The sequence below is a fragment of the Bicyclus anynana genome, chromosome 14 (genome assembly GCF_947172395.1).
Source record: "Bicyclus anynana chromosome 14, ilBicAnyn1.1, whole genome shotgun sequence".
Lineage (NCBI taxonomy): Eukaryota > Metazoa > Arthropoda > Insecta > Lepidoptera > Nymphalidae > Bicyclus > Bicyclus anynana.
The window spans coordinates 11155730-11297806 of NC_069096.1; the positions used below are offsets into that span (position 1 = coordinate 11155730).

Genomic DNA, 142077 nt, shown 5'->3' on the forward strand with positions numbered 1-142077 from the left:
AAAGAATTTTCAAACCAAACCAGTAGACCCTGAGATTCAAGAAACAAACAAACAAACTCTTCAGTTTTGTACGAGTAATATTACTCGTAGTAAAATTGGCGTTACTGGAATGAAAACGTGAGTAGACGAATCGGACAACTGAAAACCTCTGAGAATTATATATTTCCTAATAATTTAAAGGAAACCAAAATAATATTCTTATTGCCATTTCTCTTTGGAACCCTAAACCGTTAGTATATCCGACACGTGCATTAATGAGTTATCTTAGTCCGGCTTAACATTTCAATTAAGATGATTATGGAATTAAACATAATGGGCGAACAGTCGCTGATTAAGGTAGATTTACGAGAAAATAAAACAAAATAACTGGCAACATACATGCATTGCATGAAACGCATGTCCAGAGTATATTATTTGTTTTCATTATAATTATTATTAAATAATACATTGTAGGAAATGGTAGTCTGAGACGAATATGATATCACTCGATCTTGTGTTGGCTCGTGCCTACGCTAGGTGGCGCGACTTGTTTCCGTGAACAGTAGGAATTATTAAGTGGGGTCTGTCGGGCGGGAGCGGCTTGTAATATAAGGCGCTCGCCGTACGGTCGTCTTCAGTGTCATTCAAATCCTTTGTTGTGTAATTCTTCATGGATTACATGGGATAGGCGGGGAGAGTAGTGCATAGTGCATGGAGGCAGTGAAGGTGAGTATTGGCTAGTCGAAAGGGTACCCTTCTAAACCTTCACTCAGAGTCACAAGCTTTTAAGACTGCTCGAAGTTATTCTCTGCCATTCTAGTCTTATTTTCGTTACAGTTTGATTTGTTACTTAAATTGTTCTGACATATATTGTAAATATACCTTTATTCAAAATTGGTTAGTTTTGTCTACTGAGTTTCCTAAATATACAATTAGAGATATGAAAACTCATTTTGACGTCGCAGATGCATGTGGCTAGGCATCTCATTACGGTGACATGAATACGAGATACTCGTACTTATACGGCAATCGGTAAAGGGGTAGCTTGTTATACATTGTCCGGTGGGTTCGTTCCACACACACTGGTCACTGGCTGTAATTGGAAGGAACAAACGTATATCTATATACGGAATTTGACCAAAAACTTACGCAAAAACTGGCGCAAAATAACTTTAATCGCCAGTGTTTCTTAAAGTACAAAAAGCCTTAACTTATCCTGTATACAGAATTTTTACAAACCCATATTCGGTTCACTGCTGAGCTCTAGTCTCCTCTCAGAATGAGAGAGAGACTTCACACACACAGAGAATTAAGAAAAATCTCTGGTATGCTGTATTTCCTTCACCGTTTGAGACACCTGATATTTTATTTCTATAAATGCACACAACTGAAATGCCCCGGACCGGATTCGAACCCACACCCTCCGGAATCGGAGGCAGAGGTCGTATCCACTGGGCTATCACGGCTCAGTAATACCATTACGGGATTGTATTCCGTGGCGCGCACAAGATATTTATCTAGGGTATGCATTATACGTAAACATTCTAGAAAATAGATTATTCCTTCTTCAATACAAGGTTGTTCTAGTAGAGGCTATTTCAATTACTTGGAATTGGAACCATAAATATGCAGTGATGGAAAAAGCATCGCAGCTAGCAATAAAAATCAGCAAATGGTTAAAAAAAGGTACAACTAATTATACTACCAACATTTTTTCTCTATTGAAACTTTAACGAAGTGAAAACCTCATACGAAACCGTTTAAGAAACTCTGGCCTATTCGCATCGCCACCGGATTTTCCATATGCGATGACATTGCGCGCCCGATGCCAACAAAGAATGATACAAGAAATAATTACGCCCATTGATCGTAGCTCATTAAAATGAACCAATGACTGTCTCGGACGTCGGAACACAAAAGGAGAATGCGAGGTAGGCGCAATTTGCTCCGGCGCCGCGGCTTGCCCTTTCTTATTGATATAATTCGAGTTAGCCACCGCTGAATTCAATTAGACGACCCGTTACTTCGGTATTTTTCAATTGAATTTAAGTCTCGATCCCATTATTGATCTTGTAATGTAATTCAACCGAATTCAACTGTCTCATTTACGGTCTGAATGGAAAAGATAATGGGACATTTGTTCGTTGTCAACGAATTGGATTATAAAACCAGATGGATTCACCATACCTATTTTATGAATGCTGGAAGTTAGTCAGTCTATCAACATGGTTTATACCTCTAGTCTAGTCTGAGCCAGTGGCGTGCACTTTGTAGATGCATAAACACACTGTCTTCTCTGGGGCACTAACTATAAGGATTTAGTTAGTACCCCAGGGTATACAGTGTGCAGTGTGCACTAATTAATAACCTGGAAAGTTTCTTCTTGAATATGAATATCCTATCAAAACAACGACCTACGAGTAAATGTGTGAATGGGAGCTAAATTCAATATTACAAATGTGTTATCGATCTTACCAACAAAAGTAGTGATATCTAAATGGGTGGCAAATTCTATAGTAGATTATACTTAGAACTTAGAATACATTAAGCTCAAGATTTTAATTGGCTATTTTTTGCTTAAAAGTGACTTTATTAATAATTAATATCGTTTTCAAATTCTTTATGTTTCAAGGATTTCATTTACTGACAACTCAAACCTGCTGACTTCTAAACTGTAAAGGGTCAAACTCCATATATGGTTACCGTAGTACTAAGTAGGTATATGTTTTCTGTGCAGTTCGCGCTTAGCTATGGTAGGTGTAGCTGTAGGCTCAAATACCTACCCGTAAATGTTGACTAGCTCTCCAGCCAAGTGGCACGTCGATTCTCTTTCTACAATCGCTAACGAATGACATTTGCTATCGACAGGTCACGTGATCAAGATCTGTCATTCCCATATTTTTTTCTAGTTTTTGAAGCGTTAGCGATCGTAGAAAGAGAATCGACATGCTACTTGGCTAGAGAGGCAGCTTTATCAGAGGAATACGGGCAGCACACTGATTGATGTAATGCCCCCAAGGAACTGAACATGCCCAGTTGGAAGTATTTCGGTTGAACGACGCCGATATCTCAAATAAGTTTCGACGTGTTGGATAAGATTGACAAATGATGAATGAAAATTCTTAATTGAGTTGATCACGCAAGACTTACGAATACCTGGGCCTGTAGACATGTGGCACGTCGATTCTCTTTCTACAAACGCTTACGCTTCGAAAACTAGAAAAATGTATGGACATGACAGATCTTGATCACGTGACCTTAATCGATAGCAAATGTCATTCCCATACATTTTTTATTTTTCGAAGCGCTTTCTATTGTAGAAAGAGAATCGACGTGCCACATGGCTACAGGCCCTGTTGTAAAAGGCATAACTAAACAATTATGATTTATTTGTTAGCAATTTAATTATCTAACTGACACATAATTATGGTAAAATCTAGGGTTGAATGGAAGGCCTATCATTAGCCTTAATAAGAATTCTACTAATTGTATCTGCTGTCGAAAACTACCAGCTGTTTAACTACTTTATTGTATTGGAGTAAATAAAACGTAACATTAAAAAAAAAACATACATACAGCCGAACGTAGAACCTCCTCCTTTTTGGAAGTCGGTTAATAAGTTATTCCACGAGTAACTTACATACAGTAGCTTTAGCTTACTCTACTGGGGTAGGCCTTTACTATACGCACAAATTCCACAAAATGGCAAATTCATTCTTTATTCAAGTTAGGCAATAAGTTTTTGCATCTGTGCAGTGCACACCATTGCTATAATTATTATATAAATATAATTATTATATTTAGGGCATAGATAAAATTATATTATCAAGACATAGAACATCTTAGGCAATAAATTATAGTTGTAAATTATTATAATGTTTCAGCAATAAATTTAATTTGTATTTAATAAACATGTTATACTGTCATCGCTTTGCTTTAATTTAGCTCGACACGCCACTGCGTGTCTCGAATCTTAAAACATAATGATATGCTTCTTGTTCATGAACGTGTATGAATAAGTGGATTTTTAATTAGCGAAAATACCACTCCTGCTTTACCATCAGTATCTTTTCCTGAATCACCCGCCAGCGCGCACCACGGTGGCACTCCTCCGCGATATTTCACCTTTTTAATGGCAACTTTATCGCTGCCATCGCTTCATGTGTCCGCTGTAATAAGCCCCTTCATGTCGTTATTAATTTTATACCTGTTTTAACCATGTTTTAGCAGCGTATGGCGCTTAAAGGGTTGATACTGTCGTTTACTCGACGTGTCCCAGGCGAACCATCTCACTTTAATGACCACATTATACGTGTGATATACTAGAGGAGAATATAAACCGTGCGGCAATTTACGACTATTTACAGAGAACAAACTTTTATACTTTATACCATAGATGTAATAATAAGTCTAGATACCGTCTCCTGAACTAAACAATGACGCACCCAATGAACTAAACGCACCCAATGATGAATGAACGCCAGTTCCCGTTACGTACACGCCGACACGCACACAGATGCATATATTATGAAGACAAACCCCAATTAATTTAATAAATCTTGTAACTATCTTATACACTTCACAGTTCACGCACACATATCTATGTGTGAGTGTGAAGTGAAGTGAAGCCTTGGCACCATGATTCTTTAATTTTTTGACAGCGAGATACCGTCTGTCTATTTTATAAGTCAATGCTTTGTACATCATAAAAATATTGAGACACGCCGTGCATAAAAAACATAATGGTAATGGCTTCTTCGTTTAGATGATATATTTTGGTGTGTAATTTGTTACCGTAGCAATCTATTTTAGTTAATGGCTTTAATTAAAGGTAACTACAACACTATTAATAAACGGGTAGGTTCTGAGTAGCTTTTGCTCGTCCATTAATAGATGCTACTTGAAACAAATAATTGCTAATCATTAGCAGCTTTGTCGGTTGTTCTGTAGTAGTCAGCCGCGTTGCGCTGTGGGTAGTGACCTTGCTTTCTGCATCCAGGGCCGTGAGTTCGATTCTCACTACTGGAAAATATTTGCATATCGAGATTAGATGTTTTACAGTGCCTGAGTATGTTTATACATTATATAAGTATGCAATGTAAATGTATTGTATAATTATCCTAGTAACCATAACATAACTTGGAGGACTGGCGACCTTGAGCGAGTCACAGGGTTTCGCTGGATGCAGGCGGCTCAGGATCGTGATGTTTGGAGGTCCCTACAAAAGGCCTATATCTTGCAGTGGACGTCCATCGCTCGTCGTCAGCTGATATGATGATGATAGTGATGACCCATAACATAGGCTATGTTTTATTTATTTATTATCTAATTGCTAAGTTACGCTTCAAGACGTTTAGTGTAATCGTCGTGCTTGCAAAAATATTATACCTACTCGTATTATTGGTTATTTATTATCGGTATCTGCCAGAAGTCAGAAAGTAACAGGATATAATTAATATGTCTTGATAACAATCGAGATTAAGTCTCATTTAACGTGCAGGACTTTAAGCAGAGGGAATTAAACTAAACATTTTTTATTCACATGCTACAAGATTTTATAAAAACTCCGAGAAATTGAATGCGGAGGTATATTGTGTGCGGAAGTTTTAGTATATCAGCACAAAGATTGAGCTCTTTGAGCTAAAATACTTACATCTGCGTCATTGTAAGCGATATTTTGAATGCTTTGTTCTCAAAATTAGTGGAAAGTTGTAGGGTTGGCCTGGAGAGTCAACCGATTTACTATTTTTTACTCGATTTATATTTATTGATTTTTTATAATATGAAATAAGCTCGCGCAATTTCACCTGATGGCTGAATGAATATTCATGTACAGGCCAAGATATAATGTTCTCTATGTGCATATTCACTCTTGTTTTAAAGATACCAAATTTGTGAGAAAAACGGAGGATCAGGAAAATATACCTCGGAAAGGCATTCCGAATCCCAGCCACGCGTATGAGAAAAGATAACGCTAAATCAACGAGTGAAAACCAACCCGATGTTTTTCAGTGTGATGGTAAACAGGCATTAGTTTTTACCAAAATCGTCGCAAGTATAATATCTCTATAAGACACGGCTATTAGCACAAATTAGCTGTGACATCGCATTAGTATTCCCGTCAGTCCACGTCCGGGCAATCGACAGTGCAATTACGAATTCTCATCACCTCGCCGAAACAGAGCCGATCACGTCCTTGCGTGGTGCAAAAAGTGGTAACGTTGGTATATAGGATGGACAAGAGGCCGGGGTACTTTTTGTCCGTCCCGTATCAATGGAGAGCTGAATGGAGGCGGCCGGGCAAAAAGCGCCGCGCCGCGTGTCCACAGTAGTATGTACGGCTCAGCGTGAGCATTAATTTATTGGCATTGCTATTGAATAATGCAAGCGACTGCCAATACGCAATTTTGGAGAGAGCACGCGCTCCCTGTCTGCGTCCGCTTCAATATTAGCTGTAACTATTTATTGACAGGCTTTAAAAGATCAATAAATGATGAAAAGAAAGGCTTTTCAATGGTACGGTTGGAGCTTTTTTTTGGTGACTAGCAGACGCTCTGCTGTTTCACCCGTGTAGTTCCCGTTCACGTGGGAATACGGAGATAAAAAGCCTAGATGTTCATCAGGAATAATATAGAATTCTGATGGTGAAAGAGTTTCCAAATCAGTCATGTAGTTGCATAGCAACTATACACAGATACTTACAAAAAGTTCGAATGATTTGATTTATTTTCATTTCATTTTACTTATCTAAAATATCAATATAAAGATGTGAATATAATAACTATGCGTACCTACGCTTAATATTCTCCTTTCCACCAATTTACTTAACACACTCTTAATATTTCCCTTACTACCTTTTTTTAAGTTTTTGAGCCATTGTAACTTCTGTCCCATTTTCGGTTTAAATATTGAAAATATCCAACATATTATTATACAACAATAGCTCCCGGTGGGTCGCACTTTGCATACGTTTCTCAACTGACAACAGATTGACAATGAACTCTCATTAAAGTCAACTGTTCGTCGATTCAATGCCGTTTTGATGCACATTTATTTCTTACTTCTTGTACACAATACAAAGTACGAGCGCTGCGCCTTCCAACTTCCTGTGCAACTACATATTAATTCGTACGTTTACATGCTTAAGAATTTCTGTTGAGTTTTCTTATTTCATCAATTCCAAGAAATACTTTCCTTTATTTTGGATTCGAACGTTTGTTCGTTATATTCTACTAGCTAACGCCGCGCGGTTTCACCCGCGTGGTTCCCGTTTCCGTAGGATTACGGGGATAAAATATAGGCTTCCTCGATAAATGGGCTATCTAACACTGAAAGAATTTTTCAAATCGGACAAGTAGTTCCTGAGATTAGCGCGTTCAATCAAACATACAAACAAAATTTGAGCTTTATAATATTAGTATAGATTTTGTTGTTGCAATACAATATTGAAAGAAAAGTACTCTCTAATGCGTTTTCATTTGAGATCCCTCTCAAGTATATTAGCAGACATTCAGTTATTACTCCCCAGTTTCACCCCGCCAAAACTTTTAAACGGCTAAACCGATTTACATCAACCATTTCTAAGAACACTCGCACATAAGTCACCTTTCATACAAAACAAACTAAATTGAAATCGCTTTATCTGTTCAGGAGCTAACTTACAAAACCCCTCTTTTTGCGTCGGGGCTTAAAAAGGAACAAGTAATTTGTTTAACAAAATAACTAGGATTCTCTTTCTTTTCTTATTTAGTATTTTAAGTTCTAATTTCAGGAGACTTAATTACTTTTGGTATCATTGACTTCATATACTTACCTGCTATGTTCCTCGATAATTTATAAATCGTTTTCAAATGAATGGAAACCGTGCAGCCTTATAGAAAATAATGTATTCTAATAAAGAGTAACACAATAGACGTCAGTTTACAAAAAGCAATAGCCAGGAGGCTTTCCTGATGTGTTTTTTAGTTAATATGTCGATCAGTCATCATTATAGTAATGGATCAGCCACAGGGGACTGACGAAATTTATGATGATTTTGTTACATGCTGTTGCCATGAAACTGACGAATGAGCACATTACGGATGAGTTTAAGTTGGCAACACTTGTAGCAATCGGGTGTTACTTATACCTAAATAATACCTTTTGCATTACTATTATATAGTAAGAAGTGATTATGATATAACATACCCTTCTTTGAAATTCGAACCCTTTCTGTAAACACAACGTCCAAAGAATTCGACTTAGTTATAGAATACTAAAAGCTGAAACTTATTATTATCTATGTACCAAGTAAATTACCTCAGACTAAGTAGGTAAATAAAATATTCAGACGCCTATACCGTACCGAATCGTATATCTATGGTAAAAATAATCATGATTTAACTATCTTACATATTATCTGATATCGCAGTATATGTTAAATACATAAGTAAGTAAGTAAGTATCTACGAGTACATATTGTTAAATTCTATCTAGAATAAAACATGCTTTTTATCTAGTGTATTAGAGGCTTCTACGTAGTTATTAGACATCATGCTGAGCTGATTATTCTATCTAGGTACCTACTTGCTTTTAAATAAAACGATTAAAATACCAATGTCAAGACAATTCGTAAAAACTCCAGCATGTTGAAGAGATAAATTAAATTTGCAACAATCGAATAGAAAAAACCGGCCAAGTGCGTATTGGGTCATGAGCAGTGTAGTGTTCCGTTGATTAAATGAGCAGCTTAATCCTTTATGTAATGCACAAAAATACCGATAACGATACCGATACCGATAAAAAATTCATCCTCACTTTGCATGTAGGGAAGGAACCCCATATTTTTCATCAAATTTTCTTTTTACTACTGTATAGACGTAATTAATAGACATACCCATACCAAATGTCAGCTTTCTAGTTTTAACAGACTCTGAGTTATCATAATTTCATTATAATCATATCCTGCTCTCGTGATTTTTTTTACGTATTCATAAACAACCGTTTAGCCGGTAGAGGGTGGGGACACTTGACTCTTACAAAAATTTGCTCGATATTGATATAAAATCCCGTATTTCCTAGAAAGACCTATTCTATGATGACACTATAAAATAAACTCGGAAAGGACAGACAGACATGGCGAAACTATATAAGTTCCTTATGGACTACGGAACCCTAAAAAGTGGCTTTGCTGCTTCACGAAATGTCTTGCAAGCATAGTTGTGCAGGGTAATTATATGAAGGTAACATACCGTCTTATGTATATTCAGTACAATGCGCCCGCATCTCAAACATTGCAATCGGAGACAGTGGTCGCGCAGCCGGTCGCACAAAAACCAGCATACTCTGACCAGTTATTTGTCAAAAATAAAAATTATACCGTGATTATTATTTCAAGACGCCCGGCATCCGCTGCAGCGATACAGGCGATAAAGCCACAATAAAATATATTAATAATTCATACCGGGGACGCGGGTATTGATTCGTAAGAACGTGTCTCAAATGTTTTACTGCCGCTGGTATTAATAAATGGGGCAGATGCGGCCCGTTGTTCTTGCGACTCGCGGTTGGCAGTTCAATTAATAAAAATCAAATAACTCTCATCTGGGATGAATACAAATTAAATCGAATGGAACCGCTTGAAGGGGGAACTTTGTAGAATGTGTAGCGGTTTTTAATCGGCGCCTTGTAAAAACATTTTTATTGTCATTTGTCCCTTGTATTTGAGGTGGTCGTATTTGAAATATCTAAGTTGTTTAAACAGGCTTACAGGTGGGTTAACTTAAGATTGCTTTAGGTTAGATAGTAGATATCCAAATTACTTAGCTAATATGATATTTGACATTTCACCCACCTGGTTCCCTTTACGTAGGAATACGGGGATAAAACATAGACATCATGCAGGGATAATGTAGCTTCCCAACAGTGAGACAATTTTTCAAATCGGTTCAGCAGTTTCAGTGCCTATTCAATGCGAACAAACCAACATCAAATCTCACTCATTACAATATTAATAAACCGGTAAAGTAAGAATTATTTTTTCCTACTATATAAACTAGTCTGTGCTTTTGTATTTCGTGGACCTAAGAAATAACAAAATTTATAGTGCAGCCGTGATGGCCGAGTGGATAACTTTTACCTTCGGTTCGGAGAGCGTAGGTTCGAAACCGGTCCGAGCAAGCACCTTTGACTTTTAAGTTACGAGGATTTTAAAATTAAATATCACGTACCTCAAACGGTGAAGTATATATATCGTTGGGAAACCTTCTTAGCTTGGAAGTTTCTTGAATCTCTACGTCGAAGTCTGAAAATCCGCATTGGGCCACAGAAAATATATGTGATTGGGCCAGCGTGTTGGACTATTAGCCTAACCCATTCTGTGAGAAGATTAGTGCTCGAGCCAAATATGTCAATAATGTGCGTGGTAAACAATATGTAGTGACAATGTAGTTAAATTATATCTGTACATAAAGACATAAAGACAACTATTGTCCCGTCCTTCCTGCCCATTTGACGACGCACTTGCATATAGAGTTTTGATCCTAATCATCATCATTATCATTAACAGCCGATGGACGTCCACTGCTGGAAATAGGCCTCTTGCATAGCCTTCTAAACACCGCGGTCTATAGACACCATACCATCCAGCAGCTTCCTACAACCCGCTTGATGTCTTCGGTCCACCTGTGAGCTTTACGGTGATAATCCTAATAGATGTTCAAAATTACACTGAAAATTTAAAAACAAACAGTATGAGGAGCCAGGGATAGTTACACACATAATATGATCAAAAGAAATAAACAGAAATAATGGCGGACGTCGAGCAAAAAGTAGTAGAACACGCATTAATTTACTTTGAATGCAATGTAAAAAGTACAAAAGTATTTTGGTATTCAGCGTTGTACAAGACTTGGTAGTTGACTTGGACAAAAACAATGATGTGAACGAATAAGTAGCGTCTACAACCAATGATATGGTAGATTTAAGGTGAACTACTTTGGGGCGGATCCGAGTTTTTTTACAGGTAGGTAGGTAGGTACTTTTACCAATAAATAACGCTTATAAAAATATTCAGTAAGTTATCGATGTGATATTGAAAATTGTACTTGCTTACCTTAACAAAGTTATGAATATATTTATGAAAATATATAGCGGCTAGCTGCCTCGATGGTGACAGAAAGGCTGGCTCTATTTTTACGCAAAGGCTCCGCCTGGTTGAACAACGCGGAAAAGCAGCCAGTATTCTTGCCACCATTCGGTATGATTTGTATAGTTATTAGGGTAAGGCGAAAACTAATTATACTTGCTATATTAAGTCTTAGCTAATGACCTTAAACATCATGGATCTATTTTTATTGACCAGAGATCAGGGTTCATGTATGCTATAACAAAGATAGATAGATACGAAACGCTGCTCTATTTGTCTATTAATTTGGCATCATCAACCTACTTCTATACCCAGACTTTGGGCTTAGTCTCTCCTACAAGAAAGGGTGGTTGACCCACTACGCTATTCCAATGCAAGTTGACGAACGTACGATGTCATTTTTCAATGGTTAGGTTGGCTTTAGACGATCACTTGGACGTTAAAGTAACTAAGTTCCATTAATTCATACGTTGTGCAAAACAGAATAATCGCAGACAAATTTATAAATAGTGCGTCAATTAAACTTATTTACCTACCAGGCTACGCAATGTATAAACGTATGAGCATCCATCAAACGAGCGATTATAAGTTGAGATGAAAGCGGCCGCGGCACGAAGATTTGCCCCACAAAATGTCAACGCGCGCTCGCGCCGACAAAGCCGGGCGGGCATGCGCGGCCCGCCACGGTTATTTCGAAATAATCGGTTAATTGCGCACCCTTAACGAGTCGGGGAAAATGATTGCCGCGTCGCTTGCGCTTTTTTCGACAATTTTTATGTTCTGGCAACATTTTTGTAAATAAAAATTCTTTCTTAATATATATAAAAGGATAATTCCAACCTCGTGCTTGTACCTATTTCTGTATGAACGGAAAAAGTTCAACATTCGCACTATTTACGCAGATACGAAATATGTCCCAATTATTGTCAGTGGTTTCTCTCGCGCGTAAAAGATTTTTTTCTTTCCCTCGGAAACAATATATTGGGTACTATTTTCTGGATAAAAGGATAACAAGAATATTATCTATAGCTATATTTTTTCTGTACTCATAAAAACGTGCGTCTAAAATTGCAGGATATCGGTCGAGAAGACAAAACCTGAAAGTTTGGCAAACAACAAAACACAATTCCGCCTTAAAATAGATATACCTACGTTAATACTAGCAAAACCTCGCAGTTTCACCCGCATTTTTATACTATTCCCGTGGGAATACGGGGATAATATAAAGCTTAGGTTACTCCCTCATATTGGTTAAAGAATTTTTCAAATCGGTTTAATAGTTTTTGAGTTTATATTTTATGTTTATTTATTAACATTAGTGTAGATGTACAAGATCGTAAATAGATCAAAAGCTTCGTCTTAACAGGATGCCAAAACTCATAGACGTGGTGTAATGACATAAATTAAAGTAGTCGGTTGCTACATAATTACATTAACTATCCATACCGATGCAGCAAAGTCGTAAAATTGTATTAATCGAACTGAATTAGTGTTTTACAGTATAATATTAATTAAACGACTGTTCTCTGCCGTAAGCACGCATAAACTGCATCGAAACTACTTTACCAAAGCGATATGAATATTCAATATTGCATATCGGCAGAAGCAATGAGCTCGTATTTGTGATAAATATTGAAATTTGCAATCGATTTCATGTCGGACCACACACAACGCGGCACTTTTGAACTGCCCACGATGTTGGGCGATGTTTTTACGGTTTGCCGCTCATCTGTGACGACACCCGACTGAATATATTGAAGACGAGTTAGGTATTTTACGCAGAAATAAAGTTACACCTGAGTTTGTATGGATAATAAGGATGTAGGTAGGTATGGTATCACGAGTTCTCATAGATCTCTCTTATATTGCTTTTTATCGAGTCGGTATTTTGTAAAAAATCCGGAAACATGCGGAGACTATACCATTGTAATTTAAAAATAAACGCATTTAATTTTCTGTCTTGAAGACGAACTTAGATTTATAATTCTAGTGCATAGGACAGTAAATTGTTAAATTAACTTTATTTTTATATAGTAGACAGCGTGATAAATCGCTAAGGTTTACTTATACCTAGTTCAGGACATAATATGGACCTTTATTTTTTATTTTTCAATTCAAAAATTCAAAATTCAAAATTTATTTATTTCAAGTAGGCTCAGTATACAAGCACTTTTGATACGTCAGTTTTGTAAAGATTCTACCACCAGTAGAAGGCAGATTCTGCTGAGAAGAAACCGGCAAGAAACTCAACAGTCATACAATAGTCAATACTCCAAGCAACTTTATCATTAAGGAACTCATCAATGGTGTTGTAACCTCGACTAAGCAAATGTTTTTAACGCATTGCTTAAAGCTATGCATTGGCAGGTCCATCACATTATTTTTCCATATACCCCAGAATTCTTTATCATCCAGATGAGGGTTGCAACTACGGCCATGGAGGTCAACGTCCTGTGAGACTCTAATCTTAGAGGGATTTAAGCCAAGCCAAGTCTAGACGTTAACCCGAAAGACGTTCCAGTCTTTACGTTCTTTTAGTCCAAACACTCCGGTACACTTTATAACTCCGGTAGAAAGAAAGAGAGAAAGAAAGAAAATAAGTTTATTAAATTTTAGTGTCACAAACAGTACATCCTATCTTAGAAATAGGTAGAGCTTTTGCGCGCGCCTACACCTCCCAATGACGTTGCTGTGGTCTGACTATATATACTATAGTAAATATATAATCAGCGAAAGCCTAATTCCTTAGTTTTTGCGGTCGCATAGATTTATCTTCTAAACTTAACACCAAACAAATACTTTGGCACATGCGTTGCTTGATTTCCGCAAATGAAGAATTCAAACGAACCCTCGAAAAACTTTAAGAATCTTATAAGGCTGAAACAGGAGGCAACAGCGCAGACAAAACTGAGGGCTATGGTTAGTTCCTCTTTATTTTTGTAGCGAAATAATAGAGCTAATGAGTTTTTTTATTAGGACATAAAACCAAAAGTTATGATACGTACATCGTAAACACTGAACTTAACAGCGTATAAAGCGATGCAAATCTATTCGGTAGCATTAGTCTATGAGTAATTGTTTAAGCTACTTTAAAGCTGAACACACATTAAAAGGTTAAAAACCTTATCCATATTTCTATAGAAGATATGCGGACTCGGTCAAACTTCGCTTTGACTCTTGTGCGGTTCTTCCCTACCCTTCCCTGCTCCCACCCTATCCCTACCCTACCTCTATCCTACCTCCAATAGGATTTTAGGATTCCCTGCTCCCACCCTATCCCTACCCTACCTCTATCCTACCTCTAATAGGCCTGATGGCGCATAATGTGCAATCAGCTTTATCTATACACTCGGTTACAATCCAAGCGGTGGACGGTGGAATCAAGATAATTAATCTGCCGTTTTAGATCCATTGATAAAGGTTAATTTGCCGCTAAAACGTGCAATGCAAGGAGAAACGCGATACGACCGTACCTACTAGATATGCAAGATCAACAAAGTTTTATATTTTAATTATGCATATCGCTGTTTTATTATCGCAACTGGCAAGATAAAAAACTACGGTGTTTCACTTCAAGCTACCTAGTCATCAAGGAAGACTGAAATTATCTCAACAGTGGCGTGTATCTAATAAAAGCAAGCATCATTGCCTATTTTTACATTATTTTAGAGGAAATCCTAATATCTTCGCACGATGAGGATGCACTGAGACTAAGTTGGACCAGTGGTGTAAGTATAGAGGCGAAAACTGGCAAAATGCCCTGGCTCGATATAGCCGTAAGCTCAAAAGTAATCTAACTTAAAAAACAATGTGACGATTTCTCTAGGACCCCTTACAATGATATCAAACAGCAAACCATGGACCTCAGATTGTACAGTTACGCCACTGCTCTGAATCAGCAGAGGCACGCAGCCGGTTGTGTACGCTTATGCACAACCGCAAACTCCGCTGAAGAAGACTTCGACCACGGCATGGGTACGGAAGATATTCAAATATTAATTTTAAAAATGTCTACTCTTATGACCTTGAATGGATAATGTCACTCTTTCTATTATAGACATGAAATTCAAGAAATACTTATTCTAATACATATAATAATAAATTTAAATATAGCGTCTTGACAGACAGACCGACAGACAGTTCAGTTTTTAATCCTTTTGAGGTACGCAATCCAAAAACAAGATTTTATAAAGCAATCATGTAGCATAGTCTTTACCAAAACAAATAAGAGACTATTTGTTGATTTAATTTAACTTCAACATCTAACCGTATTGCATCGTCAGTATCACCAAAGATACGCAACCTTTTCAATTCAAACTTGCGGCAGGAAGTTATTCTAATTTGAAACTCACGAGCAGAGCAAAGTAAATAAAATAAGAACATAAAGAAAATTTTTGAATTAACTCTTCCTTTTCACAATACACAAGACACATTGCGTGGGGCATTGAATTTGTCGTCAGCCTTCCTCCCTTTGTGTCCGTAGCGAAGGAATGGAGCGACAGAAGCTGCCCGGCTTGTTAGTGTGGGAGGTAGATATGAAAGACATTTCACCGTGGGAAGATACCGATCGCATGCATAAATAACTTACCGAAGTTACCGAAAATACATAATATTGTTGATGATATTGTAAATAAATATATATACTGTCGATTTGAGTAACCTCCTTTTTTAAAGTCGGTTAAAAATAAAATAGAGAACTTATATCCACCATCATAGAGAGTAAGCTAAGCATCTTTGGACACTTGCAGAGAGGTCAGTTTTCGTTTCGGTTAGATGACATAATTAAGAGAGTGGACCGGACTCAACTACCCACAACTAAAGTGAGTCGTGGAAGATAAAAAAGCTTTTCGCGTATTAACTGACATTTTTTAAAATAAAACCATACTGTATCTCAGAAACGGGAACGACGTAGACGAAACCGTGGGGCTTCCGCTAGTATAAAACAAAGATAAGTATATTATATGTTATAACTCCAGAACTCCTAGTAAAAAATAAGCATAGAAATAAATTAGTCTACAAAAGATATACTACTTTTCATCTTGATATTCCCACATAGTGTTATGCCGCAACTTAGCGGTATTTAAAAAATCCTATATTAAGTTCTAAATTTTTATTTTTTACAATTACATTTGTGTAAAAATTATAAAAAGGCAAGTACGAGCATTCATCATCATTCATCATTAACCCATTTTCTGCTAAATTCAAATCGAAGGCAGATGTCATATCCACTCGGCTATCACGGCTAGTCCGTGTATTAGGGACCGATAATCCAATTCAAATGCACCATGATAAAGCAATTTTGCATTACGTCCAATACATTCAATAATAATTCACCCCACTCGCCGGAACACGGCAACGTTCGATTGTGACTTCATTTATACTCCATATAATGAATGCAATCATAATTTAATGTAATGGCATGCATTTCGTAATGTTCATAAATTACACCGATGTACGTTGCCTCATTACGCTCGTATTATATCCGCACGTCTTCCTGGTATATACGACTACGTCAATAAATTATTTTTAAAAAGTTTTAATTGCCATATAAGTTAAATTTTAAAATGTTCCTCTAGAAAATAATTCATGTTCAATTAAGCCTCAATAGTTTAACGATAAAGCGGCCGGATTCATCACCGAAGGGTGGTGGTTCGATCCCCACTCCACTAGACTGTTGACGTACCCACTTCTAATATATTCTTTCCTGGCTAGTTGGAGGGGAAGAGGAATATTAGTCATATTTTACAAAAATTGTGGCAAATATTCTTTAAAATAAATGCGGTACAAGTAGCAGTACATTGTACGAAAAGTAGGTACTTTAAATGCATATTTCTGCATAAAAATAAACATAACGCCAAAAGAAATTAAATAGGTTTTATAAAATAATTATTATTAATAAATATCTCCTAAAAAGGAAACACGGATATTTTCATATAAAAGACTTCAACGCGCTTCAATGAATTTTACTTGTCGTTCCTATAACGTACTGTGCAAGACTCTTTATTGCTATCGCCAATGACCTTCAACAATATTCCCCTATATGGGGACGGGAATCTAATATTTTAATTTTTGACGTTTTTATTTAATAACTTGTAAGATTTTCAAATAAAGCTTGCAAGTTACACAAGTTAACTTTTTTGCAAAAACTGTAACCTAATTTTAAGTTTAAGTTTCACGTCATGATTAGCCGAAATATCTAAACAGTGCAAGTATTATTCTTAAAATATTTGGTTCCGAGATTTTACAAATTTATATTCGGTTAAAAAGCTTAACTTTTTTCAAGTTAAGCTTTTTAACCGAATATAATCCCCGAGCAAGTGTTCCATGCGTAGTAACGCTTTTATAGTACTTCTAGATAGCTGTTTTCCATTTATCCATGAGGTTTCATATTGTTTTCTCAAATAGAAATATGTATAAGGAAAAAATATACCTGCCTACTAAAAACGTATACCGAAAATTTTCTTAGAAGTCTTATCACCAAAACAAACCCGTCTTGTCACTAAAATCACATATTTCACTTACGTTATACGTAATTTCTAAAGAACAAAGTGTCTAAATCCTTTATTATACGCATACAGTACGAATTACACCAAAAACTACACCGAATTTACGATTTATTCACATTTATTTTCTGAAAAACAAAATCACAACGAGATTAATTTGCACAGCTTAACTACGATTACGGCAATTTGACATTTCGTAACGCTAGATTGTCTATGAAAAGCAAGGATGGGTAAATAACATCGAGCGTTAACTTATCGATAAATGATAATGAATGATTCTTTAATAATTGATATGTTGTTAGTTTAAAGATGGGAAAATGAAATATTTTATAATCATTTTATTTTAAAAAATAGTTTTTTAATAAAAATGTTATACAATACATATGCTCATGTTATTCTATAGCGTAAAAGATATCTTACGAATAGTAGCATTATTCAAACACTTGTATGGATAACATTATCTCAATACGATTTTTAATAAAAATCGTCAAATCAAGATTTTAACAAAAACTAGCAATGTAAATTTAATTTGCAAAATGCGCGCGATCAGCTGTTTTCCAAGAGGTCAAATAGGCAGGTCACGACTAATAGGTATCTATCTATACAAAGTCACAAACAAACTGCGCGACGTTGTATTGCCGACCGCCGCCGGTGCCGAGGAAAATAATTGCTATCTCTCTCTAACCTAAGCCGCGCGGCGTGGTTAATAGGTATTTTCAAAATATTGAAACTTTAGGTCCTTTCGCTAGACGCTACGAAATTTTTTCTTTAGTTCGTGTTCGGCGGTCTGTTGACAAACAAACCAAAATTCAAAAACCTTTGTGTATGTTCTATGTTATGTTAGTAGTGATTTTCTGTAACGAATACTCATACAATTGTGTCGTTTGTATTGTGTGTGTTGACTGAGAAGTCTTGAAATGTTTAGATCAAATCAATTCAGTACTCATGAATATTGTACCTACTATGACGACAGAACGTCTCGTAAACGAGAAACAACATGAAGTAAGTTAATTACCTGTACCTAGTTAAAAACTTGTAAAGTATAAAAAATAGGTATTAGATAGGTAAGTGTAGCCAGCCGATTTGCTGTCGATGCATACGTACCTACTCGTACGTACACAGTAGATTGCGGAGCGTTGTTATCGCATTGTTCGCTGTACATTGCGTGCTCAAAATTTTCAAAATCTGAATTTTCTCATTTCCCACGTAATTGTTATTTAAAATATCGTTGTGGAAACTAAATTTAACCTCTTCACGCAGTTTTCGGTATCATGTCCCTTACACCCAGTATGTACGTGGATACGTGCACACTTTTTTGAAGTATAAGCAAATCTTGGACGTTAGTACGTCCCCAAAAGATTGAAGAAAGAGACGGCCGCGTGGCGCAGTGGGTAGTGACCCTGCTTTTTGCATCCACGGCTGTGGGTTCGATTCCCACAACTGGAAAATATTTGTGTGATGAGCATGAGTGTATATAAGTATTTATATGTAGTATATAATTGTATATTAATACTATAATATCAACTATCTTAGCACCCATAACACAAGCTACTCTGTATGCTTACTTTGGGGCTAGATAGTGATGTGTATTGTTTAAGTATATTTATAATAATAATAAAAAAAGATTACCCCATTTCTTAACCACGCGTACCCATAGGCATAAACCGTGCACCGTTCACCGTTTGTGACACGTGATATTTAATTTCTTAAAATGCACACAACCGACAAACGTTACTATACGTTCCCTTTTAAGATAACGTAGTATAGTAACGGATGTTGTAGTTTAGGTATTTCAGTTATAACGATACCTACTTGATATCGTTCCGATGCCCGCCGTTAACTTCTCAACCCTACTGATTGTCTTTGATTCATAGTCGGCCATTATTGTTGTGTAAAAAAGTCATCTAATGGTAATGGCGGAACACAATAAATTATTGATTGAATGAATCGATGAAGGGGTGGACATACTATATTATAAATGATACAATAATGACAAAGTCATGAATATGCATATTTGCACCTTGCTGTTTCTCAAAAATCGCTCTACAATGTTAGGTATTGTTGTGTTATTCAATTAACCTTTCAACCCTTCTGCGATAATAGATAAAAGAATCGGTATTGAATAATGTCAATAACTTATGAATATGCAAAAATAACAATCAAGATAATCGATATTTGCTTGAGTGGTGATTTCCGTCGAGTCATGTTTTAGTAATTATTTTGCTTGGGTCGATCTTTCTTTGTCACAGAGTATTCTCATTTTAGGTTAAACACGAACGTTTTATTATTTACTAGTGGACACCCGCGACTTCGTCCGCCCTTAGACCTCTTTAATCCAGCCCTATCGCAAAATCCGTCCTTAGTGGATACCTACCAACTATAAACTACCTCCCTGCCAAATTTCAGCTTTGCATGTATGTATATATTAAGATTGTGCATAAATCATGAAAAAAGTAACGAAATATAATGTGATTTAAAGTTTTAAATGAAAACTCAAAACGGGGTTTGGGTTTTCTATTCTATTCTATTCCATTCCATTATCGCTATTAGGTACCTGCATACCAGAGAATTAAGTAAATTCTCTGGGATGCGGTTTCCTTACGATGTTTTCCTTCACCGTTTGAGACACGCGATATTTAATTTCTTAAAATGCACACAACGGAAAAGTTGGAGGTGGACTATTTGGACACATCCAACTGGTTCAAAAATATATTTTATTAGATAGAAGCAGACTCTAATAAATACTAGAAGTAACTTTAATAATAACTAGAAGAATATTTTGACGGCCTCCGTGGGGCAGTGGTATGCGCGGTGGATTTACAAAATGGAGGTCCTGGATTCGATCCCCAGATGGGCTGATTGTGATTTTCTTAATTGGTCCAGGTCTGGCTGGTGGGAGGCTTCGTGGCTAGTTACCACCCTACCGACAAAGACGTACCGCCAAGCAATTTAGCGTTCCGGTACGATGTCGTGCCACAACCATTTTCGAAACCGAAAATGGTTGTGGATTTTCATCCTCCTTCTAACAGGTTAGCCTGCTTCCTTCTTAGACTGCATCATCACTTACTATCAGGTAAGATTGTAGTCAAGGGCTAACTTGTAAAGAATTTAAATTGAAAAAAAAAGCAGGCGTTACTTTGCGGAAGTTAAAGCTATCATCCGCGAAAAGCCGACGAACCCACGCGACAACGTCACCCAGGTCCGACAAAATACTCTCTACGTATGTTTCACCCCGAAACCAGAGCATCCTCAGGAGATGTTGACTCTACAACGAGCAATCGCACGTTGTAGAGTGGAGTGAAGTGCACGTTGTTCTCCTGAGGATTAATGTTTTTTTATAATTTTTCCTCTATATCTAAAGAGTGGATGAATATTTTCTTTTACTTCTTTATCCCATACTTTAGGTGGCGTTGAATAGGTCTATTTAGGTTTGCTAACACTATTTTTCGATTCAGAGATTTGTCGGAAATATTAAGGCCTCAGAACGTGATAAAGTCATAAGAAATGAGTATACCAGAAAACACAAAATAACATTTTTAACATTTTTATTATAAAATATTCCTTATAAAAATAGGATCAAATGCATTATTATATTTAACAATAAAGTCTTAAAAATCACTCAATCGCATATTAAGTCTTCAAGCATTTATATAGAAAAATGAGAACATATGAAAGAGATTGGAATTATTCCTTCCCCTATTTTTCTTCTTCTTTTATAGTTTGGAAATCCAGTCCTGCAGCCCTTTCATTTCAGTGGGTCTATCATCATCTCCAGAGTCTATGGAACTCTCCAGAACTTCCACTTTGCAGCCAAGGTGTGAGAATTCAAAGTCTTTTCCAAGCTTCCCGAGATATGTGACTTTGTTTGACTGTGACGGATCTACAGACTCCAACTGACTTGACTTAGTAACACGAACTAGGTTTCTGAAACAATATTTATAAATATAATTCTGTTGCTTTTGTTTTCTATGACATTTCCTGAATAGAAACAAAATAGTAACCTTTTTTTTTCCAAAATATTCTTAACTAGATGACGCCGCACGGTTTCAACAGCGTGGTCCCCATCCCCGTAGGAATATGGGGATAATATTCTTAAGTAGTGGTGTGACCCCTGTGTGTTATAGTGCGTTGCAAACCACCAGTCTGACATTATAACCTTAAGCCCACCAACCTGCTTTGAAGCAGCATGATGTTTCTAAACTCCAAATTTCTCTATAAGGAGAGACTTACCCACTTGACAGACCATTATAAATAGGCTGATGGTAATGTGTTAATATATGAATTGTATGCAAAATCTTTTGATGGATGTATATTCATTGCACAATCACTATACCAACTAACCAACCAAAATGGTTGATAACATCTATATGAAACTTTGTATAAAAAATACAGACAGATATAGTCAGAAATATTTAGCTTTTATCACAATGTTTCCACTGGACATGGGATTTGCATGCTTAAACTAGTTAAAAATTTGCAAACATAACTTACATTTCCTTTTCAAGTAGGCTCTTAATGAGTTGACCACCTTTAGCCATCGGCAGGTCCTGCTTGTTGCACAGAATGAGCAGAGGGGGGCAGTTGCTCAGAATCACTGGATCCACAAGAATTGTGTACAAGTATCTAAAAAAAATATGTACCAAATTAAAAACCTCCTCTTTTTAAGAAATCAAAAATGTGTATAGAAATAATGACAGTAAATATTATATAATAATAGTATCAGCTGATGGACATTCACTGCAGAACATGGGCCTTTTGTAGGGACTTCCAACCATCACAATCCTGAGTAACCAGCATTCAGCAAATATCTGTGACTTGCTTGATGTCATCAGTCCACATGGTGGGGGCTACTTTCTCTTATTTCATTTAAATTTAAAAATATAAATACTTACTCAGCTACATCTCTAATCTCCTTTTGAATAGTAACAGAGTCCACAACATAGACCAGAGCCTTAGCACTATGTTTGTACTGATCAAAGAACTTGTTTCTTAGTCGTTCTTGACCTGGTAAATCCACAATCCTCAATGTTTTCTGAAAACAAATGCCAGATATTGAAGACATGTGTTGAACAAGAAACCTATGAGGAATTTTTCATGTGCCCAAAGACCTCAGCTATCATTTAATTCTCCTGGCCATTACATTACACACAGTGCACAAGGCTATAATCATTTAATGATGTAAATAAAGTATTTTCCAGCATTAGATGATGTATTAGAATTACTCTTAGATCCTCTCTATTTTAAAAGTACACTATTGCCTTTATATCATGTATGTATTTATGTTTTTTTGTTTGTTGCTATACTTTTATTGTGAGGATATCCATACCTAAGAATAAAACATTACTAACTACTTACTTACCACACGAAAATTAGTACAAAAGAAATAATTTACACAACTTTACTTACATTATTGGACGTAATATAATCTTCAATGTTTTCTTTCATAGATGTGAATGTTTCCCTGAATTCCGAGTAACAAAGTCTAACAAAAAGAGACGTTTTACCGGCATCTGAGAGCCCGGTAAGTAGCACAGACCGACGCAAATGCCGACGTGTCGACAACAGCCACCAAATTACTGTAAAAACGTAAAGGAATAAGAAAAAATACCTAAATTAAAAGAATTGTGGTATTTTAATTTTGTTCTAGGTAGAAAATATAAAACTCACGCAAAGTAACCAAAAGAATGACCACACTTAGTAAGGTTATGTACAGTGGATCTTGTAACATTGGTTGAGTGTTAATCGTTTCTTTAATAACCTCTGGTTCTGTTTCCATGATGTATTGATTAAATTATCTTTTATGTTAAAAATTTATATTAAAAATTTACACTCGAAGTCGAAAGTAAAAATTAACCAAAACGCTCGATTTTGCAATTTACCAATTTCAGTGACGTTTATCGTTTACAATTTACATAGTTGACATTTGACATGATCGTTCGGAATTACAATATTTTATCAAGCGACTTTATTTAACGTTTGCCGATTATTTGAATCTAATATTATTTTACGGTTATACCCCAACTCTAGCAGCAAATATTCTTTGGGTATTTTACTGGTTTATCTGTGGACTGTGGTGTAGTATCTATTAACCTGTGGTGTTTCTCTTGTCAATGTCAATTGTCAACTTGATTAATGATTCGGAATTTTGCGCCATTTTCAGAATTTCAGATTTTTAAAAAATTATCAATTTAGTTTCAAAATGTGTAGATATTTATTGCATGTAAATTGCTAGCTATATGAAAAAATTCAAATCACACATCAGATTTGAGGTAAGTGTAAGAAATGCGATATAATAGATGCGATAATGGAATACTTGTAATACATACTATTTTATTTACTTTAAAATAACATATTCCTATCATCATTATTAACATCACTCCAGTTTAAATATTACGTCACATGTTGCCATAGAATGTTAATAAAAACATACGATACGATTAGTAAGAAAATGTAAATTTCCTAGATGTTTTTGAGTTGATTTCATACATGGTAGCTGGACGCCGGCCGGCCTTTGTTTTTTATTGACTGTCATAACTACCATTTGTAGCTTGAGTAGTGGAAAATTGACAATTATAATAAGCCTTACACAAATCATATTTGTTACAGAGTACAAAACTACATTAGCAGCATTGATACACATTCTTATTCATAAAAAAAGCTTAAAATGCAGTGAGGACAGGAGTCTTAAAAGACATCTGACTTGAAATAGTTACAAAAATGTCTTTAGAACTGAGTGTTAAAGAAACATGTTCAAGTTTAACATCAGCCCGGGCCACAGAGAGGAAGAAAAGTGCAAATACACTAAAAGATTTCCTCACAAGAAATGCTGTGCCTGCACTGCTCACAAGTAACGCTAAGAAGAGATCTGGTTATAATTGGAATCATGTTTTTGGTGATATCAATGATTTTATTATGAAGGTATGAATCAATCTTAATACATATAAATTACGTGTCATGTATTTTGTTTTTCGTGGAGACAAGATAAATATCAAATATCTAAAAACTCTAAATCAAAGTATAGGATTTGTGACCTGGATGTTGGGTTAAGGAATTTGTTGACAATTGATTAACACTCCCCTCTGCTCGTATTGTTCTCCCTACCTAGCCAAATTTGGTAAAATCCTATTAGAGGACCTTTAAACACGAGGTCTAATATAGAACTTGCTGCATTTCCAGGAAGTTCAAGAATTTAATCAAATTTTCACACTGTGTGCAGTTTGTTCCAACTTGAAAGATAAGAGAGCTTAGGGGTAGGGAAGAAGTAAGTGCATACAAGTCAAAGCAAAGCTTGAGCGGGGCTGTTAGTAATAATATGTAAACCAAATTATGTTTCAGTATCAGCCTATTTAAATGACCCACTTCAAAATATTTGTATCAATATTTGTTATTCACAGGAGACTGAAAAAAGTGATGCCAAGAATTTTGATACAGTCACTGCACCTTTATGCACAAGTCTTTTGCATTTATGTGTTGCTGGTTCTAATAAAGGTAATCTTTAGCAATCATTATATTACAAAGTGATTCAAAATCATTATTAAAAACAAACTTTAAATTTTAAATTTTTGGTATTTTATTTATTTATAGGTTTATGAATGAAACAGACCATATTCTCTGTTTTTGTTTTATTATAATTATAATGATAAAATATTATCCAGTGGATGGTGTATTTAGCAACAGGCAGGTCATCTCCTCCCAGATCAAAATCCAGCTGGGGGTAACCTTGCCCGGTTAAGGCACAGGGGATCTAGTTCTCCCGATCATGGTCTTCCAGCCCCTTTCAGGGCCGAGGCCTATCAGCCTAACGGTAGCAGTGGATGTCAATCAATGTGCCCCACGCTGACTGCAATTATTCGCTATCCTTACTTAAGCAAATTACTACTTTCAACTTCTTTTTTAATTTCAGGTCATGCATATATCAAGTGCCAATCTATTATGGATGCATGTTTGCATGTACTAAATAACAGTCCTACAAGGAAAGCTGTTGGAGATGCATATTTAAGTTTACTCTACAAACATGTGTTTCCCGTTGAACACTATTTGGGGTTTATATCACCAGCTACTTGGGACAGTATGTAAAATATTCATATATTATAAACTAGTGGATGCCCACGACTTTGTCTGTGTGAAAACTTTCAACCCCTATTTCTATTTATATATATCTTAAAACCTGAAAGACTAATATTAAAAAAAACTTCAACCCCTTTCTAACCCTTTTGGGGGGTAGAAATCTGGTAGTTTACACGTCACATACCAATTTTTACAAATGTAACTTGAGAAACAAATGACTTTCCATACAAATTTTCAACCCTTTTTCACTCCTTTTCATTTAATTTTCACGATAAAGAGTATCTTATAGCCTTCTTCGAATTATGGTCTCAAATCATAAGAAATTTAATTTGGATTCATTTAGTAGTTTCAGCGTGATACCCTGTCAACAAAAATATGGACAAATAGACAAAAAAAATATTTTTGGCTTCAGTATTGAATAAACAATGCCCTCAATTCGAACTAAAATTTCGTCATCAACCCATATTTAATTTTATGTGGACCTTGAACCAAGGCCGAATAATAAAGAAATATTTAATATTCAATACCTAAACCAGATGAAAATTGCTTTTGAAGCTCCCTACAAAAAGAAAGAAATTCCTCAATGTAAAAGATGCCAAAGATTTGGACACACGAAAAACCAATGCTACAGACCTTATCGCTGTGTCAAATGCGGCGAAGATCATCCTACAACACAATGTACTAAAAAACCTGATACTGAGGCAACCTGTGCAAACTGTGACGAAAAACACCCAGCCAGCTACAAAGGTTGCAAAATCTACAAACAATACAAAGAAAGAATCACAAAGACTGCTCCTAAATACAAAGTAAATCAACCAAAACGCACTGAAGAGACCAATAAAACAGCCAACCTGACTCCTAGAATATCAGACTTTAATAAAACATATGCCCAAGCTGCTAGGACCAAATCAACAACTCCTACAACACAGAGAAGAAATGACGTTAATGACATGACAGATATAATGGGGACAATGTTAGAAAAACTGCAAAACACAATGCTGACAATGATGGAAAAAATGATGGACAAAATGATGGACCGTATGGTTCTACTAGTCAACAGCCTAGTGAAAAAATGACTCGCAACCTCCGAGTTGTTACTTGGAACGCCAATGGCTTGACGGAACGACGTCAAGAACTTGAAACCTTCCTACTTATTGAAAATATTGACATTGCTTTAATATCCGAAACGAGGTTCACACCAAAAACTCACATAACATTAAAAAATTACACCATCTATACGACAAATCACCCTACAGGAAACACCCACGGGGGTACTGCAGTAATTATTAAAACCAGTATTAAACACTACGTCTTGGCGGAATATCGCACAGAAAAAATACAAGCAACATCTATTGCCCTACAAGATAACAGATTTGAAACGGTATTTGCTGCTGTCTACTGTCCTCCTAAACACACAATAACTGCTCAAGACTACAAAGATTACTTCTCTACTCTTAGTAATAGATTTATCAGTGGGGGTGACTGGAATTCAAAACATCTACACTGGGGATCTAGGTTGACCAACACAAGAGGAAGGCAACTCTTCAAATCAACACAAGAAATGAAACTGGAATGCTTATCAGGTGGAGAGCCTACCTATTGGCCAACTGACAGAAATAAGATTCCGGATCTCTTAGATTTCTTCATTACAAAAAATATTGACAGTAATTATATCACAGTGGATTCATGCATAGACCTAACTTCAGATCATACCCCAGTTATCTTAAATATGAATACAACAGTAACTCTAGTTAACCCACTACCCAAAATATACAACTCCAGAACTACTAACTGGGAAACGTTTAAGTTTGTAATAACAACAGAAACAAATCTTAAAAATAAAATTGGCTCAAAAGAAGAGTTAGAAGATGAAATAGAGAAATTAAATAAGACTATTCACAAGGCTTCTAATATTGCTACCCCTTAAGGAAGAAATGAAGGGTACCCACCAAAGCATTACTCAAATCTGAAAGATATAAAACAGAAAATTCAGAAACGTCGGAAACGGAGAAAAATTTGGCACACAACTGGATATCCATCAGATAAAGCAGCGTTTAATAAATTTTCTGATGAACTTAAAAAGTATATAAATACTTTGGAAAATGACAATATTCATCGCATGCTTTCAAATCTTGACCCAACAAAAGAAACTAACTACTCACTGTGGAAAGTCACCAAAAACTTAAAGCGTCCTAAACCCCATATACCACCTATCGACAATAATAAAGGCGGATGGGCTAGAACTGATTTAGAGAAGGCTATAACATTCGCTGAACATTTATTCACTGTTTTTCAACCGCTCACTGAGGGTTGCCATGAACATGACATAAAAATCAGAGAATACCTAGGAACAGCGAATCAAATGTGTATGCCCTTAAAAAATATAAGCCCTAAAGAAGTACTCGAAGAAATGAAGTTACTTCAGGAGGGTAAAGCACCTGGATATGACCAAATTGACGCCACACTTCTGAAGAAACTTCCATTCAAAGGAATAATGAAACTGGTACACATTTTTAATGCCTGCATAAGATTTGAACACTTTCCTGGTCAATGGAAGATAGCTCAGGTAATAATGATAGCTAAACCTGGGAAACCACCACAAAAGGCATCCTCGTATAGACCTATCAGCCTATTGCCAGTTATTGGAAAGCTTTTCGAGCGAATACTCCTTAATCGAATGAAGGAACATTTGAGTACAGTGTTGCCAAACCATCAGTTCGGATTCCGCGAAAAGCATGGCACTGTGGAACAAGTTCACCGAATCGTTGATATCATTAGCAGAAGCTTAGAAAATAAACTATACTGCTCCGCTGTCTTTCTAGATATTAGCCAAACATTTGATAAGGTATGGCACGAAGGCCTCATCTATAAGCTAAAAAAGATGCTACCACACAGTTTTCTTGCCATATTAAAATCATACCTGGATAAAAGGAGTTATCAAGTTAAATTTAATAACGACTGCTGCTCTAACCTTTATGAAATCAATTCCGGAGTTCCCCAAGGTAGCATACTGGGCCCTGTATTATATCTAATCTTTACTGCCGATGTCCCAACAAACGATTCCACATCAATAGCGACATACGCTGATGACACGGCCTTGTTATGCTCACATTCAAACCCTTCTACAGCTTCGTTTTTGCTACAGAATCACCTAAGGGAAATAGAAAAGTGGTTCAAACAGTGGAAAATAAAAGCTAATGAAAATAAATCTGTCCACGTCACATTCACACTCAGGAGAGAATCCTGTCCCCCTGTTAAACTAAACGACAAAATGATACCTCAGGAAGACGATGCTAAGTATCTAGGATTACATTTGGATAGAAGACTGACATGGCTAAAACATATTTGGACAAAGAGAAAACAATTGGATGGCAAGCTACGTTCTTACAGCTGGCTACTAGGACGACACTCGCAACTTACTGACACAAACAAAATGCTAATATATAAAGCAGTGCTAAAACCGATCTGGACGTACGGCATACAGCTGTGGGGAACGGCCAGTAATTCAAATATTGAAATACTGGAAAGATTCCAAAATAAAGCACTAAGAACAATATTTGGCATCCCGCGATGTATCAGCAATAAATACATGTACCACGACATTGACATAAAAACTGTACGTGAAGAAATATCCCAGTGCAGCCTGAGGTATCAGGAGAGACTGACAATTCACACAAATGAGCTTGCACGGGCTCTGAGTCGCGAGGGTGGACTCCGTTTTGCTCGGCTACAAAGACACAGCATTCCCGACCTGTGGAACAGATTTCCATAACAAGCCAAAGGGAGAGCTGCTGACAGGGAATCTGCAGCAAAATAGCTCTCAAAGAAAACATTAAATGATATGATGATATCAGATAAATGAATGGCTTATTGCCTATGAGCAGATCGCCATGTCGCAGAAATTACATATATAAAAAAAAAAAAAAAACCCATATTCGGCTCACTGCTGAGCTCGAGTCTCCTCTCAGAATGAGAGGGGTTAGGCCAATGGTCCACCACGCTGGCCCAATGCGGATTGGCAGACTTCACACACGCAGAGAATGAAGATAATTCTCTGGTATGCAGGTTTCCTCACGATGTTTTCCTTCACCGATTGAGACACGTGATATTTAATTTCTTAAAATGCACACAACTGAAAAGTTGGAGGTGCATGCCCGGGACCGGATTCGAACCCACACCCTCCAGAATCGGAGGCAGAGGTCATATCCACTAGGCTATCACTGCTCCATCAACTGCTGCAACTAAAATTTGTATATACAGAACAGAATTTGACCTGCTACAATTTTATTATAAGTATAGATAAGATTGATAACTGAGGGATGGATGTTTAATGATAACATTTATGTGACAATGGCTGAAATTCTATATATTGTTTTAGATTTACTAGATGTTGTAATGTCTGCATGCATTTCTAACCGTACTCTGGATGATCTAGTCAAAATAAGGCTCCTGTGGTATGTTATAAAGCACTCGCTCGCCTACTGCCAGTTCACGAGTACACTGAGGGACTCTTTGGCGAAAATAAAGAAATGTTGTAACATAGTATTGCTGGACAAAAAAGTTCAGGAGTTTGTTATAAAAATAGTGACTGCACTTCTTGAAGCGGTAAATATATATTTTCCATTTGTTTAAAAATATATTTTTTTAATTGTTTTAACTGTATGTTAAAAAAATTTAAAAAAAATATTTTATTCTAAATTCTTGACTAATATTATTTATTGTTTATTGTGTAAATTCATCCATTGGATATATTGGTATACCAAGGTACTAATTTATTTTGTGTGTATTTCATAAATTAATTATTAAGACCATGTCTTATTATTTTTTAGCTTTCAATGGAAAGTAGGCTGACAATGTGTGAATTTAGTGAGAGCATTTTACCAGTGTTGTTCAAGCTTTATGAACCAAGTATGGAGGAGAAAAAGAAGGTAACCAATTAACTTTATTATGCATATTTCAAGGCTAGTTGACATTTTATTTATATGGTCCTAAATAGTTCACTATTGTTCTACTAGACTAAAAAAAAAATACAAATTTTTTCGAGACAAGATAGAGTCAAAACGCCTGTCGGCCATGACAGTCTTTATTTATCCATATAAATAATAATAAATCTGATACAAATGGAGCGTTTGACGAAAATATTAGTTAGCAATTAGTTCGACGTTTAGTACATGTAGTGTGTTAGTGACGTCACAAAATGGACATGGAAAATAATATTGCTAGGTGTTGAGGAGTCCACTTATAGGAGCCGAACAGCATAACTAATATTTTAACTAAAAATATGTTATCATACAAAGTAATTCAAATAATCTATCCTTGCATTTTAAAATACGTAAAACTTGGCTATATCATTATTATAACGATGCGGTCATGGGACACATTATAAGATCTATTTACAAAGGAATATTATTTACCCCAAAAATATTAAATATAGAACACATGTTCCTTGAACATTTTTAATTAATTTTCGGTAAAGAATACAACCACAGAGTTATGGAAAATACTCCCCAGCACCCTGTATATAGCCATGATTTGTATCTTTTTATTTCAGTCTCTGTTATTTAAGTTGTTCAAAACAGCTATATCAATCCACCATCCAGAGGGTAGATTGCAAAATTCAAGCGGCACCTTAGCGCACAACTGGGACGTGTGGAACAAGCATTTACAAAGCATGGTTGAGATTGTGTGTTTAGAAGTCAACCATGTGCAGAAAATGCGAAATCAGAATGAGTTATCCACAGTCAAATGTGATTATTTCTATCATATTGCTGCATCTGCTTTCTATCAGGTATTTTAATTAATCATTATATCATCATCATCATCATCATCATCATTGCCGCCAGCATCCAGAGACTCCCTGTAGCCTGCTTGATGTCCTCTGTCCACTTAGTGAGGGTCTACCAACACTGCGCTTTCCGGTGTAGGGTCGCCATTCCAACACCTTGGGATCCCAACGTCCATCGGCTCTTCGAACTATGTGCCCTGCCCATTTTCACTTCAGTTTCGCGACTAGTGAAGTTTCAAAGTCCGTTAGCGTCCACTAATTATACTTTTCATTACGCCTTTTTAACTTAAAAAGTTTGCTGCCGTACGCAACACGAGATTTTTATGTCACAGTTGAGAAAACTACAATAAACAACAAATTTGGCATTTTGGCATTTTATAACTGTATTTTGTCATTATGTCATTTTGTCATGAGGTGCTTGTTAAAATTAGAAGAAACATGAAAACCAAAAACGTCGGAATTTAAAACAACAAATATCAGTTTATTGAAAACTTTTTTTTTTATTCTTTACAAGTTAGCCCTTAGCTACAATCTCGCCTGATGATGCAATCTATGGCGATCTGTGGCGGTCGGTTTCTACACATCTTCGTACCGGAACGCTAAATCGTTTAGCGGTACGTCTTTGCGGTACCTCTATAGCGGTACCTCTATAGTTTTATCGATGCCTCATCACAAAAGCGCTGTGTTTCGTGGTAGTTTCAAGTTTGCCGCCACTAAGTGTTGGAATGACTTACCTCCACCAATGCGAGATATACGTACTATTGGGTTATTTAAGACTAAATATAAAGCTCTTTTATTATTGGATCAGCAAACAAATAACCCCTAGTACTAATTCCTTTTCTCCTTACTACAACACTATGGTGGCGGCAGATCGTTCATTTTACAGGTTGACTCGTATTAATTATTGTTTGATTTTCCTTGTTAATTTAGTTTCCCATAAATGTTAATTTTGTTATTTTATTACTCTGTTCGTTCTTGTTTCATTATTTTATTTTACTTTGTATTCATGTATAAGTTTTAAGTTAAGACACGTCACGTAGACACGTCCGTGAACTCACAAGGTTTCACCTGAAAACCAGCGCCACAGCTCGCTGTGGCATCGTGCTGAGGTGGATACCTGTTTTGTCCACGACCAGATATTTGTATGTTCTGTTCGTTTATTTTATTTTATTTTATTACTCGTGTGTGGACAAATAAAGATATATTCTATTCTATTCTATTCTATTCTTTGGTTACTTTCACGTCTGAAGCTTCCCACCAGCCAGACCTGGGCCAATTAAGAAAACCTCAATAGGCTCTTGAGTTCAATAGGAATTGAACTCAAAACTTCTGAATTGTACAAGTAAATCTAAAGCGCATACCACTGCGCTACACAGGCCGTCAAAATCATTATCAGCCGATGGACGTCCACGGCTGGACATAGACCTCATATAAGGAAAAATTACCATGGTCTTGAGCCACAAACCTGGTTATACCCAGTAAAAAGATACAGATTCAAACGTGTTTATGAATAAATAGTGGGCCAAAACTTCATTTATTATAATTTTTACAGATATTTAATGTACCGGAAAAAGAAAACGATGAATCGGTGTCGTCTTCCGCTAAAAAGCTGAGGGTGTCGTTCAATAAAAATAAATCCTTCAGTGACTTAATAGAGGAACTACGAGCTAACCCTGTGCCATGGTACGTTGGCGTGTTTATTTTATAGTTCTTGTTCCTGTATGAATATGAGGTTTGCTATGTTCATCAGGCATAATTTAGTGGATAACTAATAGTGAAAGACTTTTCAAATGGGTCAAGTAGTTTCAGAGCCTATTCAATTCAAACAAACAATAAAATCCTTCCTCTTTTAAATATCGGTATTGACTAGCAACTTATATACATGTTAACAAATACGTGTTAAGTTTGTATTTTACAATTTTTCTCGTTTATTACTCTAACATTACAAATAAAAAATCTGGGAATATCCGTACATAGAATGTATATTATAAGTGCAATTACTTAACTTAAAATGTAGTTTATATTTCAGTGTCTAAACATAGTTGTGCACTTAGGGATGTGGTTTAAATGAGAACTTTGACATGTTGCGTACTTGTTTGCATTTTGTGACAATACATTAAAATAATAGAAATAAATTGATGCTGCAAACTTTTCATTCCTGTAGAGTTTCTTGTCCCCTTCTTCTTAGAGTGCCTCTCCATAACTGAAGGTCGGCGGTCAGCTTTATCTACTTTTCTTTGTCCATGGCTAGACGAAAAAGTTCTTCGACTGTCTTAATGTCTTCTTGTCCCCAAAAGTATATTTTTAAATATTTGTCTATTTTGCTTTGTTTATAGGGTTGGAATAATACTCATGTATGTAAAATATTTCGGTGATTCAATTCCGTATGCACAGAACATAACGCTAATAGGTGTTCTAGAAAAATCTATATCTGATAATAAGAAAGTAATGAATTGGGACCAACTAGGCGAGCTGACGTGTTTGACGATACAAAATATGATAGCTCACATGAATGTCGGACGCGGTAACTGTGATATTGTTATCTCACTTTGGAAAACATGTGTAAGGTAAGAAACACTAAACAGCAAAGAGAAATAATAACATTATCAAGTGTAACTAAGCAACTTATCGTAAGACAAGTACATAACTTTTATTTCTCATAGACCAATTTCAAAATTTAGCTGGTTCCGGTGGACTCCTTGCTACTTTTCTATATAAAATTTTGCCTTTCGAACCAGTGGTAGAGCCAGCCATTTAAAAAATGCTTGTATACTATTACTAAGTTATAGTTCTGTTTAGTTTGAAATAAATTAATTTAGAAATTTTTTTTTTGTATTGTCTTCTTTAAAATTAAAACTTTTTAATGTTACCAAAACCAGCCAGATACAAATGGTATAGCCAAAGAGATTTTATTACAAGTTCATACAATTTAGAAAACTCCTAATTCGATATGTTTGAAATGACTATAAAACCAGTTAATTTTTCGTGGACCCCTGCTTACGAATTGTAGACCCCCATTTTTAGGGACGCCGACGTAGACCCCCAAGGAGTCCCCCGTGGACCCCTGGGGGTCCACTTGGACCACTTTGGGAATCACTGCTATATAGTATTAGTCACACGTCCTACAATGCGCTATTCAGTAAACCTGGGGTACATCTATACCTACATCACTTACTTAGATACCTTAACATCTATTATGCCTAATAAAATTTATTCTTTCTTGTTCAGAAGTTGATGCATTTTCAAATTATATACAAGAAGTCAATCGAAAAAGACCACAACCAGATGTGTTACTCATTTCTAATAAGCCAAATAAGGATAACATTGATAATGCCTAAATACAGACCTAGAGTTTTTGAGATAGTTAAGTATCATTGGAAGGAAAATAATAGTAACAATTTCTTTCAGAAATGCTGCAGTGACAAGTGCGTCACAAAAAGCCATACATTCCGTTTTACAAGTTATTTTACAATTAGTGTCATTAAAATATGAAAACGTTAAGCCGTTACTTGTGTCGTACATCGAAAAAGGGATGCCATTTAATGATCATTCCCTAAATACATTAAACTGCTTGTTTCATAAATTTTATAGAAAAACCTGTCACACAGATGTAAGGGAAAAATGTTTTGCTTGGCTGAAACACGGGAGTATAACTTCCATAAACATCTCAAATTTATATGGGTTTTTATTAAGGCTTTTAAGCAACGATAATTTACCGTTGATACTGAACTGTGATAATGTAAACCACAATAGTGCCTATAAGGTTTTATTTAATACCACCGATGATAGTATATTGTATAGTGAATTCGAATATAAGATTACTCAAAAAGCAGAAATGACAAATAAAAGTGATTTAGAATGCTTTGAAGTTAATTCTGTAATGTATCACATTATATCTGCACACATAGAGGAAACTCTTACTGATAATATAGTACAGTTAAGAGAAAATAATCTTAAAGTTATTGAATATGCAAAATATTTAGCAATAGTTGTTGCATTTTTTGATTCGCTCCTTAAGTACAAAATAAAGACCAGAGACGAAGTGAAGGAAATGCCACTATTTATCGAACTTCAAACCGCCTTGAAATTTTTATACGAAGCTTTAACACATACAATAAAAAGTGATGCACAGATAAGAGATAAAGTATTACTTCTGAAAATTGTACAAGATATCCTTATAAAGGAATACGATTCTATAATGAACTTTGAGATCCGTACACATATTGGAGAGGATTGCTTTCATTGTCTAAATGACATTATAAAGCTCGAAGTTAATTTGGAAGATGACGGCATTGAAGAAGCTGACACAGAATTTAACATGATTGGATTAAAACAGAATTGCATATATGTGTTAGCAGCATACTGCAGAAAAATTACATGTTATACAGATGAAGTCCTCAAATGCATCCTTGACAGAGACTTGTACCGTTACACCTTTAACTATGAATATGCCTTCCAATGTATTAGAATTCTCAACGAATCAACAGTGGAACAGTATCCTTTGGGTAATTACAAGAACAAATATGAAATAACTGTTTCTGTAGCTATTACTTAATTAGAATTTAACATTTTCAGAATTAATATTCGGCCTAATGCAGAATATGTGCAAGGACATGTTCAGAAATCCAAAAGTCTCACGTACTTTGCTTGAGATACTTTCTTCAATGCTCGATCAAATATGGTCTCATAATGACGATATAATACGTCAGAATTGCGTCATAATGATAAAAAGCTATCTGCAAAGATGCTCCGACAATTACTATCCACCGGAAGTCGCGGCTCTAATTTACGAATGTCTCGCAAAAGTCATTAAATTACACGCACACGATATTGATATAACGAATCCCTTCAAACGGACGCTTTTGGAGAAAATAGTTGAAAAAAGTGAACACAAAATTCGATTGTATTGTTCTCATCTACTGAGTGTAATAGGCAATAATTTTCACGAAGATGATATACAGTATCTCTTTGACAATTTGTTGAGCATTTTTGTTATCAATGTTAGTATCAAGTATTGTGAATGCAAATTTTGAAGTTTGCCCTTTTCGACTGTTTTTTCTTAATTGTGATATTAATTTTTAGGTAACTGAAAACATTGATACTGTAATAAGGGATGAAAAAGTCAACAGAACAGTAACAGTTTTGCACACTTTTTATGTGTTAGGTACCACAAAAAAATCAGAAATACACAGAATAATATTAAAAGTGCTTAAGTTTCAAAATGAAAAGCCTATGGAAGATCGTATGGTCAAGAAAGTTCTAAACTTACTGACCGAAATGGTCACAGATACTAATATTGAGGTGTATATGAACAATAACGTTTTACGCGTGTTACATTACTGGTTTAAAGAAAATAGTGGCTTCAAAGACCTACCGCTGCACCTATTCGGTTTTACCGATATGAATGGCCTCATAGAAGAGCACGTAAACTGGTTGGTGCCAGCCGATATTCTTTGGAGCCACAACGGAATAATCGAAAATAGTAACGTTTTGAAATATGTCAGAGAGAAAAGAATGAAGCCTACTGAAGATATAATCGAGGTAAAAGTATACTTTAAAATGTGTTTGAAAAGGAAAATGAAATTGAGGATTGATCATTAATTTATTTTTATTTTACAGAAATGCTTTTGTAACATAATCGCGATATGTTTGCCTCACATAGTCATTGAAAAGTACAAATTGGAAGACGAAAAATATTTCAGCTTGAGAGAATCGGCGAATGCAAACAGAATGTTTATGCTGACTAGAGCTTTGCTAAGCAATGACAGATGGAGTAATCTGTTTGTGGAACATTTAGGCGATATAATGCTTCTAACAGCTGCACACGTAAAAGACTACGTTGGGGCATCTGAAATTTTTGGGAACCACCTTGCTGTGAACGCCGATCAATTCACGTATTCTCGACGCGTGTTTGCTGCTATACTTAAATATTTTGGGGTAAGTTATTTAAACGCACAACATATCTAGTATCGTTTGTTATATTTGATGTTTGAGGCCAAAACCTTTGCTCTATTTATTTTATCAAGCAAATATAAACATTAGTAAATTCTACACAAAAAATAGCCCCTGCTTTTTAAAGTTTGCTAGAAATAGACATTTACCCTGATCATATTCATGCTTGCTTCATAAAATATATAAGTTCTACTAATATACAAACGTTTTGTTTTAGGAACTTATTGATGGTGACATCATGCAGTACATGTGCGAAAACCAACCGTTGATCATTTTAAATATTCTATTTAAACTGTGGGACAATGTGTTGCACGAAAACGTATTAGAGTTCAAGATACTGCATCTACACGCATACGTGTCTTTTATAGAAAATATTCCCTTGGGTTATAGGTCAGATGCCATTCTATGCAACTTCGCTTGCGACAGTATCGCCCAAGGCATTAAAGGATCGCAGAGTAAGGAAGCGGTCAAAATGTTCGTTAGTGCACTGAAAATTGTTATTACAAAGGTTTTAACCGAATCGCCTAAAAGTGTTGATAATATTCAAATATCGGTCCTCCCTAAAATTGTCTCGATATTAACCATCAAAACTGAGCAAGGCTTTGTATCGGAATGTAGCTCTATGTTAAAATATCTGACAGAAGATATGAAGAATTATCTATCCGGAAGTGTAGATGTCATCGATTTTGTGAACTTCATAACTGAATATAAGTCAGAAGAGACTTATGTGGGCTCTTGTAAAATTGAATTTGAGCATAAACTCAAAACATACACATTCAACTTATCTAACCCAAGGTACATTATTATTTATATTAAAAGTGTCGATGACGGGTCACCAATGGCGTTTAAGTTTGCTTACTACGTCTACCAATCAGAAGACACGTAAGCTTGATTACTGTGATTAGTAAGATGCTAAAGAGAACGCATTAAAACCCAAAAAGTTTATGACACCATACTTTTTAAATTTTCCTTATATTTTTTTTTAACTTTTATTTAAAATTGTTTTTAGCTACGAAACTTTATCAAGGATGTGTCGCTATTTAAAACAAAACAAGGAATTAGTAAAGGAATTATACGCGGATATAAATAGGAATGGGTTCTCGGAAATTTGTAAAATAAGTTTGGTTCACCAAGTTATCCATTCTTTGAATAAAGTTTTGAAAGAAGCTACTGAAGAAAAGGTATAATATTTCAGTCCACTTTTATCACATTTTTTTAATTTTGTTTTTAATAATAACAATGCCTGTTGTCAGTCTTGAGGATCCATGGATCTAATTATCACAGCTCCAAAGTTCTAAGTTCCTAGTAATTAATTTATTCTCACAATATACCTTCTACGAGCCTTAAGTCTCCTGTATCCTAACCTTGATCCAACACTCAAGGGAAAAGTGTTAGTTGCTTTTTGTTACTATTCCATCGACCATAACGATTGACTCAGAATTAATACGTTTTTTTCATAAGTCAACAATGCTCAAAACTGAATCGACAATGCCCGAAATGCGTCATATTTTATTTTGTTTTTTTAATACTCCTATCTGGTTTTTTCGCAGATAATAATTGAAGCCTGTAACTGTCTAGCAGAAATAGGAACTTACGATATAAAAACGCTGGTGACAGTACCGCCTGTGGACACTAAAACAATTCTGAACTTGTATCCTAAACAGTACTTTGCACAAACGGTGATATTGTGCCTCACTGAGCATCTTTTTAACGAAGACCCCATATTGAGTAACAAGATCACCAAAGCTTTGAGTCGAGTTTTGAAATTCCGAGATGGGAAAGCAGCGCTAGGTGAGATTTTTACTTACATACTAGCGGACCCGGTCAAGTTTCGCTTTAACTCATGTGCACTTCTTCTCTATCTCTGCCCTACCCCTACCCTACTCCTACCCTAACCCTAGGGTTTATGGGTTTGAAAAGTTGGTTTCGGCCGATTCTCAGACCTACTGAATATGCATATAAAATTTCATAAGAATAAGTCAAGCCGTTTCGGAGGAATATGGGAATAAACATTGTGACACGAGAATTTTATATATTTACATCAAATTAAGTCAACGAAATTTTGACTATACGAGATAAAACTAAGGGAACGATGTCAGAAATAAAAAAGTCCTGACAATGTATTGGCAAAATTGTATTATAATTGGGTAATTTATAATAAGACGACCACACGATCAACGAGTGAGATTCGTTGATCATGTGATCGTCGTTTTTGACATGGCAATGAGGTTTTGGTTCTGGATCCTTGGTTTTGAAACCATTTTTTTTTGTTATAGTCATATTAAGTTTTCTTTCTTCAAACAACTCTTTAAGTTGAAAACTAAGTGATGTTACACCCCAGTGCCTCAGAGAGCAGATTATTCCGTTGGTCCCGGTAATAATCGTTAAGTGATCGTTACGGAATCAATAGGATGGAGAATCGAGAACAGGAAGATTTATGCACTTAATCTCCTTCAAGCAGAGAGGCCGGGTCCTGTACTAGGCCGGTAATGAAGATAATTATGTGTTACTAGCTGATGCCGCGCGGTTCCTGAGAAATACGGGGATAATACATAGCCTATAGCCTTCCTCGATAAATGGGCTATCTAACACAGAAAGAATTTTTTAAATCGGACCAGTAGTTCCTGAGGTTAGCGCGTTCAAATCAAACAAACAAACTCTTTAGCTTTATAATATTAGTATAGATTTATCGTTAAATTAATTTTTTTAGATCTCATCGACGGTAACATGGAAATAGTGCAATCTCTCGTAGCTGCTAACTGCGAAAATTTTGCCATCTACAATATCGATAACGCTAAGTTTGACAAGGGCAATTCGATCGAGTATTGGATACCACTCACTGCTGAAACTCATTCCCAATGGGTGATTCGTATAACCGTGGCGCTACTAGATTTATTAGAGTCTAATGCTAATTTCATCTCCTCTTTGCGAGCCGTTTGTGCATTAAAGGTAAGTTATTGCTGGTTTCAATCTTTCATTTCTCTAATGACTTCAAATCAACAATGGCCAAAATGTTCAATACAACAACAACAATACAACAACAATAGGTTAGACAAGACAATTGTACATGTCATCTGAATAACTCACCAAATATTCAAGGGGTTTTATTGTAAAATTTATCATGAAATGAAATGGTACTGTCATAAAAGGTTACGTGTGCCTAATAAGTATGTTTAAGGTTCTTGTCTAGAACCTTTGTTGTAATATTTTGCTCTTGCATCAGGTTCTCGACGCAAAAATTTATTGTACTATTTTGATAATTGATAATAATAACAACCTTGAAAATCCTAGTTGTGTACATGTGCTCTGTCCTTTACTAAGATTTTAAAACACAAAATTTCAGCCTTCAATTTGTGGGAAAATTCTACCAGCACTAATGGGCTTAGTACTCGATTGTGCCACCGACATTCACATGGGAGTAATCGGGGAGCAAATAAATGAAGTGTTCAAGCACATTTGGAACTTGACCTTCACTGACAGTTTTGACAGCAGCGAAATTGACGGCGGTTCCAAAATATCCACCAAAATTAACCACGACCAAAAAATGATTGTTCAATACTTGTTGGATGTTCTGGATAATGTTCGTATACAGCGGAACCATTACAAGACTCTGTAAGTTATATTAATATGTTGATTAATGGGCTTTGAAAAACTCTTATGAAAGGCTTGAGAAGAATGGAAGAAGAAAGGGTTATATGCAAGGATCGTAGCGAGTGGAAAGACATGGTCTCTGCCTACCTATGGTAGGTGAGGCATGATGGTACGAGAATGTATGTATATAAAAAAATGGGCAATATTCTTTTATTTAACGTAGGAATAGGTATTATATTTGTTGAGAGTTATTTTGTGCCAACAAACCGTGGATAGACGTGACGAATTTTTAGTTTTGACATATCGCGCAGATAGTTATTATGACGCAAGCATCCGCAACGAAAGGATTTTCCTAAATTCAACACTTGAAAGGACAGTTATTCAAATAAATTTTATGTGATGTGTAATATTACGGATTGATTTAACACTGTTATGCTGTTAGGCATGCTCTTGATTGTTCCTTTTTTAAGTGGCAATAAACTTAAGTATGTAATATTGTTTGTAGGAGAAGAAGTAGAACATCAGACACATTGAACTATTTGAATCTGGACTATTTGTGGGTATCCTGGGCCGCTGCGGTGACGGAGCGCAGTCTGTCTGCTCTATACTACGGCGAGCTGTGGGCCGCCGCCAAAAACAATGCCGTGCCACCTGCATCGCCTGAAGCCACCACCGCTCTTGAGAATGGGGAACATGTACAAAAAATCTTTAGAAGGGTATGTTATTGAGAATTTCACTATAGCTAGGAAAATACTGTCGAAGTAATAGCATCGAGGCTGATAAAAACATTTAATATTGCCAAACAGTGACGTTTTACAAAAGATGCTAGGTGCCTACATTAGATTAATCATGACAAAATTTCACACATCGTCCAAATGGGTCAGCATAATACAGGTATTATAAAGAGGCAAATATTCATTGCATATTTAAAAAGATGTGCTAAATATTCTTTTAAAAAAATATATTTTTTTTACGGTTTGTAACTTGATTGATTTGGTTTGTTTTAATCACATTAAACTCATCTACTCGTAGGTGCGCCTTTTTTAGAAAATTTTTAAACCCATGCAAAGAGTTGTCGGTAGGTACCTAAGTTTTAAAATTGTCTATTAAAACGTAAGAAACTTCGCAAATTTCGTCGATTTCAGACGATTAATAAATCATCAAGTTTTAATTTTTAAATTAAAATATTTTGAAGAAGAATGAAGACATCTTTAGAGACGTCAAAAAACATATATTTAAAAATTTTGCTCTAATGCCTCTACCATTCGAGCACTCAACAAATTACTCCAGTAGCAGAAGTCTCACGACAATGTGCTGCAATGTGTGTTAACCTTAAAAAAGCTTCTAACATTTTGCTACATACTCTTTATTTTTTTTTATGAATTCCGTTCCAGTGTTTCGTATCTATAGGCGATTTTGACGCCATAGACGGATGCGGTAACGCGCATCTAACCAGCGAACACGAAAAGCGCAAACACCTCATAAACACCGGCCAATTCTCCGACGCTCTGTTCCTGCACGACATAGCTCTGTCGCGCGGCGCCGTCGATGAGGACATCCTCTACGGCACCGTCACATCGCTCCACAAGTCCGGGATGCATCACCTCGCTTTGCGGTACATTAAGTCTTACCCGGAGAATGAACAGCTGGATGATGTCAAGTACGACTGTTTATCTTATTTGGGTGAGTTCTTAAATCCATCTACTATAGTTATTGAGTCCACCAATGTACTAGACTACTTGATTATATGTGAAACGCATTTAGGTACCTATAGGAGATCTTTGTTAAGATAAGAAATTTTCAAACGCTGTCAATATGTGCGGTTTATAAAATACATAGCGATCCCTTTAAGGGATGATAGTAGGGATCATTAGCTATCAAATTGCACTAGGTTATATGGGGCAAAAAGTACCGTATCGAAACAAAGCCTTCCTTTTTTAAGAAATATGTATTTGAACTGTCAAAATGGAGTATAAAATAAACAACACAAAGCAAGTTACTAGAATAATATTACTTGAGTAACGGCCCTAACCCCACATTCGCAATTAGTTGGAATTTTGTGTTGTAATTTCTATAAACAATTTTATCTTTATTGTTCATATGTATTTCTAGGAGATTGGAGCGATTTTGTTGATACTCTAGAATTGGAAGAAAAATCTAAAACAGGCCGTTGTAAGCAAGACTCGATCATCAAAGCGATGCGCTACGCGTGCTTGAAAGACTGCTTGAATATACGAACTGACACCGAATTCGACATGAAACTAGAAAAGCCTTTAAACCGAGCCAAACTGGCTACCGCGCAGCTATGTCGGAACTTAAACATGGAAAACTCTCAAAACGTCTACAAAGTCCTGTCAAATTTGCATTTGTTCCGCGACATCGAGACCTATTTTTCTCTCCGATGTGGTAGAATGACAGTTCCAGTACTTTTAAAAGAGTGGAGAATAGACAATCTTCCGACTTTCAATGAATTTAAATATCTGGAGGCTTTGATATCTCAAAGAAGTTTGATGCTCGAGCACATTTCCAAAACTGATTTTACCTGTATGGCCAATGTAGATGAATTGCAACTGAAATATGCTGGTAAGTAAAGACTAATCAGAATGCAATGATTGTATGCCTTGTAGTTTGAAAAAGATGAAACACAAACAATACATTAAAATTATAATGCGCTATCCTTTATCTTCATGGAAAAGTTAATAGTTCATCCCAAATCCTATTATTGTTTCGAAATAAAGAAATATATTTCGTTGGTCTCATCAATATTTATACCAAAACTTAGATCACGTAGCTAAGTTCTATTTTATGATTTGACATGTTTACCTTTCCTCTAAAATTTATATCCACGCTTTCGCTCCGGCCTCTCGCTCTCGCTTAAATAAGCGTTAACCTTTAAAAATTTTACTTATTTATCCTTATTATGTGGATTTTAGAATTCGGTTTATCGAATCAAAAGATTCAAATGGCGCAAAGACTTGTATCCGCCGTCAAGCACGACGCAACAACGGGTCGTGTCGCACTTTTAGAGAGCCAAATATCTTGGGCCAAAGGCCACAAGGATATAGCGTTGTCTTTGCTTAATGAAATTGTTACCAAAGAGTTCGACGATCAGAAGCTGACTGCGATGTCTTTAAGGTAACGTATAAATATTTTAACCTGGTTTGGTTTCGTCCTTGCATTTAAGCTCACTGACGCCTCAGCCTTTGTCTGCGTCTAATTTGTTTTTTTCTTATAACTAATCTAATGTCCTATTTTAATGAAACAGCTTACCTATATGTTTCACCGAGCTGAGCCGCAAATCGCAAAAAAGTCATGTAATTTTAGTTAGGTTCAATTTTGCTTACGCAATATTGTACATTTTCGGCTAACTACGTCTTATCCCATTGAAACAAAAGATGTAGTTATCCGAAAAATGCAATACCACGCATACATATAACCTATTTTTTTTGTATACACATAAAACATCGTAAATAGATATAAAAAGTATACGGACAAATGTTAAAACCGAAGGACGTACTAAAAAAAGTATTGTTTTATTCAAAGGCAATACGGCTTGTGGATGGCGGAGTGTAAACGTGAAAACGGAAAGGACATAATACGCAACTATTTGGAGAAAAGTTTGCAAACATTGAGCGATGACGACAACGTGGCGACACGGCTTAAAGTATACTCCGACATTGCTAAGTTTGCTGATGAGGAATATAAACAGGTATATTTGTTAATGCATATTATATTATCAACTAGCGGTCGCTCGCTTCATACGCGTGAAACCCTGCCCCTACTCTACCCTACTCCCACCCTACACCTACCCTACACCTACCCTACCCTACCATATCCCTACTCAACCCTACCCTATTTCTACCATACCCTATTCCTGCCTTACCCCTACCCTACCCTCTCCACGAATTTTCAGCCAAATTGATACAGCCGTTCTTGAGTTATAAATAGTTTAACTAACACAACTTTCTTATAATTATATTGAAAATATGTTCATTATTTTATATATATTACGGTTCAGCGGACCCGGTCAAGCTTCGCTTTGACTCATTCCCTACCCCTATCCTATTCTACACCCACCCTACCCCTACCCTACTACTACGATACCCTATTCCTATTCTACTCCTACCCTACCCTACCACTACACTACCCCTACCCTACACCTACCCTACCCAACACCTACCATACCCTACTCAACTCTACCCCTTCTTTACCCCTACATTAAGTATCCTATGTCCTTCTCCTGGTTCTAAGCTACCTCTCCACCAATTTTCAGCCAAATCGGTCCAGCCGTTTTTGAGTTATAAGTGTTGTAACAAACGCGACTTTCTTTTATATATATAGATTTAAATTAAATAACCTCCTTTTTTCCACCAATCCAAGTAAAGGTCATGTTAATAGTAGAAGTATTGTGGTTTATTTTCTTATATCAATAGATACTACATTGATATATGCTATGAATGTGGTTGGTATTTACCACTATCTTTTGAGTGTTTTGAATTTCAGCCCACACTTGACAAAACAAATTATATTATATTTGTATGGATTTTCGTGTTATATTTCAGGTTGTAAGTTACATGGACTCTTCCGTGTTTGAGAACAAAGTGAAATGTATAGAAACCATGCAAGATACGGCGGCGACGCTAGTGCAGTCGCAAAATAGTCTGACAAGGTAAAATACTTGGATTTTTGTTAGAAAACCGACAGACAGACAAGTTAGCAAATTAGGAAAATAGCAGATGCTTAAATATAAAAAATCACTCCAAAGATTAGCTCGGGCAAACAGACAGACAAAAATTTTAAAAGCTTTTGGTATTGTGTAAACATATGCATTTGATATAAAACAGTTATTTTGAAATCACAGACGGACATTTCAATTTTATTTTGGTTTATTGATTTTTTTTTTTTATCTTTATTTTAGGGAGCTGAGTCCATTTTGGACTATGCCGCTCCGTAAGGCCGCCTTTGTAACAATGCTAATAATTTAATTAATTACCTTAAACTTTTCCTATAAAGCTGTAACAGCGCCCTGGCCTCCTCTGATTGAGGATGTGCCAGTGCGCTATTACAGCCGCCCACCTCTCTTAGTGCAGGAAGTCTTAACAGTACTTCCCGTCGCACTGCCTCGTTTCTGACACACTCCAACAACACGTGGTAGATGTCCTCTGGCCTGTCACAGTCTGGGCAATTTGGTGACGGAACTTTTCCCATCAGGAAACCAAACGTGTTAGTTGGAATGTGTGCAGATCGGAGTCGCAGGGTATCAACAACGTCCTTTCGGTTAAGAGAGCAGTTGTTAATCCAGCTACTAATTGGTACTTGTTGGATGGTACGAAACCATATACCTTTATATTTTGAGCGCAAGTCGAAGTATTCATGCCACATATCATTGCATTTGTTCTTTACCAAACTTACACAGTCAGAATAACAAGGAGATACATACATTAAATCGCCATCATATGTTGCTTGATCAGCCAATTGATCTGCCCTGCTATTCCCGCTAATACCTATGTGTGATGGAATCTACTGAATTTTAATAGATTTATTTACAGATTTGAGGTATAAAATGACTTTAATAATTTCGTAAGCTACAGGTAGTCCTCGAAAATTCGAGGTGCATCTAGCTAGATGTTGAAGGGCACTTTTACAATCGGTTAGAATTACAAACTTATCAAAACTAATGGAACAAATATAAGACAATGCTTCAACAATGGCTAACAGTTCTACATGCATAATAGAAATATTAGACTGAATTTGAAATTTTGCCTCAACTCCTTGTTGTGGATCCAAGAATGCTGCACCTGAACTAATGGTGTTTTTAGAACCATCTGTGTAAATTTGGTAAAAATCATCGTACTTTCTCTCCAAATACTTAATACAGATTTCGTATAGATGTGTAATATTATATTTATTTTTAGGTTGGTGAATATCCTCCACATTAAAATACAAAACATCATTAAGATCTATTTGACTAACCCACAAATCCATACTATACATTTCTAATTTATTACTTGTGTGTAGTAAAGTATCTACCCAATCACCTTGAACCGAAGCGAGTAAAGGAATCTTTCTTCTCTTCCAAAAATTAGGGGTAGATCTAGATAACAATAGCTGTAAACAACTTATTAAGTCCTCTTTACTGGACAACGATTTGGATTTATTGATTTATATGTCATACATTTGGTTGCAGGGATGAAAAGAAGGCATTAATGACCAGTAACGCATTTAGCCGACTTGACAAAGCGGAAATTGATAACACCAGAGCGGAAAAAGACAGCGCTCTGAAGTTAGCTATGAGGTAATATCCTAAACTTTTTTACAAAGAACAAACGCAACTGTCTCACCTTTTTTGTCGGATCACATATGTCTCAAATTATGACAAAATCCAGTCTGTATTTTTTCCTATATTTTTAGTTGATTTGTGAGAATGCTGAACTATAATTAAATTAAAACCGTGAAAGGAAATGTATTGCCGCAAAATTTTTGATCTAAATCACTTTTTTTATTTAAAATGTTGGTTTGAATTTCCAATAAATTTAATGTATTTTTTAACATTTTCTATTGGTCCATCAAAAAGTGCCGTCACTGTACGTTTTAAAATATTTGGCAAACAATAGTTTCTTTTGACATGTGACCAGTAGGGCGCTAAAATGACGATAATTTGAATGTTATACTTTTAACATTAAAAACATATTGCATATTTCAGATACTACTTACTATCATTGTCAAAATGCGATGAAAACAATTTGTCAGTATTTCGCGTAGTATCCCTGTGGGTGGATAACCCCGGCCTGGACTTAGAGGACGGCGATGGAGACACGCCTCTGGGGCGCCTGCTGCACGCCATACCTTCGTGGAAGTTCATCACTGTACTGCCGCAGCTCGCGCCGAGATTGTCCAATGAAGACACTCCTTTTGCGCGCCATTTGAAGCAAATCATAAGTAAGTAATAGATGTTTCAGTTTGTCAGTGTTCCTAGTAATAACCCTGTGGGTAGACAACTCGGGGCTTGACCTTGACTAGAATGATGGATACTCACCATTTGAAGCACAAGATAGGTAAGTATCAGCGGCGAAAAGTTTATGCATGCCGATTCCCACCGGTTTACCTTTAACAGTCCATGCATATTCATTGTTTTACTGTATCTAGATATGAGATTAATTTCCTTTTCTTTGGGTTACCTTCATTTAAATTCCATCCTTCGCCACTGGTAAGTATAAATATTTCAATTAGTTAGTGTTCCTAGTATTATCCCTGTGAGTAGACTACCCTGGGCTTGATCTTGAGGACTGGGTTGATGGAGACACGTCGGTTCGTGGAAGTTCATCATTGCGCCGAGATTGACCAAAAAATACATTTCTTTAGCTCACCATTTAAACCAAATCATCATCATAATAGCCAATAGACGTTTTCTGCTGGACATAGGCCTTTTGTAGGAACAAACACAGCGGCCCCTGCGATAGCGACGTCATTCCACCTGGTAAAGGATCGCTCTGAACTCTGCGCTTTCCTGTTCCGAGTCGCCATTCCAGCACCTTAGGATCCTAACATCATCAGCTTTTCGAAGTATATTCCCCGCTTATTGCCGACGTAATTATTGTTAGTGTTAAATTTTGAAATAAAAATTATGAAAATAGTTTGTATATGCGGATGTCAAAAAGACGCGTGACTTTATTTTTTTATGGGCTTCACCGCCTTCAACACGCTGCTTGTAAAGACTCACTCTGTATGATCTTTACTCTGTGTATAGCACTTAAAGATTTTGTTGCTCTGCTATATAATTGTCCATGAAGGAAAGATATACGCAGCATAAAGCACTTAATTGGTTTTATTTTTCTCCCCATAACGTAGAAACGTGTGCAATCGAGCATCCACATCACACGTTGCCGATACTATTCAACTTGAAGAACTCAGAGAAAGACCAGAACATTCGCAGCTCGGGCGAGAGCTCACTAACAAGCAGCCAAGAGCCTCGCATACTGGCGGCCGCTGCGCTCATTAGAGACCTGTCCGACCATAGCGACCAATTGTCGAGGATTATTGCGCAAATGGACCTGATTTGTGATGGTAAATATTTTTAATCTCCTAATATCTGATATATTTTAAGGTCCAGGTTTGGCTGGTGGGAGTTGTCGGTACGATGTTGTGTAGAAACCGAAAGGGGTGTGGATTTTCATCCTCCTCCTGACAGTTAGTTCGCTTCCATCTTAGACTGCATCATGACTTACTATCACGTGAGATTGTAGTCAAGGGCTAACTTGTAATGAATATAATATATATATATATATATATATATATATATATATATATATTAAGCATATAAAACGCCGCAATTTTAGAGCGCTATGAGAACTATTGGTTGCCTGAACTTATTGGCAAACCAACCAATAGCAAACGTTTCTTCTTAAATTTCCCAGGGCTTTTAAAAACTAAAATTCACAATGTTAACTGGGTTTAGGTAAGAGTATTGTGAATATGAATCACTAAATATTAACTGCCTGGTTGCTCTGGACTTTCTTTCCGATTAGAATTTTTATTAACATTATCATTTGTGTATTTTTTTTTCAGCTACAATACAGTTTGCCTACTACGTGCCAGAATCCAAGGAAACCAAGCCACAAGCGATACCGAGGTCCGAGTCGATAGCTCACCTGCGGGATCTCAACACTATCCCTGTTCCCACCGACACTATCCCCATAAGGAAGGATTGTAACTACTCCGGGCTAAGCAGTAAGTGTTCATTTACACGAACAGCACCGGCGGCGGCAGTCGACCGTTGATGGCAGCCGATGACGTAACGGCGGCACGTCATTTATCTACCTAAAGCTTAGACCATTTAAATAACAGGACCTGCCTCGCTAACCGTTACTCCTCTGGCAAAGATCAAATCTATGATCTAACGCGTTTATAAAAACTATAGCTGTTGCTATAGTATCGATGTTTCATTGTTGTAATCGTTTTTCGTCGTGTAAAGAGCTCCCTAAAAATGCCGGTTTGTGTAGTTAAATGGCATTAAAAACGGCCAAAAACTTGTAGTTTAGTAAAAGATGAAGTAACGTTTAATTTGAAAGTATTTAAACCTTTTCTTTCATCACTGTTGCGCTCAGGAATAGTGTAGCTTTCCACGCTATCTCTGAGTGCTATATGCTATATTATATTTTCAAAAAAATTAGGGATACTAAAACTCTAATATTTTAACGTCTCAAAAAAATATTTAACTATCACTAATTAAAAATGCTACTTAGTGTTACTGAATGGTATTCTGCTTATTAAAATAACACTTCTTAAAACCCCCCAGAACCCATAGAATTCCCCAAGAATTTATTGTATTCTTAATTAGATCGAGAAAATTGAACTAACCGCCCATGTATTTGTAAGAATATGTACTTTTTTATAGCCCTGTCGTCATTTGAAAAACATTTTGAGCTGGTGGGAGGTATCAATTATCCGAAGAAGATATCATGTCTGAGCTCTGATGGGAGAAGGAGGATATTGCTCGTTAAGGTACAACTGTTTACACACATTAATTACAAAGCTAAACATTAATTAAAACCTTTTCAATATACTCCCTTAATAGGATTTAAATCACATACATATTATAGCATGTGATTTGAATTAAAATGTATTTTTCTCTGTATGTTTAATATGTGATCTATACTATAATAAATCTGTAGAGAGGTCAATTTTGTACATGAAATATATTTCTAAAATAACTATCAGGGGTGATAGTGATCGATACTGATGCCCAAAATGCAAACAATAAAATTTTTGCCTGTCTGTCTGTATGTTCGTTATAGAAACAAAAACTACTCGACGGATTTTAAAGAAACTTGGTACAATTCTTCATACTCCTGGGCAGGTTATAGTATACTTTTCAACACGCTACGATCAATAGGAATAGAGCAGTGAAGGAAAATGTTGGGAAAACGAGAGAAGTTACTCCATTTTTTATGCTTCCGTCGTGTGGTAGGGTAGGGGTAAGGGTGAGGTAGGGTAGGGGTAGGGTTGAGTTCCTAGTCATCCCCGGTATGGTAGGGTAGCTGTAGAGTGGAAGTAGGTAGAGTAGTAGTAGGGTTTCATGCGGACGAAATCGCGGGCGTTCGCTAGTAATTTAGTAATAGTTACTATTGGTCTGCAAAAAAAAATGACTTAATTTCCACCAATTCAGTTCAGTTCAAGCAACCAATAAAAAAGTGTCTTTTGACGTTTGTGACGTGATAAACCACATTCACAAAGTGTGCTAAAATTGCAAGGGTGACAGAAATTGATTAAAAATTAAGCATATCCCCTAAATAAAGTGGCATTTAAAAAAGAGAAGCAGAAGCAAAGAACGTTTGTTTTGTTTTACGCCACCTGCTGATGTTCTTAAGTTTCCCTAAACCGAAGGTTGCCTGGAAGAAATCGCTACTTAGCGATAAGGCCGCCTTTTTGTATGCTGATCTCTTCCTAATTTGTTTTTATTTCACTTGTATTTATCTTTGTGGTGTGCAAATAAAGTATATCTATCTATCTAAAGAAGTTCTTTAAATTAAAGTTATTGTTCGTTACAGGGGGAGGATGACTTGAGACAAGACGCAGTGATGCAGCAAGTGTTCAATATAGTCAACTCCTTGCTACAGAACAATCCCATCACGTACAGGAATAAACTGCTTATCCGCACTTATAAGGTAAAAAAAAAAATTATGTATGAAAATTTTTTGTTTGTCTGTTTGTATACTTAATAAAAATGTAATTTTTTTCCGCATAAGGGGGGAATACTGTAGGGGTTCGTTTATGCTGACGTATATTAATAGTGTAAACATTGTGTAATGGAAAGCGCATATATACGTCAGACATTTCCCGCGACTCGCGCAACTCAGTCGAGTGTAACATTAATTCTGCCAAGTGACTACCATAGTTGCTAAAAATTTTAAATGAAAAATTTTGGATGGATGTTTGTAACTATACACAAAAATGTCTGAACGGATGTGGATGAATTTGGCAAAGATTTTGACGAAGATTGGATTTACAAGACGGAGGTCCTGGGTTCGATCCCCAGAGATTTTCTTAAATGATCCAGGTCTGGCTGGTGGGTGGTGGCAAGTTACCATCCTACCGGCAAAGACGTACCGAGGATGCCAAGCGATTTAGCGTTCCGGTACGATGTCGTGTAGAAACCGAAAGGGATGTGGATTTTCCTCCTTCTCCTAACAAGTTAGTCCGCTTCTATCCTTAGATTGCATCATCACTTACCATCAGGTGAGATTGTTGTCAAGGGCTTGTAAAAAATTAAAAAAAAAAAGATATACGGATCTAGTCTGGAATGGGACTTTTCATAGTTAAGATAACCACTTAATAAAATTTAAACGAAATAATAATCCATTCTGATATACTAGAACTAGCCAAAAACTTACCAGAGAATCTGTCAATTGGGTATTTGACTACCTTTGATTATATTAGTGTTTTTAAGTTATTTCGGAAAAGTCAATATAAACTAATTAATATAAAAAAGTTGTCGGAATATTTCCAAAAATGTTTTGCGGTGTGACGTCACACCAGAGCAATCGCCGCAAAGATGTTTTTGTATCTCCGAAAGTAGACATAGCAGATAGACTGTCAACAAAATTACTCTATTACTTTTAATATAAAGAATAACCAATGGCAACATTTTGTGTTTTATAGCATTCTTTGTTATTTATTAGGTGGTGCCAATGTCTCGTCGCTCGGGAGTGCTGGAATGGTGCGAAGGGACCATGCCTATAGGAGTTTATCTTGGCACTGCCCATCCTAAATATAGACCTCAGGTAATATCGGTGTAATGTAGACTGCTTCACTGGACCCATGGGTCCTATTTCAGCCATTTATGGGACCATCCATAAAAAAAAACAATTTGGTTATCAATCTTCATTCCTTTATAGTAAATTTTACTAAAATTTATGCTTTGACTCGTAATAAATTAAAACGTACAGTAACTGAAAATTTTCTGTACTTTAACTGTAAGTTTTACCTAAATACAGACAAAATATCTACTATAAAAATACACACATGCTCGAACACCCTCATGCACACAGACGTATATCTACGTTTCACACTAACACACCCAAACACATCCACGCACACACACAGTGTCACAAGTTCATCGTATCTAAGATATTATATGACTGTCTGTGACACCAAACAGAAAGGGTTTACAGCTCAGCCGGTCATCGCAGAAAAGCAATGCCCAGCGCTGAATTTCAGTTGAGACCTGGGTGACGTCAGTCAGTTATAATTACCTACTAATAAAAAGATAATAAAAAACCTTGATATGAGCAGCGTATAAATAAGGGGGGGGTTGCAAATTAAAAAAAAAAGTTTCACTTCCAGGACATGACACCGTCAACCGCACGAGCGAAACTAAGGGAGTGCCACGAAAGTAAGCGGCCCACCAAACGCAAGCTCGACGTGTTCAACGGCATCCTGAAGATGTTCAGGCCGGTGTTCCACTACTTCTTCACGGAGCACTACCTCGACCCTGTCACTTGGTATGAACGACGACTCGCTTATACCAGAAGGTAAGTTGCTGTGCGCATAAACAGCCCAATGCCAAATATTTTTTTAATGTGTGTGTGAAGTAGGGCGAAATATATTTTTTTTCTATTTGTGTTCCTTTTCATACTGATTACGAACCAATTATTGTATAGGACCTGCCTCGCTAGACGTTATTTTTCCGTCAAAGTATATGATCAACGATCTAATGCGATTATAGAAACTGTCTCTATAGAATCAATGTTAAATAGTTGTAATCGTGTTCGTCGGTTACAGAGCTCCGAAAAAATACCTTTTTGTGTAAATGAATTGTTTAAAAAACTGGCAAAAACTTCTAGTTTAGTATAAGATATATACCAAATCTAAGATCGTTTTCTTCAGAAAATGACAGACAATTTTGTTCGTGACTTTGTGCGATACAGGTCCTTCTATAATTGGTCTGAGGGTACGAATCCGGTCCAGGGCATGCACCTCCAACTTTTCAGTTATGTGCCTTTTAAGAATTTAAATATCATGTCTCAAATGGTGAAGACAAACCACCATGAGGAAACTACATCTACATGTGTGAAGTCTGCCAATCCGCATTGGGCCAGGGGGTGGACTATTAGCATAACCCTCGAAGGATGTCTTCATCTATCTATCTCCATTCTAAAAGAGCTATCACACTAGCGGATTGCGAAATTTGCGGATACAAAGCGGAGCGGGCTCGCAACGGATACGTTACGGGCGCGCAACGGAACGCCGCGCATCCGCAGCGAATTGGTTGCGGACGCACAATGTCGTACTGTCTCCTAAAAACGCCAGTCCGTCCCAGTGTTGTCAAACGTACAATTTAAATCGTATTTGTACGACTTTTTTGGCTCTTGTACGATGTACGATCGAGTAACCGAAATTGTACGCAAAATTTACGATCTTTTTAAATCTCAGGCCCATCATCATAACAAACTAAAAATATTAAATTAACCTGCGATGATTTGTTGCTTTGGTAATAAAAATACAAACAATATAAACAAAAGCTTTTTAGGCAGAAATCTGTTTTTTTTTATTAAATTTTAATAAATAAAACAGCAGTGTTTCCTCGTCAGAATCCATTTTGTACCTGAATGTATTGTACGTCGTTAATCCGCTACAAAACCGCGACGGAAACGTTGCGAATCCACCACGTCTTCGCTTCGCGACGCATTCGCTGCTCGTCCGCTCGGCTTTGCAACCGCTGGAATCCTCTAGAACGATAAGGCCGTAAATGTTCAGTAGTTGCAGCGTGAAGGTGTAACACATTTACCCCTTTTTAAAACTTTCACCTTTTCAATATTAGTATGATAACATGTCGATTGTAATTCCAGTGTTGCCACATCGTCCATGGTGGGATACATACTCGGACTGGGCGACAGACACGTGCAAAACATACTCATAGACAAGACCACTGCTGAAGTTATACACATCGATTTCGGTAATATTATCATTTGCTAGCTGTTCCTTACGATTTTAATCGCGTTGAATCCATTTCTGTAGTTACATTGGTATGAAAAACAAATTATAAAAAATACATCGAAAACAAAAAGGTGCAAAGTTCTCGCTTTTCTTATAAATAAATAATAGTTTATATTTGCAGGCATTGCATTTGACCAAGGGAAAGTGTTACCCACGCCTGAGACTATACCGTTCCGTCTGACGCAAGACATCGTCGCTGGCTTCGGCTCTAGCGGGGTGGAGGGGAATTTTAGAAGGTACTTTATACTTATCATCAGGCAATTTTTAACACCTATCAAAATATGGATCCCACTATGCTGCACTATTTTGTAACAATCACTATCAGTTTTTTTTTATTATTCAATGACGTGATGTCACTTAGCCTTCGTGCTTACGACTTTCAGCTTCTACAAAACACGGAGTTGTAAACCACCAACTTTCCCAACTTGGCTACTACTCAGAATTTCTAGGGAGAACGAACAATTACTTTATAGCCTAACCTTGAATTCCGAGACTTGGTCTGGTTGTTACCTATGGGCCTCATGAGAAGGCTCAAAATCACACAGCGGGCGATGGAACGAGCTATTCTCGGAGTATCTCTGCGTGATCGAATCAGAAATGAGGAGATCCGCAGAAGAACCAAAATCACCGACATAGCTTAACGTGTCGCGAAACTGAAGTGCAATGGGCGGGGCACATAGTTCGAAGAGCCGATGGACGTTAGGGTCCTAAGGTGCTGGAATGATGACCCCGCACTAGAAAACGTAGCGAGTCGCAGGTATTCGCTGGATGCAAGCGGCTCAGCCCCTGTAGCCAAGTGGCGCGTCGATGCTCTTACTACGATCGCAAAAGCTTCGAAAATTAGAAAAAAATATGGAAATGATGGATCTTGATCACGTGACCTGTCAATAGCAAATGTCATTCCCGTACATTTTTCTAATTTTCGAAGCGTTAGCGATAGTAGAAAGAGAATCGACGTGCCGCTTGGCTACAGGGGCAGGATGTTTGAAAGTCCCTACAAAATGCCTGCGTCTTGCAGTGATAATGATGACGATCCTGGATTCCAACCCAGAGCCAGGGGCTTTTTATATTACGCTACCATTACGGCTTACTACTGGAAACTTTTTTTACTTGCTGATAATGTCGTTTACATTTACAACACTATACTAACAGGTGCTGTGAGAAGACCTTGCAACTGCTCCGCGACAACCAGGAGACGTTGCTGACAATATTGGAAGTGTTGCTGTGTGATCCTCTGTACCTGTGGATAGTGTCCACCACTTCTAAAGCTAAGGCTACCAATGCACGCAGTAAGCATCACTTTTATCGTAACTAATCTCAGACGAATTATATAAGGACCAGTATCGCATCCAAATTCACGAACAAAATTGTCTGTCATTTTGTGAGGACAACGAGCTTAGATTAGGTATACCTATCTACATATATATATATATATATATAAATTAATCCATATATACCTTGGTCACGCCATCACGCGTGAACGGCTGGACCGATTTCACTATTTTTTTGATGTGTTCGTTATTGTCAGGGAAAGGTTCTTATGACAGAAAAAATTTAAAAAGGGGTTTAAAGTTTACATCGAGTTTCACGCGACGAAGTCGCAGGCGTCCTCTAGTATCTTATATTAAAAGAAGTTATTGTTCCACCAACCATTCTACATTCTACACAAAAAGGTATTTTTACAGAGCTTTTTAACAGACGAACACGATTACAACTATGAAACATCGATAGAGACAGTTATTAGATAGTTGATCATATTATACATTGACAGAAAAGTAACGTCTAGCGAGGCAGATACAATAATTGGTCTGAGTAACTAATAGTATTTTATTTTTTCTTAAAAGCTATTATATTTCAAGCAACAATTATCTCTCTCGTTTTAGGTATTGAACGGAATTCAGAGTTCGGAATTTAGATCCACCACGCGGTATTAATGCGGGATTAACACATACGCTACTTGTAATCCCAAAAAAATCCATGGTTCCCGCTGGATATGTGAAAAACTAAATTCCACGTGAACGAAGTCAATAAAATTTGACGGCCTCCGTGGCGCAGTGGTGTGCGCGGTGGATTTACAAGACGGAGATCCTGGGTTCGATCCCCAGCTGGGCCGATTGAGATTGGTTAATTGAGGGCTGCTTAATTGGTCCAGGTCTGGCTGGTGGGAGGCTTTGGCCGTGGCTAGTTACCACCCTACCGACAAAGACGTACCGCCAAGCGATTTAGCGTTCCGGAACGATGTCGTGTAGAAACCGAAAGGGGACTGGATTTTCGTCCTCCTCCTAACAAGTTAACCCGCTTCCATCTTAGGTTGCATCATCACTTACCAACAGGTGAAATTTTAATCAAGGGCTAACTTTTAAAGAATGAAAAAAAAAGTAACGTTATTTAACTGTTCCAGGTAAACTAACTCTAGGCGGCAAAGCAAGCAAAGGCGCTACGAGTGTCACTAAAGCGAGCGGCGGTGAAGGTGGTGGGGCGGGGGGGTTAGCGGGGCGGGCGCTCCTCGCGGTGCGGTCCAAGTTATGCGGCGCGGAGGGGGGTGCGGCGGGTGGAGTCTCCGTGCGGGGACATGTTGCGCGCCTCATACACGAGGCCACTGACCCTGTGAACCTTTGCCGATTGTTCCACGGCTGGCAGGCCTACCTGTGAAAAGTTACTCATATATTAAGTACTAGCGGACGCCCGCGACATCGTCCGCCCTTAAAGTCAAAGTCAAAATTCATTTTATTTCAATTAGGCTTAGTTTACTTTTGAAAGGTCAAGATTATGTCATAATTTAATTTAATCTAATGGTGGTAATAATATTCGAAAACTTAAAACTAAAGTTACGAGGGTTCCAAACGCGCCTTGGTCCGAAGAGCCCACAACAAACTTACCTCTTACTTAGACCTTTTTAATCCAGCCCTTATAGTAGTATCGCTGTAAAAATGGAGTAACTTCTGTTTTCCAACATTTCCCTTCACTGCTCTGCTCCTATTGATCGTAGCGTGATGAAGAGTATACTATAACCTGTCCAGGAGTATGAAGAATAATTATACCAAGTTTCGTTGAAATCCGTCGTGTAGTTTTTGTTTGTATAACGATCATACAGACAGACAGACTAAAATTTTACTGATTGCATTTTTGGCATCAGTATCGATCACTAATCATTTTTAAAAAAGAGTGTAGTTTAGACTGTAGTAATCAGTCGTGTAGTCTAAAGTATAATTTTATAATTTTTTTTCTGTCCAATTTATCCCCGGCAAGGGTCAGTGACCATACAGGTTGGTCGTGATTTGAATGTTATTTTTTTTTTTACAATCCCTACCTGTGATTATGGAAAAACTATTTTTTCCTCTGCAAGTCCTAGGCAGTCTATGACATATACCCTAACCATATTGCAGATCTAATTTTGGATTTTTTTTTTATACAAAAAAGGCAATGGCCCGTGGCCATACATACAGCTTAGTTGTGTTTTGGGTGTACAGCTGTTTATTTATTACATATTTTAATACAAAACTGGCAATTGGTGATGGCCATATGGTAACTTTGTAATAACCCAGTATTACAAGTGATTTTTTTTAAGTAATGTTCTTTTTTATAAATAAGCGTCATAATCCAGTGCATTATAAAGTATTAATAAAAAAGTTTGGACATATTTGATGGAAAAAGAAATTCCTCTAATGTTGCTAATACTGTGTTGTAAAAATTTATATTTCCGTAAATTAATACCATGTTAAACTAATAATCAATAACTACTTATAAAAAATACTCTCATCTTATTTCTGCCTATTATTGTTTGATCTGTGTTAATTACCAATAAAGTTAATTGAAATTATGTAAATTTAAATAAATACGCCTATTTTAATATGAAATTGTTGTTATTGTATTTTTTACTGCCCAAATACCCAAATAACAACATAGAAGGACTTTAATGTTCATCTATCCATAGATAATACACTAGTTGTTCTATCTAAAGAATAAAATAAAATAGAGAGTTTTAACACTTTCATTACCGCTACGATTTTCACGATGTTTTCTCGGGAGCCGCCTACATTTTACGTTGGACTCGCTAGGTGAGTCGCCGGCGCTGCGATACGAATCATTCGACTCGCCACGCGAGTTCAGTGGCATTGCGTTAGGGTAAAAACTATGTTCTGTTATTTTTGTGGCCGTGACAGTGTACGTTACGTGTTTAAAGCAATTAACTAGTATATGGTGTAATTTAACAAAAAGAAAATGGCAAGAAACACTATAAATAAACGAAAAGGTAAGTTTGTTTCGTAATTTATGCAGTGGCTCTCAATCTTACAAATACTGATTATTGTTGATATCTTATATTGTTTTTATAAACAGATTTTCTTATTATATGTATAGATGTTTTGAGTAAAGTTACATTTTAATTACTTTCGAAATTTATTAAATAGTGTCTGGTATATTTTTAGTGCTACATGTGCCAGAAACGGAGGCTTACGACGATGATTTTATATATTTCATTTATAAAAGTTTGAGAATCTATGTTAGTGAACTCGCCTAGCGAGTTCAAGGCATTGCAGAATAGTTTATTTTCTTTCGATTATAAACTGGGTCTGCACACCCGGCCCACCACGTTATTCATTAGATTAGTGTATATTTAGTCTTCAGTATTATTTTAAGCAGAAAATACACATGCATTTTGAAAAAAAATTGCAAAAACATTGAACTCGCGAGGCGAGTCTACGGCGCTGGAATAAAATTTACGTGGACTCTCCGGGCGAGTCGGTGGCACTGAACGTGTTAACTACCAATAAAACTTACCTATTATTTTTTCATCAATGTCCGGAATCCATCTTGAGAGAAGCACTCATCTTTCCTTGCCGGAAGTCAGCTAAAATCACCTCTCCGATGGTGGCGCCCCCTTGCCGCAACCTAATACCTATGTACAAGTAACCGTAGCGAGCCGAGTGAATGTTCGCCATTATTATACTCATGATGCACCAGGTAGGCCTTACCTGGATTCCGGACATTGATGAAAAAATAATAGGTAAGTTTTATTGGTAGTTAAAACTCTCTATTATTTGTTTCGTATCAATGTCCGGAATCCATCTTGAGTGAAGTGTTTGTTATCACCTGGTGCTCGCAAGGTTGACGCTTTAATGTGAGTTATACTGAAAAGTATTTTTGAATAAATGAAAATTCTCAATTTTGAAGAAGAAATATACTCTTAATATGTATGTTAAGGAATTTGATAGTGGCCTAGGTAATCCAGTTATGTATACCTATTTTGGAATTCATAATCAGTGATTTTCTAGAATTCTAGATGTTAGTAATTAAATCTGACTTCCAAATCCGTCCGAATTTCTAGAAATGGATAGAATCTGATGAAAGATTTGCTTCACAGATCTTGTAAAACAATTTTATTTAACCTATTATTGTTCAAGATGCATGCGTAACATAGCTCCTAGTATTATTAAATTAGTTATGTTTTGTCATTCAGTTACAGCAATACAAAGCAGTTGCTTAAACCCATAAACCATACTTGGATTTTTTACCGATTATATTTCAAAACTCTATATGAATTGCTTCTTAATGATACTCTGCACTTTAGAGTCCAAATATGTTAGCCAACAGTGACACGCCCAGGAACTAGGATATGTACCTATAAATAATCTACTTACCACAACCCATCAGACAGATTGTGCCACATCAAAATGTAATTTAATATCATTAGATTCATCATTCTGGCGATAAATGAATTTTAATTACTTTTATTTAAATAATAGACCTCACTGTAGCAGCATGGTGGATTCAAGCTCCATATCCCATAAGTAGGCAGGCCCGGCTAATTATGATGACGGTAAATGAGTCCGGTAGAAGCGAATCCTCTGCATGTATGAGGTGCACGTCACTGCTGTTCATTGTACTAGTATCTTGATTGATAAAATTATGACAATCCATGTTCAACGGTGAAGAAGCCCTTGCTAAGCTGGGTGTAGAAATTATTGATTTTGTCAGGATCATGTGAAACTATATAATACGGTGGTAAGTTTAGGATACCAATTTAACTTCTCTTCCGATACTGAAATAGCTTTGGGTATCGATACCAACGTGAAGAAGCATTAATATAAGCCCATCTCACCTACTAGTCAAATTAGTAAATTTTTTATATTAGGTACCGATTTCTGTATTGGCATACTTTTGTCATCCAAGACAGATAGCAAACTATTTGTCCAACATTGTAGAATATAAATTCAATGGTTTGTGGGATACACCATTTCTTTACATCTGTCTCAAACTGGCTTTATCATATGATTGTAGCGCCGGCTGGATATTGATAACTGCTGCCCTTGATCAGGTCAATGGATCAACATTTCTAGTCACTCAAAATCGGTGAGACTCAGTAATTATAATCTTGAATCACTGGGGCATGTGCATCTGTTTGTTTTGTGGTGTGTGTGTGATCGCCATATTTAAAAAAATAAAATTTAATAGCTTTCCGCTCGAAATGACTGGAATGATTCCGGTGGCCGTGTACGATGAGGTTTGGTGGAAGAGACAACCAGTTGTGCTTCTTTAGTACACATAACGTGTTGTTGTGTATAAGGCTTACTAGTCCTGATCATCTGCTCTCGAAAGGCTATTCAGCATGAGTAGTTCCTACACAAGACGCTTGTTTTGGGCGTGTCTCACACTTGAAATAATATAGCTGTCGCACGTCAAAAAGAAAAATCATTCTGACTAAGTTTGCTGACTCGAGAGGACAACTCTGTATTAAACCCGTCCAGGAAATATTGAGCTATTATATAAATATTTTATTTGTCTAATTTTGTTAGGACCTGATGTGACTGCTAGATAACTCTGTTCTGTTTATATAAGCAATCCACGTATCGGTTATAGATCTGAAGAAGCATCTAAGCACTTTGCAATCGACAATGCTGATAAAATATCGCAGTACATTTTCTTGTGGTGTGCGTACCATGCGAGTCATTCGTCCAAGACATCGTGAATTTCATGTCATTGAATTGCGTTTTCAATCCACATCTGAAAGCCAATATGAGTGTGTGTTGGCATGGCCAATAGGTGTTTTGCCATGTGTTCTATAGGTATTCTTGACCTATTAATCTATATCTGGGCACAACGGTATAGGAATAGTCGCCCTGCTCCACCTATGTTGACTTATCGGCAGCAGTCGGTTGTAGTATTGCATTGTCCAACTGTGTAGCCTGCTTATCCGTCCTAGGCAGTGCAACAGGCGTGTTGTAAACGTAACCTGTTGACTTAGCTGCTCGAAGGACTGTGGCCCAACACACACAGGTCGCAAAGGTCAGCCTCTCTTTAAGAGATTGATATTTGTCAGAGAGACCACCTACGACTAAGAAGCTGTTGCTGAAGCGCTGTTGCGTAGCGTTAAGCACTTCGACTCCGACAAGGGGACTTTGCGTTGCGTCTTGCGTCCCAGTTTGCCAAGAAACTTGAGGCAAAGTATCGGAGTCAGCACAGACTTCTCGGAGTTGGTTATCCATTCTAATGTTTACAGTCCTTATTGTGAAAGGGTCAGTCCAGTCCATATGAGATTAGCATTGCTTTACCTCTTACGTTTAAGAAGATGTCGCTCAAGTGTCTTGCATAGCGTTAAGCACATACGACTCCTACAAAGACTTTACATTGCTTGTATCCAAGTTATGCCGACAATCCCGAGGTATTGTGTCAGTACCAGGACCGACTTACAGTCTAAAGGGTGTATTCTAGAAAAGGTACACTTGTTCCCCGATTTCTTGGAATCGTGCAACCCAATTCGTTGTTATTGCAAAGGTTTTTAGGTGCTTATAGACCGAATGTCAATTAGGCCAGCTGAAGTAGCTGCTGTTTGTCTAAACTTCAGTGCTAATCGAGCCTTAGATATATGCGGTACAAAATTGGTTGCATAGGCGAAAGCGGTTTTTCTCTTTCCATCAGTTGCGTTCAGTTAAGTCAAGTTTAGGATTGGTCGGAATGTTTGGTTCAGTCTTGGTACCAAAACCAAAATGGACAAAGCTGTGTTGCGCCAGTTCTAAAATAAACATTACGTATACCTGTGTAGCAAAAGTTAATAGGTATTGAGTATAATTACACAGTGTACGTTTTATTTCTGAAACGCTGCATGAGTAGAAACTAAAACTGAAATAGGTATACGATATGGTCTGAAGATATGAACACCATTTAAAAATGTCTGATGGTCCACATATTTCAAAACTCACATCCGTCTTAAAATGTAATGTAATGTTTTCGTTACGTTAGCTTGAATTATCGGTAAGTATAATAGATGTTGTTCTTGAAATGTCACAATGAAGAAACAAGACAGTTTTGCTCTGTTTCTGGAACTAAGTGTATCAAGGGTAAGTTTTTTAGCCACCCCCCCTCCCCTTGTTTTGAAATCGCTTTGCACTTGGGAGGAATTTTATACAAAACATCATATTTAAAATTTTCATTTCACGTAAAAATAAATTGATAAAATCATTTCACCTACCATTGTTTTGTACTTGTATGTATAGATGACCATTCGGAGTAATAAGTCTAAAGTCTACTAATATTTGTCACGCTTTCTTGTAAAACAACTATTTGGCAACTTAAGAAGTTTTACAAAGCTGCGAAAGAACATTCCAGTATTTACATACATTACAGTACATTTGAATGCAATTCTTTCATAATTATGTACCTTTAAACGTTTTCTTTCATACTAACTCCGGGTGTGAATGATAAAATGTGGGTACCCACATTTTTCTTTTAAGTGAAGAAAAGTCGTAACAAAGGGAAAATCAACAATATATAGTTTATCAATACTCGTATTTAAAACGATGTTTGAATAAATTCATAAGGTTTATGACTCGCTTTAGTAAATAGATTCCTATAAAGTTGCAACAATTTCGTACTAATTTGCAGCCAAGATCAATCGTTACTACCGTCGCTTAGTCTGTAATTGTACACGTATTTTCACTATTTCTATTCATAGGATTTGTTGAAAATGTGACGTGTTGTAATAAAATTTAAACTGTACGTAACTCACGGTTTGCAAAGCCTTACATGCTCTGCTCTTTACTTCTCGTAGGATCACTGCCACCGCTGCCGCTGGAACTCGACGGTGGAGAACGTGCACGTTTTAATTTCACTTTTAACAAAATCACTTACGTTCTCCATTTTCGGAGAGGTTTATTCACACAGAAAATATAAAATGTGCACCTAATATGTAGGTATAAATTGTTTTTTCCGTGATCACAATGGCTGACATGTGAACGGCGTGAAAAAACGACGCTTAATGACGAACATTCACTCGGCTCGCTACGGTTACTTGTACATAGGTATTAGGTTGCGGCAAGGGGGCGCCACCATCGGAGAGGTGATTTTAGCTGACTTCCGGCAAGGAAAGATGAGTGCTTCTCTCAAGATGGATTCCGGACATTGATACGAAACAAATAATTATAATTATTGTGTAGGAAATAGTAGTTTCAGACGGATATGACGTCGCTCGATCTTGTGTTGGCTCGTGCCTACCCTAGGTGGCGCGACTTGTTTCCGTGAACAGTAGGAAGGCAAACTTTCAATAGTGAAACCTTTGACACCTATATATAATGGACCTGTGACAAATTTACGTCAAATTTGGTCATGGATTTAATTTTTTTAAGAATAAACGAATTTTTTTCGTAACCTCTCTAACTTAAAGAAAGCTACCTTAATGGAACGAGATATTTTTTTAGTCATTGCGTAAAGAGGTTAGACATATTTTACATGACAACATCAATTATTTCAGTTGTGACCATAGATTTACGATTTGGTAAATCGTAAATCTATGGTCACAACTGAAATAATTGATTGAAGTACATAATAATTCTATGGTTGTGACCAAATTATCTTTTGTTTTTGTCGACCCAAAATGGCTATTGTTGTGGTTCCGGTGTAACGGTATGCGAAATATTACGGAAATTATAACCAATAAGCTTGTGAATCGCAAAATAAATTAAATATTATTTAATGGTGAAGTGTGCCGTTGTTGCCTGCATATTGTTGTTGCCTGTATATTATTGATTAATCTGTGATTCTAGTAGAACGATAAAAAGCAATTTGAGACCATGTAAAAAAGTGTCAACTAGCCTATTTCGTCATGTCAATCATTAGAAGTTTTTTCAAATCAAATTAAAAATTATAGAAAAATTATATTTTCGCCAAAGATTACAAAAATTGTGTAACAAACAAAGATTAAGTAATAAAACTAAAAATAAAGTAAAAATTTTAAGTTTGAAATCACGCTATTACTTCTAAATCTCCCGCTCTAAAACACCACTGACAAAAGTAATAAAAGCACCAGCGCTGGTGGCGCCATCTGCGTTTAGCTTTCACCGGCCAAACATGTTAATCGATTATTTCTAAACGTTTGTAGCATTGATAGAGGAATTAAATCTGCGGACAGAGGGGTATTTTTTAAGTGATATAGGGTATCTACAAATCACTCGTCTGAGGACAATTAAAACATTTTCATAGAGATGTCAGCTTGAAGTTTCTACCGGTTTTTTAAATTGCCTCCTTGTCCTTACAACACTAAATTCTGAAAACCGATGATAAAGATGTTATCTCTTATCACCAGCGGTATCGAGCAAAAATTCAAAAAATAGTTTACCTTGCTAATAATTGTTGCTAATGCTCATGCTTTTGGTGTACTGTTATCTGTTTAAGTAAGCCTTGGAATTTACATTTTCTAAATATTTGTACAAACAAAACAATAAAACTATTAACTTCATTGTGCTATATTCTAGATCATTCTAAACTATAAAGTGATTTTAATTTTAAATTGCACAATTACTGTAAAATTAAACCAATATTCAATAGCATTTTTGTCTTATCATTCGGCAGCTCATGAGAATTGCATTGCAACAGAGACAAACTACTTCACACAGGGTTACAAACTTTAGCCTCATAGCCTGTACTTTTACAAATTTCAACAATAGCGCATGGGAACCAGGTGTTTACGGTTGTGTTTTCGTGAAAGTGAATTACTTTTACGCAAAATGAGCATTGACATTGGAGGTATGTTAATTTAAGAATAAAACTACTCTGCCTACATAATTATTAATAACTAATAAGGATTAAACAATAAATGGTCAAAATAAAATTTTAAATACCTACTTAATAGTAGGTATAGGAATTTTGAATGCAAATAATATTATACTACTTAGTGTTTCGGTGTTTGCTATTTAATAAAATGTAGATAAGTAAAACTAATAAGTATAATTAAGTTCAACAACTTTAGTGCGGTATTACCTATATCCTGACCAATATTATAAAATTCAAATTACAATCACTATTCCATCACATATCTCAGACAGCACATAATATAACAGAATCAACCTTCATTCTGTTATTCCCAGTCATTATCATGATAATGATCTTAAAAGAGTTTTATGTTATCACACTAAACCTGCCAACCCATATGTAGCAGCATGGTTGGTCTAAACTCCATATACCCTCAACGACAGTGGTAAGCACAAGGTTTTTAACTAGGGTATGCACTATAAATATAAATTGGAAAATTCTTTGTATAACTATGTATTGTGGTCCAACATGGGTTTGTATCGAGTCCTTAGGGTAGGCATCCATCCATTTTTGCATCTATGAAGTGTACGCCACTGCTCACCTATAAGGAGAGAGGCCTGGCATCTCATTATAATGGACTGATAACCATGATTTCATTAACCTACTTGTATTTTCATATTATACTATTTAGCTATCATATACTTTATCTCTAGAGTACACCTTGCATCAGCCAAAGTTAATAAAATAACTTCTTTATCTAGGTATGAGAATTAAATACAAAGATAAAGATGAAACATTCCTGGAAAAGCATTTAGTATCTAAAGAACCATTTGGCCAATTTAAAGCCTGGTTTGAAGAAGCTTGTAGCAGAAAGGAAATCTTAGAGCCGAATGCTATGTGTCTCGCAACATCAACAAAGTAAGTTTGTTGTTTAGTTTAAGTTTACTTAGTTTTGTAAGACTAGCAGAAACCCTGTGGTTTCACCTATGTAGTTCCAGTTTCTGTACAGGGATACAGGGATAAAACTGCCTATGACACTCGCATATAATGTGGCTATTTATTAGTAAAAGATTTTTTTATTAATAAATAAATTGGTTCAGTAGATCTAGAGATTAACCCTTATAACCTCCCAAACTTTATCACTTTAAAGTCTAAATATAAACTGAAAAGTCACTCACGACGAAAACGGCTTGATGTATAAAGTTGATGTAGATAAATAAAAATTTACTGAGGTTTTAATTTTTTTTTAAGTAACCAATTTGCAAACATTCCTATTGTTATTTATTCTGATCTTAATAAGTTAAATCTCAGTATATCAATGAATTATTACAATTATGATTATTTTATAGGGATGGTTATCCATCAGCAAGATTTGTGTTATGCAAGGGATATGGTAAAGATGGTTTCAAGTTCTTCACCAACCATGGCAGCAGGAAGGCCAAAGAAATGGTTTGTAGAGTTTACTGAAATATAATTATTTATTGTTTAAAGGTACCTAATACGTATAACGAATAACAATTAGCCTCTAAGTTACTCCTTATAACTTCAGCTATCTGTCAGTGAAAGTCCTGTCAAATTAAATGCACAACTATTTAAAAGATTTTAAAGCCGGAACAAACACCAAAATTTTATAAATTATATTATTAGCACAGTTTACTATCAAATGCATTTAGTGAAAAGCTGTCAATTTAAAATTACAAACAGACACTTTAATTTCACTAATCAATTCATTTGATTTTTGTCCTTTTTTATAAATATTCTATTCTTGCATTTATACTTATGTTATTTCCTGTTAAGGCCTAATCTTACTTAGTCATCATCATCTTTGATTATATTTGGCCCACTGCTGAGCTTGAGTCTCATCTCAGTTTCCTCATGGTGTTATTCCTTCACTGTTTGAGACACATGATATTTAATACCTTGAAATGCACACAACTAAAAAATTGGAGTTGCATGCCCCGGACCAGATTCGAACCCACACCCTCCGTAATTGGATCATATCCACTGGGCTATCACAATTACCTAATCTTTCTCAGTACACCAACACAAAGTCCTAAAGTCATCCAAAGCCAATGTCTTTCTAGCACTTAGGCTTATGTACCTACTGTTTCAAACTGCTGTGAGATTTATTGTTCATTTCAGGCTGAAAATCCCAACGTTGCAGCTACATTTTACTGGGAAGTATTAAATAGATCTGTCAGGATTGAGGGTTCAATTGAAAGACTTACTGAACAAGAGTCTACTACTTACTTTCACTCACGGCCAGTGCCAAGCCAGATAGCCGCCTGCACTAGCTATCAAAGTACTCCTATTGAATCAAGAGATGTGCTTTGTGAAAGAGAAAGGGCCTTGGAAGCAGAGTACATGATACCTGGAAAGGAGATCCCTAAACCAACATTTTGGTATTTGATATTATTTATTTTTTGCAGGCGGAAATGAATTTATAATGCCATCAAATGAAAAATTAATAACTTGTTGAGATAAATTATAGATTTCAAATACATACTTAGATAACATGAATAGTTTAAAAAAAGTTTGTCAGCTCCGTCGCACGAATGGAGTTTACTCTTTTCAATAGCAAGGCCTGAAAAGTGAAAGGTGCGCAACCGAGGTGCAGCGCTGCGTGCGCGCCCGCCAACAGCTATGGCGGCTACGTACGGTGAAAGGTGCGCAGAATAGGTTGCGCACAAAAAACGTACCGAGGGGTATAAATGAAAAATCGATTGTTAAGGAGTAAACTCCAATAAGTTATGAAATGACATGCGTTACGTTTTTTGTGCGCAACCTATTCTGCGCACCTTTCACCGTGCGCTGTGCCGCCAACAACTTGCACATCGCACCCATGTGCACGCTGTAGGCGGGAGCGCACGCCGCGGCCTGCTGCACCTCGGTTGCGCACCTTTCACTTATAAGGCGCGAGTATTGAGACGTGCTTCGAGCTAACTTTTTGTTTTTTTTAACATACACACTTTTTTTGTTGGTAAACAGTGCACATCGAGTAGGGCTTTAGTAATACTTATGTTAAAGAAGACTAAATGTATAGAATTGTAAAATAACTAATAGACTTTATAATATACTTCACATTATATATTTTACTCTTACAATGATATAATCATTAAACAAACAAGCCCAATAACATATAGTATATAGGTATAGTCGCCTATACAGCATACCCTATGTACGTCTCAATACACTCACAGCTAAATTAGAAAGTTGCGCACTAAAGGTGCGCCAAAAACGTGACACTTTTTCGTTAGTTCAGTTGGTTTTACCCCTCGGATTTTTCTCATACCGGGCGCCTTATATATAAAAAATCGATTCTTAAGGAGTAAACTCTAAAACTAAAAAAACACGCTTGATACTTGATTATATTATGGGGGTGCATTTCAAATAGCCTGTCCGCCATCTTGGAATTAAGTCACGTGACTATTTTTTCGTATTCCTGAGAGCAAACTCTTTCTTTCATTTGATATTCATAGCATGGGGGTGGATTTCAAACAGCCAGTCCGCCATCTTGGGGAGGCCGCCAACCGCCTTAATGGATTTGTAGTGAAGTTTCTTTGCTAGCCATGTATTGTCATCAGAACTCAGAGCGTGTGCAAAATTGACGGCTTCCGTGGCGCAGTGTTATGCACGGTGGATTTACAAAACGGAGGTTCTGGGTTCGATCCCCGGCTGGGCAGATTGAGATTTTCTTAATTTGTCCAGGTCTGGCTGGTGGGAGGCTTCGGCCGTGACTAGTTACCATCCTACCGACAAAGACGTACCGCCAAGCGATTTAGCGTTCCGGTAAGATGCCGTGTAGAAACCGAAAGGGGTGTGGATTTTCATCCTCCTCCTAACAAGTTATCCCGCTTCCATCTTAAGACTGCATCACCACTTACCATCAGGTGAGATTGTAGTCAAAGGCTAACTTGTAAAGAATAAAATAAAAAAAAATTCATCTTAATCGAAGACTGGGAAGTGGTTTAAATTAAAATTAAAAGATTTTCTTACATACATAATTACTAGTGCAACTAATAGAAGCATGTTAAGAAAGTGAAATTTTTGGTCTGAAGCTTTTTATCTAAACAGATTCCCATGCTCGAAATTGACTATGCTATGTATAAATTTGTACAGTAATATATTTTATTTATTGCAGGGGTGGCTACATTATTCGTCCTAGATCGGTTGAATTCTGGCAAGGACAAAGAGATAGACTGCATGACAGGATCAAGTTCAGGAAACTAAAGGAAGGTGAAGCACCTGATAATAAACTGTTACATGAAGGTGAAGATGGATGGGTCTTTGAAAGACTGTCTCCATGATTTCATAGCAGCAATGTAGAATGTAGCAAATAACGACCAGCACTCAGTAAGAATTTTCAATGTATGACAATAGTTTTGGTCGTACAACACAGCAATATAAAATGTACCAACTATTTGTATATACTTGAATTTTTTCTTTTTATAAAATTATTATTAATTTTGTAGAAAATTTTATAGACACAATCAAAATTTTTATTCTTGCTTGTTATATTATTCTTGTATCATAATTGTCATTCTTTTAATTAAATAAAATACAATAATTTAAGGGTAAAGGTTTTTATGAATAAATAAATTAAATTTAAAATTATTATGTTTTATTTATTTTTAGTATTTCCCTCTGAATTCCACTATTAATTTTCAAGACAATTTCACTTTTCAAATTAGTATTGTCTATGGCTTTTTCAAATAGTCTTGTACCCCCACCCACACCAAAGTAACAGGTTTTAGCACTTAGAAATATAACACCTTTATCACTTAACCTATTTTGAAACAGGTTTATTAACTTTTTATAATTTTGTTGATTATAAATAGTTTCTGATGTAAGTATAATATCAAATACTTCTGATTGGTCAAGTATTTTATCAAATGAAGCCCAATCTCCAGAATAAAATTTGCACCTTTTGATTTCATCATCTCTGTCTTCCTCTTCTATGTTCAGAAGTACATTTGGTATTGTGCAGTATTCTAAAATTTCTTTATTCTGAAAATATTTGATTTATAATTATTTATTTTACTTCATTAATGTTAACTTTAACATTAATCCACATCTTAACAACATAAATTTTAAATTTTGTTTAATTCATTGTCAGCCTTTTTTAACAACTCACTATATGTTTGGGCCCACTTCCTTATAGGAGAGTTGATATAGTGCATAGACCCAACACACTTGCCCAATGCTGGTTGGCGGGCAAATTTTAGATACTTTAAAATCCAAAATTTCCAATAACTAATTATTGAGAAATAAATACTTACATAATCCTGAAACGTCACAATAGAACTTTTTAAAAATGCATATATTCCTAAAATACCAGCACCACACCCAAGGTCCAAGACTTTGGCATCTTTAAAGTTTATTTCATCTGGATATTTTTCAAAGTATTCAATTAAATCATATGTACACTCCCATATTTTTAGACCACCTGCAATTTAAAATATGAGTAACCACACATAATATCTCTGATACATTGACAGCGTAAGCAACATGTATCTTTAAAAATAAATCACCTTTGAGAATAACAAATGCATGGTTTATAAACCTCACTACTACATGCAAATACATGTCTTCCGAACATAAAATATTTATATAACAACAAGTATTTTGACAATGATGTTTGATGAAAAAAATTAATAAGATAAACATGAAGTAAAGCTTATTTCTATTTAGGGAATAAATTCCAAGCCAATACAAAGTTGTTTTAAGTAATAATACCTTCATACTCGCCAGGAACAAGATCGCTGTGTTTATCCTCTGAAAACTCAATTAGTTTCTTCAAATTTGATTCTTTTGAACAAGTCTCTTTGTTGAACAGGACATGTCCAATTTCGACTTCTCCACATGTGAACATTTTTGCACATGTCACCAAATCATCAAGATCTTTAATTTGATTGCTGGGCACGATCTCTTCACTACCTAACCATACGGTTTCATTTTCATCTAAAGTGTGATAAAACTTGTTTATTTATTTTTCAAATTGATTGTATTTAATTTTTCGAACATAGTGGGTATGTAGGTAGGTACCTCGACTTTCTGATATTTTATCAATGTTTGAAAAATTAAATTTAAACATACTTGAGGCGATGTTTTTTTTTTATTAATAGTTAGGTTATAGAAAGATATCGTAAAGATTGATGTTTAAGTGTATTAAAATATAATATGTTTCACTAAACTGTGTGCAATAATAAATTATAAATAAGTTAAATTGAGTTAAACTAAACTAAATTATAAATAAATACTGCACAAAAATAATTATTGTTATTTGAAATCACTGTCAAAATCCGAATTGTTATGACATGACAATTGACATGACAATATTGACAATTGAAATTTGACAAGTGACAAAGGATCCATGCCATGGGAACTTAGAAGAAGGTGAAGTCTTTATGAAGCAGCGCCATCTACATCCTAGATTTAAGATTCCAGGATAGTAAATTCAATTACTGGTGTTTACGTATTAAAATGGTTTTAGAGATCTAATACGTACAAAAGTACGTAAGTACAAAAAATCTCGAAAAAAAAATATCCATTAAATTTTGACACGTTATAGGAAGAATGTGTTTGTAGTTCTAAAGCAAAGGGATTATTAAAAAAAGATCAGTAGAGTCATTTGGCCTAGTGGTGCATAACAAAGGTACGATCTAATAATCCTGAGTTCAAGCCCCGGAGGTAACAATGAAAAACTTTTTGTCTTTTTTTTTGTTTTTCTCAATTGGTTTCTTTAACTATTACAAAATCAAAAAATTCTCTTCTTTACAAAAAATATGCATTATTATTTTTATAACATGGATACCGTATACCGTAATACCGTAGCTAGTTACTAGATGGCGCTATCACAGGCGTTCCGAAAAAAGTTAGAGTAGCCTATCTATTTCCAATAATACACTGTAATCTTTCGGAACGGATCCACAGATCCAAACATATAAAGATCCACGTGGGCATGATTTGTAGTACTTGAACCAAAACCGACTCGTAAATCTATGGATTTGTATAGTTAATAGTTATTGTTATGTTAGCTTGTTCCGTACCCCCGTATTGTATTCTTCCTCAATAAAAATTAATTTAATCATCATCAGTAATCAGATGCTTATACGACTTTTTTACAAACTGGCTTTATGGGTTTCAGTTCTAGCCTTTTATTTTAGGCTGTGCAAAGATGCTCGGACATACGAATGAAATTCCTCTATGGGTTGGTCGATGAAAGTTAAATGCAGGTGGCGCCATCACCGCTGGTGCCTTAGTATATATTGTCTGTGGTATTTTATAGCGGGAAATTTAAAAGAAGTAACGGATTTAAAAGCAAATTCATTATTCATTTGCTATAGCAAAATAATGCTATAATTTTAATTTATTCATAAATTATATTAATCTGTGCTGTATACGAACAAAATCGGGTATGCATTAAAAACAAGTCATAACTCCAACGACTACAACACAGACTAATAGGATGTCTTTTATTCTGTGATTTAGTGGTTTTATTGAGTTCAAATTAAAGAACTTATTTTTTTGGATCAAATATATACACGTAAATAAACACAAAAGCCATAGATATGGATAATATAATAATGTCGATATCGATGTCGATAAAATATGAGGCGTACACTACCTCTACCAACCTAAAAATAAAAAAACATAGTACCAAAAAGAAGGTATTCTGTATCTGTGTACCTCTATGGTGATCTGTGAATCTGTATTCTGTGATTTACTTTAATTGGGTTCTTGGTTCTTGGATTTGGAATTTTGTTGGATTTATTACACGAGTCAAACTGAGCTTAAAGTTGTACGGTTTCAACATAATTTCAATAAGAATTTTGGGATTAAAAGGTTTGAAACGATAAAATGACAGACGTTGCAAAGAAGGTAATGCTTATCATTTATTTTTTAATTTGTATATTCTTATGGAATGAAATCCATAAAGAGTTAAGTGCATTATATGTTAAACATTGTAAAATCTGTGTGTAATGCTTACGTAGTAGTTATTAGATTGTGGAGGTGATTTTCTGAATTGGTTCATAAACTTATGGTAATAGTAAAATGTATAATTCAATGTATTTGTTTCTTGTAAAGTCAACATAACCTCACTATGGTGCGGCCATGGGGTTTGGCATCGACGTTGTACATGGCAAGCGTTCATATTGTCACCAAGAGCTATTCTTAGGGAGATCCTTTGTTCTAGGTTCAGGACTACAAGGATTCCCTAAAACAGAAGGCAGAACATTTAATAATAAAGGGCTTCCCAGAGAAGATAGTGAAGTTGAATGAACTTTTAGAGACATCAAATTTCCAAAATCGAGATCTTTCAGATGTTCACCAGGTAAATATTTTATTTAGTAAATATACTGAAAAATATAAGGCTGAAAATGTCTTTATAAAAAATCTTATATAAAAGTAGAATCATCAAAAATTTAAAGGAAAATCTATCCAATTAAGTCAATATATAAAATTGTCCATGACAGTAGACTCTAGCTAAAGTTATTATTTATCACACATATAATATATATATTATATAGATAAACACACATTGTCAAAGTAGAACATTTTTTAAATAAAATGTATTTTTATTTTATTTTATTTTCCTCAAAATAAATAATAAAGTTATTTATTTTGAGGTAAATAATCATAGAACTAAATTTAAAGCTTTTGTTAAGTATATGGATATTGTTTTTAAATAATTTTACTCTGTTATCTTAATGAATGTTTTCAGAATAATAACATTTTCAATACAAAAAATTTAAAAATAGCACTATGAAAAATATTAATTTATTTATAAAATCAATTTATTCTCATACTTTTCAGGACTTAAACATTCCAGTGCCACAGCCTGCTCACTCATCTAACGAACCAAATGTGAAACGGCCCCGCTTGGACTCATCAGAGGCATCAAGCAATACAACTATTGAAGGCACTAAGGTGTACTCTCTGCCTAACGGCACGGTGCCCTGCAACAAGCCACTCAGTGACCTCATTCATCTTGTCAAACCTCATATCAGAGAGTTAGTTGAGGATTCAAACTTGGTAAGATATATTTTTGATTAGTCTTAGACCTTAGATTAGATTAGTTTAATTTTGTATTATGTATTATGAAATGGCAATTTGTATGCAATTAATGTTGAAAAAGTTTTCGATAGAAAATACAAACTGGAAAGGCTGGAACTGGATTGGAACTGGAACTAAGGGATTTAATGATCTGTAAAAAATTTTCATCTGAGCAACCATTCTTCCTCATTACATTGTTATGTGAATGTTGCAATGATGATTTTGGCATTATTTAATTAATTATTATGTAACATAACTCTTAAATATAGCCTCGGCGACTTTTAAACAGTACCAGGCTTTATTTAGGGGCCTTATATTAGTCTCTTTAATCATTACTGTTCTTAGCTGATAACTCGCTACACACATGACTACACTTAATGCCGAAAACAAGTATATGTTTGACTATACGAAATACTATAATCTTATTTGCTTATTTGTTTGTCGGTTTACAGCTTAAAATGTGGATTTCATTCATGATCCCGAAAATTGAAGACGGAAATAACTTTGGAGTTTCAATACAAGAGGACACACTTGCAGAGATACAGTCTGTGGAATCAGAGGCTGCAGCATTCTTTGACCAGATCTCACGGTACTTTATATCACGGGCAAAGATTGTCTCAAAGGTTGCTAAATATCCACACATTGATGATTACAGGAGAGCTGTCAGAGTGAGTATTCTTCTGTATATCTGTATTGATAAAATGAAAGAGATATCTTTGAGATGTATATCTTAGCAATCCATGGATTCACCGTGCGGGTGCCGGGTCCATTGTGTGGCAGAGAGAAAAAGCAAAGTGAAGAACTGAGCAAAGTCAAGGACTTGTTACCAATGGATGTAAGAAATTCCTTGACAATCGATTAACACTTTCCTTCTTTGCTCTTGTTGTTCTCTCTGCCTATTCAAATTTGGTAAGATCCTATAAAAGCAGCTTCGGATACCCATTCTCATATAGAACTTGCTGCAGTTCTAGAGAAGCCAAGGTCTTTAAGCAAGTTATAGAGAGATTGTGCTGGTAATCCTCTTGCACCTACTTCTTTGGTGTACAGACTAAACACATAGCCATTTTTAGTTATTTAATTTTTAAGGTCATAATATTTATTCACTTTTATACTGTGGCGTGTTTGTGGTCTGTTATATGAAATAATTTTAGTGAGCTTCCCAAATAGTGGGTTTATAATCAAGAGGTTGCAATTTGATCCCTTCTTGCTGAACTATTGTTGTAACCACTCCTAATCTTCAGAAGTCAGTATTTTGTAACTAATTGGAGGGGTAGGGGGAATATTGATCATATTATAAAAATGTTCTTTAAAGAATAAGTAATGTATAATTCTTACCTTACATTTGACTTTTGGGTTTTGACTTATGTGGTACTGCAAAATGTTTCAGGAGCTCGACGAGAAGGAGTACCTGTCGCTGTGGCTCGTGATGTGCGAGATCCGCAACCGCTACTGCTCGCTACACGACATTGTCATCAAGAACTTAGAGAAAATTAAAAAGCCCCGCTCGTCCAATGCTGAGTCACTATACTAGCTCGTAATTATAATCTCAACTAGTAATCTTAGACACACAAGGCGACCTTGTGGATTTTAAGGGTAACAACCAAACTGATTGTCCAGTGAGATGTTATTATAGATGTACTTTTAGACATGATTGACTATAAAAATGCAACCTTGACTTAACTACTTAATTTCAGTAAAGAGAAATGCGATTTGCCATGCCATCCGGCTAGCGACCGGCGCTTAAGGGTACCCGGGCCCTTAAGTGAGAAATCTGCTACCGAAGACTCCACAGGAGTGGGCGCCCAGGCTCCTGTGTTAGTGAATGTTACTGGCAGCACCAGCAGCAGCAGCAGCACCACCACCACCACCACCACCAAGAAACTTGTCCAGCAAGCTTTTCATCCAAGCCTGTTCATATCCAGGCCACGATCCTCCTCAGACGGAAGCAGACTGCCTGACGAACCATCAACAAGGTCGGAACCAACTACTCCAGATCTGGAAAACCCCCAACCTCCATCTTGGCAAAGAGTGCCTATTAATAGAAACTCTAAAAAAAGAAAATTACTAAGCCCCTCACCGGAATCTGTAAAAACCTCAAATCGATTCTCTGATTTAGAGGTTGACTCTCCTGAGAAAACTTCAACTTTGAAAACTGTCAGACCAAGTAAACCACCGCCAATAATACTGTATGGGATTGAGGATCTAAACATGCTAACAGATGTCCTAAAAACTGTAGCTGATAAAGAACAATTTTCCTACAAAATTATTAACAAAAATCAACTACGAATAAGTAGTGTGGATATTGACACATACAAAAACCTTATTACTGTGGTCCGGGAAAATGGATTGATTGGACATACCTTCAACAGAAAAGACCAAAGATGTTTTAGGATTGTCATAAGAAATCTGCACCCAACAACACCTATTGATGCAATTAAAGAAGAAATTGAAGCCACTGGAAATACGGTTACGGGAGAAATTATCAATGCGAAATATGGGCCAAATAAGATGCCAACATCCACTTTCTTCGTTAATCTGGCACCAGGACCTAACAACAGAGCAGTAAAAGATCTGAAATACATTTTTCATCAGTCTGTTATAATAGAGGATCCAAAGAAAAGAAAGTCAATTGTGCAGTGCCAAAGATGCCAACAGTACGGACATTCGAAAAATTATTGCATGCGACCATATCGCTGTGTAAAATGTGGACAGTCACATAAAACCGCTGAGTGCGAGAAACGTGACCGCAACAGTCCAGCTCAGTGTGCTTTATGTAATGGGCCTCATCCAGCTAACTACAAAGGGTGCGAAGTCTACAAAGAAATTCTTCAACGCCGAAACAGAATAAGTAGTAATAAAGGAAATCAGAAACCAAACTTTATTAGAAACACCCCACAAAAAGACGAGCCTATTAGCAAAGAGAAGCCACCAAAAAAATCATATGCTGCAACATTAAATAAACATAATGAACCCACACCCAACCCGTGTAATATAAATTCAGACTCTAACAAAGTGCATCCAACACTAGAACAAATTCTTATAAAACAATCTGAGAAGTTTGATATGATCCTACAACAAATTAGTACTCTTATGAGTCTTATGGTCAAACTTGTTGATAAACTGTCATTCAAATAGATTCTCTTAGAATAGCTACCCACAACATAAACGGATTATCACCAAACAAAAACCTAGTTGAAATATTTATGATAGAACATAAACTTGATATACTTTTAATTTCTGAAGCACACTGTAATGCATCAACCTGTATCAAATTTAAAGACTTTCAGTGCTACCATACAGGCCACCCAGATGGAACAAGTCATGCTGGCACTGCAGTCATTGTCAGAAACTCAGTAAAACATCATCAAATGCCACAGTACAAAACTGAACATATACAGGCAACAACCATTGCTGTTGAGGATCAAACAGGCATGATTAATATATCTGCAGTGTATTGCCCCCCCAAACATAAAATAACAGCTACCATGTTCTCCCATTACTTTGATAGTCTGGGTAACCGCTTTATAGTAGGAGGAGACTGGAACTCTAAACATACATTCTGGGGATCTAGGTTAACTACAACTAGAGGTAGACAATTGAAGGTATGTGTGGATAACAACAACCTTAGAACAGTCTCAACAGGTGAACCAACCTACTGGCCAAGTGACCCGAAAAAGCTACCAGACCTCCTAGATTTCTTTATAACCAAAGGATTGACTAAGCACTACCTGAAACCTGAATCTTGCTATGATAGTCCATCTGATCATACACCTGTTTTATTAACAGTAGACACTAAAATAATTGAATATATGAAAGCAGAGTCGCTTTATAACAAACGCACAGACTGGGAATCTTTCAGGGAGCATATCAAAGCAAAAATCAATTTAAAAGTAGCTCTCAAAACTCATGATGACATAGAAGAGGCGACCATATACATAACGACTCTGATACAAAATGCGTGTTGGATTAATACACCAGAGATTCAGAATTGTAATAGAATAGAAAACTATCCTTTGGACATTAAAAGAGCGGTTCTAAACAAAAGGAGATTGCGTCGGATATGGCACCAAAGTAGACTCCACCAGGATAAAGTAAACTTCACCACTGCTGCAGAAAATCTCTCAGAGATGTTGCAGAGATGGCACGATGAAACTCTTGAATCTCAACTGGAGTCACTAAGTCCTACAGCTGACACTAATTATTCTCTGTGGAAGTTTACAAAAACCTATAACAGACCTCAAATTCACAAACCACCTATCAAAGCAGGCCAGCATTGGGCGAGAAGTCCACAGGAAAAGGCTGACGTTTTTGCTGAACATCTAGCAAAAGTCTTCTGTCCAAACAACATCTCAGATCCTGAATCCGAACTGAAAATTAGTCAGCATCTTAACATGGACCTTCAGATGTCTCCTCCACCTACCCCAGTTACAGTTAGAGAAACGTGGGGAACAATTAAAAGACTGCCTGATAGAAAAGCCCCAGGATTCGACCTTATTACAAATGAAATATTAAAACAACTTCCAAAAGAGGCAATTGTATTCTTAACATCGCTTTTTAATGGAATTTTAAGAGTACAATATTTCCCACTACTATGGAAAGTATCACAAATACTAATGATACCAAAACCTGGAAAACCGCCTACTGAAATCACTTCCTACAGACCAATCAGTTTGCTGCCGATTCTTTCAAAATTATTTGAGAAACTTCTCTTGCGAAGAATTTTACCAATATTAAATGCCAATGATGCAATACCAAACCATCAATTCGGATTTCGGCAGCAACACTCTACTGTTGAACAGGTACATAGGGTTTGCAATAAAGTAAGAGAAACATTAGAAAATAAAGAATATTGCTCATCAGTTTTTCTCGATGTCCAACAAGCCTTTGATCGAGTCTGGCATGATGGTCTTTTATATAAAATAAAAACACATATCCCTCATAGTTATTACTTGTTACTGAAGTCCTATCTATCAGAGCGATTGTTCCAGGTAAAGGAAATAGATGTAACATCTAAATTTTATGAAATAAAGGCTGGAGTTCCGCAGGGTTCAGTTTTAGGGCCTGTGTTGTATACCTTATACACATCAGATCTTCCAGAGGTGAAAGGGGTTACAACTGCTACATTTGCCGACGACACTGCGGTTCTATCTAGCGACAAAGACCCTGCAATTGCTTCAAGGTCACTTCAAAAAGGCTTAGAAGCAATATCCAAATGGCTTCATGCAAATAAAATAAATGTCAGCACTTCCAAGTCTGTGCAAGTCACTTTTACGCTGCGTAAAGAAAACTGTCCTCCTGTATTCCTAAATGGAATTGAGCTTCCACATAAAGAGAGTGTCAAATACCTGGGATTGCACCTTGATAGGCGTTTGACTTGGCACCACCATATCAAAACAAAGAGACAAGAGGTTAACTTACGATACAAGAACATACACTGGATAGCAGGTCGGAATAGCAAACTATCCATTGATAACAAACTCTTGCTATATAAGGTACTATTGAAGCCGGTCTGGATGTATGGCATCGAGCTCTGGGGAAGTTCCAGTAACTCTAACATATCCATCCTGCAAAGGACCCAAAACCTAATTTTGAGAAGGATCTGTGGTGTTCCGTGGTTTATAAAGAATAACGAGATTCATGAGGCACTAAAGGTGGAAACTGTCTACGAAGAGATTGACAGAGTCTCGCAAAAGTATAAAACACGACTGATGAGTCATCCAAATGTTCTGGCTTCAAAACTGATTTACAGGACATATCAGAGCAGGCTTAAAAGAAAGCACATTATTACATAGACATATTATTATAAAAACAATGAGGGGATGTTCTCACTGGGGAATACACTCGAAAAGAGAAGTCATCATAGAACATATCTGCTTATAGTTCTTACTGATCGCAGATAAACCCAGAGAAAAAAAAAAAAAAAAAAAAAAAAAAAAAAAAACTTAATTTTTTTTCCATTTAAATAAATTGTTATGTTTTCCAGCAATTTCACCAGATGGCGAGTGACAATAAAGTCTTAACCATAGAAAGATATACATATTTTTGTAATTAAAAGATAAGCATGCGCCTGAGAGGCACACATGTTGATTAAAAAAGTCAACCTTAACTTAATAAGAATGTAACTACCTAATTATTTTTTAAGTTTTGTAAACAGTTTTGCTTATTAGCAATTTCACCAGATGACAATATAGTAGTAACCCTAGAAAGAAACTAGTACTGCAAATATAATCATGCACCATAAAGGTGCATGCATATTGAATAGGACCTACTTCTTTATTACTTTGTGGAAGTTAATGAAATTTTGCTATTTTAAACTGGAATCAAACCTGGAACTGCTGATAAAACACAAATTTTCAATGAAACATCTTCAGGTAATTTTGTTTAAGAACTGCAAAGTATAACTGAAGGCATTTTGTTGGATTTTCTTCTTATATTTGTTTTTATAGTATATTTTATATCTTATAAGCCATGATTGTTTGGCTAGTTATTAATATACTGTTAGCTGTATACTGTATTATGACATTTATAGTGTATAGTTGTATGAGTGGAAAACAGAAAGAGCACAGCTATGTTTTCTCACTTACAAATATCTCTAGACTAGAGAATAGACTCTAGGTATAATAACATCTCACTGGTCTTATTAAACTTTATGGCTGCCCAAACACTTGATGTTGTACACATACAAGCATCCAAGACTTTTAAAATACATGACAGTTGGACAGATTGAGTTGTATCGTATATGAAGTGAAGTGTCAAATACATTTGAAGTGAAGTTACAAATACTTTGTTCAATTTATTTTGTCAGAGAGAGCCACATCTTTACATCATTTTATGTATACTGCTCAGTTCCAACTTACATATTTACTTATTTTGGTTAGTTTCATCAAAATTGAGCGATGTCAATAGTTTTATGAGAAAGACTAAAGTTTGCCTCCGGTTTAATTTGGTAACAGATAGTTTTTGAAAATAAAAGCTGCCAAACTTGCAATATTAATAATAGGCTACTCGCCTGCCGTAAAAAACTAAGAAGATTTTTTGCATAGAGGCAGTTTAGAGGCCTAGAAACTCTAAACACATTTTTATTTGTGAAAATAACCTCGTAATTGTAATAGTTTTATAAAACAAAATTGTATTTTTATCACGTCACCGCAAACGCCAATCATAAACTGTAACGTCATTCGCTATAAGCCATCGGTTTGTGATTGGCGCTTGTGGTGACGTGATATAATCACATCACTGCAAACGCCAATCACGCTGTTATCTCTGTGAATGACGTCACTTGCTAATGTGTTGTGTTTCGGCGGCAAAAATTACGTAGATATTTTTTCATTCATATTAAATTTTTTACTGGTTATTATTGACGGGACAAAATAAAATATAGCTTATAATACTTCCATAATTCAGTTTAAAAACTGAAAAATTTCTGGACTATTTTGTTTCACACAAAGCAAAATTAGTCCAGAAATCTCTTAAGTTTACAACTTCTTTTAATCATGAAATGAATGAGTCTTGGGAGTAAACTTGGGAGAAAAATTCTGGATTATTTTTGCTTCATGTGAAACAAACATTTAACCCATTAGATTAAATATAAAAAATATTTAATCAAAAGCTTTACCAAAAGTCTGCGTAGCAATTGACAGACGTAGACAGATAAAGAAATAGACGAGTGATTGGCGTGCCGTTGTCAATCAAAAGATCTTTGGTGCTGTCTACACTTTCTTTGTCTATGTTGACAGAGTATCACAAGTTGCACTCAATGAAGTTATGGGCGGCCTTAAAGTATGGTTTTAATTAATCTTGTTTTTTATTCACTGGTTGATTAAATTTTAATGAATCTGGAGTCGAGAAATATTCTATAGATATGAGCACAAACTTATATTCGATGACATCTCAATTTCAACTGTTCGTAAATAATGTATTAGATTAACTACACTATGTATTTTTGACGGAATTGAGGTACAATAAGCAATAATTAAAGTATATTAACAGAAACTGTACTTAGTAATTGTTAGATTTTTCCATAGACTAGTGAGTAAAAAATAGGCTTCTACCGTATTTCAGTCTTGTAGCAAGACTTGTTGTATTATTCTGAGACTGACAGTAAGTACACCTATCAACATTATTGAATACTTGAATTGAATTTAAATTAAAAATATTTTTTTTTATTATTAACACATTGTTTCAAGTGAAATAGATTAATAATTATACAAGTGACATAGATTCCCATACTGTTAGTGATACATTGTATCAGTTTATCATATTCAATAAACAATCCATACTCCCATACTTATATTAAAAATGAGAAAGTAAGTTTTTTGTTTGTTTGTTATGTTATGGTATCAAAGCTTAGCAACTGAAATGATTAAAAAAAATTATACCAATGTAATAATAATAAGTAATAAAATGTATTTGGTTAATTTATGAGAGTAGACATTGAATTTATTAAATTTTGGAAGGTTTACGTATTCTGCAATGGATCTTGCTACAGAATTGTTCAATTTAGAGTAGGTACTGTAGATTGTGTAAGCACAATCTTCAAAATTTATTCCTTTGAATTTAGTAATAAGTGCATTGTATTTACATTAATAATAATTAAAATAATCTTAAAATTTAATTTATTTGTACCCTCAGATTTGTTTAAGTGTCTAATACAAAGGCGATACGATATTTGAAACAAATACTCTGCCGCCATTCCTCTTCGGTTGATTTACGATTGGCTTACATTACAGCAGATGTAATTACATTTAATCAATAAAATACGTTTCTATGAGTTTGTGTTTTTGTTTAAGCCATGATTCCGTAGACATAGAAGGTAATAGACAACTGATTGTTTATGACGTAATTTTGAACTTACAACCAAGCCATTCTTTTTTGACAAACTTGTTTGGACAGTCTTTGTGCCTGAAAAACGGCACCCATCATGAGAACCATATCTATGATAACATATTTTATCGATACGCATTGTCCCGTTCCTTTAATAAAGATTCCACGTATGAGTTTTATCATAGATATCATACGTTTTACCGTACTTATACGAGAAGATAGTAGTTGAAACCGTTTATTCCCCGTGGTCCCTGAAGAATAAAATACTGCCGAATTAAAAATATGTTGTGATCAATATTATACTCGATTTTTTTTATTAAGTCGGGAATTCTTTTAAACGTAATCGGGAATACTTTTGTCGTATTTTTATTGATTAAATATCTTATTAACCGACTTTATATTTTTTTCCCCTTTTTTTATTTTTTTTTGGCAGTGCGAAGTGCTGGCTCATTTTTTGCGCAAAGGATCAGCCTAGCTGTCCAGCGCGGAAATGCAGCCAGTATTCTTGCGACCATTTCACGTGGGCATGATTTGTAGAAAATAAAATACTTTCTCAATAAAAAAAAATAAGATTCAATCTACAAGTATCGAATATTGTTGCAATAAGATTCATGGTTATCCTCAGTAATCTATGAAGCCGAAATTAAAAACACTAGTTTTTTTAAGTTACCTACTGGCAATTAGTTGAATATATAGGTTTTAATGAAAAAATACAATCATATTTGACGACCCTTAAAAAATTACAATGAATTTGACATTTTTTTCCAAGTTTTTACGAGATCCGTTTAGTAAAGATTTTATTTGGTATACGTAACTAATCTATTTTATTTATTTTAATTTTACATATGATGCGTTTTGTTTGACGTCATGGCGAGCGACATCGACAAAGGTAACTTCGGTGATAGCGCCCGCAACCGATCGAAATGCGAGTTACACTTACGAAAGTCTAACCACGTGTTCGATGGCGCCGGCGAGAACATCCATTACCATAGCGACACCGAGTCGCTAACTTCCAGAAAGAGCAAGACTCGATACATCAACCCAGCGATTTGTGTCGAGACAATCGAGGCTACCCACTCCGCGACTTCCTTGCTGACCGATTCTTCGTTCATCGGTGACGTCACGCCTCACCCGCATGGCACTTACAGTAGCAGTTCCACTCCTTTCCTCACTGGGCGTGTGTCTAGTGCCTCTTCTAACAGTGTGAAGCGAAAGTCGTGTCGTCTTGCTAATGAAGTGTTTGGCAACGAGGTGACGCCTCGCGAAAATCACACTTATCGCGAAGAGGGTTCGGATACTTTTCGCTTGTCTGTGGCTTCTATGTCTACGACGACCACGGCTAAGGAGGAACGCGAGCGTAATGAGAGGAAACGTCAGGAAGCGTTCGAGCAGTGGCTGGCGCGCAAAGAACACGAGGTAATAATTGAATTTTAATCATTACCAGCATATTTTAACGGAAAAGGGTTAAGGGGCTTAGACCAGGTGGATCCTGGTCTAAGTTGCTTCAATGTGGGTTAGGGCGATAATGTTCAAATTAACAACCATTATCAGATGTTATCGATAATTACCGTGACCGATGGCTTAATGTGTTCTCCGAGGCAAGGGGATGTCACTACCAACTTTTCAACTCAGAGATGAGAACTTTAACTGAAAATTTCAATAGTAAATCCCTGTATCTGATATAGCCCGACCCGGTATTCGAACCCAGGACATCGTGATCCGAAACCACATAGGCTAACCACTAGAGAAATGATTCATTTTAACCAACGAATAACTGAATTTTAATGAATAATTCAAACTGAATCAACTTGAATTTCGATTCATAAATCGAATTTTTAATGACAAATATTTCATACCTACTACGTTTAATGACGCAAGAATAAAAATATAATTTATTACCTACTACGTTTAATGACGCAAGAATAAAAATATAATTTAAGTTATCTTACTACGTGTGTATTCAAAATTAATTTAATTCAAGTAGGCTTATTTTACAAGCACTTTTGAAACGTCAAGTTTGACTATTTGTAAAGACTACCACCGGTTCGGTAGGCAGGTTCTATACTACAGCCTTTCTTGATGAATACTGTTTACCAACAAATAAATTAGAAATTGAGGTAGAAAACGTATGTCATTTCATAACTTATTTTTTTTAAATTATGTATGACTTGTATATAAAATGTTATAAAAAAATATATTAACCTTACCTAATTGTTCTAAGCTCATTAATCTTAGGTGTGAAATGACTAGTGATTTATACCCTCATTTTTAATTTGTTTGTTGGTAAACAGTACTCAACGAGAACGGCTCGGGTATAGGTACTAAAACCTGCAAGAAATTCAACAGGTGCTCTTTTGATAAAAATCATACAATAGAATATATATTTTTTAAACTGAATTGAAGATGATTTTTAACCAATAGAAACGAGAAAAGCAACGTTTAGAGAAGGAGAAACAGCAAGCGGTGGCGTCAGCTTCGTCCGAGCAACGCGAAGAGGCGTTCCGGAAGTGGCTGGAGCAAAAACGCTCGCAGAGCGAGCGGCGCAAGGCGACAGAGATCATGCGCCAGTACCGCACCAACGAGCGGCTCGCGCTTGACCATAAGAAGAAGCAGATGGAGAAGGAAGAGAAGTTGGCTGAATGGATTAAAAAGAAAGAAGAAGATATGAAATGTATGTTATATGTGCAATTTTTTTTTTATATTAGTGGACGCCCGTGACGTCGCAGTGTAGTAGTAGGGAAATTGTTATTCACAAATCCTGCGGGAACCTTGTATTTTTTTTTCGGGATAAAAAGTACCCTAACTTATGTTGTTCATTAATCTCCACTACATACAACGATTTTCATAAATTTTTGCAACCAGAAGGTTTCGGGGGCCCTAATCCAATTTAACGAGGTTTAATTTTTAGACAATTTACCTAACAAAAACATACTATAATTGAACAAGAATTGCGCGTTTTATCAATCTTGTTTGTTTTTTTTTTATGGGTCGCAGTTTGTGCATTTAGCCAGTTCTTAAATAATAATCTTTTACCAAATAATTTGCCTCATTAGGGCAAAAATGGTCAAATATCCCATCGTCCGTCGAAGTCCGTCAGTCGGTCCTAATAGTCAAGTCATGTCATGCTTTAGTAAAGCGAAGGGAACTTTATCAAAACTTCTGAGAAAAGTCGAATTAATCACTTAGTAAAACACTCTTGCTCAACCTTAACTTCACTTTTGGGCCTATACAGAACTAAGTTATTAAGTAAAATGCATTTTACTTTAAGCAATAAAAGTCTAAAATGCAGCAAATCAATAAAAATAAAATGAGCGCTAAAAGTGATTCCTACGATTTTCCCGTCAAAGCTCTTGTCTCTGTTTTACGAACAGCTATGAAAAGTAAAGCTGAACGCACAGCTGCTCGCGCTGCCATTGAAGAGCAACGGCGTCGGGTGCAGGGCGAGCGAGCCTACCGCGACTGGCTGCGCACCAGCAAGAACAAACCGCTGCCTGTGCCTTTGAACCAGGGAGAACTTAGTAAGTAGCACCACCATTTACAACCCATAATCGACTGAATGTTGAGTATGAGTCTCTTCTAAGAATTAGAGGGGTCAGACTAATAGTCCACCATGCTGGTCCAATGCGGATTGGCAGATTTACACACGTGTTTTTTATTATTCTTTACCAGTTAGCTCTTGATTACAATCTCACCCGATGGTAAGTGATGATGCAATCTAAGATGGAAGCGGACTAATTTGTTAGGAGGAGGATGAAAATCCACTCCTTTCGGTTTCTACACGGCATCGTACCGTAACGCTAAATCGCTTGGCGGTACGTCTTTGCCGGTAGGGTGGTAACTAGCTACGGCCGAAGCCAAAACACGTTGAGAATACGGAAAATTCTCAGGTATGCAGGTTTCCCCACTATGCTTTTCCTTCACTTTTTTTTGACACGTGATATTTAATTTCTTAAAATGTGTGAGTACTATAGTAATGAGTTTTTTTTTCAAGGTATGCGTGGTTCAGTTTCACAAATGTATATAAACCCTGTTCCCTGGAAGTCACTGATTTAATGGACTGGATTTGGCGGAAATTTCAGCGGAAGCTTGTGAAAAGCTAAAGTGCCAACGGCAAACAGAGAAAACTATTTTCTGTTTTAATAGTTTTCTTGTACTTACTTTTGAGATTAGTTTTTAAAATGACAGAAACTATTAATTTATAAAAGCAAAGATCATGTTTTTTTTAATGTTGACACTCAGGACATAATTCAGAATAAAAAATTTGCGGATTTTTCTGGAAATTGACTTTTTTGCTAATGTCATTTTAATCATGAATTAAAATATTAATTATGATTTTTTGCATGTAATCAAAATTATGATTTTTGTAGCATTTAAATGTTTTTTCATATGAACTACTAATTGTTTTTATTGTTTTTATTCATAGGTAATAGTGAACTAAAAATATTTTAGCGTATTTTATAGTACATTTTATTTTTTTAGATTAGCGTTATTATAATATTATAATTAGCGTTATTATATCTTTAATACGAAATAATTATTATTATGTCTATAAAAATTTAATGAATATTTCTGATTATGATATTTGATTTCTAATGATGTTCTATTTAATTAAGTAAGGTTGTAAATAAAACACTTAAAAAATATTTTTATAGTTTTATTTTAAAACATGCTAGAGATAAAATATCCGTGTACTTTGAGGGTCCCTAAAAGTACATTATCAATTTACACCAAGTTTCCGCGACTAAAGCTAAACTAAAGTGACACAAACAACTACAAGGTACAGACTCAATTATTTGGGTCTAAACTTTTTTAATTTATTCATGTATTTTTACTATATAAAATACTTTTATGCAGACTTGAGATTTGCTATATCTAATCTGAACTATATTTAACGTAATAATTTTAACATATTTTACAATAAATTGTTGGTAAGAAAATTCATTAAGTTTCTATTGTCACTAGTAGTTACCTATTCTCAAACCTCGCTTAGATGTGAGGAACAGTTTTCTTCTGCACATTCTGTAACTTGTACCTAATATAGGATTTTTTTTAAACTGCGCTGAAGTTCTAGATCGTTTATATTTCTTTTTTGCACTGGGTGACTAAAACTTACGCGACTTTTGGTGTGCGTTCATTCTAAAGTGTACAGAATAATGTCATTCATTACTTTCAAACTTCGTCAAATGAAATGGCTGAACTAAGCAAGAGACATTGTCACATATTTTGTTATCTTCTAAAGTATCTACTTCTCAGATCGTACTTAAGTATAAAACTAATTTTACGTGGCCTGTGCGAAATATTTACATTACAACATTCACTAATAAGCTTCCTCTTCTTCCTTGAGACGCAGTATATCGGATTTATTCATGAAATAGTATGATGGTTGACGGCCTTTGAGGTCTTTAAGCACTCGCTTGGCACCTGCTTGGATCAGCAAGTGACTTAAGGTTTCCATTTTGTTGACGCCCATCGCGTAATGCAGCGGAGTTCGTTCCAGCTATAAGTATAATATGAAGTTAAGTTTTCTCGCAAAGCTTACTTTGTAAGGTTAAACTCAAAACCTCTTATGACATAAATTAATCTTCCAGATTTTTTATAAAAATGTTTTTTTTTTCAAGACGTTTAAAGGATGCTGGATGCTGGTGGCTCTAGACCGTTTTTTCAGAGAAACATCCATATGAACGTCCACTGCTGGACATTGGCCTCTTTGCTTGTTTGCAGCTGTGTACGTCAATCGACTGTTAGTGATGATGAAGGAATAAAAAAACAAAACGTAAAAGAAGTTTATCCAAATGTTTAGTTTGTAATTGTAATGTCTAATCATCATTTAAGCTTTTTTTCATTTCGTCTTTTGTTTTATTGTTAGATTAACATTGGTGCCATTATTAGGAACATAATTTTATTATTCTTTCTCCATCCCAAGGGTTTTGCAAAAACTCAGCTCTAAAGATGTTCCTACTTTAATTTTTCATTGGTATTACTAGGTAGATAGATAGTAGTACTTACATTATCCCCGAGTCGCAGTAGGTCAGGGCAGTTTTCAGACAAGTAAGCAACGATTTCCTCGTGTTGGGCCAGTACTGCGATGTGGAGGGAATTTCTGCCAAAGGTGTTCTGTGCTCTGGCAAGTGTACGTCCACCCTCAGCTTTGATCATTTCCTGCACAACGAGTAAGTCCCCTCTCCGGATTGCACCGTGCAGGGTCTCCCTTGACTCCTTTTAAATTAAAATTAAATGTTTAAATTTTTTTTTTAATTGAACCTAGTAAATTATTAGAAAGCTACATAAATAATTTTTTGTTTCTAAAATATAAGGTATCAAAGAAATTCATCTTATACCGCTCATCTAGAAATCAGTTACAAGTTTAAACATATAATAATCAAATTTATACATATAATATTACATAAGTACATATTATATTTTGCTACAATTTTATCGATATTGTATTGAACTACTAGCGGACGCTCGCGACTTCGTCTGCATGGAATTTAGTTTTTCACAAATCCCTCGGGAACCATGGATTTTTCCGAGATAAAAGTAGCCTGTGTTAATCCAGGCTACAATATATCTTAATACCAAATTTCAGCTAATTCGGTTCAGTAGTCGAGGCGTGAAAGAGTAACATTCATATCATCAAAATCATCAGTTTTCGCAAATCTCGGGAAACCATGGAATTTTTTCGGAATAAAAAGTAAAAGCCTATGTGTCAATCCAGAGTAAAATCTATTTCCTTTCCGAATTTCAGCTAAATCGCTTCTGTAGTAGCGGCGTTAAAGAGTAACAAACATCCAATCATACATACAAACTTTCGCGTTCATAATATTATATACTAGCGGACGCCCGCGACTTCGTCCGCGTAAATTTTGATGTCAACTTTACTACTACCCCTACCCTACCCTACCACTACCCCAACCTAACCCTACCCAACCCCTACATCTACCCTACCCCTACCCTACTCTACCCTACCCCTACCCCCAACCCTACCCCAAGCCTACCCCTACCCTACCCCTACCTTACCTACACCCTACCCCCCTTCCACCCCTACCCCCATCCAACCCCTACCCTCCCCGTACCCTATCCCTTTCCTACCCCTATCCCACCCGTACCCCTATCTCACGCCTATCCTACCCCTACCCTATCACTTCCCTATCCTACCCGTACCTCTACCCTACCACTACCCTACCTCTACCCCTACCCTACCAATACCCTAAACCCGGCCCTAAACCTACCCTACCCCTACTACACTACCCCTACGCTTCCCTACCCGTACCCTACCCTACCCTGTAATTTCTCTATCTTACTCCTACCTTTAGCAAAATCGGTCCAGTCCTTCGAGAGTGGTGGTATGACCAAGAGAAATAGAGACTTCTATACTAATAATATAAAGAGGTAAAGTTCGTGTGGTTGTAGGAGGTAATCTCTGGATCTACTGGACCGATTTGGAAAATTGTTTTACCAATAGAAAGCTACGTTATTTGCGAGTGTCATAGGCTATGTTTGATCCCCATATTCACACGGGAACGGGAACTACGTAAATGAAAGCGCCGGGCGTCATATAGCGGAATTTCTGCGTCTTTTAGAAATTTTGTATTATCTCCGAAACTATTTAAGTAATTAACATACTGTAAAGGGCAAATCTTATCTCCATATTATCCTTGTGATTATTAAATAATTTATTTTAATAAGGATTAAAGTTTAGTTGTATAAATAATGACGTAAACCTAAGTATATAAAATTAATAATTTTTAAAACACAAAAGGTACTATATCTGCTCATATATAGAAGATAGATATATGGCGTCGCGGACTTTTTTGTAGAACTTTTAAAGAATATTATATATAAAGTCTCCATACATTAATTTCAATTTTACACAATGGTTAAGGCAGCGCATGCGAATAAGTCTGTTTCAAAAGGTTTTTAGTCCGACCTGTATGACAAAAACTGTGATAACTCGGCTAATATATATGATACCAATATAAAATATAGCCTATAGCACTCCCCGATAATGTAGCATTCTACTGGTGAAAGAATTTTTGAAATCGGACCAGTAGTTCCGAAGATTACCCCATTTAAAAAATGTGACAAACTTACAAACTTACAAACTTTACCTCTTTATAATATTAGTATAGATTAAGATTTAAAGTTTAGGTATTAATAAAAACAAATCTTCCATATTAAAGTTCATCAGATAATGTCTTCATTATTATAATTAAATTGTTTCTATCGAATCTAAAATGGTAGGCGTTCAAAGCATCGCACGTATCGGAAACATAGCATCAAACGAATATTAAAATCCTATTAATTTAAGTGGCTGTCACGCGCATCAGCTACTTTTGTGGCCCCTTCTTGCTTCTTGTGGCGGCGTTTGTGGCTATCGCGTGTGGTCTGTGTGCGACGACCTTTTTTTTATTCTTTACAAGTTAGCCCTTGACTACAATCTCACCTGACGGTAAGTGATGATGCAGTCTAAGATGGAAGCGAGCTAACTTGTTAGGAGGAGGATGAAAATTCACACCCCTTTCGGTTTCTACACGGCATCGTACCGGAACGCTAAATCGCTTGACGGTACGTCTTTGCCGGTAGAGTGGTAACTAGCCACGGCCGAAGCCTCCCACCAGCCAGACCTGGACAAATTAAGAAAATCTCAATCTGCCCAGCCGGGGATCAAACCCAGGACCCCCGCCTTGTAAGTCCACCGCGCATACCACTGCGCCACGGATGCCGTTAAAACCTTAGTGTTTTGTTAACAATTTTAATTACTTACCTCAAATGACGGTATTGAAGCGAGTAAGTTGTTCATCTCGTGGTCGCCGCGTTTTGACACCACTTCAGATATCGGGAGGCCTTCTTCGTCTACTATATCCAGAATATGATCATATCCTTGAAGTAGCAATTCCATTACCTTATCAGTTTTCCCTGCAACAAAGTAATTTTATAACCTAAACTATCTGACGCCGCGCGCTTTCACTCGCGTGGTTCCCGTTCCCTTAGGAATACGGGGATAATATATAGCCTAAAGCCTTCCTCGATAAATGGGCTATCTAACACTGAAAGAATTTTTCAAATCGGAGCAGTAGTTCCTGAGATTAGCGCGTTCAATCAAACAAACAAACAAACTCTTCAGCTTTATAATATTAGTATAGATTCTAGCTAAAAATGTTAAGAATTGTTGGGCAATTTAACGATGCTAATTTCGTGACGTAAGCAGTTTAACAGTTTGTCTATTTATATATAAGTATAAGTATTAACCTATTAGTATAAGTATAAGTATTAACCTATTAGTATAAGTATAAGTATTAACCTATTAGTATAAGTATAAGTATTAACCTATTAGTATAAGTATAAGTATTAACCTATTATAAAACTGTAACAGGTCCAATTTTATACATTGAAGACATTTTTGTTGAAGGGCATTCGATCAATGGCAGACAATCGATACTGAAGCCAAAAATATACATTTTTTATGTCTATCTGTCTGTCTCTCCGTATTTTTGTTGACCGGGCATCACGCTAAAACTACTGCTTAAATGAATCTAAATGAATTTGTCACGATTACCAAAATACGAAAAAGCTTATAGAACACTTTTTGTCGCGAAAATTACATCTAAAGGGGGTGAAACGGCGGTTGAAAGTTTATATGAAAAGTCCTTAATTTTTCAAGTTACATTCGTAAAAATTGGTATGTCTACTGCCAGAAAAATACCAAAAATAATGGCATTCAAGATTTTTCAATATTCCCCCCGAAACAGTTTGTGCGGATTAATTCGACAGAAAAATGTATGGGAATGGTCAGGTCACGTGATCAAGATCTGTCATTCCATACATTTTTCTAGTTTTCGAAGCGTTAGCGATTGTAGAAAGAGAATAGTCGTGCCACTTTGCTACAGGGGCTGGCTCGAATAATGTTTGTACTGTGTGTGTTTGGTTAAAGTGGGATAAAGTTTTTTTCAATATAAATCGTTCATGTTTTGAGTTTTTTTTTTTTAAAGAATATTTGCCATATTTTATAATATGACCAATATTCCCATTCCCCTCCAACTAGTCAGGAAAGACTGTGCAAGGAGTGGGTATGACAATAGACCAACGGGGCGGGGATCGAACCACCACCTCTCGATGATGAGTCCAACCGCTCTTACCGTTGAGCTATTGAGGCTTTTTTTAGTAATATAGTAAATAAAAGATACCAAGAGAAACTGCTAGTGCGATATATGTTAATATCTACTTATTTGTTATACCTCTAGCAGCTAGATGCAAAACCCATCGGTCAATTTCAGTTGTATTTTCCAGAACATTGGCTTGTATGGAGACATCACGAGCAGTGCGGTACAGCTCGTCTCTGTACCCGAGGCTCACGTCCGACTCTTGTAACAGTTGGAACAATGCATTGTTCGTGTGTGTTCTTGCTGCTGCGAAGTGTAGCATGGACTGTCCGTGTTCGTCCTGCACACAAATGATTAACGAAGGTCATACCTACCCAGGGGCGTAGCTACCACCGTATCAATCGTATCAATGATACGGGGCCCCCAGACAGCAGGAGGCCCCTTACATGTGAAAGCAATAATTAGTAAAATTTATAGATGCGCCGAGTTTTACTCGGTTAATTTTTTTTGTATTCGGCCGAGTAACTCGTTACAATCAAATTCCCATTTCGCGCGCGTTTATTTTTATTGAAATTTAATTGAGATTTTCAAAGATTTCCTTTGAATACTAATGAATACTTTTTGATTAACAATGTTGTTTTAATTATATGTACCTAAATAATGCTTTTCTTAAACAAGGTATACTCGGCATTCACCGACCGAGTTATTCGGCCGAGTACCTACTAGTATCTAAAAATCCGAGTACGCCGAGTACCGAGTATCAACAGAGTGCTCGGCCCATCTCTAGTAAAATTTAATCTAGAATCACACTGAATCTGGTGCTTTTCGGGGAATAAAAAACTGCCTTTGGAATTTCAGAAATGACAAAAGAAAAAAAACAATCTCTTTTTTTCCCGTGTTAAGCGAGCACCCAAAAAATATCCTACATAGGTTAAAAGGTTGGTTTCTTTTGCTCACAACTAACTTTGATACAGGGCCCCTTCAAAGCACGCTACGCCACTGTACCTATTCAATCTGTTCCGGAAAGTCTGATTGGATTAGAATAGTCCGATTGGTAAACAGACCGACCAAGCGCGTTGAGTGTGTTAACGAAATGATCAGCTGTGCGTTTGTGTCGGTGTTTAAAAAGGAAGTTAACTCTGCATGTGGACACAGACAGTCTTACACACCAACAGTCAACACACTTGGCAAACGTTTGTCACCACCTCATCTAAAGATGGCGTCCACAGATTTACATCGTATCGGATGCATGAAATGGATTTTTAATTTTACGATAGATTACGATACATAGCAAGTAACATCATTATAGACCACAAAAATAAGAAAAAATCTCAAACTGTACATTTGTAAATAAATCTTAATCAGGCAGATATGAAATTCGGAAAAAACTTGGCAAAACTATACAATCTATTCCTGAACTATTTATAATAATCCTGCGTTCTCGTGGGCGAGTCCGATTCGCACTTGTCCAGTTTTTTTTAATAATCTTACCCTATTAGCGCTACTAGTAGCCAATTCCGGTGCATCTGGGCTGGTATCTCCATTCGGTTCCACTGCAATTACTTCAATTGGTCGATGTTGCCGTGTAGCTGTACGCGCGGCTGTCCGAGCTCTATGTTCTATCGTATCTTCCATTGGTATATCTTCGTCATTTTGAAGATCTAAGGGTAGTTGATCATTTTCCACTTCAGGTGTCCCCTTTGTCACTATTATATTTGTTTCCTGTTTAAGTTGATTATTAAAAATTTAAATTCTATCCTCCTGCTGGCCTATTCACTTATTTGGCCTTTATTAATAACGTATTAAAATAAACATCAAATCAACTGAGAAATGTCATTTATCATACTGCATGATATCCACGAAGGGTTGTCAATAGGCACCGGATGACATTTGTTATAATCTCAATTTCGTATATGTAAACTAATACATAAAAGATAGTTAATTAGCCTGCTGATGTTTCAGATAAAATTATAAATATAAAAACTATTGTATACCATATAATGAAGGTAGTTGATTTTGTTTCTAACTATGTGCCATTAAATATTTGAAATTTACAATCACCTGTGTTCCCAATCGAGGCTTTTCCTGATCGGGAAAATTGTGAAGAAACGTCGCGAGAAAAGCAACCGGATCCTTTGGTTTGACGTTAGCCACTTCGGTCAGACCTTTGATCAAAGGATCGCCGAGTGCTGTAAAAACAGAGTCCGATTCATCGATCTCATTTGAAAATATTTTTTCCATTTTACACAGTAAAAAATAGCTTACACTTAGCGAGGTATCTGCCTTCTTCGGTGTGAAAGATGGGAATGTCCATATGGCCGTTAGTGACGTGGTTTATACCTGAAACTGTTTAATAATTCACTAAGTTGGCCTTCGATATAATAACACCGAACGTTAAAAAGAAAATTCGTGTTTGCACGTGGGTTAGTAGCCACCTGAAGGGCTCTGTGGAGGTGGATTTAAAAAGACCCTTCTTAATTACGTACTTTGTTATTCTTTTCATGTAATAGGTAAGTAGTAGGTTCTTTTTATATAAGTATGTGATGTGTTTCGATTAATTATTTCATAAAAAGGAAATACATTCATTGTGTTGTATTTTTTGTGAAATAGCCAGAACTATTTACGTTATTTTATAGCTTTTGCTTTTTTATAGCTATATATAGCTCATGCTCCTACTAATAAGATATGGAATACTAGATAAGTACAGTAGCCTACCATGGATTTAGGACTGCGGTGGTTTTGGGAGATAGCAGGATCCAGACCCTCAACCGCCTAAGTATAATTTATAAATAAGTACCAATATTTTTTTTCATTTTTATCAGCATAATATGAGAAATGATAGCCCCATTCGCCAGACAGGCTTCATGGCAACCGTTGGCTTAGAGACCCTTGAAGTTTCAAACTAATTGGTGTTTTTCGAAGGATCCTTAAAACCTGCTACCTCCCAAAGCCACCACAGTCCCAACTCCATGGTTGGCTACTATACTCACTTATGGTAGGAGCGTAAGTTATGAAAGCTAAACTAAACATAGGTACATTATAACAGTTTATCGTAGTTTTAGGTCACATTAATAATTACTCGCATTATAAAATATATCTTACAGGAAGTTCACTTTTTGGGACATCACTTAAAAATAAACAAAAGTTATACGTATAACAGCTACATACATTGAAAGACAAAGGTGCCTTGTGCAGCATAGTGCTTTAGTATACAAAAGCGTTGGCTGTTTTAAAATTGACGGTGATAAAGCGATTGCTTAGTAAACACGTCACTCAATAGAAATGTTCACACGAACGCTAGCTTTCTACGAACACGTAACATTAATAGATACTGACCTAAAGTTTTGTCGACTCTTTTTTTATTAAATGAATAAAAAATATCCTTTGGCAGCATATTCCACAGTGCACCTTTGTCTAGTTAATTTTCACGTATAAGAAAACGAATTTAAATATATTTAAGCGCTACAAAATATTACTCTATTAATCTATACGAAACAAAAAAAAAATATATAAGATCTATCAATTAGTTTTAGCTTGGAATTTTTCTATGTCGTGAATATCAGCTAAACTGCTTCTTTTTCTACGGAATATATTACTCAGCATGGTCGTAATGTGGGCAGAATTTTGCATTGATACATCTTTCTCTAGATGTAAAAGATTTGAAGTGGCTGTAACGAAGTCGTTGAAACAATTCGATTCAGTTATGCTTAGACACTGATAATTGCTTATTCTAGCTATATCAGGACTTAAAGTTTCTCTGTATTGCAGACCCCTAACTGCGCACAAGTGCTTTATATTATCTATATCTTTAGAGAGCCCCGGAAAGTTTACAATGAGACTAAAACGTATACCGGCCCCAAGAAAAGTTGGCCGACTCGACAAATGACCAAGCTTCTCGTCAAATACAAAATCAAGCTTTTCATGTAAATACGTCATAATACAAGACAATTTGCTAAAGGTGAGTCCAATTTCTCCTGGAGCATCTGCGGGCGTTGACGTTACTACACGTAAATGGTCGTGAACATTAATCCAAACTGCTACAGTTTTGTCGTCACTCACAAATACTCCACGGCCGTATGGCCATTGTTTGCCATGAAGACGATTGCAATCATCAATTTCTTCCCTTTCGCAAAGTGAAATTAATACACCAGTTGCAGCTAATGCTGCACATATTTCAGAAGGTTTCTCTAATATTTCATTCAGCGTATAATATGAACCACCTTTCTGGTCCGATTCAGGACTTAATTGTTCTATGATTCTTGCAAAATCGTCTCGCATTAAAACTGTTGTTATTATTCTTTCGACGAATTCTAATTTACCAATCTTAAGATTCAATGGCAATTCAAATCCACTTAAATTCCTCGAGCACTCCATTGTACCTGTGAGTACAAAATCATCGCCAGAATCTATATTTATCTCGACTAATGGCTGTGATGATTCTGAAAGTAGCGAGTTTTTTTTGAAATCAGAAATAGGATGCTGTGGAAAGTCAGAGTTAATATTTATGTTGTGAAGATCTTTGATGAGTGGAGTCATAAATTCTGTAAAAACTTCATATACGTAGTAATCAGGAGCTGTTACTCCACCAGGAAAATCTTCTTCTACGATCTGTACAACATTTCTATTGTCTGGTAACTTTTTAACAGCAGGCCATATGACATCAAAAAGGTTATGATCAAGTTTAGTTATTCTATATTTGATTAAATCGAATACTTGACGTTTGAGGAATCTTCCTAAAACATGGGGTGGTGTAGATTTGTTAGACGATGCAGATAGTGGTGTTCGTATCGGTCTAGCTGATGCAAGGAGTCTGTAGCAACGTTCCAAGGTATCCAATGCCTCTGGTATGTCCAAGTTGCGCCGGGAGGATACTCTGTCATCTGGTACTGTACATAGCACATTATAATAAGAAAAATAAATATTCTTTATTAGATTTAAAATGTATTGTGACTTACCTTGATCAGAAAACATGGTCTGAGATTTTTCTTCACTAATCCCGAAATCTGATGACAATAGTCTAAACGGTAATAGAGTTGGATTTCGATAATAATCTTCAGCAGAACGACCAATCTTAAAATTAATATTGTTTAAATTTACTATAATATTTCATTTATTGAATTTATTGTAAATAAGACCTCTATTCAATCTTACATCATCTAAATCTTTAGAATTAGCACCCAATTGCTGCAGTATGTTGTAATAGTGACCGTTGTCTGGTAACACTGCGGCATAATGTAAAGCTGTTCGTCCTTCAAAGTCTACAGCAGACAAAGTTTCAGGAAATCTAAAAGTCATTCGTAATCATTTAATTAATTATTTGAATACTGTTTGTTAGAGATAATATTTACTGTGAAATGTTGTTTCAAATATTTTGAATTATTGTCTCTACCTTCCTCCTAAATATTTAATAATATTCGTTTTTCCATGAATTGTGGCTACATGTAAAGGAGTAGCGCCATTAGCTGAAATAGGATCTCGAGCAATCGCAAATTTTCTACGGTCTAAGGCTGCTTGCAAATCTCTAATGTTACCATCTCTTGCTGCTATGTGAACTCTATTTATTTTTTCCTAAAAATAAAATTTAATTATGCTTAATTTTATTGATTTTTATTCTTAGAAAGACATAAAATCTGATTGAAAATTACCATGTAATTTGGTACATTATCTAAAAAAGCTTGTAACTCCACATTTCCAGACCGCCTGCCGATCAATCTAGATCCTTCTCCATTTAATACTAAAGTAGCTAACATTTCCATATTTCCTGTATTTATTAAGTCAGTAACTTCTGGATCGATTTCATTATCCTGTATAGATAAATTGATATTACTGTTTCATCAATCTATTTTTAAAGTATAGAATTTACTTAGGCATTCGCGGACTATTTCAACAAATATTCTAAGAAGCTAGCAAATCAATCTAAGAGTTTTAGTGTTGAGGTGTATGTGAGGTATTTGAGGTGCTCAATTATTTCTACTCTAATAAACACCACAAGTATCTTATTATTGAACTGGCTTATTACCTTTAAGTTCATTTCGAGTTTTGTTTTAAAACATACTTTTGAGTACTTACTACAACATTGTTGCTGTGAACTGAGTTGTCTCTTTGAGTTATACTAGCGTCTTGAGTTTCTTGTTCAGCATCAATTCTGATAATACCTTCTATAAGATTTTCTTGATTATTTCGGCCGTTGAAGGTTCCTTAATTAGCAAAACAACCAAATATATTGAACTCGTTAGGGACCCTCATACACTGAATTATAATAGTTAAAATGTAATTTATATTTCATGTGTAGAACCAGAAGAGGCGCTATGGCTACCTCTTTTGGCACTGCCGTTATTTTGTTCTAGTGTAGCGCTTTTAGTGTGAATGTCATTATGTTCAGGGTGATTAATTCCTTGGACTTGTACATCGTCATCGTCCTCAGTGTTATCATGAATAGAATTACCTTCACATACATCTTCCCCTTCTTGCTTTGGATTTTCAACAGTTTCATCTGTATTTGAAATATTGTCACGGTCGTTTAAATTAGTATGATCCTGTTTATCTTCATGACCATTTACTTTTTTGGTAATATTGTCATCGTGATTATTGTAATTACTTTCTATAGTGTGTTCATTTGAATCATCCTCTATTGATTTATTTTCTTCTGTCATTTTTTGTGGACTATTATGAGCACTTCCATTATGGTTTTCTTTATGATCAATGTTTTCATTGTGTAAATTGTTTATTGTTTCGTTAGGTTTTACCTTTTCATTGTTCAATTCGGCTGGAAGTTCTACGTCTTCATTTTTGTCATCTACAATTTCTCCTTTACTTATATCCTGATCTTGTGCAGTTTCTTCAACATTTTCATTTGAATCAATTTTGGTATTGTTTTCAATTGATTCTTCCTGATCATTGTCATTGTTGTTTTCATGTTCTCGTAAATAAGCATTACTTTCATTTTCCTTTTCATTTTTCTCTTCATTTTCCTTTTCATTTTCAGTTTCATTAATAATTTCTGAAACATTTTCTATTTCATTATTATCACCAGACACATTTTCAATTTCTTCAACTGTTTTTTTATCTTTTGAAGTACTAGTTTCCTCTTCTTCATCGTTTTCTTCTAAAGGATTTTCGATTTCAGTTGTAACCTACAAATAAAAATATGATTCATGCAAATGTATTTTGCATAAAAGCAATGCAAATTAATTAAAACGATATTCATAATTATGTGACATGCGGGGCTCACCTTAATGTCTTGTGTGTGATCTTCGATCGGATTGTTACTATTTGCTATTGGTTTTTCACTATCGTTTAAATCTGGTAAATCACTAATTAATTCATGCGTGCTACTATTTTTCAAGGATGCAATGTTATTAGCTTCAGTGCTATCTGTTATTGTACTTGTATTATTTTTTGATGAAATGTTTTCGTTTGAAGCCTTTAAATTTTTTTTTTTAGTTTTTTTAGTGCTTACTTCTCCGACGAATTCAGTATCTAATATTTTCCAATCCCAAGAAGCTGGATATGTGCTAGAGGGCGTTCTAGGTGCTTCAGGTAATATTTTAAACAGGTTCTTATCAATATCTTGTGTCCTATTGATATAATAAGCTGGTGTTCTATTTTTCTATAAAATAAAAATAATTTGTCATCTTTTCGGTTCACTTCTTACTTTTATTAGATTCTATTAAATCATCTGATGGGAAAGAAAGCTTATTCGTAAATGTTTTTATAACGGGGTAAATATTATGTGGCATTATTTACTAAACATTGGATTATATTAGATAACTTTATGCATTCTTGGGATTATGGGAATCCAAAATTATATTTTGCGGAGCAGGTTAAGAGAGTTTAGTAAACTGAATGAGAGAGTATGCTAATGGAGAAGATAATGGTAAGTTTGACATATTTTTTAATACGCTAAGTGATTATTTTAATCAATACTAATAGTAGTAGTTTGTGAGGTAGTAGGGGATAATCTCTTAAAAGTCGGTTCTCTATAGAACCGATTTTGAAAATTCTTTTACCAATATTAAGCCTGTTTTATATGAGCAGCATAGGCTATATTTTAATAAGGAAATATGAGAGAACAAATAACCTAAAAATATCTTGTTGTTGTATAATACTTACGTTATCCACAGCACTTTCATCTGCTCCGGCGCTTGTAAGAGTATTATAAGTGTGCTGATCGTCTTTCACGACCGCAGCGTAATGTAGAGGCGTGCGGCCCTCGTTGTCTACGTCGTTGATTCCTTGGGGGTACCTCTCTATTATATACTTCAAGATACCATTGTGACCTAGGCCGGCAGCCTAAGGAAATATTCAAAGTGAGTATATCTTGGGAAGACAAGTCATCAACTTGTCTATTGCACGTTAAAAACCCAGACTAATTGCACAAGGACCTGCCTCGCTAGACGTTACTTTTCTATCAAAGTACATGATCAACGATTTAATGCAATTATAAAAACAGTCTCTATAGAATCGATGTTTTATTGTATTTTTGTGTAGTTGATTGGTGTAAAAAACGGTCAACAACTAAGGTCGTTTTCCTCATAAAATGACAGACTATTTTTTTCGTGAATTTGGGTGCGATGCTAGGTCCTATGTAATTAGTCTGAGGCCAAAAAACATAGCTGTACTGTCATTTTCTCAACATGCTCAAGGTAGGTATACTCGTGTTCGTATTGCACTTAAAATCCAATTGAAATTAATATATTTAATAGCTACAGAATTTCATTCTAGAATTTTTAATAATTTTAGAATTCAAACTATAAGTGTTATTCATATTTAATTTAATATAAAACACGGCCTAAACCTCACGTGATATACCGTCGGAGTATGCCCGACTAGTTTCGAACCCATACGGTGCTCTTAGTCATGAGCTGGTTCTTGCAACTCGGCGCAAGCCAAACAGTTTGGGTTCGAAAGTAGTCGAACATAATCTGATGTTGTATAACGTGCGTTTTTTTAAATAATAATAACAGATAAACAAGTTGTTATTTATATTATAATAAATATTACAATATTTTTTTTTAATATAAAAAAAAAAATCCGTTGATGTTCGGATATCTGTAGACCTGTATACATATGGCAAGATACTTGTAACTTGTATTTTTCGAGGGCTTCATGTATAGGTACCTACCTACTCATGAGCAAATTCCTATTAGGACTGAGAATTAAAACGCGCAGTTCCCTATCGAAGATTCCTAAAACACGATTAGGATTAACAGAAAGCACACTTTTTATATATCTACCTATCTATCTACGAGTACTTATACCGGAAATGAGAATGAAAATAAACTACATTAGGAAAAGTAGCAACATGAAAAATGATAAAAACATGATGAATTGATTCAACACTTTTAGTTATTGTATTGCAACGAATATTCAATGTCATGAGGTATTGTTGGCTTTTAATACCCACAGAATTAGGGCAGGTATACCATTTCAAATATCAGGGTTAACTAAGATTCTACAACTCGATACTGTGAGTTTAGAATTGGTCTCAATCTCTTTTTCTCTCTCTTTCTAATCAATGTACTAGAGAAAGGTTTGAATAAATAAATATAGAGACGAATGCGAAACTCTCACTTTCAAGTTATAAAAACGTCGGTACAGAATAGCTCTAAACTTCGTTTGTTTAGAATTGCAAAATTTTGTAAACAAATATGGCCGTATTCATCACTGACATTAGTTGTGACGTCATCCTAGGGATGGGCCGTTGATGAACTATATCGAGAATTAACTACTACTAATCGAATTTTATATCAATTGTAAAAAAATCACTTTACTTAAAAACTCACTTCTAAGTTGGCAACACTAATCACACAGTCAAAATACGCGCGATATTAACTATCTACCTCTTTCTGTTGCATATTAATTAATACCTATCAAATAACATTTTTTTCACTTGTATCTGTTTGTTATAAATTAAAAAAGTATAAAAAAATTTAGGCAGTACTTATTAACGCATTATCTTTTTTTAACATATAAGTACGTAACTAACTAAACAGCGCTATGAAAAAAATACTTTATTCAAATTACTCAATTACGATATCGATACTGAACGGAATACATTCGATATGTACAATCGGTAAATCGTTCATTTTTAATCTGTGGTGACAATTTTACTTGGCACAACCTTAGAGAGACGAAACGTCAAATTAACATTTAAATGTAATCTGTGTGCATAATTTCGTGTTTAATTTCGTTTATTTCTAAAAATTTTGATTAAACCCTGTGTAAATTAAAAAAATGTTACGTTTGTATGATTCTCCATAGGTGGATTGTAAAGAACAAAGTGTTTGTGCGTGTTTTAATAGTTTGATGGTTCTGAAAACTGTTATGAAAGTTTGGCATCGACAAAAGGGTTTGTTTATTTACCAAATAGCGCAATTAAATCTGGACATGGTATAGGTACTCTACTGGTTAGAATCTTGATACTAATAATCATCAGTAATATTGAAGTAATATCATGAAGCTAGTCTGATGGTGGAGCCGGAAGGATGCACAGACCAATTACCTATGGACTTGTATCCAAAATTTAAAAAATTGTTTACAGTAGGAACGGCTGAACCGATTTTAATGGGACTTTCACTAGCAGATGGAGCAATGATAAAAATATAGGCTATGGAGCTTATATGCTACTTTTCATCCCGAAAAAATACGTGATCCTCGCGGGATTTCTGTAAAACAAAATCTTACGCGTACGAATTCGTGGGCGTCCGCGAGTTTAAAAGTAAACTCGGACATACAGTGCTAGCCATGGATCTTTATTATTGTGAAGTTAGCTGCGGAATGAGTATGCGCATTCGTACAGACGCGTACACTCCTCGCCCGCGCCGTTTGTACCGTTATTGATTCATTGCGCAATCATTTGTTGCTAACTTCACGAACACAAAGATCCGTGGCGAGCACTTTACTTTGTGCATAGCGGTCATGTTGTTAGCATCCCTGCTGGACAGCGCCTGCGGTGGTATGGGGTCGCTCGTCAGCCTCATGATCCCCTCCAAGTCGTTCTGTATTACAGCACTGTGGATGTCGCGGATCGTATTCTGTAAAAACGAGGACAATTCAAAACTGTATTCACAAACAAGTAAAACTAACAAAAATTATAAAACAAAGGCTAATAGTCCACCACGCTGGCCCAATGCGGATTGCCATACTTCACACACGTACAGAATCGAGAAAATTCTCAGGTTTTTTTTTTATTCTTCACAAGTTAACCCTTGACTACAATCTCACCTGATGGTAAGTGAGAATGCAGTCTAAGATGGAAGCGGGCTAACTTGTTAGGAGGAGGATGAAAATCCACACTCCTTTCGGTTTCTACACGACATCGTACTGGAACGCCAAATCGCTTGGCGGTATGCCTTTGTCGGTAGGGTGGTAACTAGCCAAGGCCAAAGCCTCCCACCAGCCAGACCTAGACCAATTAAGAAAACCTTAATCGGTCCAGCCGGGGATCGAACCCAGGAGCTCCGTCATGTAAATCCACCGCGCACACAGGTATGCAAGTTATCTCACGATGTTTTTCCTTTACTGTTTGAGACACGCGTTATTTATTTTCTTAAAATGCAAAATTGTCTGGTAGGAGGCTTCGGCCGTGGCTAGTTAGTAGCAGTGTCCTACCGGCAAAGACGTGACGTACCGCCAAGGAATTTAGCGTTCCGGTGCGATGTCGTGTAGAAACTGAAAGGGGTGTGGATTTTCTTCCTCCTCCTAACAAGTTAGCCCGATTCCGTCTTAGATTGCATTATCACTTACCATCAAGTGAGATTGTAGTCAAGGGCTAACTTGTAAAAAATAAAAAAAACATAACAGAAAAGTTGGAGGTGCATGTTTCGTATCAGATTCGAACCTTCGCCCTCCGAATCGAAGTCAGAGGTCAGTGGACTATCTGAGCACAAGTACACTGGGCTATCACGATTGTCGGATATTTGAAACCTCCCGCGTAAACCGCCGCCGCCAAAAGGCGACCGTGGCGCTAATGTCGCAAGAAAAGAGAAGATGGCCGCCACACGCAAAAATAGCCGCGCCGCGCATTAAGAAAATCAAAATATTTAAGTGATTACTGGTGGAATATAAATTGACTTTCGCGAAACTAGTTAAAACAATCATCCCGGTGTTTTGCACGACGTGGATGTCCGCTGCATCCAGATTGGAAACGAGCGAAGCCGGATAACACGACGCCGGGGGGCAGTTGAGGTACAATTCCTTTAATTCATAATTCAAAACCATACAACGATCACAGAACAGAAAAAGCTAAAGCTAACACTTTTCACGATCATATCTCCTCTGGGATTCTTCAGATGTTAATAAATAATGTTTACCATGATGTAAGGCACTGCCTCCAGGAAGCGCTTGACGACCGGCTGGCTGGACACCTCGCTGAGCAGCCGGGAGCCCTGGCCCTCCCACACCACGCGCTGCAGGCGCCCCATGTCACACTCGTGGCACCATATCCGAATGTTGTGCCGCTTTATTACCAACCCTGCACAAATTAGAATCAATGAGTCAATTACTTTTGAAGTAAAAATTGAAGAACAAACACAATCTGTATTAAAATTATAGAAAGGTAAGTAAAGTTTGTGGTGTTATAGGGGAAATATTCTTTTACTACTAGGAAACCACGTTATTTTGCATATTTAATGAAAAAATAATTTTGGTTGGACCAAGACTTAGGGGTATGAAAACTAAAAGTTAGCCGATTCTCAGACCTGCACACAAAATTCTGTAAAAATCGGTCCAGCCGTTTCGGAGGAGATTGTTAACACAAGAGACACAACATGAGAATTTTATATATTGGAGATGTTGTTAAATAAAATTTCAAAGCTAGGAGAGTTCTAACTGCGCTCTCTAAGAAGAGCTTAAAATATGTTTAAATGGGTTGATAATGGTGGTGGTAAAAAGGGGAGATAAAAAATTGAGATACGAGAAATTCCAATCATTCAGTCGGTACGAGTGCGTTTTCTAGATATTGTCAATCGATTAAAAAGTTCAAGGTAAATTGCCCCTCAATAGTGGAAACAGACGATAAATATAGCAAACACTACACTGTATTGATTAATCGACAATCCAGCTGGCCTATTCACTATTTTGGTCATTATTATCAACCTTCCCGTGGTTCCCGTGGGAACCAAGGATTTATCCGGGATGAAAAGTAGCCTATGTGTTAATTCAAGGTATTATCTAGCTTCGTCTTAAAGTTTAGCCAAATCGGTTAAATAGTTGCGGCGCTAAAGAGTAACAAACATATAAACAAACTTTTATATAAACTTCGCGTTTATAATATTAGTGTTTTTCTGTATTCTGAGTATTAGTAGTATAGGATCAAAATAAACATCATTGAGAAATGTCATCTACCTACAATATCCACCAGTAGGAACCGGATATATAGATAACATTTATTACATAGAATTTGTTACAAGAACGTTTAGGTATATTAACATTCGTCAAAGTTAGTGAATTAGACTGCAGATATGTACATTGTACATACCTGCTTTTTAACCGATATAGATTAAGTTATTATTCTCTCCCTCTTTCTCATAATTAGGTGTGAATTTTGCGTTGCCTAATTTGACATAGTTTGATGGGCCGATTCACCATTGCGCTCAGGCGCTACGTTAAACAAAATTTGACTTTCTTAGGAGAGATTTAAGACTCTCAATGAGGTTTTGTCCTCATTCAATCTCAATGGGTATACAGACAAATTTGTGCATGTGTGCGCTCAGTTTTGTAGCCTTTTGTTCGGATCACTTTTTGCGGCGATTTTGTAGGGACGTAACCTATCTATAGTATAAAATTATCATTGTTATAATCCTCCTAAAAATTATGTGAGTCTTGTACACGCATATCGGTACTTGGGTGCCTGATCTTGAGTTGAGTTGAGTAACATCTATTTATACGGGCTATTTAAGTTAGAATTTTTTTATTTATTGCTCATACAAATAAAACAATTCCATTGTGTGAGCTTGTAAAGTAACTGGAAGTAGACGACCTTTAATACTGAATAATCCGATTGGCTTCGCAGTAATCGCGTAAGGCTTGAAGAAATGTTAACAGAAAAATTATATTACTTTTTACGTTTATATTCAATCAATTGTCTCTATTCTTCGAAGGGTAGCCGTTTGTTTAAAACCCACTCTATAATCAAATAATGAATGAATCAGAAATGAGGAGATCCGCAGACGAACCAAAATCACTGACATTGCTCAGCAAGTCGCGACCCGTTGAATGCTGGCGGCTCGAGACCGTTGTTTTTGGAAGTCCATGCAAGAGGCCTATGTCCAGCAGTGGACGTCCATCGGCTGATAAGGTAAGGTAAAGCTAGTCTATACCTAATTAAATTCTCAGTTTATAATATTCACAACCTCGTGTAGAGTACGTTATACACTATTTTTTATTGTGTCATTGCTTCTTAATGGGACTGCAGCAGACTTTCATGGTATTTTTGCGAGTGAAGAAACTCTGCAAGAGTCTACTCTTGTAGAGTTTTTAGACCTACACTGGGAAATTATGGAGCAATGGCCGTCTCATGTGAAACAAATCTCGGCTCAGAGGGATGATGGGACCTGAAAGTTGAGATAGGGTTTTCGGACAAAGTAAGAACGTTTCTAACGCCCTTATGATCGTGGTTGGAAATTAAGTATCTACTAATGACCAGACTTAAGAAATCGGGAACCTCATCTTCGCTACCGAAGCCTTCTGATTAAGTTTGATTGTATTACCAACATAGTGTTGCTTGTGGTTATTTAGTCGTCCGGATTGTAGTAAAGTAACATTTTCGGGGATCATCATATGGAAGGCTTTGGGATCAGGAGTGAAAGTCATAAATCCTTAAAAGTTGATAATGATGATCTTCAGAGTAACAAATCTCCATTCTTAAAATCCACATTGAAGTAGCAACGTTAACTTAAGTTTGAAATACACACTTAGCCTGACAATAAATATTTCTTCACAACTAAGCTTGTTTTTGTGAGTGGTTATGACAAGAGTTTGAACTTTCAGATTTTAGTCCACCGCGAGTTTTTAACCGTGGTTATTTCTTAAGAAGAGATTCAAAATTCGATATTCAGAAGAAAGAAGTTACATTGTCAGTATATTTAGAAAGTTGCAGGTGAAACCGTGGGGTTTGGACGGTATCTAATGGTGCTGATAGACTTTAGCATTCACTTGTAATGAGCATTCGTGCGAAAAGACGAATACAGAATAAATACGAGAACATTTTAGCGAGCATTCTATCGAGCATTCTAGCGAGCAGATTTGCTTGGAACCTGAACATCAAATCTGACATCTTCATGAAGAATATCTTTGACGAGAGTCGAATAGAGCGTTCTCTAGAGTTCTCAAGATGTTCGTAGCAATTTGGCTCTATTCTTGGCTTGGTTCGTTGTTCAGTTCGACAAATATTAAAACGGCGAATGTGTAAGTCAAGTATAAATAATATGAACATCTTACCAGTCTGTAGATATAAGGTATCAATGAGAAGTTCCGTATAAATGGTACATAATAAATAAGGATAGAAATTTGTTATGTAATAGCAGCGAGACAAGGCCACAACATTCAGGCTAACTCAGGCTCAGACAGACACGTTGTTAATTTTTAATGACACGCCACCGATCGATCGCACGTATCTACTATCAGAGCGACACGATACACTTTATTGGCTGTGTATTGACTATTAATTTATGAAACTTTACAGGGCATGTGGCCTTCATTTGCTAGACTGAAATGATACGTATGTAGCTTCTAATCACGGTCTATGTAGAAGTTTTCATCATCTCCTTTCCTTTAATCCTCTTTTGTGGTCGGCAAAATATGTCAATCTTCTCCATTCGTCTCTATTAATCGTCAACTCATCATTAACTCCCTTTATACATATGTGAACGCATTCCAACCATCTCTTCTTTGACCTTCCTCTCCTCTTGTTCCACTTGCAAATTCAACACCCTTTTGGTAATATGAATTTCATCACTCCGTAATATATGTTATGTATGTATGTTAACCACCAAGCTAACCTTTTACTCCTCAATTTTTGGTGCCACTTCAGACTTCCTCTTATACTTATTCCTTATTTTATCCATCCTTGTCACACCACACTTCCATCTCAACATACGCATTTCGTTCACATGCACTCTTCTACTATCCGTGCCTTTTACCGCCCAACATTCTGATCCAGTCATCAAAAGTAACAATTGTAGAGTTTGGAAAGTAGAGACTAAAATCGACCGGCAAATTTAAAACAAAATGGAGGGCGTTCCCAAACCAATAGTGCAAATATTTAAATAACTCAAGTTTGATAATTACAATTTAATTTGTTTTTCAAATATGTAGTTATGTAACATATATACGTTTTTTAGATAAATAATACAACCTTTTACTAGTTCGGCGAATACTACCCCCGTATTCTCCGAACTTTTAGGATAATAGACTCTGTAAGCCCTCAATTAATGAGGTGGATGCTAGACACAAACGTGAAAAGAAAGAAAGTACTTTCAAATTTAGAAATAATGTCACCTAGCTTTAGAAAACTTAAATTATTTTTTAGATTTGCTATAATGATCCGCCCCTGTTTCACAAGACTATTTTTTTAATTTCAAATTGCTTAACACCTAGACTATGCGATTATCTCAACTGATATACTTATTATAAAGAGGTAAGGTTTAATCATTTGTTTGTTACGAATAAGTTCCGAGACTATCAGTCCGTTTTTAAAAAAGCTAATCAGCGAGTCGAATAGGCTATATGTTATATGAGGTTCTGCTAATTGTTTTAAATTAGACTACATATTTTATAGACTTCAAAAGCATCGTTGAATGGAGCAACAAGTTTGCGTGTTCTTCGGTCGGGGTTATTGCTGCGATTAGCATAATAGCGGTTTTCTAAAACACCCAAAACAATCGAAACTGCGCTATCAATCAAGATGTGATCAAATCAAATGCTATTTGATCGAAAATTAACTTCTATTTTATCGCCTTTTCAAAAAACGCGTTGCGTAACCCTGCCTAGGTTTTGTAATCAAGTAATTATGCCTACCTTTTTAATAATGGCAACACGTTCTAGGTAAAACGTTTTTTTTATATTTATTACAAAAAAATATTTATTTTATGTAACGCTAGACTGACAAAAGGTGCGTGAGGTGATTCAACGCTAGTACGAGTATAAACCTACAATATGAGCTATGAAAGCCCAGTGGAACCTCTGCCTTCGATTCAAAGGGCGTAGGTTCGAATCCAGTCTGCGGCATGCACCTCCTACTTTTCAGTTATGTGGATTTTAAGAAATTAAATATCACGTGTCTCGAACGGTGAAAGGAAAACATCGTGAGGAAACCTGCATACCAGAGAATTTTCTTGATTCTCTAAAAACTCAACAAAGCTGTTATTTTGGTGTTAAGTACATATCTATATATATTATAAAACGAAGTCCTCTACCGCATCTGTCTGTGTGTCTGTTTGCAATACACTCAAACTATTATTACTCAGCAGATTTTCATGCAGTTTTCGCTGTGCGAAAAGTGGTTTATGAGAAAGGTATGTAATTTGTCAAGACTTTGTATACATTTCTAAAAAAATATATATATAACTGTTTGTTGAACGTGTCGGAATAATTCCATCAAAAACGCTGCCCTTAGAGATATAACAAAAACATGCCTTTTAGAATATTCTTCTGTATAAATCTATAAATGTGTAAATCTATAAAGAATTACATAGAAGTCTGCGATGGCATATATATAATTTTAAGGATTTCTTATCATAGCCCATTTATATTCAGAAACAGTGGTCACATACGAATGAAATTTTCATCGATTTTCACTTGGATATCGCGGGCTTCCTCTAATAATAAAATAGATCTGTGTCCGAAAAGTAAACCCAGATAATATGACATGATAACGGGCGTGGCATCAGTTCCGTGAAACGGCGGTAAAGTAATATTCATGACCACGCAACATTCGGCCAAGCCTTTGAAAGCCAAGCCTTTACATCACACTACAGATTATTTATAATCGGCTAAGTTATGATGTCGATATATATATTCTGACGAATTTATCATTATCGGCCCATTTATAATATCCCATAAAGGCAGGCGCCCACAGATCTCCATCGTACGCATCGGACGCATTGCATCAAACAGATTTTGTAGTACGAGATCCGGCATAAGGAAAATATACCCTCATCTATTATTTGGGATAAGAAATAAATGATAGAAAATGTTCACATCAATACATTGCAAATAGTTGCCTAGTAAAATTGCGCTCGGTGAGTATTAAATGATTATTTTTTAATTAAATTTATTTAATCTATTTCCGTCTATGCATAATTAATAAAAATCGTACACTGTGGGGGTTGCCAGATATAAACAGTTAATTAATGTTATACAAATACCCATATCAGTTATTTAATCATCTAATATGTCAAAAGAAAGCTTATTTTATGCTTAATTTAACTGTATTAGTATGCCTTTGATTTAGTTCATACTTTCCTAGATTTGGTATGAAAAATGTGTTTGGTCGCAATTTAACCAGGCAACCTGTTTGCAATGTATCAATGTAAATATTCGAGGCCTATGTCGCAGGACAACCTGACCTACAAAGTGGTTGCTAAAATTATATTTTATTTTATTTTTAGTTGAATTTAAAAAATTGTATTAATTATAAGTCAAAATGTAAAAGGTCAGCGAATAAAGGCTTTTATTATTATTATTATTATAATGTAAATATTATTAATCATTTATTTCTTAGCACAAATAAATAACAGATAAGAATATATATTTCTAATGCCGGATCTTAGACCATTAGTATCCTTTGTATAAAAAGTCATCCAAGGGTGTCCGCTGATCCGCATCGCATCAAACGGATTTTATCTACCGTAAAATTAAAAATCCATTTGATGCAATGCGACTGATACGTACGATGCGGATCAGTGGAAGATTACCATTATTGGCCTATCTCCTATGGATATATATAGAACATATTTAAGGTTAAGATCAACCACACTGCTCAAATGCGGGTTTGTAGGCACAGGGTTTGACACTGTGACCGAGACCGAAGGTCTAACATATTATTATCTAATTTAGTGTAAAACCGGGCAATAAGTATGATGAATAGTGAATACATTCATATTTTTAAACCAACAGCATCTTTGCAAATAAAAAATTTAACTAAAATTTTATTTAAGTTAGCGATGTTATTTTAGCGTCAATTTATCGAATACCGATATAAAATAATAATACAAAAATAAAAATGTCTTTTATTTCCAGTAGGTACATAAATACAATTTTGTGAGAATTACCTACTTTTAAAAAAAATATTATGTAACTATTTTTATGGTATTTATTTTAAAGTAGAGTAAAGAATAGTAAGGATAACCTTAAATTATTGCATAAAACAATTAAAACACGATTTAAAAAAAAAGTTAAAGTATCCTAGTATTGCCTAAAATAATGATAAAACGATTTTAGTAAAAAAAAATATTAGATATTAATTTAGAATTTAGATACAATTTTCATTAAGAAACCAAATACCTAACTTTGTCATAATTATATAACAAACTTTTTATTTATAACTAGCTCTATTATACTTAATAGGGCAAGTTATAATATAAGGGGTCTTAGAAGCAAAATTAGAACCACTTGCCTAAACTTGAGACTTTGAAACTTTGCATGCATAGCGGCACTATAACCTATTCTATACCGGTTGTTTGATTCTGGTGACAATATACATAAAGGTTTAGTAGTCAGGATTGTTTCCTTCTCGATTAGCTAAGAGCTAATATATTAGAAGAGTGTTTATAAAACAAAATACTTATGTAAGAAATATAAATAACATGAAGGTCTGTGAACTTCAACTGTGTCTAATATATTTTTATTTATTTTATACTAGCAGCCACACCGCGGTTCACTCGCGTAGTTCCCGTTCCCGTGGGAACAAGGATACAAAATGAAGCCTATGTTCATCAAGGAAAATGTAGGATTCCAATGGAGAAAGCAGAGCAAAAAAAAATTTTATAATAATGTTTATTATCTTTTTTTAAATAGGTATAAATAATTTCAAAAAACAAACACATACAAAATACTAAATGTAATGTTAAGTTATGGATGCACCGGGCGGGTATTTAATTAAGAAATCACTCAAACAATAATTTATGAAGTTCTCTAAATTTAATCCTTTTGATATTGTTTTTAGGTTTTTAAAAAAACATTTATTATTTCACGACGAAAACATTCACGTATGAGAAACTTACAGACTGTAGGTCTGTAGGAGTTGTACGACTGTATGTAAATACATATTTTCGAAAATTAGACAGTATTAAATACATACACACGAAATAGTTTAGTTACAAACTATCATTGTTTTTTTCAGCGATTCAGAAGAACTACAATGAGTGGTTAACTTAAATTGAAAATGTTTTATTTGCTAATGTTCATTTATTAATTTATGAAAAAAAACACAATTATAAAAATAAACTATGAATTTGGTTATTTTTAAATAATATATAAAAAAATCATTTGTAAGTAATAGATATAAAATGTAATGTTAAGCTGTGCACTCACCGGGCGGGTATTTAATTAAGAAAAATCTCAAATTAGAAATTTTCTTAATATCGTTATTTTTTTATAAATTTATATAAGAAAAATGTGTTAATGTAATGTAAAGCTGTGCACTCACCAGGTGGTAAAATTCAAGATATATTTCAAATAATAGTTTCAGAAATTCTCTTGAGCTTTGAATTTTTTTTAATTACATCGAAAGAAAAATCACGAACTGTAATGTAAAGCTGTGCACTAACCAGGTGGTAAAAATCAAGTTATATTTCAAATAATAGTTTCAGAAATTCTCTTGAGCTTTGAATTTTCTTTAATTACATCGAAAGAAAAATTACGAACTGTAATGTAAAGCTGTGCACTAACCAGGTAGTAAAAATCAAGTTATATTTCAAATAATAGTTTCAGAAATTCTCTTGAGCTTTGAATTTTCTTTAATTACATCGAAAGAAAAATCACGAACTGTAATGTAAAGCTGTGCACTCACCAGGTGGTAAAAATCAAGATATATTTCAAATAATAGTTTCAGAAATTCTCTTGAGCTTTGATTTTTTTTAATTACATAGAAAGAAAAATCACGAACTGTAATGTAAAGCTGTGCGCTCACCGGGCGGTAAAAATCAAGATATATTTCAAATAATAGTTTCAGAAATTCTCTTGAACTTTGATTTTTTTTTATTACACCGAAAGAATAAACACGAACTGTAATGTAAAGGCATAGCAAGGCATTAACTCGTTAATCCGTTAATCGTTAATTAAGGAAGTTAACATTTTGATTAACCTTTAAGTTAACTTTTAAAAATGTTAACGGACACGTTAACTTCCGTTAATATGCAGAAGTCCGTTAATCGTTAATTCAATGCCTACTATTTACCGCGCGACGCGAAAAACAGGTTCAGACAAGTAAGAAATGATGAATGATTTTTTTCATCAATCAACAAATTACTACATTTATGTTAAATATAGATAAAATCAACAAAAAATAAATTATGGCACTTTTCCCCAGTGCTCATCCTTATTTTTCCAATGGTGATCTCACACAATGATATAAAAATGTCATATTAACGGATTAACGATTAACGTAAACTTGCGTTAATTCTTCCGGAATGTAACGCTTTAACGTTTAACGAAGCTAACTTTTTTTGTAGCGGATTAACGATTAACGAAGTTAACTATTTCATTAACGGTGCCCAGATATGTGTAAAGGTGTGCACTCACCGGGCGGGTTGGGTCGGGCGGGCATGTCGGCCGGAGCGGGCAGCGCGAGCAGAGTGCGCTCGGCGCGGTAGTGGGCCAGCGAGCGGCCGGCCGCGTCCCGCGCGCCCCGCGCCGCGCCCGCGCGCTCCAGCAGGGCTGCCAGCAGCGCCTCATCGCGGCTGGCAGCCGTGTAGTGCAGGGGAGTGCGACCTTCCTAACCACCAAATTAAACTAAAAAGCCTGTATTCTAAAACCTTACCAATTTGTTTTATGGTCTAATACATCTGAAAAAAAAAAAATTTGATACGTCGCCTCTACGGACTACGACGTAGGCCAAAATCTTTCCATAGTTTTCTATTTCCGGCTGTACGCATCCAAAATGTGCTTTTCGTTTGTAAGAAGACGTTCAATTCATTTCCTTTCCGGACGTCTTTCTTTTTTTGTAACTCTTTCGGTCATCTTCCGTTCTCCAATTTACAAATATGCCCAGTCCATTTCCATTTTTGAAGATCGGATTCTTTTGACTATATCCGTCAGTTTTGTTTTTCGCTATATTTTTGTTGCATACTCAGAACTGCGATTATAATTCCTAAAACCTCCGCCAAACATTGCTAGTTAATGCAGTTTGAATCGTGCTGCGTTGCAAGAACCAGCTCATGACTAAGGGCCCCATGTAGATATGTAACTAGTCGAGCATTTAATTTTTTCTACATCAGCGCAGGTCCGGTATAGTGGTAGGCTTCGGCTGTAGCTAGATACCAACCTACCGATACAGACGTATCGCCAAAAGATTTTGCGTTCCAGTATGACGCCACGTGGAAACCTCATCATGTTCTCCCTGTCCAGTCAAATTAAGTTCGATCCTACTAGAGAAGCATCATCATCATTGGCAACCCATATTCGGCTCACTGCTGAGCACTCATCTCAGAATGAGAGGTGTTAGGCTTGGCTAGGCTAGATTATGTGGATTGGCAGACGTCATACAAGTTATTTGATTTTATTAATTGTATATTAATTTATTATTTTACAAAATTGAAATTAAGCCTAACTTAAAAAAAAAAATTAAACCGTAATGCAAAATACACAAAAGTTTTTTTTCTTTAATTCACATAACTGTAAAGTGGAAGTTTCCCCAGATTACCCGGTTAAACCGGATTCGAATCAACGCCCTCTGAATCAAAAGCAGATGTTATATCCAGAGGCACAATATTAAATTAATAGTAGTAAGAATTAGGGGGGGGGGGTCGTGGTCAGTTTCGTTCAGAAATGGACAAAAAGGATTTCAGAATGGTATCCTAGGGATGGTAAGAGGAATAAAGGAAAACAGGTGAAACGTTGGGAGGATGACTTTAAAAAGGTCGCCGGTCCGGAATGGATGAGAATGGCGAGGGACAGAGAAAAGTGGAGATCTTTTGGGGAGGTCTATGTCGAAGGACAAGCTGCTAATTAATAAGAATTATGTATATACTTAATAATGTAAATGTAACTAACCAGCAGTAATAAAGGCTTATTTTATTTTATTTTTATTTATTAGTAAGAATTAAGTACTCACAGAATCTTTTTGATGTACCAGCTGAGGATAATTGTCGACGAGCCACTTGGAGATGTCTACGTAGTTATAGAACACCGCCTTATGTAGCAGGCCGACGCCAGCTTCGTCGTAGCACGCTACATACTTAAGCCGGTTATGCTCGTGGTCCAAAAGCTCCTTTTTGCAAATAAAAAAAACAGCCAAGTAACCTTAAAATTTGTATTACGAATTTCTTAGATAATAGGGATGATGACAGTTTTTTAAATTGTATATAAATTAAGAGTATGCTACTAGTAAAGCAATTTTGTAAAAGTAACAGGGTATCTGCGATCATTACTTTCGGAGCTACAGGGATTTAAAGGGTCAGATTTGCGGCGTTGCCGCGGATCCCTTAAAAACGCGCCATACAAAATGGTACGAACTTATGACGTCGTAGGCAATTCATGATCGTTAGATTTGTATGGGTGTTTAAACAAAATTACTAATATCTTTGTTATTTCTGCGTTTAAATTTATAGTTCACATATTAAAAAATGTCACATTTAATGTAAGAAAGCTAAAACTATGAATTTTCATCTAATTACGATAAAAAAATTTTAATACATTTTGAAATTGTATGATCTTATTTATTTGCAAATATCCAGTCAATCTTCGCTTTTTATGTATAAATGAGTTATCATTCACCTTATTTACCCGAATGTATCCTAAAAATCAATATATTCAAACCTAGTCATCATCCCCATTCCATGGGTTCACGGGTACACGTACGGGTGCCGGGTCCATCGCATGCCAGTGAAAACCCCGAGCAGAGACCTGGGCCTGTAGCCAAGTGGCACGTCGATTTTCGCTAACGCTTCGAAAATTAGAAAAATGTATGGGAATGACAGATCCGATCGACAACTTGATCACGTGACCTGTCGATAGCAAATGTCATTCCTATACATTTTTGAATTTTCTAAGCGTTTTCGAAGCGTTAGCGATCATAGAAAGGGAATCGACGTGCCACTTGGCCTGAGACCTGGACGTGTGACCAATGGACGTATGGTTAAGGACTTCATTGACTGTTACTAGAGCCGCTTTGGATACCAGTTTTATTATAGAAATTGCTGCACTTCTAGAAAGACCAAGGTCTTTAAGCAAGTTATAGAGAGATTTTGCTGGTAATCCTCTAGCACCTACTTCTATCGCGTACAGACTAACCACATAGCCATTTTTAGTTACTTCATTTCTTAGGTAATATATTTATATAAGAAAAATTAAAATAGTACTTTTATTCTTTTTTATCTATAAGTCCTTTCAAAAGTTTTGCCAACCCTAGTACTTTTAGAACACCCACGCAAGAGCTCTGAAGATCAGGAATTGACTTTTGTAAGTTGCTCGTAGATGCTAATGAAATGAAGCCTGAGTCAGGTCACAGCCCAGGTCAATAAAATCCTTACCTACTGTTACTTTTTTTTTAATTTCTTACAAGCTAGCCCTTGACTACAATCTCACCTGATGGTAAGTGATGATGTAATAAATTATTAAATCATACTAATGTCGTAAATGCTAAGGAGTAAGGCAAAATTAGGTATTAATATAATACCTAATTTTGATTTTTAATTTAGCCGCTGAACCGATTTCCATAGAATTCTGCACCTGTATGCTGCAGATAGACATAGGTTATCGAAGTGAAACGCTTATTTTCTTTAGTCAACAATCAATTAAAAAATGAGGCGTATATAATATTGCAGTAAGAAAACCGGCCAAGTGTGAGCCGGACTCGCGCACCGATTGTTCCGTGCAAACCTGGACGGCTATTCTGTATTCTGTTTTATACAAGTCCGAGTTTCAAATTCATCTCTATCTCTTTCTGTTTAACACGATATTATAGAAAGAGAAAGATAGAGGTAGATTAATTTTATTACAGCTTAAAGGTATTATAGACCTGAGTATCTGATATGAATGTCAATTTAATACCTCTACGCGTACACGAGGAAAAGGCAAAAGTTTAAAATCATTAAACAATATTTTTGCTATATGAAGTTAATAAAAATATATGCTTATTTACATTTTTTCCTTTATTTGTGCTATATAGACGTTGCTTTCTACTGTTAGGATTAAGCAAACTAGATTCATAATTATATCACATTTTTATTTTCATGCTGGCAACTTTGTTTTTAAATGATCTCTCAGTTGTCATTCTGTGATTGGTTGACGCCGGTTGAAGTAAAATGGCGGGAACCAATCAGATTTATTTTATCCAAGCTTGAAAGCTACAACTTGACAGGAGACATTATTGTTTTCATGTTGGCGGTTGATTATTCTCTGTTGAGCGAATCACGAGTTAAGTCGCGTAGAATTGAAACAGTTTTATAACCAACATCTTTGAAAAGAGCTACTGTAGAGTTTCTTATCGATTCTTCTCTGCAATGTCTGCAATTCCGAATCGAGAGTAGTTTCACCACCAATAGAAATATCATAAAGTAATTGAAATAAAAGAAGGTATTCAAACAATCAAGAAGTTATTATTACCTGAATCCTGAGTACGCTTACATTTCAGAAGTGGAGGATAACCTACGTAAGTAATTGTGATAATTAATTATAAATTCTTTAATTACTTTGACAGATTTTTAAATGGTTTTGTGACAAATGGATAAAGTATATCACAAACTACAACTTTCACGTACAGTTTTAGATTGTAATATTTATAGTCTAAATAGCTAAATAGTTATTGATAGAGGTTGCGAGTAGTTTTGTTCAACCTGTAAAATAAAATCTTGGTTGGTGCGTTAGCTATTTAATTTATGAAGGTACGCACATAGACGTAATAAAAATTCGAGCTACCGTCAAATGAACAAGAAAGTGATGCATCCCAATTTCCCATGTAAGTACATGCCATCACGCTCAAATTGCATATGCGGTATATGAAGACAGACCAAGGCCATTAATTTCATACATCTGGCAATATACTACACACTCGCACGTAGATACTCGGCGCTATTATGGTGCTTCAGTATCGGATGTTTGACAGCGAGAAATCGTTTGCCTATTTTATTAGTTTATGGGAAGATCAATGATATATTTATACTATAGACCGGTTACGTCCCTACAAAATCACCGCATAAAGTGATCCGAATAATAATAGTAATAGGCGCATACATGTACAATTTAGTTCCATGATTTATTTATGTGTATATATTGTTTATACTTCCTGAACACACAACTCGAAATTGTAGACGATATTTAGGTATTATTTGTATAAATAACGTTCGTTGTTGACCAAAACTTTTATTAGCTTACTATAAATTTCCTCTTTTGAGCGCCTCATTTTTAGCGAGCGCTAGTAACACAAAACACATCTAACAGTGTTTAATATCATTGGGATAGACTGAAATGTTGTTTTCAATTGGATAGTTGACTCATATAAAAATAATAATTATTAAAAATAATATTATACAAATAATTGATATAATTTTGTATAGTATTTGAAAAGATTCCAAATATACCAATTACCTATTATAAAAGAAAGCATTATCATCTTTATCAAATTGTAAGTCGAAAAAACGCATATACATATATTAACATTGTTCATTTTCTTTTGTTCGAGTTCGAATGAGTTACAAGAGGGAACCAGACAAGAGATACCATAGTTGCAACAGATGTCGAAATAAAGAGGACAACCGTCGAGCAGTCGTGGTGGTCTGAGTCAAAGCCGGTTTGAGGGACTAGAGTCCAGCTGAGACGCCGCCACGTGGAGTTTTACTTCAGTTGAGCGACGCTGGAGTGCTAACCAGGGTAGTCTCTGGGCCATGGACCATAATGAGGTGGTAAGCTGGTCACAGGGAGACTCGAGGTTGGGCTCGTGATTAGTGGAGTGCCGATCAGGGTTGTCTCTGGGCTATGGACCATAATGAGATGGTAGCTAGTCACAGGGAGACTCGAGGTTGGGCTCGTTATGTGGAGTGCTGACCAGGGTTGTCTCTGGGCCATGTCGATCATAGTGAGATGGTGGCTGGTCTCGGAGAGACTCGAGGTCAGGTTTCTGGATTGACGGCGCCGGGGAGTAGAAGTGGCGCTGGTGCGACGGCGCCGGGGCGTTGAAGTGACGCTCGTGTGACGGCGCCGGGGCGTAGAAGTGGCGCTGGTGTGACGGCGCCAAGGCGTTGAAGTGGCGCTGGTGTGACGGCGCCAAGGCGTTGAAGTGGCGCTGGTGTGACGGCGCCAAGGCGTTGAAGTGGCGCTGGTGTGACGGCGCCAAGGCGTTGCAGTGGCGCTGGTGTGACGGCGCCAAGGCGTTGCGGTGGCGCTGGTGTGACGGCGCCAAGGCGTTGCAGTGGCGCTGGTGTGACGGCGCCAAGGCGTTGCGGTGGCGCTGGTGTGACGGCGCCAAGGCGTTGCAGTGGCGCTGGTGTGACGGCGCCAAGGCGTTGAAGTGGCGCTGGTGTGACGGCGCCAAGGCGTTGCCGTGGCGCTGGTGTGACGGCGCCAGGGCGTTGCAGTGGCGCTGGTGTGACGGCGCCAGGGCGTTGCCGTGGCACTGGTGTGACGGCGCCAGGGCGTTGCAGTGGCGCTGGTGAGACGGCGCCAGGGCGTTGCAGTGGCGCTGGTGGGACGGCGCCGGGACGTTGAAGAGCGGCGTGAAAGAGTCCGCCGCGGGCATTGTACATCAAATATCAGGTCATCGTTCTTTATTATCTCTATAGTAGTCTTATAAGTATCTTAAAGTCTAACTAGTACCTTCAGTCTTGAATCTCGACAATTATTGCTGTTCAGCCCAATAGAATAGTAAAAATTCAAATAGTAAACCTTTTTCCAAATTTTGACTACTTATTGCATTAAACAGTGAATATCTATCTAAACACCTAGTCTGGTAAATTTATAAGGTAAACGTTGCGGTGTATGGTTGAGATTATAGGATCGTCATAACTAAGTTCTGCTTCTAGGATTGGCCAAGATTATTTATTCAGCAAAAGTGGTAATAAAATAAAAAAAAAACAGTGTTGAAGCATAAAAATAAAATTTAATGAGTAGATCATAGAAAATTTAACATTTGAAAATTTGGTTTTGTTAATTTGTAACAATTCGGGCTATCACTTTCATCATTCATTGGAAAACTGAACCTTAAGGGAGAACTAAAAATCTACTAACATTAACATCGAGCTAATAATAATATTAATTTATTTGTCATGAAAAAAAAAAGTATCAAAATACTTGGACCTTGCTCATGAGATTACCGTCATGTGAATTTGAGTCAACTATTATTGTTCCGATAGTTGTTTCACTCAATGGTCTTATAGCGAAGAGCTTCGACGAATACCTTAAGAAGCTTTCGCTTAACTGTTGGATCAAGAGTCAGATACAAAAGGCAATGATTGTTGAAATGGCGCGTATTGTAAGGCGGTTCACTCAATTATAAATTTTTAATAGTGTTTTATATTATATTTTGTTAACAATGTAAAAAAAAAAAAAAATTTAAAAAAAGGTCATATAAATAAATGAGAGAGAAAAATTTATTTGCCTTGAAAAAGGGTTAGAAACAGCGACGAGTGATTTTACATAGATAAAAACATCTATTGAGTTCTTGTTCGTTCTTGGCGCAAATGGTTCATTTTTTGAGTTTTACAAAAATATATATTTGAAGTATAGTCCTTAGTAACTTCATGCAAACCAGAGGAATTATTAAAAAAAATGAACGTAAAAGCACTTTCGTTTTACATTAACTTTATTATATTTATTTTACTAGTTTTGTAGTTATTTTACAATGTTTAGCATTTCATAGCCGAGTATGTATATTTGTTATTATTAATAACAATACGGCGTATTCTGAATAATATGTTGTATTTAATGCGATTATGTTTTTGTTTTCTACTTGAGTAATCTTTATTTTAATTTATTTATTTCACTTACAAGAAGAGCATTTTAACTTTTTAATAAAACAAAAGGTACGTGTTAGCCATAAGATTTCCAGATATTCAGAGATGGGTTTTTTTCCAAAACCTATCCATTGAATTCGAATCAATATCTACTACATTACTGAGGTTATTTACTTTTACTGACAACAATCGTCATGTCGTTGTCGGTCGTGCAACTTTCTGGGAACAGGGGAATTAATTCATAATTCATAGCGCCAAGAACAGTTTACACGTTGAAGGATACAAAGGACTGATCGGTTTTCGTGGATAATTAAATCCAAAATATAAGCATAAATAATTAAGATTTGGAACCCTCGTAACTTTAATTATAAGTTTTGGACTATAATTACCACCATTAAATAAATTAAAGTATGACATAACTTGACGTTTTAAAAGTGTTTGTAAAATGAGCTCAATTGCCATAAATGAATTTTGAATTGTGATTTTTTAGTAATTGAACACAGAGCTTTGTGTCCTACAAAAAAGTATATTTAATAGTAACCTTGCTGAAAAGGGATTCCAATACCTAAAGGATAACTATTTAATAAAAGATAATAAATTGTATCGTTACTTAGAGTCGTATAAAGATAATCTCCGTTGAGAGTGCCGAATGTGGCAGATAATTATGTCGCATCATGACTACTTTGGTCACTTTGGGGCGGAGAAGACACTTGAAAGAAAAAAAAAAAAAAAAAATATTGGTTTAGGAAAATGTCAAAGTTCGTTAAAAATATGTAAAGTGCATTGAATGTGCATATGCCTATACCCGTTTAATACCCGTTTAAACTCGAGAGAAGGTCTGCTCCATCCTTTCGCTAAAGTACGAGTAGATGTGATGTTTCATACCATACATGTTGACCAACTCAGACCTTTCGTCGAAACAAAATGAGGTTAAACACATTTGCTAGTGATTGTAGATGGATTCACCAAATCATGTCTTATTAAGCCTGACCGTAATATAGCTGACCGCGGTAGCTGTTTCGTTTCTTACACCTTTACTCGATTTTGCTTGTGATAAATGTGTCACTGAGCATATTCTTAATGCAGTAAGTCCTAGGTCAAGTAGAAAGGTACAATCGGAATATTCTTGACAAAGGCAGAAAACCAGCCTGAGTTTACTCTGAAGGTGAACTTGTTAAGATAACAAAAAAAAGATTTTTAATAATTATGAACAGAACAAAGCTCATGCCCTCATATATAGGGCTCTATCGTGTCTCTAAAGTCCTAGGGTACGATATCCTATTCCTAGGATAGGTATCAAGTAGCGCAGGTGTCAGGCGTAATCGGCCTGCAAAACACACGTCCCACAACAGTTGCCGCCGACCGTATGTTGGCATGGATAAGTACATATTGCTGCTTTATAAGATGAACGGTTAGAGCAAGAGCTCTGATGATAAGGATTATATAAAGATGATAATTAATACTTGACAAAAAAAAATTGTTTATTAATGTTCGTATGATTTTAATTTACAATTTTATATAAGAATAAGAATTGTTTATTCGAAAAAAACTCAGTACTCAAATTGCAATGACGTCCTGGCCCTTAAACTAGGTAAGCCCGTGTCTTAAGGGCCAGTGACTTCCCCAGGTGCATATGCATAGGTACAATTACAATAATGGTATAGTTAACATAAAATATCCAAATAGAATTTTTACAATAATCAGGTATTTTGTGTTTTTTATATTTATTTATCGATGCATTTAAACTGCAGGTTGATTTTTCGTTGTTACAGATGAGACACGAGAATCGATCGGATCGTGTCTTGTCACTCTCGATGGAGCTGGAATCAGGCACGAGAATCGATCGGATCGTGGCCTGATACACAGCAGAAACACTAGAACCAGGCACGAGAATCGATCGGATCGTGTCCTGGTATGTGAATATTAGAGTATGTTGCCCCACTGGCTGCCACAAGTAAATCGATCGTCTTGCAGGCATATATGTGGGGTAAGCTGATAATAGTGGGTTATTCGATTAATCGATCGTTCGAATCCCAACGAAATAGTTAGAAGTCATATAAGTGAAAGAAAGAGTTAATCGATCGTTGTTTTTCTTATCAAGCAGATCTATATAATTACTTACGAAGTAATGTGACCAATAATAGCAGTATGTAATATAAATATTAATAGTCTTAAAAGATAATCAGTTTACGAATGTAACCGATTATAATGATGTTTGTGATTGTTGCATTAATTATGTTGATTGCAATGTGTAAAATCAATTGAGAATATAGTCTGCAGTTTACGAATATACCTAACCGTTTTTATTGATATTTGCAACTGTTGCATTAACTATGTTGATTGCGATGTATAAAATCAATTGAGAATATAATCTACATTTTGATATATAAGATACAAGAGTTATTCAGTTCATAAAGTAAGTTTATTAGAATGGTATTAACATTGAAATTTGTATACAATCAGAGTTTTATAAGAATGTACGAGTAGAATAATATTATGAAAAGAGTAAGAGTAAGAGTTTATGTAAAGAATGACAACTGACTAACTTTCGATTGTTAGGATGCCTCCTGGCGACATGTGCGGGGCGCACACGTTGTCAGGACGGTCGATTGTTAGGATTAAGCAAACTAGATTCATAATTATATCACATTTTTATTTTCATGCTGGCAACTTTGTTTTTAAATGATCTCTCAGTTGTCATTCTGTGATTGGTTGACGCCGGTTGAAGTAAAATGGCGGGAACCAATCAGATTTATTTTATCCAAGCTTGAAAGCTACAACTTGACAGGAGACATTATTGTTTTCATGTTGGCGGTTGATTATTCTCTGTTGAGCGAATCACGAGTTAAGTCGCGTAGAATTGAAACAGTTTTATAACCAACATCTTTGAAAAGAGCTACTGTAGAGTTTCTTATCGATTCTTCTCTGCAATGTCTGCAATTCCGAATCGAGAGTAGTTTCACCACCAATAGAAATATCATAAAGTAATTGAAATAAAAGAAGGTATTCAAACAATCAAGAAGTTATTATTACCTGAATCCTGAGTACGCTTACACTACTAAATTACAAGATTCTGATTTCAAAATAAGTACCCTGTAGATTTTTGATTATTTTGCGAGTATCAAAAATTTGCAGCATAAACGGCTGTATAATTTGATTGTCTGATTTGATTTTTTCACATCTCTAAGGGACAGTAGACCTGAGTATTTGATATGAATTTCAGCTTTATACCTCCACGCGTTCCTGAGAAAATAGGTATTGACAGACAGACGGACAAGGAAGTGTTCATAAAAGGGTTCAGTTTTTCCTTTTGAGGTTCGCAATCTTAAAAAACAAAAAACTTCCTGCCTCGAGTCTTGGGCTTTTAATATGAGTTTTCTTTTCTTTTAGGATTTTTTTTTTGGTATCAATTTGGAAATTAGTTGTGTCATAATTTCGTGCCTTAAAGAGCACTTAACAAGTAAAATCAATCCCGATCATTATTAACATCTGATAGTGTTAGTAATTAAGAGTTTAACATCATATCACCTTAAACTAAGCTACATATACCATTTATGGAGGGCGTACAGGGCACTCCTGTTAATAAAATAGGCTGACAATGAAGAAACACTTCGAATTACTGTTTAGTCTAGAACTGGAAATGTTACCAGTGCCACCTGTAGTTCAAGAAGAGAGCCTTTCTCCACGGCAGCGTGGAGCGCATCGCACTTGATGATCAGACTGGTCAGGTGTCGCGGCAGAGGCAGAGCATCCGCCTCGGCCAGCAGCCGGTGGCCCTGGCCGGCTAGGATGACCCGCTCCAGCTTACCCTCCGCCTGGCCGCGCGCCCATTGTCGGAGCTGGCCAGATGATAACACCAACACTGCGAGATGGTCATATGTTTTTTTTTTATATATATTCTTTACAAGTATATAATATGTTGTCTTATACCAACTATTACAGTTGCAGCCTACAAGTTGATGGCCTATCAGGTGTGTAAAAACATCTGTAGTAATATTGTAAACGCGAAAGTTACAGCTCGTGCGCGTTAAGGTGCCAGCAGTAAGCACAAACGTACAAACATCATTCGAGCCAGGTGTCAAGTTAATCCGCACGAGGTGTTTTTTTTATTATTTACAAGTTAGCCCTTGACTACAATCTTACTTGATGGTAAATAATGATTTGTTAGGATTAGGAATAAAATTTACACCCCTTTCGGTTTCTACACGACATTCGCTTGGCGGTACGTCTTTGTCGGTAGGGTGGACCAAATCAAATCAAATCAAATCAAGATCAAATCAAAAATCATTTATTTCAAGTAGGCTCAGTTTACAAGCACTTTTGACACGTCAGTTGACTATTTGTAAAGATTCTACCACCGCTTTGGAAGGCAGGTTCTGCTGAGAAGATACCGGCAAGAAACTCAACAGTTGCTCTTTTGAAATGAAAAAGTCATACAGTATTATAATTTACAATTGATAACAATTACAATTTCTTATAGTTTTACTTCCTGTGTGAAGGTGGAAGCTGATCCAACGGCCTCCAAGCATCTTTACCAATTAGGACCAATTAGGAAAACCTCAATCGGTCCAGCCGGGTAGATCGAACCCAGGACATCCGTCTTGTAAATCCACCGCGCATACCTCTGCGACACGGAGGTCGTCAAAAAGTAGAACCAGTGAACCGATTTGGATGGAATTTGGTATAGAGATAAATTGTACCTTGGAGCAGAACATAGGCTTTTTATATGGTTATGAACATAAGCTTTTTATATTATAGGGACACTTAAGGGCTTTTTATAGCTTGGATTTATTTATATGAAGAGAAAATTACCCGAAAACGACTTGTGCCGAAATTGAGGGCTTCTGCCAGTTTCAAATATTTTTTGGTTATATCTCAGTTTACCACAAATCATTAAACATATTAATATTAGAGAGAAATATTTTAATATGCTCATCATACACCAATTCAATATTTTTTTTAAGAAATTGGGTATTCATCCTTGTAAACTCTGATAATAAAATAATCTTACTTCGTTGTTTTTTCCCCACCTAGGTAAATATTTTGTATGTATATAAAAATACTAGAATAATCACAGAAATCAATAATTATTTCTCAATAACAACTATGCTACGATGTACAATATACTGACCAGAGGGTGCTACGAATAAGCTACGAATATTCGTAGAACGAGATTTCGTAGCTACGCTTATGTAAGAACCGCTACTGTGACGGCCTGAGTAATAAAAACAATAAAAGCAATTACACAGAAAAACATTTGGAATAACAGTGTTGTTCGTAAGAAACACAGTACCGGAGTAAACTTGTAATGGTAAGTAAGCAGAAGTAAAATTCCAACGTAGCAAGTAGTCTATCAGATACGAAGGATTGCTTGATTAGTTAATAGTTAGGGTGTGCTCTTTTGTTTCATTTATTAATTTCAGAAGCGCTATTCTTTAAACTCGACCATGTCAGTCCCAAGTTTGTCTCTATGTCTCTCTTTATCCGTATCGTGTGAGACAGAGAGAGACTTATTTAAACAAGCAATTCTGGTATATATATCTTGAAATATCGGAATCGCGTAAGACGATTTTCGTAAAATTTTGCATTTAGTTAAGTTTTTAGGATTTCGTAGTCAACATGGAGCCTTTATAGTTTCGTCATGTCTCTCTGCAAATTTAATAGATCGGTCGAGTTTAATATATTTTTTTTTGTATATTTGGAAAGTATTAGAAAAGTTGAGAAAACAAGAGAAAAGAAAGCCTTACTCTTCATTTTTTTTCATGATTTATGTATTTTAGTATGAAATAACTTTATGGCAGAACAACGTTTGCCGGTTTAGCAAATATTTTATGGTTTTATTTGTTTTTCATTTGAACAAATTAATTGAGCACATACTCTATTAACCATTGGGCGATTTGAAATTATAGCTAAAAATAAAATGCATTGTTGCATGCAACTTAACTGACTGCAGAGATTCGAACATGCAAATATTTAGAATGCTTTTATCTTCAGTAATATCTTGGAAAATATTCTGCCTAAAATATTTTTCTGAAATATGACAAAGTATAAGTTTGCAGTCTTATCGTAATAATTAGTCCAACTAGTGAATACTAGCTATTTCATTCGTATATAATTTCGTAATTTACATGAAAATTAGCACTTCAATTTTATAATATACTTAATTACTTACTCGAAATTACTCATAGCTTCGTTGGCTCGGGAACAATGGTTTTTTTCCTAGATAAAAGGTAGGTAGTAGTGGCGAAGGGTGGAATTTTGATTAAATGAAGCCGTCCCAATATAAATATTCATTCCAATAATGAATGTTTAGGTACGAGTAAGATATATAAAAAGAAACCCGTCGTATCACCTCGTCGTATTCTTCTATGTACACCTAACAAAGTGTATGTGAAATTTAATTGTGATTGGTGCTATAGATACGTCGTAAAAGCGTAACAAACAATTAAACAGAAATATGGATAATAGGATTAATACATGGACATAATATGAAAACATGCGTGCTTCGATCTCGAAAAAGAACACCCTGTTTATATTCGTTCGCATGGGCAGGCAACTTCGAGATATAAGATTACGAGATTTATTCTTTAACAACCGGCAGTAGCCAATAGCCTATATATAAACCTGACCTTAACCAATATACGGACTTGCACAATTGCGTAGAAGAAAAGTTCGTGTCAACTAGCTTTATCGGAACAACAGCTTAGCGTGGATTTTTATGCAAATACAATAGCCCATTGGTGTGTGCTTTTTTACCCATTTCTTTTTATTCCCTCGATTATTACGCAATGTCCTTCATTATGTACTTTATGTTAATATGCACTCAGTGTGTTATGTTGTGTGTAATAAGTCATTTTGTTATTACGAAAACAATTAACCCTTTTTAAATGTGACCTTGTAATTCAAGATATTGAATTTACAAATCTTTACGACGACGTTACTACACGTTTAAATAAAATACGATTGTAGTAACAAATAAATGCCGAATGAAGCTTACTTGCTTATTTTTAAAATCACTATAAGAGAATCATACTATTTAAAAGTAAATATCTCATGTCTGTTAAATTCCCATTATATCATAGTTATATTCCCGTTACCCTCCAATTAATACGTTGCCCTCCAATTAATACGTGACGGCCGCGTGGCGCAGTGGGTAGTGACCCTGCTTTCTGCATCCACGGCCGTGGGTTCGATTCCCACAACTGGAAAATATTTGTGTGATAAGCATGGGTGTTTTCCAGTGTCTGTTTGTATTTATACATTATATAAGTATTTATATGTAGTATATAATTGTATATTAATATTATAATATCAACTATCTTAGCACCCATAACACAAGCTACTCTGGGGCTAGATAGTGATGTGTATTGTTTAAGTATATTTATAAAAAAAAAAATTCCATTAGAAATTAGAATACGACAGTATGTCTGCGAACGAGCATCAATCCCACGATGTTGAGTCCTTCTGCCGTGAGGCTATTGAGGGTTAACTAACTTAACGAAAATTGAATTGTCTCTATTATCCACCCAACCGCCAACGCACTCGTCTACGAGGAATGAATATTCATAAACGTGTTCCGGTGCGGGTTTAATTGTCGAACAGATACCACGCACGACATCGGTGACGTCATACTACCAGCATAGCTAGACCTACACTTGGAACTATTTATAGATATTAGAACATTTTAATGAAAATTCAGGCCTGTAATAAATTTCTTACTTTATGTCAAGTGACAAAGACACTTAAAACACAAGGTAAATTCAATTCATATAATCCTGATCTCTCATTTATTTATTACTTCTTTTTTTTTTAATTTTTAACAATATAAGTATAAAATACAAAACATTATTAAAAATTTATAAAAAAAAATTCACCCTCCCGCTGCGGGACATTTGAGTGTCCAAGCAACCGGTGGTCAGGGCTCCAGAGTGAGGAACCTCCTCACAATACGCGCCGTCTCAAGAATCACTGCCTTTTGTATCCGACTCTTGATCCAACAGTTAAGCGAAAGCTTCTTAAGGTGTTGGTCGAAGCTTTTCGCTATAAGGCCATTGATATTACTATTGAAGTCGGTTAAAATGTAAGTTAAAATGTTACCCTGCCCCCCTAGCCAAGTGGCACGTCGATTCTCTTTCTACGATCGCCGATCGCAAACGTTTCGAAAACGAGAAAAATGTGTGTGAATGACAGATCTTGATCACGTGACCTGCCCATAGCAAATGTCATTCCTATACATTTTTCTAGTTGTCGAAGCGTTTGCGATCGTAGAAAGAGAATCGACGTGCCACTTGGCTACAGGGGCAGTTCTTTTTACTGTGAGCCGCATAAAAAACGCTCCTAAAGAACCAGAGTTCTTGGAGGACAAAGTCGCAGCCCTTTGCCATTTGATTATTAAAAATATTGACGCGATTATAAAGAATACATTTTCCACGTCACTGCCCTTCGAATGTATCGCATATCATTTTGTATAGGGTAATTGATGTAGACACGTGTCACCTCGCGCGGGGCTTGAGGGGGGGGGGGTCAATACCCGGTGGTCGACGAACCTGCATCAATATTGAAACCCGTCATTTTTCCCCGTTACGTGTGTACAAGGATGGATGGCACATTTTTTATGGTTAACTAGCGGAAGACCGCGTCTTCGTCCGCGTGGAATTTAGTTTTTCACAAATGCCTCGGAAACCATGGATTTTTCCGGGATAAAAAGTAGCCTATGTGTTAATCCATGCTATCATATACCTCAATACAAAATTTTAGTTAATTCGGTTAAGCGTGAAAGAGTAACAAACATTCATATCATTAAAATTATCAGTTTTCGCAAATCTCGGGAAACCATGGATTTTTTCGGCATATAACGTAGCCTATGTGTTAATCCAAAGTAAAATCTATTTCCATTCCAAATTTCAGCTAAATCGCTTCAGTAGTAGCGGCGTTATAGAGTAACAAACATCCAGACATCAAACAAACTTTCGCGTTTATAATATTAGTAGGAAGTAGGACTAACGGAGGACCGCGACTGAGTGGAATTCAGCTTTTCACAACTTCTGAAGGAAAAATCCAAATTAAAATCTATTTCCAATCAAAATTTCGCCAAACCGCTTCAGTATAGTCGCAGCACTAAGGAGGAACAAACATAGTCATTTACACATTTACACACAAACTTTCGCCTTCATAATATTGGTGTGATAATAATTGAAACGTAGGTACGTACGTAACGTTACAAGTAGGCTTTTACTTACGTATTTTGAGAGTTTTAAACGTTCATAAAAAAACGTAACTGTTATAGGATTACTTGTTTCTGTCTCATTGGTCTTAGATCGGTTAAAGATGACGAGTACCAGAGCACAGTTAGTAGTCGGCAATTCAGAACTTGTCCGGTTATTCAAAAAATTACTACTTAACCACGTATACTTATTTTAATTTTCAAAAGAACTACCAATGGTTTGTAGAATTTGTGAAAGGGCCGGACTCACTGACAGGTCGTGGGTTCAATTTCAGCTCACAACACTATTGCTGTAGCCTTTCAGCCTTTCAGACTTTCCGTGGAGGGGAACAGATATGTTGGTCGTATTTAAAAGATAAGACAAAATAATCTAAAAATACATTCAGATCTAGGTACTAAAAGAAGTAATTTATTTATTTCTACAGGAGTTACATCATTATCAACCCATATTCGGCTCACTGCTGAGCTCTAGTCTCCTCTCAGAATGAGAGGGGTTAGGCAAAATAGTCCACCACGCTGGCCCAAGCGTCGGTTTTCACACACGCAGAGAATTAGGAAAATTATCTGGTATGCAGGTGCGTCATGATGTTTTTCCTTCACCGTTTGAGACACGTGATATTTAATTTCTTAAAATGCATATAACTGAAAAGTTGGTGGTGCATGCCCCGGACCTGATTCGAGCCAATACCCTCCGGAATTGGAGGCAAAGGTCATATCCACTGGGCTATCACAGCCTTCTCCTCTGGGCTATCACGGCTCTCTATATTTCTATAGGATATTAATTATATTTAAGTGCACGTTAATTATGCCGTCATTCAGATGGATTTCTTCACACGTTTTACAATAAAAGCTCGTGTTCTTATTTTATGCAAAAGTAATGGGTTCACGCGACAACACGCCAAGGTCGTGTCGTTACTTATATTTTAAATGATGCATAATTTTGATATTAATTTTGTTGGCTGACCGTGACCGACCATGAACAATCATTTCACCTTTCTAAATAACTTGATATGTCCAAAATGATCCTTTTACGTTACTTCTTTGTCGTTGTGCTCTTAACAGAGCGGTCTCGTGGTCTTTAGGACGTGTTGGAGGCAGATGTAATACGCTTCACGAGTATTCGCCACTTCACGTGTGTAGTGTCGTGTACATTCATGCAAGGGACCGCCTACAGCAGATTTCATCTGGTCGGTCCATCGCAAGGGTGACCTGCCGCGTGGCTTAGTTCCCTCCAACTTCCCTTGCACAACAAGGCGTACGTCGTCGGCGTACTCATTCCCTCGCCGGGAGACATGTCCAAAAAACTGAAGAATGCGACTGTGAACTAATGCCGAGAGACGTTGTTTTATGTCGAGCTCTTAGACTATAGAGACGTTAGCACGGAACTCAGTTAAGGAGATTCCTCTCCAACACCACATCTCCTGAGCATCTATGTTCTTTTTGCTCGACTTTGTCAAAACTAATAGACAAATACCTTCTTTTAGAATAATATAATTATGAATGTTAACACCACTTGTACTCGAGGAACTCGTAACATAAGTTACAGGTTGTCGTGTCGATACAAAAACATCAGTTATCACCCAAGCTCACCATACTGCATTGCATTAGACACCTATACGCATCAAATTCCCTCCTTTATTTGCTGTCCAGCCCCTGTATTATTTAAAGCTACAGCGCTTTGACAATGTTGGTTTCCATGACAACTCCGTTGTTAGTGACTTTTTAGTTTTGGCATTCTACAAATATTAAAGTTCAAATTAGAACAAGACGTAATTTAAGCGAAATGTTCGTCGACGATTGTAAAATAGCGGAATAGCAGCCCTGTGACTGATGAGTGACGACTACAAACAATAATCGATGTTGCAGGTACATATTCCCGTAATAAATCTCTCTCTTACAGTGTAGTTCTAAATATGGATACAAAAGTACCGTTTTTTAGCTTTCCTGGTATCATCGTTTATGCGGGTCATTACGACCCGTATCGCTTACTTGTTACCATTACATTGGTATGATATCGGTTAGCATTCGTTGTTTTACACTTGAATAAATAGCCCAGTACCTTATTACAATCACAATTGACACTACATTGCAAGAGCATTGGCATGAGAAAATATAACTTAGTTTAACAAAGTTAAAATTCAGGTAAAGTTCAAGTTTACACGCATTAAAATAGCAATATAGATAGCGAATGTGTTGTTACGCGGAAAATAATAGCTTTTATTTATTTCGTGTATTTTATAATGAGATTTAAAATTCGTGGATATTTTATAATAGAGCATAATAAAGATATTTACTAATTGGTTTGACTACGTTTAAATTTATAACAATTAAAATAGTAATATTAGATAAAGAAATCTTGTAAAATGATACGTATTTTGAATTTTACAAGTAAAGCTAATTGATTAAGTGAAATACATGGACGTGTAGGTAACCTTAACTTAAGTGGTTCTTTTATGATGACGATCACCAGTTTGACCTTGACCTGAACCGTAAGTCGCTTATAAAGGCAAAGGCTAATAGGAAATACCCTTTTTATAGTAGGTACCTTGTATTTAGAATATTAACAGTTTACATGAGTTATTTTTTAAGATATTTTTAAAGATATTATGGATTCGTTCGAATAAAATATAAAGAAACACTAATGTGAATAAGATTTGATGGAAATTATAATTTCTAGACTAATTTTCTACTTCTTTGGGAAGATATCGTAAAAATGTAATATTGTAAAAATGTTTAAAATTTGTAATTATGCCCATTATAGCCCAGTGGATATGACCTCTGCCTCCGATTCCAGAGGGTGTGGGTTAGAATTCTGTCCAGGGCATGCACCTCCAACTTTTCAGTCGTGTGCATTTTAAGAAATTAAATATCACGTGTATCAAATGGCGAAGGAAAAACATCGTGAGGAAAGCTGCATACCAGGGAATTTTCTTAATTCGTGGTGGACTATTGGCCTAACCCCTCTCATTCTGAGAGGGGTTAGGGGTTAGGTCAGCAGCAGCAGCTCAGCTATCGTCGCAATGGTACATCGCCATGTGTCGGTATATTATGTGAAACACGAGCTTAGACTTTATTAATTAACTAGCGGACGCCTGCGACTTAGTCCGCGTGAAACCCTACTACTACCCTACCCTGCTCCCACTTTACAGCTAACCTTCTGTTTAGGGGATGAGTAGGGACTCAACCCTACCCCAACCCTAGCCCTAACCTACCAAACCCCTACCCTACCCCTACCCGGCTCCTACCTTATCCTACCCCTACTCTACCCTAACCCTACCCTACCCCAACCCTACTCCTACCCTACCCCTACCCTACTCCTACCCTACCACGCGACGGAAGCTTAAAAAATGGAGTAACTTCTCCCGTTTTCCCAACATTTTCCTTCACTGCTCTGCTCCTATATATCGTAGCGTGATGAAAAGTATACTATAACCTGACCAGGAGTATGAAGAATAATTGTACCAAGTTTCGTTAAAATCCGTCGAGTATTTTTTGTTTCTATAAAGAACACACAGACAGACAGACAAACATTTTACTGATTGCATTTTTGGCATCAGTATCGATTACTAATCACCCCCTGATAGTTATTTTGCAAATATATTTCATGTACAGAATTAACCTCACTACATTTAGATTTCTTATAAGTAACGATTTGTCTGCTGTTTTGCAGCAGCAATGGCATAAGCATGGCATAGTACTTTCCCGGACAGCTAGGAGCCGGAGCAAACAGCTTTGCCTAAAGCATTCTTTAAAAAAAAAGCCAGATATTCGATCGTGCAAGGCCTAAGGTGCAGCGAAGTCTGCAAGATATAACATAATTAACAACACACCACCATTATAACAGGTAGGTCTCGAAGCTAATTAATAAAGGGTAATCAGAGGAAAATGTCACGGTATAAGGGTCATATCTCACATACCAACTCGGAAAGGGATCGGCGCCGCATCGTCAACCATGCGTTGCCTCGCTGTCGACTATACGTGTCACCTCACCTTTACCCAGATGACGTCTCGACGTTGACCAGTCATCAACTAAAGGTAACGCACACTTATCCTAGCCAAACGCGTCGAACGAAAGGAATTCTAGAATTATGTAGGTATATGAAATCTCATGAAACCTTGCACACTTCCCCGCGTCGAATAATCCAAATCTGCAAGAACCCCAGAAATCGTAAGCTAATTTCGATGACGTCATCAGTTTGAGACCTTAATGCGCAATCACATGTAATAACAGTACGACAGGCGTTAAAGGAAATAGAAACGATTTCTTGGACGCGGTCGATTTTTTGGGCGCGGTCGATTCTTCTTGTTTACGCATGCGAGGCCTCCTTAACTTCGATTCGTTTGACACTTCGGCTCGGATAAGTGTAGGTTCATCTTTAAATGTACGCAGATCAGCAGCTCCGGTAGGTCGACCCAACCACAGGATTCTAATGCGTTGCAGTAAGGAATTTCATACAAAGAATACAGAACGGCTTGGGTTGATACAGTGACGATTCTTGGTTGATATGTGTGCTATGACCATAACACACATCGCGTGGCGCTGGGCGGGCGTGACTGGTGTTTCGCAAGCCCACGCGAAAGCTTTGGTACATGGCAGATTTTCTGGTCTGCTTGTTTTTAGCCGCATTTTTTCATCAAATTAATTATTTTCAGTAATCATTTTGTTATCAAATTTAATTAATCTAATACAATTTTGATGATTAGTGTAATTTCCACGGGCTTATATTCATCTAGATGCCGATACTTCGTCCGCGTCAAAAGTTCATCGCAAAGCCCGCGAAAACTTTGAATTTTCCGGAATAAAAAGTATATATAATATATATTTGTCAGTAACCTCCTGTATCTTCCAATGAAAGTCCAGCCAGCCATTCCGAAGATTAGTCCGGACAAACAGACAGACAAATATTTTATAAAAGTTCGTCTGCGTTTCAGCTTCGTATAAATAACTAATAAGAATTTGAGAGAACACACTTGTCTCGAAATTACCGATAGAGACCTTAATTTTATTGCATTAATTGAGTATTGATGATAATATAAAATTCAATATTGTATTTTTATCAAACTACCAAATTGGATTTTATTATAAAATAATAAAAATACGTATTATGTACTTTTGACGGCCTCCGTGGCGCAGTGGTATGCGCGGCGGATTTACAAGACGAAGGTCCTGGGTTCGATCTCCGGCATGGCCGATTGAAGTTACTTAATCGGTCCAGGTCTGGCTGGTGGGAGAATTCAGCCGTGGCTAGTTACCACCCTACCGATAAAGACGTACCGCAAAGCGATCGTAACGTTTTAGTACGATGTCGTGTATAAACCTATAGGGGCGTGGATTTTCATTTCCTCCCAACAAGTCAGCCCGCTTCCATCTTAGATTGCATCTTCACTTACCATCAGGTGGTTCATTGTAATCAAGGGCTAACTTGTAAAGAATAAAAAAAAAACGTACCGCCAAGCGATCGTAGCGTTCTGGCACGATGTCGTGTAGAAACCGAAAGGGGTGTGGATTTTCATCCTCCTCCTAACAAGTCAGCCCGCTTCCAACTTAGATTGCATCATCACTTACCATCAGGGTATTGTAGTCAAGAGCTGACTTGTATAGAATATTAAAAAAAATACTTCATCTATAACAGTCCGCTCTTTGTTCCAACATATTTTCCATTATTTCTACACTACAGTGATTGCTCGTGTGCTCAGGAAGCAAGTCGAGTCAGACACGAACGTTAAGTTTGCACAGGCGGAACGCCGGACAGCTTTCTGGATTGTTTGTTATCACTTTCTTTCCATTTCGGCATCGCGTATACATAGTCGGGGTATCGTACCTATAGTTAATGGAGGCATTTACTTATTAAAAAGTGGTTCGTTGGTCTAGTCTAGTCTAGACTCGAGTCTAACGCTGCGGTCTAACGAAGCGGAGTGAGGCAGCGGAGCGGAGCCGAGAAACGGAGGAAATATTAACCTATAGGATTGAAAAAAATTCTAATGATCATTAAAAAATATTAGCATCCTAATCATCCATCATCTTTCTATCGTCATTATCAGCCTATTTGATCACCATTTTTGATTATTTGGTTTAAAGAGCTTAACGACCACTGGACTAATTAGTCAATGTTACTTGCTGGTAATGTAGTTTGTCATTGATGTATTTGATTTAGACGGCCTCCGTGGCGCAGTGGTCGGCTGGGCCGATTGAGGTTTTCTTAATTGGTCCAGGTCTGCCTGGTGGGAGGCTTCGGCCGTGGTTAGTTACCACCCTACCGGCAAAGACGTACCGCCAAGCGATTTAGCGTTCCGGTACGATGTTGTGTATTTTCATTCTCCTCCTAACAAGTGAACCCGCTTCCATCTTATATTGCATCATCACTTACCATCAGGTTGTAGTCAAAGGCTAACTTGTAAAAAATAAAAAAAAATATTGCAATGATCATTAAAAAACATTAGCATACTAATCATCCATCATCCATCTATCATCTTTATGAGCCTATTTGAAAATGGTTTAACGACTAGACAATTTACGAGCGAATTTTCCAAATCGGTTTAGTGGCAGAACGTGAAGCATAACAAATAAAAGCCTCTAGCCGATATGGATTATTTTTCTACAAACGCTAACCCTTCGAAAATTTAAAACATATGGAAATGGCACTCGTTATCGACAGGTCACCCATACAATTTTTTGTTAATTTTAGAAGCATTGATTAGAAAGAAAATCGATAAATAACACGGCACGAGCCCTAGATAGGTACATCAAAGTTGATTTACAAAAAAAAAAAACATTAAAAATGAATGCACACAATTGATTATTTCAGGTTTCAAAGCAATTTAGGCGGGCAATTAGTTGTCTGACATTAACATGAAACGTGGTCATTTCAAACTATGTAGGCAGGCATCCATCGATTTTATGGCCCGCTAGCACGAACGATCGAAACTGTTCCTCATCAAATATTTAACGCTTCGTCCCACTGACACCCACTCATTGTATCGAATATTCTCCGTCACAACAAAAATGAACTTTGACCTGAACCTCGCTTTAAATATTATAGATACGAAACTAGTTTCCAGAATGGTATAGGTAAAAATTATCCTTAACAATGAGTAATACGTTTTGTAAAACTATAAATGTTATCCTACTAATATTATAAACGCGAAAGTTTGTATGGATGCATGTTTGGATGTTTGTTACTCTATAACGCCGCTACTACTGAAGCGATTTAGCTGAAATTTGGAATGAAAATAGATTTTACTCTGGAATATTTTTATTTGATACTTTTTATCCCGAAAAAATCCATAGTTTCCCGAGATTTGCGAAAACTGATGATATGAATGTTTGTTACTCTTTCACGCCTCAACTACTGAACTGAATTAGCTGAAATTTGGTATTAAGATATAATAGCCTGGATTAGATTACTTTTTATCCCGAAAAATCCATGGTTTCCGAGGGATTTGTGAAAAACTAAATTCCACGCGGACGAAGTCGCGGGCGTACACTAGTTTGTTAATAATCATCATCATCATCATCATCATCATCATCATCATCATCATCATCATCATCGTCATCATCATCATCGTCATCATTGTTATAGCCGATGTGTATAGACCTCTAGTAGGCAAGGAGTTCCCAACGGTCTCAACCCAATGATTATTTTATACTAAAGATATGTTACGTGCGTACAAAATCACCGCAAAAAGTGATCCGAATTTAGCAATTCCACTGAGCGCACAGATGTACAATTTTGTTACATTTATATACAGTTTTTACACTTCCTAAACACCCAGCGCGATATTATAGACAATATTTGGGCATTATGTGTTTTAAATAACTTTCGTTGTTTGCGACTAAATTAAATTAAGAATTTGTCCGCCTCAGTTTTGATGCGCTACTGCCCTATCTCTAGTATAAAATATCATTGTCTTAACCAATTAAAAATAGAAATGCATGGTCCTTTAAAACATGATCTTGCTGGATACACTCAGTATAAAATAAAGCTATATTCGATGTGCACTGTTTACCAAAAACAAATTAATAAAGAGGGTATATATCGATAATAGTTATAATTAAATTGTGCTTATGTTAATGAAAATTAATTTGATTAAAGAGCTTAGAACAATAAGATATACGAGTAGGTAATACATTTAGAATCCTATCCTACTAATATTATAAACGCGAAAGTTTTCATGGATGTTTGGATGTATGTTTGTTTGGATGTTTGTTACTCTTTAACGCCGCTACTACTGAAGCAATTTGGCTGAAATTTAGAATGGAAATAGACTCTGAATTACCACATAGGCTACTTTTGATCCCGAAAAAAAACAATTTAAAAATAATAGTTATGAACTGACATGCATTTTCTACCTTCATTTTTAATTTGTTTGTTGGTAAACAGTGCACATCGAGAATGGCTTTAGTAAAGTTCTATTAAGACGTCAGAACGGTAGAAAACTATTTATTAAGTTAGCATTTTACTTACTTATTTGAGATTAGAGTACAAAAGCGCTGTTCGCAGGATTTTCTAGTGATTTTTGTATTTGCAGTATTACACCGTAACGTATGTTGAACTGTGACAGACAGACGCGAATAAACTGAACAAAACTACTTCGCTAAGACTTTTTCGCTTAGGAGAACAATCTACCAAGAATACAAAAGGTACACGCTACCAAACAAGTTGCCGTGGCAGCAGAGTACACAAAACTAACACTAATTTCGGAAAAAATAAGGATCTACGGTCACTACAATCTTCGTCATTAAAATGTTTATCGGTATTGCTGTCAGTATGCTGATAACTGGTTCAACATCCATAATAGGCGTTCCACAGGGTTCGATTTTGGGCCCTTTTATGTTTCGTCTACCACACCTGTTAGAGACTTTTAAGAGATCGTTTTGTTTGTGTATGTGGGATAAAATTTACGGTTCCTTTCTATACGGTAGCTTTTCTTCGTTTTAAGAAATTTTCAGTATAAATTCTGGGCCTGAAGTTGGGAAATTGGTGTTGTTACCCATCAGATTTGCCGCCAGTCAACATCATCAACATCTGATAAATCTTTAACAATTGAAACATTACATTAAACCCGCTAACCCCGCGTTTAAGAGTGGTGGTTCTAAGCTCCATATCCTCTTTTGTAACATCAGAAGGTGTGGGTTCAATTCCGGTCCGGCCATGCACCTTCAACTTTTCAGTAGTGTGCATTTTAAGAAATTATATATCATGTATCTCAAACGGTGAAGGCAAAACATCGTGAGGAAACCTGCATACCAGAGAATTTTCTTATTCCTTTGCGTGTGTGAAGTCTGCCAATCTGTATTAGGCCAGCGTGGTGGACTCTTGGCCTAACCCCTCCCATTCTGAGAGGAGACTAAAGCTCAGCATTGAGCCGAATATGGGTTGATAATGATGGTGATGATGAAAAGTTTTAACTTTCCAAATACATAATATACCTTTCGGCTGGTGGGAGGCTTCGGCCGTGGCTAGTTACCACCCTACCGGCAAAAACGTACCGCCAACGCGAGTGTGGATTTTCATCCTCGTCCTAACAAGTTAGTTCGCTTCCATCTAAGATAGCATCATCACTTACCATCAGGTGAGATTGTAGTCAAAGCGCTAACTTGTAAAGAATAAAAAAAACCTGCCTCAATGAATACGGCAATAACACCGCCTAATCAAAAATGATGATGCAAATTGTATAAAAAATCAGAATTTTAGTCTTGACTTAAGATAATATTATTCTATCTAAATTTAATATTGGTAACATCTA

General features: G+C 36.1%; 9 protein-coding genes across 11 annotated transcripts in view; 4 read left to right on the plus strand and 5 right to left on the minus strand.

Annotated features, from left to right (window-relative positions):
* Positions 1-21135: 21135 nt before the first annotated feature.
* LOC112043552 (signal recognition particle receptor subunit beta) lies at positions 21136-23546 on the minus strand. Its single transcript, XM_024079023.2, has 5 exons — positions 23275-23546; positions 23014-23183; positions 22500-22639; positions 22099-22230; positions 21136-21531 (listed from the first exon to the last, which is right to left on the minus strand). Exons 1-5 carry the CDS (start codon positions 23381-23383, stop codon positions 21321-21323), a joined length of 762 nt encoding a protein of 253 aa, XP_023934791.1. The 5' UTR covers positions 23384-23546; the 3' UTR covers positions 21136-21320.
* A 194-nt stretch (positions 23547-23740) lies between these two features.
* LOC112043551 (serine-protein kinase ATM) lies at positions 23741-58854 on the plus strand. Its single transcript, XM_024079022.2, has 36 exons — positions 23741-23876; positions 24214-24525; positions 25002-25095; positions 25511-25675; positions 30053-30279; positions 30504-30602; positions 31226-31462; positions 33012-33142; positions 33796-34026; positions 34868-35964; positions 36035-36459; positions 36542-37000; positions 37079-37396; positions 37629-38206; positions 38421-38592; positions 38962-39202; positions 40122-40360; positions 40755-41023; positions 41508-41718; positions 42397-42685; positions 43115-43585; positions 43936-44137; positions 44546-44711; positions 45565-45671; positions 47190-47297; positions 47706-47941; positions 48851-49066; positions 49568-49729; positions 50397-50503; positions 51550-51666; positions 52681-52782; positions 53345-53532; positions 54850-54956; positions 55119-55233; positions 56150-56286; positions 57399-58854. Exons 2-36 carry the CDS (start codon positions 24325-24327, stop codon positions 57647-57649), a joined length of 8475 nt encoding a protein of 2824 aa, XP_023934790.2. The 5' UTR covers positions 23741-23876; positions 24214-24324; the 3' UTR covers positions 57650-58854.
* Positions 58855-65477: 6623 nt separating this feature from the next.
* LOC112043549 (pyridoxine/pyridoxamine 5'-phosphate oxidase) lies at positions 65478-70633 on the plus strand. Its single transcript, XM_024079021.2, has 6 exons — positions 65478-65661; positions 65840-66013; positions 66781-66937; positions 67369-67468; positions 68162-68421; positions 70161-70633. Exons 2-6 carry the CDS (start codon positions 65938-65940, stop codon positions 70324-70326), a joined length of 759 nt encoding a protein of 252 aa, XP_023934789.2. The 5' UTR covers positions 65478-65661; positions 65840-65937; the 3' UTR covers positions 70327-70633.
* Positions 70624-72329, minus strand: LOC112043548 (histidine protein methyltransferase 1 homolog). The gene is made up of 4 exons (XM_024079020.2): positions 72065-72329; positions 71756-71980; positions 71299-71465; positions 70624-71026 (listed from the first exon to the last, which is right to left on the minus strand). The coding sequence occupies exons 1-4, from the start codon at positions 72111-72113 to the stop codon at positions 70634-70636; spliced, it is 834 nt and encodes a 277-aa protein (XP_023934788.2). The 5' UTR covers positions 72114-72329; the 3' UTR covers positions 70624-70633.
* A 1411-nt stretch (positions 72330-73740) lies between these two features.
* Positions 73741-83846, plus strand: LOC112043547 (proteasome activator complex subunit 3). 2 transcript variants are annotated; one of them, XM_024079018.2, is made up of 5 exons: positions 73741-73900; positions 74217-74354; positions 74837-75055; positions 75529-75744; positions 76464-83846. In XM_024079018.2, exons 1-5 carry the CDS (start codon positions 73880-73882, stop codon positions 76605-76607), a joined length of 738 nt encoding a protein of 245 aa, XP_023934786.1. In that variant the 5' UTR covers positions 73741-73879; the 3' UTR covers positions 76608-83846. The 2 variants fall into 2 exon arrangements, with proteins under 2 accessions (XP_023934786.1, XP_023934787.1); XM_024079019.2 differs by having other exon boundaries at positions 73744-73900; positions 74223-74354.
* Positions 83847-84680: 834 nt separating this feature from the next.
* Positions 84681-88152, plus strand: LOC112043529 (coiled-coil domain-containing protein 34-like). The gene is made up of 4 exons (XM_024078992.2): positions 84681-85315; positions 86321-86570; positions 87271-87417; positions 87891-88152. The coding sequence occupies exons 1-4, from the start codon at positions 84767-84769 to the stop codon at positions 87950-87952; spliced, it is 1008 nt and encodes a 335-aa protein (XP_023934760.2). The 5' UTR covers positions 84681-84766; the 3' UTR covers positions 87953-88152.
* A 385-nt stretch (positions 88153-88537) lies between these two features.
* On the minus strand, positions 88538-115859 carry LOC112043546 (uncharacterized). 2 transcript variants are annotated; one of them, XM_024079016.2, is made up of 18 exons: positions 115744-115859; positions 106314-106474; positions 104904-105035; positions 102112-102291; positions 101231-101608; positions 100445-101132; positions 100069-100196; positions 99645-99803; positions 99389-99567; positions 99151-99283; positions 98955-99069; positions 96265-96345; positions 96061-96188; positions 95491-95721; positions 94135-94339; positions 92664-92815; positions 89906-90115; positions 88538-89396 (listed from the first exon to the last, which is right to left on the minus strand). In XM_024079016.2, the coding sequence occupies exons 1-18, from the start codon at positions 115766-115768 to the stop codon at positions 89217-89219; spliced, it is 3465 nt and encodes a 1154-aa protein (XP_023934784.2). In that variant the 5' UTR covers positions 115769-115859; the 3' UTR covers positions 88538-89216. The 2 variants fall into 2 exon arrangements, with proteins under 2 accessions (XP_023934784.2, XP_023934785.2); XM_024079017.2 differs by lacking the exon at positions 99645-99803.
* Positions 96807-98949, minus strand: LOC112043527 (arginine kinase Lit v 2.0101; the record flags this gene model as incomplete). Its single annotated transcript, XM_024078988.2, has 1 exon — positions 96807-98949. A coding segment is annotated over one exon (1431 nt), but the record flags the coding sequence as incomplete, so codon positions are not given.
* A 10871-nt stretch (positions 115860-126730) lies between the features above and the next one.
* LOC112043511 (uncharacterized) overlaps positions 126731-142077 on the minus strand; it is an 18491-nt gene continuing 3144 nt past the window's right edge. Inside the window, exon 5 of the mRNA XM_052885546.1 lies at positions 126731-126969. Within this exon, the coding sequence (XP_052741506.1) occupies positions 126731-126969 (239 nt within the window). The remainder of the gene's footprint in view (positions 126970-142077) is intronic.

What these genes read in the sequence shown, in the direction of transcription:
- LOC112043529 (XM_024078992.2), top strand. Translation starts at nt 84,767, where the DNA reads ATGGCGAGCGACATCGACAAAGGTAACTTCGGTGATAGCGCCCGCAAC. An exon ending in TGGCGCGCAAAGAACACGAG is followed by an intron (nt 85,316 to 86,320) that starts GTAATAATTGAA and finishes TTTAACCAATAG; the next exon opens with AAACGAGAAAAGCAACGTTT. An exon ending in TTTGAACCAGGGAGAACTTA is followed by an intron (nt 87,418 to 87,890) that starts GTAAGTAGCACC and finishes TTTTTTTTCAAG; the next exon opens with GTATGCGTGGTTCAGTTTCA.
- LOC112043552 (XM_024079023.2), bottom strand. Translation starts at nt 23,383, where the DNA reads ATGGAAACAGAACCAGAGGTTATTAAAGAAACGATTAACACTCAACCA. An exon ending in ATTATATTACGTCCAATAAT is followed by an intron (nt 22,640 to 23,013) that starts GTAAGTAAAGTT and finishes ATTTGTTTTCAG; the next exon opens with AAAACATTGAGGATTGTGGA. An exon ending in GAGATTAGAGATGTAGCTGA is followed by an intron (nt 22,231 to 22,499) that starts GTAAGTATTTAT and finishes TATTTTTTTTAG; the next exon opens with ATACTTGTACACAATTCTTG.
- LOC112043548 (XM_024079020.2), bottom strand. Translation starts at nt 72,113, where the DNA reads ATGTTTAAATTTAATTTTTCAAACATTGATAAAATATCAGAAAGTCGA. An exon ending in TAAAATATCAGAAAGTCGAG is followed by an intron (nt 71,981 to 72,064) that starts GTACCTACCTAC and finishes ATCACACTTTAG; the next exon opens with ATGAAAATGAAACCGTATGG. An exon ending in TTGTGACGTTTCAGGATTAT is followed by an intron (nt 71,027 to 71,298) that starts GTAAGTATTTAT and finishes AAATATTTTCAG; the next exon opens with AATAAAGAAATTTTAGAATA.
- LOC112043551 (XM_024079022.2), top strand. Translation starts at nt 24,325, where the DNA reads ATGTCTTTAGAACTGAGTGTTAAAGAAACATGTTCAAGTTTAACATCA. An exon ending in TGCTTATCCGCACTTATAAG is followed by an intron (nt 51,667 to 52,680) that starts GTAAAAAAAAAA and finishes GTTATTTATTAG; the next exon opens with GTGGTGCCAATGTCTCGTCG. An exon ending in ATCCTAAATATAGACCTCAG is followed by an intron (nt 52,783 to 53,344) that starts GTAATATCGGTG and finishes TTTCACTTCCAG; the next exon opens with GACATGACACCGTCAACCGC.
- LOC112043546 (XM_024079016.2), bottom strand. Translation starts at nt 115,768, where the DNA reads ATGCCCGCCCGACCCAACCCGCCCG. An exon ending in ACATGACCGCTATGCACAAA is followed by an intron (nt 102,292 to 104,903) that starts GTAAAGTGCTCG and finishes ATATTTCCTTAG; the next exon opens with GCTGCCGGCCTAGGTCACAA. An exon ending in ATTCTAAAGATTTAGATGAT is followed by an intron (nt 99,070 to 99,150) that starts GTAAGATTGAAT and finishes ATTAATTTTAAG; the next exon opens with ATTGGTCGTTCTGCTGAAGA.
- LOC112043549 (XM_024079021.2), top strand. Translation starts at nt 65,938, where the DNA reads ATGGGAACCAGGTGTTTACGGTTGTGTTTTCGTGAAAGTGAATTACTT. An exon ending in GCAGGAAGGCCAAAGAAATG is followed by an intron (nt 67,469 to 68,161) that starts GTTTGTAGAGTT and finishes TGTTCATTTCAG; the next exon opens with GCTGAAAATCCCAACGTTGC. An exon ending in ATCCCTAAACCAACATTTTG is followed by an intron (nt 68,422 to 70,160) that starts GTATTTGATATT and finishes TATTTATTGCAG; the next exon opens with GGGTGGCTACATTATTCGTC.
- LOC112043547 (XM_024079018.2), top strand. Translation starts at nt 73,880, where the DNA reads ATGACAGACGTTGCAAAGAAG. An exon ending in TGACAGACGTTGCAAAGAAG is followed by an intron (nt 73,901 to 74,216) that starts GTAATGCTTATC and finishes CCTTTGTTCTAG; the next exon opens with GTTCAGGACTACAAGGATTC. An exon ending in TAGTTGAGGATTCAAACTTG is followed by an intron (nt 75,056 to 75,528) that starts GTAAGATATATT and finishes GTCGGTTTACAG; the next exon opens with CTTAAAATGTGGATTTCATT.